Source organism: Impatiens glandulifera, chromosome 4 (assembly GCF_907164915.1).
Source record: "Impatiens glandulifera chromosome 4, dImpGla2.1, whole genome shotgun sequence".
Lineage (NCBI taxonomy): Eukaryota > Viridiplantae > Streptophyta > Magnoliopsida > Ericales > Balsaminaceae > Impatiens > Impatiens glandulifera.
In genome coordinates, this window is record NC_061865.1 from 18,715,122 (window position 1) to 18,859,300 (window position 144,179).

General features: G+C 33.8%; 7 protein-coding genes and 1 pseudogene across 8 annotated transcripts; 4 read left to right on the forward strand and 4 right to left on the reverse strand.

Annotated features, from left to right (window-relative positions):
- Window positions 1-3,981: 3,981 nt before the first annotated feature.
- Window positions 3,982-4,828, forward strand: LOC124934872 (CASP-like protein 1C2). The gene is made up of 3 exons (XM_047475367.1): window positions 3,982-4,136; window positions 4,213-4,315; window positions 4,607-4,828. The coding sequence occupies exons 1-3, from the start codon at window positions 3,982-3,984 to the stop codon at window positions 4,826-4,828; spliced, it is 480 nt and encodes a 159-aa protein (XP_047331323.1).
- A 12,589-nt stretch (window positions 4,829-17,417) lies between these two features.
- On the forward strand, window positions 17,418-22,145 carry LOC124933554 (probable serine/threonine-protein kinase At1g54610). Its single transcript, XM_047473970.1, has 8 exons — window positions 17,418-18,446; window positions 18,531-18,815; window positions 18,916-19,233; window positions 19,309-19,536; window positions 19,645-19,745; window positions 20,431-20,551; window positions 21,227-21,646; window positions 21,736-22,145. The coding sequence occupies exons 1-8, from the start codon at window positions 18,027-18,029 to the stop codon at window positions 21,889-21,891; spliced, it is 2,049 nt and encodes a 682-aa protein (XP_047329926.1). The 5' UTR covers window positions 17,418-18,026; the 3' UTR covers window positions 21,892-22,145.
- Window positions 22,146-22,688: 543 nt separating this feature from the next.
- On the reverse strand, window positions 22,689-27,108 carry LOC124934873 (protein TPX2). The gene is made up of 19 exons (XM_047475368.1): window positions 26,858-27,108; window positions 26,425-26,602; window positions 26,301-26,346; window positions 26,166-26,212; window positions 25,849-26,085; window positions 25,679-25,775; window positions 25,482-25,598; window positions 25,298-25,393; window positions 25,045-25,221; window positions 24,894-24,956; window positions 24,568-24,816; window positions 24,338-24,469; window positions 24,170-24,253; window positions 23,966-24,085; window positions 23,702-23,868; window positions 23,515-23,623; window positions 23,385-23,444; window positions 23,198-23,292; window positions 22,689-23,086 (listed from the first exon to the last, which is right to left on the reverse strand). Exons 1-19 carry the CDS (start codon window positions 27,009-27,011, stop codon window positions 22,969-22,971), a joined length of 2,346 nt encoding a protein of 781 aa, XP_047331324.1. The 5' UTR covers window positions 27,012-27,108; the 3' UTR covers window positions 22,689-22,968.
- A 1,758-nt stretch (window positions 27,109-28,866) lies between these two features.
- Window positions 28,867-31,634, reverse strand: LOC124935689. The gene is made up of 3 exons (XM_047476107.1): window positions 30,925-31,634; window positions 30,642-30,737; window positions 28,867-30,549 (listed from the first exon to the last, which is right to left on the reverse strand). Exons 1-3 carry the CDS (start codon window positions 31,375-31,377, stop codon window positions 29,212-29,214), a joined length of 1,887 nt encoding a protein of 628 aa, XP_047332063.1. The 5' UTR covers window positions 31,378-31,634; the 3' UTR covers window positions 28,867-29,211.
- A 9,604-nt stretch (window positions 31,635-41,238) lies between these two features.
- LOC124933872 (polyadenylate-binding protein RBP45-like) lies at window positions 41,239-46,521 on the reverse strand. Of its 2 annotated transcripts, none has more exons than XM_047474313.1 (7): window positions 45,962-46,521; window positions 44,717-45,188; window positions 42,495-42,550; window positions 42,294-42,424; window positions 42,116-42,212; window positions 41,835-42,029; window positions 41,239-41,495 (listed from the first exon to the last, which is right to left on the reverse strand). In XM_047474313.1, the coding sequence occupies exons 1-7, from the start codon at window positions 46,343-46,345 to the stop codon at window positions 41,493-41,495; spliced, it is 1,338 nt and encodes a 445-aa protein (XP_047330269.1). In that variant the 5' UTR covers window positions 46,346-46,521; the 3' UTR covers window positions 41,239-41,492. The 2 variants fall into 2 exon arrangements, with proteins under 2 accessions (XP_047330269.1, XP_047330268.1); XM_047474312.1 differs by having other exon boundaries at window positions 41,835-42,032.
- Window positions 46,522-57,648: 11,127 nt separating this feature from the next.
- On the forward strand, window positions 57,649-61,867 carry LOC124934874 (annotated as a pseudogene).
- Window positions 61,868-62,081: 214 nt separating this feature from the next.
- LOC124934187 (uncharacterized protein HI_0077) lies at window positions 62,082-64,190 on the reverse strand. The gene is made up of 6 exons (XM_047474679.1): window positions 63,716-64,190; window positions 63,383-63,624; window positions 63,213-63,309; window positions 62,750-62,933; window positions 62,587-62,668; window positions 62,082-62,511 (listed from the first exon to the last, which is right to left on the reverse strand). Exons 1-6 carry the CDS (start codon window positions 64,163-64,165, stop codon window positions 62,382-62,384), a joined length of 1,185 nt encoding a protein of 394 aa, XP_047330635.1. The 5' UTR covers window positions 64,166-64,190; the 3' UTR covers window positions 62,082-62,381.
- A 23,933-nt stretch (window positions 64,191-88,123) lies between these two features.
- LOC124934875 (homeobox-leucine zipper protein ROC5-like) lies at window positions 88,124-91,302 on the forward strand. Its single transcript, XM_047475369.1, has 6 exons — window positions 88,124-88,546; window positions 88,645-88,734; window positions 89,948-90,160; window positions 90,270-90,432; window positions 90,511-90,869; window positions 90,955-91,302. The coding sequence occupies exons 1-6, from the start codon at window positions 88,124-88,126 to the stop codon at window positions 91,300-91,302; spliced, it is 1,596 nt and encodes a 531-aa protein (XP_047331325.1).
- The last annotated feature ends 52,877 nt before the right edge of the window (window positions 91,303-144,179 follow it).

Here is a 144,179-nt window from a genome sequence, read left to right on the forward strand (position 1 = left end):
ACCTTAGATGAATCAAACAAAACATGGCAAAAAGTTCCTCTGAAATTCCTGATTGCAGGGTTTCTGAAATTGGGTGATAAGAGCCTCAAGATCAATTCAAATGAAAAAGTGTAAAACATGAAAGTTAATCAAAAGAGTTTTTTCTCCAACTTTGGTTTAGATCTAAATTCCAGTTTTCAATTGTTTGGAAGCTAGAATCAATTTGCAAAAGTGGACAGATTCTGAATTTCAACATTTGTCACACTTTGCAATTTCATCAAATCAAGATTCAATTCATCTAGATCTTTGTAAACCAAATCAAACCCAGTATTCATATGTCAAGTATTCAATGAAAATCAATAAATCTCAATCAAATATTCAAATCACTTCATCAACTTGCAAATTATTTTATCATTTCTTAGTCTCACATCCTAAACATTCATCTCAACTTCAACATACACATTGCATCAAAATCTCATTTCATTGCATTGGATTGAAGATCTAAGACAAGCTAAATAGGAACAATTAATGAATAGCCTTTGATTGAATATAAAGAGTTAATGGAGAAGAGAACTCAGCTGGAGACGAAGTGCAGACAACCCAGTTACACCTTGTTCTTCCCTTGCTCCTTTTCCTTCCGTCTTCTAAATGACATCTCTCATCTGATTTTTCTCTTGGATGTGTAATAGAAGACTGGAAATCTGGAATCCGCAGCCGCTAGGGAAAAGACAGCTACCTCTAAAAATTGGACCCTCCAACTCTTCAGGGCTTGATTTAAACCCTGAAATCTTTAAAACCATGTTTGGTTGTGAGATGCACAATAGAAAGGATTATGATTGATTTATTTCATTGCATAATCAGGTGTTTGGTCTCAATTGTGAATATAAATTGCATGGTTAAACTATCAGGTAACCACAGTGGTTTTTATGAGTTTAAATGTCGCGAATTCGATTTACACTTAGAACTTAGAACGTTTTAAGCTAAGTTCTTATATTTAAAAAAAAAATAAGGTTGTGTTGTTAAGCTACTTAAATACTCATATAATGAAATTAGTGTTCCCATGTTATGTATAAAGTTCGATTCTAATAAAACATTAAGTTAAAACGGGTATTAGGTATCTTAAGAACGTGTTAACTTTTAAATTAAAAAAAAATAATAGTATTAGAAGTGATAATAGATTATATTGAGTCATTGTCTTAAATAAATTTAAATTTAGTCGTACTAAGTTGGTTATACTCCATCAAGACTCTAAATCCGACTCTTTATTGATATCTTATAAATCAAATAATTCATATTAGATATATCATATATTTATAAATTAATTTTAAATATTAATTAGACAAAATCAACTAAAAAACCATGTAACAATAATTTCAAACAATTTTCTTTTATTAAACAAATACGAAAAAATTAAGCGATATATTTTGTAAATTTTCTTCGTAAATTATAACTTTAATTAATATATTTTGAATTGGTTCTATTGTTATAAGGCTTTATATTATGTGAATACAATATTTAGGGGAAAATCATGTTTGGAACATGCTTTATTGAGATGGTTAAAATCATGTCAATAAGTGACATTTTATACATGACTTATCAAATATCATAAGAACACAAACTTATAAAAATCATAAAATATCAAAATTCCAAAAAATATAAAGAAGTATTCTAAAGTTAAACAACATCCCCATCCTTTTGAAGGACCTCCTAATGCTAAGTTGGATATATTGAGATCGTGTTAAATTTTAAATTAAAAAATAATAATATTAGAAGTGATCATAGATTGTATTAAGTCATTTTCTTAAATAAATTTAAATTTAGTCTTACTAAGTTGGGTGTACTCCATCGAGACTCTACTAAGTTGCTTTTTATTCAACTCTTTATTAGTATCTTATAAATTAAATAATTCATATTCGATATATCTATAAATTAATTTTAAAAATTAATTAAATAAAATCAACTAAGAACCCATAACAATAATTTCAAACAATTTTCTTTTAATTAAACAAATATGAAAAAATCAAATGATATATTTTATCAAATTTCTTCGTAAATTATAACTTTAATTAATATATTTCAAATTAGAATCCAACTCATTCGATTATTTGTACAATCGAAATCGGGCTTTATATTCTGTGAATATAATATTTAGGGGAAAATCATGTTTGAAACATGCTCTTTTGAGATGCTTAAAATCATGTCAGGAAATGACTTTTTTATACATGACTTATTAATTTCATAAGAACACAAACTTATAGAAATCATAAAATATCAAAATTCCAAAAGATGTAAAGAAGTATTCTAAAGTTAAACCACATTCTCATCCTTTTGAAGGACCTCCTAATGCTAAGTTTGATATTTACACCATATGTTACAACCGGAGGTTCCCTTAAGTTCTTGTAAATCTTTGTATCTAGCCTCTTTCATTTTTTTTCTTCTCAAAATCGAGCCTGTATGGGTCCAGCCCAATTAGGCAATATAAAAACCAAATAAACCCTAATTTTGTTTCTCTCTCTATCACCCAATTTTCAGAGAGAGTTCTGTGAAGAGATCAAGAGAAACAAAGTGAAGAAAATACAGAGGAAAAAGAAGAGAAGAAGATATAGAGGAAGAAGAAGAGAAGGAGAACAGAGTATCACCTTCTTTGTCTTGATTACCCTCAGGTTTATTTCTCTCTTACTTGTAAAGGGAATTTCATGTTTTCTCAAACCTAGATTTGTTTGGGTTTGAATGAAATTAGTTTCTCTGTATGTATACCTCAACTTTAGGTTTAAAGTTGAGAAGAACAATTGTATTGGTTTCTTACTGATCAGTGAAATCTGTTGGTTTTGCCCCGTGGTTTTTTACCCTCCGTGTTGAGAGGGTTTTCCACGTAAATCTGGTGTTCTTTATTACTTTGCTGATCTGCTAGTATGATTTGGTTGACTTGTGAAATTAATCAGATCAATTGATTTCAATAGGAAAATATTATTCAACTTGAAATTCCTAACAGAGCCTATCTCCAACTTTTTTTTGTTGTGACATGAATTGTGTTAGAGCAAATTTCTTCTTGTACAAAATGAGTTTTCTAGTGTCTTTCTTTGAGTTCAACTCCAAGCCACGCTAGGATAAAATAGAAAGTATGAACAAAACTTAAACGTTTTAATTGTCGCGAAGACACTAACCATCTCAACCAAATTATGTGAAACTTTAATTTTCGGAGACCAAAGTTCATGAACATGTGTTTTGAGGTAACCGATATAGACTTTTCTTTATGTGGGCATATTTAATTAAGAAAGAGTAAGATAGCGAAAGCAAATTATTAACCAATAAACTTAAGAAGTAACGTGAAAAAACAAATTTGACTAGTTCTACATTTCTTATTGCAAAGAGAAAAATAAAAGAAAGACCATAACTCTAACCAATTAACAAGAAGAAGACCATAAAAGAAAGGTGACAATGTAATCAACCAAACAAGCTAAACAAAAATGATTACAGATAAAGACAACCCATTATTTCAACCAGTCAACCCATCAACATATTTTCAAAAAAAATAGCTAAATAGTCAAAGACTTAAAGTTAAATTTACTGGCCATGATAAAAAGAAACCCCGAAAATAGATTAAGGCAATGTTAATCAACAATAATTAAAATCAATTTAAATATCTAGGAGTTCAAACTTGACTAACTGCAAAACATTAATAAAACATTTGGTACAACTAATCTTGAAATGCTGTTAACATCATAAATTTATCTATTCAATGATGGCCCATAATTTATTACTAAAATAAGTCTTCAAAGCTCAAAGAAATAAACATACTCCTAATTGTGATATCATAGACACTCAAAGTGGTTGAAATTCTCAACTAATAGAACAAACTAATTAACCAAAAACTGTCCACTAGAGAAGTAATTCACACCATCCCATATCTACATTTTTCTCTCAACCTTATATATACTTAGCATCAACTTCAAGCTTCTACAAGATCAATCAAACCACTTCCTTAATTTTCGCGTTTTCAACATGGGAAAGGATAGCAGACTCTATACCATCTTGCCTAGGCTTTTGGCACTAGGTGCAACCGTCGTTGCAGCCATCGTCATGGCCACTAGTCGACAAAAGACCACTTTCTTCGTTATCAGCCTTGATCCCAAGTTCTCTTACACTCTTGCCTTTAGGTAAGATTAACTAATTCTTGTGACTACGCTAATTATGTCATAATTTGTACTGAATTGAACCGTTTCTTCCGAATAGGTATTTTGTGGCTGGAAATGTGATTGGAGCTGTCTATGGTGGTCTCACGCTTCTTGCTTCTCCAAAAGTTTTACTCTCCACTGCCATTATTGTCTCTGATGTGGTAAATATATATAAATAAACTAAAACTGTCGCTATTGATGTATCAACGACGGTATTAATTAATTAGTTAGTTAGTTAGTTACTGTTTAAAGATCCAATTTTTTCTAGTAAATTTGGTTTGGGTTATATAATGAGGATGAAAAAAAAAGATTTGACCCGGGTTTATTTTCAGAGTAACTATCATGACCCATAGTCAAGCCTCCTTTAGTAAAAAAAAAATGTTTTTAGTGAAAATCGAACAAGTGTTTAGTTTATGCTTCATGGCAATGAATTGGATGTTTATGACATGCAGGCGGTGACGATGCTTCTGACTTCATGCTCTTCGGCGGCTTTATTTATTGCTCTACTGGGGAAGCGTGGGGACCTGAGAGCAGGCTGGCTACCAATTTGCGAGGTGGTTGAAGGTTATTGTGGCCGTGTGACGGCGGCGATTATTGCCGGGTTTATTGCGGTTGGTTTCCATTTTATTAGTCTTCTCCATACAATCCCAAATGCAAAAGCTCTGGATTGTTAGTGGGATCGGCTTGATTTAAACATGACTCAAATGATCACGGCGACAAGATAACTAACTTATTGATTTTATAAGAATATTGTTGTCGATTCATTTTGGGGAAGGACTTCATGTGTTGTGGACTATAGTAGGAACACGGTGGTTTGTTGTTTTAAATTGTGTTTGTTTAGTATAATGAAAACTATTATTGAATTAAACTTTTACAAGGAGAGACTGGATTAATGAAGTTGCGGGGAGTGATTAGATGCGTTGTTAGCTCGATCCTATCTTTAACTAAAAGCACTATGTCTCAATCTAATGAGGTAACGCCACATTTTTAAAGAAGGAAGCAAAAATAGGAAAATGACGGTGTCATCTTCCTTTTATTTATATGTAGCGCTGACTCATTGGATATCATTGGATTAAATGAGTGCCCAAAAATGTATGATCGAATTAACTCTATAGAGTTATGATAGTGAATGAAAAGTGGACAATATTTGATGTTGGAATTCATTATTTTAATATATAATAAATAATTGTGCAACTGTAAGTTAAAATATGGTCTAATATGAAATTAAATTTATGGGTTTATTTGTAATGTATATAAAGTAAAGATATCTAAATTGATATTTATAATTTTATGAATGACTAAATTAAAAATAACCAACATGACACCTTATCGTCATGGACCCTGCTTAAACTCAAAGCGCTTTCAAATTTAATCGAACTTTAACATTTTGATCCCTTAAGCCGACTTTTAACTAAGATATTAATTGATATAGAATAACTATTAATTCATTTTCAAAAAATACCACAACTAGTTAACCGAATTTGGACAGTAGAGGAGTTGAAAACTTATCAGATCCAGAAAATCAAATTTATGCTCAACAACCATGAAGAAAAAAAGCTAATAAAATAAAATAAAATAATAGCCATATTTAAGTAGTGAAAATCCAGACCTATTAGAGGATCAAATTGTCTAAACAAAGTTAAATCCGCACTTTACAAAGAGGATGGGGTGATTGAAATTAATCTAGACCAATACAAAAATCTAAATTTGGAAAACTAGTGATATAATTGATTTGGTATATTTTATTTTTCCTTAATTGTCTTTTGGCGTGATTTGTCTATTGATTGGTTCATGAGTTGACTTTGACTGCTTTTGTATTCGTAGTCTTACTTTTGGTCGGTAATAAATGACTGAAATTCATATATATACGATGGTTGTGATGATATAGAGACTGATGAATGATTTCAGGATTATAAATGATTATTTGTATTTGTTGCTATTTTTTTTTTTCTTTTAATTGTGGTTTTGATGATACATAAATTGATGTGTGATTTTAGGGTTATAATAATGATGTTATGAATTACTATTAGTGTCGTATAAAATTTTGGAGTGTTACTATTTTATCAAATTTCATAATTTAAATTAGAGAAATGTTCGGGAAATGGAATGATGTGTCATAATCTAATTCGTTGAAAAAATAATAAATTTTCTCTGTCTTTACACTTTATCATTTTTCCAGTTAATAATATAAGTTAGTGATATAATGATGAGTAATGATAGGGGGAGCGAAAGTTTTGCAGCGAATGTGTAGCGAACTGATGTGGAATGGTTGATGTGGAATGGTGACTAAGCGGATGACTAATTATAACTTTAAATGTTTATTTATCTCTCTCATGTTTATTAATAATTTTTCTCTCTCTTACTTAATAATTTATATTCTATATCTTTAATAATAATTTATTTTAAATATATAATAATAAATCAAATAAAAAAATAATAAAAATATATATTTTCAAATATATATTATATTTAATAAATATATATTTAAGAGAATAAAAAATTAAATATAAATTTTTTATTTTTTTAATTAATTATTTTTCACACTCTCTTCATTTTTTTATTTTTTATAATTTGAGTTATATTTATTTTAAATATTAATGGGTAGGATTTTAATTAGATGTAACAAATTCTTATTTATTTTATTATAATTTATTTTAAAAATAATAAATTTTTATTTTTTTTTATAACTTATTTTAAAAACAATAAATTCTTATTTTTATTATAATTTATTTTAAAAACAAATAAATAAATGAATTATTAACGCGTATATATATATATATATATATATATATATATATATATTAACAGAGAAGAGAAATAATTAATTAAAAAAAATTAAGAATTTTTATATTTATTTTATTATTCTCTTAAACATATATTTATTAAATATAATATATATTTGAAAAAATATTTTTTTTTTGTTATTTATTTATTTGATTGATTTATTAATGTTCCTGTTTTTATTCTAATTTTTTATAAATAAAAAAGGTAAATAATAAAATATATAAACATATAAGATTGAAGAGATAAAAAATAAATTATTAATAAAAGGAAGAGAGAGAAGTTATTAATAAATAAGAGAGAGAAATAAACATTTAAAATTATGCTTAGTCACCCTTCCACGTAAGTTCGCTACACATAAGCTGCAAAACTTTCGCTTCCCCTATTATTACTCTTATGTAAATAAATAAAAATATGAAACTCTCAATAAAAATTTGTGATATATATATATAGTTTTCTTTTTAAAATTGACCCTGGCTACATTGATCGCACCCTAACCCGTTATTTTGTTCTGCCATTGATGACGGGGTCTTTCATTTTATACCTTCAGTCATTTTGAATCTATTTTTTTATTTGTGCCTTGACCTATTTAAAAATTATGGTCCACATATTTTTTAATTATTTTAAACAGTTGCAAGATCAGAAGTCATGTAAGTTAGAAACAATTTTTTTTTTATCAATTTCTAATACTACATCTAGGACAACAACCAAATAAAATGAACTTTTATTTTTATCATGGGTTAGAGTAGCCAAAATTTTAGGACTGGCTCTGTACATTGATGTAAGTTATTACTCGATGAACCTATACCCTTTATTAAATTAAGAGAAAAGTTTACTTGCTCAATAGTTGCTACTAAGGCTCGTGAGTCTATTCAGTAAATCATATGTCGGTAAAATTAAAGATGAAAAGAACCTCAATCGACCAAAATAAAGATGAAAAAAAATGAAAGAGTTAACTTTGAATTAAGATTTAGCTAACGCTTGTTAATAATATTTCTTCCTAACATTAAAATATTACATATACAAAATTAAAAAAAAAAAATACAATTAGATTTAATACACATTATAAAGAAGTACTTTATAATTATAGAAAATAAAATACATTAATAACATGTTTTATTAATATATTTTGTGTTTTTCTAAATATCTTTTATAGAGACTGATAAATTTTCTGAACTATCTCAAATAATAATTTGTTTTGTTTATAACATTTTTTTCAGAATTAAATTGGTTTAATATGTCAAATGTGATGTTTTAGTGTTATTGTTTATTATTTTTAATTTTAAAAAATAAGTTAATTAAATATGTTAAGTATGAAACTTTATTTTATTTTTAATTTTATATGTTATGATTGAATGACACAAATATACACTATCTATTTAGCTGATATGTTGTAAGAGACGTTTTTATTTATTATTAACTTTTATCAATTAAATAATTTTTACTTTATAAAATTTGTTATTAAATTTTTTTAAAAATTTAATTATGTTAATTTAGGATAAATATTTTAAACTTATAATATAATTTTATATATATATATATATATATATATATATATATATATATATATAAAATAATGAGATGTTAGATAATTAAGAAATAATGAAATTTTAAGAATTTAGTTAATTATAAAAAGTTTATTGAGTTGAGATTTATTAATTGGATTTTAAAACTTTAATAGACTTATTTAAAATGATATTTGTTAGAGATAAAAAAAGCATTTAAATATAGTATTATTTTTTAAATCATTAATATATATATATATATATATATATATATATATATATATATATATATATATATATATATATATATATATATATATACTTTTAAAATAATTAAATTTATATAATTTATTTGTGTACTTTTGTTTTTAATATTCATCAATTTAATACTTTTTTAAAATTAATTATCTATCAATTTAGTTTACTCTCTATTAAAATAAATTTAATATTATTTATAATTAAAAATATATATTATTCTAATTTTATAAAATTCAAATTATTTTCATATATTTATTAATTAATGAATTAATAATAATTATATTTAAATATTACAAAAATAATATTAAAAATACAACTATCATTCATTAATTTATAGAGACACTAGTTAATTAGATATAAAAAAAATGAGGAGAGATTGTATCATGTCATTTTGAATCGGTCATGCCATTTTTGTTTGGATATTGTCAGGTTAGCTGTACTCATGTTAATTCGTATACAAACTTGTTAGGATCTAGGTCACGGCTGGAGGACCGGGGTTGGGCCGGTTTGCGCGTCTCACTCAAAGGGTGGTGATTAATCCGGTTAGAGATTAACACCGGGGTTTCAATACTACACAAACTGTCACAAACCCTTGAACCAGGTTCAAGCGCGGAAGATGTTTGTTTCAGATTGAAGCAGCACACTTACAGGATAGGCAGAACCGGTTTTGAATAAGACAGGTTTGGAAATTGATGGGTCGGTTTTTGTAACTTGGTGATTCGGTTTAGATAGTGTAGAGTCGGTCAAAGCGGTGTAAGTAAGTTAATACAAATCGGTAAGAATATATAGAACCAGCAGAAAGTAATAACAAGAAAGGTTTTTATGGATGTTCAGAGATAAAGCTCCTACGTCACCCCTTCCTCTCGAAACCGCGAGAAGGATATTCACTAAGGAATAAAAACACAATCCGATCGAGACTTATTTCCGGCTCGATAACACCCGTACAATTTACACCGAAATTGTAAATATTACACTTCAACTTAGCGCTTATGCTTTCTAGAGAGAGAACACAATCTTATCACTTATAAATTAATTGTTCACTATGTCTCCCTTAAAATCTCTTGTGTCCCACATTTACTCTTCTTCAGCTGCTCCTTTTATAGGTGAAATATGCCAACGGTCATATTTCACTTCCTTGAATTTGATTGGCTGAGCAGAGGTTCAGTGTTTCAGACCTGGCGGTCAACTTTTTAGACCTGGCGGTCTGTTCTTCCAGTGTGTAAGACAAACCTGCTAGGTTTGTCTTTTACTCAATGTGGTGACTGTTGGTTAGACAGTTGTCTGTACTTGGAAGATTGCCTTTCTGATTTATCCTGAAGTGGAAAGATCTTGTAGGACGGTTTTCTGTAGCCTGCAGACTGTCCTCAGACTTGTATGAATATGGCAATGTTCAATCTGTTCCTTTGGTATCATTCTCAACAGATACCCGAAGTATCTTCTTATGCTGGTCGGTTATTTGTCTTAACCGGATGGCTTCCGATTATTGCTTTCGCTTCTGGTCGGTTAATGACCGACTATCTGGTGTTTCCAGCCTTCGGTTTTGACCGATTTTGCCTTCTTTGTGCGGTCATGTTTCTGGTCGGTTTGATAACTTGACCGGTGGAGTTTCTTAACCGGTTGAGTTCTTTGACCGGTTGAATTCTTTACCTGTTCCGGATGACTTCAGGTTTTCATAGCTTCAGGTTAACCGGATGACTTCAGGATTTTCATAGCTTCAGGTTAACCGGATGACTTCAGGTTTTTCATAGCTTCAGGTTAACCGGATGACTTCAGGTTTTTCATAACTTAACCGGATGACTTCAGGTTTTTTTCATAGTTCTTCTGGTCGGTTTGATATTCAACCGGTTAGGTTTTTTGACCGTTCTTTCGGTTTACAACTCAACCGGTCCTGAACTTGAACCTGTCCGGATTTCTGCACATAGGTTGAACATGTCATTATTTGCTGTCGGTGAGATTTGATCCCTGGTCACCTGTGTGACAGGCATGCGTGTTTACCACTACGCTACAACACCTTCTTGTTATATTTAAACCAATTAATATACTTGATATGACTTAACTGTTTATTTTCTAACAATTTCTCCCTTTTAGATTATTTAGAAAAAATATTCAAAACTTGTAATCGTTGGCCGGTTTAAAATTAACTTACTTAATTTTTCTAACAAAACTTCTTGCTCATGGCGTATTTTTATTTATATTGTGTCGACTCGTGATCGTGTATTGATTGTGTCGATTCATGTCCGTTTTTTATTATTTGCCATAAATTGTGTCGTGACTAATTCACGACCATATGCAAATAAGATTGTATGATGTCAATATTGTGTTGTATCTTGTCACGATGACCAGACCATTATTCAAAACAAGGAAAGTTGCTTACTAATCTTTTGTTTTTCTAATATAAATTCCATTATCTTTTTTTTGTTTACTCTATCTACGTCTCTCTACTTCTTCCTTGGCTCTATATATACTTCTTACTTTGTTCTTTCTAAACAACTTTATACATCTTCTTCCACAACTCTCTCCTCCACAAATTCTTTTTCATATTATTTTTTTTAATATATAAAATTAATGTCCATGTTATGTAATATCATATACAAAGAGAAAGTCAAGATTCAATGAATGGTTGGGCAACAAAAAGACTATCATATGCGAGTCGGATTGAACTGGTTACGAAAGTCATCATGGGAATCATAAGGTATTGGGCACAACAATCATTCTCCTGAAGAAGGTAATGAAGGATCTTGATTGTCTTATGAGAAACTTTATTTGGAGGAATCATGGAAGAGGCGGAAAGAAAGTGAAGTGGGTTGATGTGTGTAAGCTAAAGAAGGAGGGATAGGGCTGAAAAATTGCATTGAATGGAACAAGGCTCTTACGATAAGGCATTTTTGGGTGTTAGAAAAGAAACTAGTCTCGTTGTGGGTTAGGTGGGTGCATTCAAAGTTTATGAAGAATGAAAAGAGTATATGGACTTCAAATATTAAACCGAAAATGACTTGGTCACTAAAGAAGATTCTCAAGCTTAAGGACAGTGATATATCTTTGTTTGATATCCGGTTAGAAAATGGTTGGGGAACCTTGTTTTGGTATGACCCATGGTTTGAAAATCTGTCTATCATTCTTAAGGCAGAATTTGGTGAGGTGCGTATTCGAAGGGACTGTCTTAATTCATCGGTTCGTGACATTCGTGATGGAGATTATAATACTCTTTTGAGGTGTATTCCAGAAGGTGTTAGGATTCTTAGCTTCATATAAACAATACACTTTAATGATAATATCGACTCGCGGGTTTGGAAGGTGGAAAGAGACAGAAAATTCAATTCTAATCTAGTTTGGGAGTCTATTCATGAGAGGGGGAACGATGTGGGTTGGACTCATGTTGTATGGTCCTCCAAAATCATTCCGAGACAACAATTTATGTTATAGTTGTTGTTTAGGAAGAGACTTTCAATTAGGGATCGACTTAAGCGGTTTATGGATATCCCGGATTCTAAATGTTTATTTTGTGATGACAATGAAGAGACGATGAATCATTTATTTGGTGGATGCCCATTTACACTCGAGTTATGGAGACGATTTATAAAAGCTATGGAGTTAGATTTTTCCCTAGGATTAGATTGATATCAAGGAGATGACCATCTTGAAAGCTAAAGGTAATCTTTTTGATTCAAATATGTTTAAATGTGGTTTTGCTTCAAGAAATTCAAGAATATTCACGACGGTGAGAGGTGGTATTGATGATGTTTGGGATAGCAAAAAGTTTGATTGTAATTCCCTTGTTCGGACTTGGAGGCGAATTCTAAAAAATGAGCAAAATTGGTGTTTATGTCAAAATTAGGGTATTAACTACTATGAAGTCACTCAATCTAGCAAATTCAAGGCGAGATCATAAAACTATTTGTTTGTTTGTTTGAAAAGTTGTAATTCATTTTGTGTTTACTCATTTGGTTTGTAATTCTAATTTTAAAATTAAAGCAAATGTTTGTTTTGTTTTAATTTATGAATTCATGTAGTTTTTACCCTTTTAGGGTTTTTTTAATAAAATGACTGTCGTTTTTAAAAAAAAAAAAAAATCATATACAAAGAGACTGGAAAAATAGTAGAGAAATGGTTCTACAATGGCCCCCACAAATACCGCTAGCTAGCCCAGGATCAGGAAATGCAACCTGTTCAAGATCATTAATTAAGTGCAGCCACATGAGTCTCAAGACTCAACAGCATAGGTTGGACAATATGTAGAATAAACTATTTAACTTTGCACAATTGAGTAAATTGGACATTATTAAGTATGATGCCATAACGTGAACAATTGATGGATTATCTTATAAAAATGGATTGTTAGACAATAAGCTTTGTCGAGGATAACTAATCTCTTTCGATTTGTGTGCAGACTTGTATTGTGTCATGTTCGTGCTCGTGTTGTGTTATTATTGTGTCGTGCCGATTCGTGTTCGTGTTGACTCATGTTTGTGTTGTGTCTAGTTCACGACCCAAGTGGTCGGGATAGTATTGTGTTGTGTCAAATATAATGTCAAATATTGCCCACGTCAATCATTACTGTTTAGTCGGGTTGGTTTATTAAATTAAATCTATATATCTATATGAAAAATGATATTTTTAACGAAGGGCAGCGAAAGAAAGATCACGAATCATACACGTTACCCCACGTCAGAATAATATATATATATATATATATATATTTCGGGTTTGAAATGTTTCAAGATATTTTGAGACTTGAAATATGACATATTTAATTTTTTTCTCTCCTACTAACATGACATGCCACTTCGAATTTCTAGACTTACTTTCTCCATACCTTCGCTGAGTTTATCCTATCTCATATATATATATATATATTTATTTATTTATTTATTTGGATTAAGTTGACTTGATGAAGGACTATTCTTTATATAATTGGACATCTTAATGAACCCCAACTACACAAGTTGGTGGTTAATTTGTATTTCCATTAATATATTTATGGTTGTCTAGCAATTAATGTTTGACCACACCTATAATGTGCCCCCATTTCAAAACCAATAAGATTATCTCCCATTAATTGTGGAATTTCAATATTCCAAAAATATGTGGTTCATTTGTGATTTGTCTTAATATCTTACTTGAGTTCTAGAAGAGAATAAAATAAGTTAAAGATAAACTTTTGTGCCCAAATGGGAAGAAATTAGCAACTTAGTCAAACTATTTTTGTTATATTTTTTTTACAATAACTAAAATGTATCACCTTATTTTAGGTCAATTAGATATAAAATGAATTTAGAAGTGAAAGTGGTATAACAATGTGTTGTCTTGAATTGAGTAATTGAGAAGCTGAGTACTTTTTTAATTGAGTAATTGAGAAGCTATGGAGAATAATAACCTATTAAATTTATATGCAAACTTTATTAATCATTTATCTAATTTTGGAATATAAGTATCTAATAAATAAATAACTTGGAATTTTGTTTATTTTTTTGGTATCTTGGCATGAACACTTCTAGTTACATTAATAATAATAAGTTTATTGAATGCTTACATATATAAAAAATTATTGTTGAGTGTTGCTAAATTGGACCAATTTAATAAAAAAAAAAATGAGTTTGAACAAGAAAAGTTAATAAATATATAATTAAATTATATTGTTATCTAAATCAATATTCAAATAATATATTTGATAAAAAGTTATTTCTAAATTTTTTTTATAAATATATAGTTTTTCAAAACTCATTTACATCTTCTTAAAGTAATATATATATAATGGATTGGGAATAGTATTCTTAAATGGTGTAGACTTTGGAGTTTGGAATATGAGTTCACTAGTCTAGATGCTTGTCAACTTCTATTACATCTATTGGTCTTATTTAGGATAAAGTTAAACTAAATTATCAACATAAAATCTAATCAATACAACTATTACTCATTAGATCATTAAAATGATTGATTAAAAAAAGATTATTTAAAATATAAAAAATTACACTCTTCTCTTAATATTAATCAAGATGTTTTGGTTGAAAGTTTTTATCTGATTTTTATGAAGTCTCAATCTTGTAAATCATATCCCATAATTAACTTCTCATATAAACTAAAATTCCATTACATTTTATTATCAAAAATATAAAAAAAAAATTATTCCTCTTCAAAATTAAGGTTCATACAATAAATTATTTGTCAATGAAATGTGAGCTCCCATCAAATTCTTCTTTTATCAAAATAAATTAATAATATCTCTTACAACAATATATTTAACTCATAGCTAGTTGCATGAATAAAAAATTGTCAATTTAATAATGACAAAAATAAGATCAAAAAATTCAAGGCAAAAGAAAGAAAATCAAGAACCAAAATATAAAATAAAGATGACATGAAGATACATTAACATTAGCTAGTCATAAACTCCTTTAAAAAATTCAAAATATACCCAATCAGATGGAATCAAATATCTAGAGCACATAAGTCAATGCCTATAATTAAATGGAGTTCATGAACATCCATTCATTAATATTTTTATTTGTCTCAAAGATTAAATGGTCCACAAAGATAATTGTGATCGAAAATCATTTTTTATGAATAGAAAAATAATATACATAAAAAAATCTAGAATAAATATAATTTTTTTTTATTGATTTAAAGTATCTATCTATGACAAAATATTTAACTAATTTTTTTTATTTAAAATTTTATTCTTATTAAAATTATACAAATAAAGTGTGAGACTTCAATGAAAGTATGAAGAAAATATTGTAAAAATAGATAAATCTAACTTTTTATATATATAATTTTTATATTAACATAATTTTTGTTTTGAACGAGGGAGAACTAGCATACATCCACAACATGACCCTCTATTTAAACTTAAAATACTTTCCACCCACAACTAGGGATGACAATGGGGCGGTTCGAGACGGGGATTTCCCGCCCCATTTTAATTTCGAGGATTTTTTTAATATCATCCACGCTCCGTTCGGTTTTTTTCGGTTTCGGGGAATCCCGCGGGGCACCGTTAATAATATTTATTTTAAAAAAATAAATAAAAATTATACAATAAAATTATATAAACCGTTTTTTTTAATATAATATAAATTATAATATATTAAAATTTTATATTACTATAAAGAAATAATTTTAATACTCTTATAAAATATAGTAAATAAATAAATATAATGGTGATTTAATATAGTTAATTATGTTTATAGTATTCGGGCAGAATTGGGGTGAAAATGGGGTGAAATCGGGGCGGGTCGGAGCGAGGGACACAAATACCATCCCCGCCCCATCCTCGTTCGGTTTCGGGGAAAAACCGTCCCAAACGGGGCAATTCGGTTCGGTTTTCGCGGGGCGGTTTTAAATTGCCACCCTTACCCACAACCATGACCCTCTACTTAAACTTAAAATATTTTCAGATGGAATCGAATTCGTGACTTTTTGTCTCTTAAGATGACTCTTACCACTAGGCTACCTTAGTGAGTTAAAAAAAATCTTTAAATTATAAATAATATAATTAATTATTTAAATTATTTAAAAATAAACATGAAACAAATAATCCTGATTATTTAAACTAGCATTTAGCCCGTGCATTTTCACGAGTAATAATATAAAAAATTGTGAAAAAAAATTACGGATAACATTTTTAATTTTATTTTTAACCGTTTTAAGTTTATGGGTGGGTCAACCCACAATCCGACCCAAATATCCATTTACTCAACATCATTATATATTAGTTAGTTAAAAAGTTAAACTTATATTAATATTAAAACGTCCCACGTTTATCAAATTTGGTGTTGAATTTAAAATATAAAGTCTTAATGGCTTAGTTGGTTAAAGAGTTGTACTTGTTTTGTTAGGTTGCAAGTTCGAAACATACCTTTAGCATTTTTAATTTTATTTTTAACCGTTTTAAATTTAAAAACGAGTCAACCCACAATCCGACCCAAGTATCCAAATTAACCACAGGTCTCGACCCGGCATTCCGGACACTTTAAAAATTAAGCATCATTATATATATATATAGATTATCAACTAAAATATATTTTATTTTTTCAAACAAATATGTTTTAGTTAGATATCTACAACCTTGTTTGATCTTAGGTTATTTAGTATTTTGATTAGTTTTAGCAAAAAAAAAAAATTAATTTAAAAAATATATTATTTAAATTTTATTTGATTGAATTAGTCTACTAAATATATATTATCCATTATTATTACTATAATATCTTTATATTTAAAATTAAAATTATATAATATTTTAATATTTTAATTAATTAAAAATATAAAATATAATATTTCATTTTTATTTTTATTTTTTCTTAAAAGATGGTCTATTATTTCAAATTTATTAATCAAAATATTAAAATAAATTTTATTTTAATTTATTAATTTTATTTAATTATTATATATTAATACTTTTAATTTTTTTTTATAAAAAAAATAAAAAATTCTCACTCCACAAAAATCATCCTGAATAATGACTGTTTTTTTCTAAAGAATGTCTAAATAACTTATATTTAAAAATTATAAATCTAATAAAATTTTATAAAAACAATATATTGCTTTTTCAAATAATCCAAATTATGTAAAGACTAAAGACTATCAATGGAGCAAATATTAAGTGAGGAAATCCAGAGACCGTTGGATGAAATCGTACGAACGGAAATAGATAGTTGATTATGGTCTTCCTTTCATCTTCTTCTTTCTTATGACTTTATTTATATATGTATGATTATGTAGAGAGAGAAAGAAGAGAGAGAAAGAATGGAGGATTGTTTAGCTGGCTTGATTTGCTCCTCTTGACTGAGCCATTGCCGGCTAAGCCGACTAAAATTGTACTTCTGAGTCTTTATCTGATTTTTTCTTCCAGCATAAGCGCGTTTTGAATGGTCAAATTAAGAAAAAATAAACCCATTTTCGATATAGCAATCCCACCTACAACAACAGACCAATCCCAATTTCAATTTCAATTTCATCCCCATCCTTTATTATCTTTTTCTCATCATATTTCCACAATCTGCCGCCCGTAAAACCCCCTTCCCCAAATCGATAAAGATTTGGAATTTCAGGTTGATTGATCTATTTCATATTGAGCAGGTCAGAGGTAACTTTACCGTGATGATCTCCTCTATCTATTCAGAGATTTGGACTTCTTCGTTATAGAAATGATTTGTTTTGCATTCGCGGCATTGGGTTATTTCAGAATCCTCGATTAGGAGAGGAAAAGATATTGAATTCTTTGATTCTGCATATATGGTTTATCATCCTTGTTTCTCATGGATTTAGGCAGTCTGATAGATCTTGTTATCAGTAGTTTCTTGTAATATCAAGGTCCGATCTTTAATTCATCATGGGTTGTGTATGTGGTAAACCCTCTTCTATTGAAGATAGCAAGGAAAGTCCAAGAAGACAAAGACCGTTAAGTAAAGCATCATCACAGTCGCAAAAACCTGGAAGAATCTCTTCAAAAAGAAGTCAAAGTTTTCAGGTAAATGAGAGACCGGATGTTAGCGGTATAAGAATTGGGTCAATTGATAGGAAAGTTAGCCATTCAAGGCGAGTACAACAAGATGAAAGATCTGAGAAGAAGAAGACTGATAATCCCGAGGTTGTTCTTATTCATGCTCATCCTGCCATGGGACTTGTTCCTAAGGCTGTTGAAGGTGAACAAGTTGCAGCTGGTTGGCCATCTTGGCTTGCTGCTGAAGCTGGTGAAGCTCTTAAAGGATGGATACCAAGGAGAGCAGATACCTTTGAGAAATTAGATAAAGTATGTTTTTTTCCTCTTCTTATTTCTTAATTTCCTTTTCATCTGTTAATCCTCAAATTTCATTTTCGAATTGTGTTCTTGTAGATTGGTCAAGGAACTTACAGTAGTGTATACAAAGCTCGTGATCTGATAAACAAGAACATTGTTGCTTTAAAAAGAGTGCGATTCGACAATACTGATCCTGAGAGCATCAAGTTTATGGCGAGGGAAATTCTGATTCTGCGTAGGCTTAACCATCCCAATATAATTAAACTGGAAGGTTTGATAACCTCGAGAACATCTTGCAGCCTGTATCTCGTTTTCGAATACATGGAACACGACCTTACTGGACTTGCATCGCTCCCTGGTTCAAAATTCTCAGAACCACAGGTATATAAAAATAGCTCTTCAATAGAATATTGATTCAAAATCATTTCAGTTTCCTTTTCCTTATATTTTCTAACATTTTCTCTCATTTTTCTGTTTTCAGATTAAATGTTATATGCAGCAGCTGTTAAGTGGACTTGAACACTGTCATAGTAACGGTGTTCTACACCGTGATATAAAGGGTTCTAACCTTCTTATTGATAACCATGGTATATTGAAGATAGCGGATTTTGGGTTAGCGAGTTTCTTTGACCATAGACAGAATGAACCTTTAACCAGCCGTGTGGTGACTCTATGGTATCGCCCCCCTGAACTCTTACTTGGTGCAACCCATTATGGTGTTTGTATCGATTTATGGAGTGCTGGTTGCATTCTTGGAGAACTTTATGCTGGAAAGCCAATCATGCCTGGAAGAACAGAGGTAAATTTTGAAGACTTAATTCCTTTTAAATGACACTAGATGTTATTTAATAAATATGTTTATATTTTGAAACAGGTTGAGCAGCTGCATAAGATATTTAAGCTTTGTGGTTCGCCGTCTGAAGAATACTGGAGAAAGTCAAAGTTACCTCATTCTACCGTATTCAAACCATTGCACCCTTATAAATGCCGTTTATCAGAGGTATTTGACGATTTTCCTCCAACTGCTATGAGGCTTCTTGAGAAATTACTTTCCATTGATCCTGCTGATCGTGGAACTGCAACTGCTGCTTTGAGAAGCGAGGTAACTCATACTATCATACTGTTTGGAATCCATAAAGCCATTGTTGTACATATTTGAGTTTGCCTTTACTGGTTTTCTAAACGTGCATGGATATTATTAATGTTGCAGTACTTTACCACAAAACCTCTTCCTTGTGATCCTTCGTGTCTCCCAAAATATCCTCCTAGTAAAGAGATGGATGCCAAAATGCGAGAAGATGAAGCCAGAAGGTTTGTGCTAACACCAGTCTTTTTTTATTGAGTTCTTTCTTCCTTCATGATGTGATTGATTAGTACATCTCAGGTATTGTTTGATCTGGGTTATTTCCAAATAATCTGTTTCTTTTATATTGTTTGAAAAAAAAGGTGGTTGGATACAATGACCCATATATCTTTTGTATTTATTGTCTTAAAATGTTATAAACAATAGTATTTTGTTGATGATTTGATGGAAGAATTGATTGGTGATGAGATCCTTTTATTATTTGATTGTTCATTTGAACATCAAGATGGACCCTTGATGCGGGACACACAAAATTCAAGCATGTCCTAGAGGGGATTCACAAACCCACCCAAAGTTAAGTGATGATGAGAGTCTTGATCTTATGAGGTTGATGCCTCGTAGTGAGGGGGGTCATAGTGGGGTGGGATGTTGTGCTAGAAGGGGATTCACAAGTTTCACTTGGACCTAAGAATGTCTTTGTATGGTTATGTTTACTTTCTACAATTAGTGCAATTTTTGTGTTGGTTTCAAAAAGAATCTACTAGTCATATTGTTCAAAATTGAATAGCTTGAAAGAACCTTATAAGATCCCACTGCAATTCTTTTTTTGACATGGCCAAATACTTGTGCTATCATCTGGTAATTGAAGCGATATTCATCATGTTATTTCTTCACATTTAATCCCAACACCAGGAAAGGAGGAGTTGAAGGAAAGAGCAAGAGGGGTGGTGGTGGAGAGAGCGGTGGGCCAAGACAACATCGGTCTACTGCAGTACCCGATGCTAATGCAGAGCTCGTCTCATCAATGCAGCAGGTTCGTTCAATATATATTTTAACTCAAAAATCGTTTTCTTAGCAGCCTTGGTTGATCTGGGTTATTTATGATTAACTCCAAATAACCAACTATCCAATCAACAGTCTGCACATCAATCAAATCATTCAAACTATCGACCAAAATACCTCACATTTTTAAACATAGTTGATTCATTAGGTATTTATACCCCTAATATATTTATACCCAAAATAATCTACCTTTGAGGTTGTTTGATCTTGGGTTATTTAAGATTAGCTCAAAATAACCCACTATCCAATCAACAATCTACTCATCAATCACATCATTCAAATTATAGATCAAAATACCTTCTTATTTTTAAACATAGTTTATTCACTATGTATTTATACCCAAAAAATCTACCTTTGAGCTTGCTTGATCTTGGTTTATTTTAAAAACTTTATCACATCATCTATCCTTTCAATCATCAAATTACTTAATTCATCAATCAAAATACTAACATGCCCTTATTTTATTCTTTTGTAAATTTAAATTTAAATACAAAAGGACATTTTAATAATTTAAAATTTTCAAAATACCCAATTTTTCATCAAACAAGATTTTGATTTCATAACCTTTCTAATAACCCAAGATCAAACAAGGCCTAAGTGAATTGGACAAAAATATTCATTGAAAATATTGGGTCGTCCAATACAGAGAAGGAATGATCAAACGTCTAATAATCCAAAGAGCCGGAGCGAGGTATTCAACCCACACAAGGATGAAGAATCCATGGGATTCCCTCTTGATATATCTACTAGACAAACAAGAGAAGGAAAAGATATTACAGGCAACAATAATAATAATTGGAAAGCTTCATATTCGGGGCCATTAGGATTGACTAAATCCGGAACAAGAAACGATAACTTCTCCATTGTTTCAGCCAGAGGCGACTTATCAGCATCATCTGGTTTAGTAGCATCTAGGAATTTTTTGCCTGAAGATTGTGGAGGAGACAAAATGGCTCAAAGGATTTCAGTTACTGGACGTTCTGAATCATCGAGAAAGAATGACAGGAAGAGAAATAACCATAAACTCAAAGGAAATGGAAGATCAAGTACGAAAGAATCAAATACGGTGAGTTTGTGCATTTTGAATGATCGATCTCAAACTGTTTTATGGGGATAAATCACATATTTGACAATTTGATCCTTTTGTTGATGCAGAATGGTAGAGAATACATGAAACCAGACATTCATTTCTCTGGTCCACTTTTAGTTCCATCGAATAATGTGGACGAGATGCTGAAAGAGCACGATCGTCGGATTCAGGAAGTGGCTCGAAGAGCAAGATTGGCTGGCATGGTTAAAGGCAAGGCTTAAAACAAAATGAGAATGAAAGAGAGGGAGGCTCTATGAAACCTCTTATATTTATTTATTTATTTTTATATGAAGTGGAGAATGAATGGTAAGAAAGAAATCTATACACGATAATTCATTGTCTTCCTAACAAATGGGTGAGATCTTGTAAAATCCTTCTTTTGATTTACTATTGTTGTAACACTCATATATATTTTATCTTTTGTTACAAGGAATTCAACAATGTTGCTTGTTTATTATTAGTAGTTGTTAGCCAACTTCACTCTTGTAAACTAATATTTTCAGACTAATAGAAGTAGCTTCTTTAAATGAGATTTGTTAGGCATCTCTCTCTGTGTGTTTACACTGAAAGGTGATGTCATGATTTTGATGAAAAATTGTGCTCTTTCATTCATGTTTTGTATTTCAGTAGAATGAAAAATATGTACATGCCCAATCTTCTTATACTGATAAGAGTAGCAATATCAACCCTAATCAATAGGTAGTCTGTTCCTCGTGCTTCTTTATCAATAATACCATTTGTAAAGATGTTTGGTAAGATATCTGTTCCACTTCTGATCCAGTGTTTTCGGCCATTTCTGATAAGAGGAGTGATTGAAGGAGGGAATGACGTAATATCATTATTGACTGAAATTTTATCTATCATTTCTTTTAGTAATTCGGATTGTGATTTATTTCGGTTGTGCTGGAGTCCGTCCATAGAGGTCCATAGAGGTTGTTGGGAAGCTGACTCGGGTCGTGAATGAGTTTGGGTTGTGCTGGTGACAATTTGCTTGTTGGACATTTTCATAATGCATTACTTTAAAAATAACAAAAAAAATATCTGAATCTTCAATTGTTGTTACTGATGTGTTGAGTGAGCTTCACTCTGAGTTGACTTGTAACAATAAAATTATCTTAGAAGAAGAATTTTAGAGGATTTTAATATACAAACAAATTTGAGAAACACAAATATTGAGGAAATTGTTAGCAACCTTCCTCTCTACTACTTGGGGTGGTTTTTTTCAAGAATTCTTGAATTATTACACCCCCACAATTTGACAACAATAACACACACACACATTACAAATAAAAAATCCATCATCTTATGTTAGAGGCTGCTGCTGCTCCACTTGAAGTTATTCTTCTTGTCTTCTCCTGCCTCCTCCGATCAATCTGCAGTTTTGGTGACTTTGGTGTTGTTCTTTCTTTGCAGGACCTGTTCAATCAATACGAGCACACGATTATGATTATGTGTGAAACAGTTTACCAATTTTTCGTGTTTATAAAAAAGAAGAAAACAGTTTGAATATATGATTCCTTTGCTTACTTTTGTGGCATGAAGGGATGGCTGAAGTTGGGCACTGGCCTTGCATGAGGCACCATTGTCCTCCTCAATTGCTTCAATGCCTTCTCTTCCTCCATCTGTACCACCATATATATCAACATCAAATTTAAATATATATTTTTCAATTTTTTTATTATTAATTTAGTGTTTATGATAATATTTGTCTTACCAATTTTGCAGACTCTGCCTCATCTCTGTATCGCTTATAAATCTGCTCTTTCTCCTTTATCTGAAATACACTGACATATTAATTACCCGTTTGTTCATTCATTAGAGTAAACAAAATATTCGGAGTTTACCTTGTTGTCGAATTCTGCTCTTTCGACTGCCCTATGTTGAACTTGTAGATTGAATCCTTGAACCTCTGTTAAGGGTACTCGAACTTTTTCAGGAACTGGTATTGGATCCCTGTCATATACATTGATGAGTTTTCAGATGAAGAACAATAAAAGTAAATATAATAATAATTTGTTCTTCTTTTCTTACTCTGTCATTATTGGTAGTGCCTTGAAGATCTTCATTTCAGCTTCTTCCTTCTCCATTCTCTTCCTTTCTTCCATTTCCCTCTGCATTTCTTCCTCATGCCTTACAACACTCTCTAGTTGAAAGGGTTCCGGTTTTGTGCATTGCTTAGCCTCCGGCTTAGGTGGAATCTAGCATAGCACAATCAATATATATTATTGGTTTTGATGGCTCTTTCTTTGTTATTTATTACTATTAAAGAAGAAAAAAAATGAGATTTCTCGTTACCAAAGGATAGTCGGTTGTGTATGGATATGGTAACGCCTTGTGAACTCTTGCCTTCTCCTCCAATATCTCTTTAACCGTCAATTCTGTCACAAACCTCTTTTCTTTCTCCGCTCCTCTTTCCTAATAATATCGAAAACAGAACCAACACATCAACAACTGTAAAAAACATATAAAAGAACTCTTGAATGAAAGTTTTTTTCATACTTCTGTGAGGAGATGAAACGGATTTGGTCTGGTGTTTCTTGGAATCTGTCTGCTGCAGGCGGATGATTCTGAACACAATGACATCTGAGATGAAAAACAACAAAGATGCAGATGAGTTAAAAGATAATATTCGGTTAAAACTGAAAATTATAAGATTCTTTGAACCACCTTTTCAAACATGTCAGCAAAGGTTGTTGGCGGGGGAATCCTTTCGTCGATCTTGAAGTGGAATTCTTGTGGTATAGTTACCTGTTTCTTTGTATTACAGAATATCCCAAGATCACCTTTGCTTTCAAAGATCTGTGGAAAGAAAATTTCAGAAACTTTTATTAGTTCTTTCCAAGTTTATATATAATAATTATTCGAAGAAAAAAAGAGGATTTTCACTCCTTCCTCACCTTCCTATTTAACGGTCTAGCTTTGAACTTGGGCGCATTTTCAAGTTCTTCCTTTTCTAGTTCATCCGAACTCTTAATGGAAGGTGGGCGTGATCTCAATGAAGTCTGAAGAACGGGCGACTTGGGTGCTGTGAAACGTGGTTTCCATTGATCAATCTGTTGTGATGGTGCTGATGATTTGGTGTTTGTGGCTTTATTCGACGGTTCTTCATGCTGAACAGCCCTTGCCATTGTTTCCAAATGAAACTCCTGAAAATGGATTCAATTGGATTGGATTTTGATGCATTTCTCTTTAGACAGATTATTGATTTAAATAAACAACTTACATTGAATTCAGTCAGATTGGGCGTACTTCTTGGAAGTGGTGGCAATGTTGGAGCTTCAAGAATCTGTCATAATGAAACAAACAGAACTACTTAAGAATTGTAAAAGCAGATATGATAATCATCATTCTAGCTGATTTAAATAAAAATAAACCTTTTTTCTCAAGGGCCGAGCCTTAAACTTTGGAATTTTAGCCATCATTTCTTCCTCAATTTCAGCAGAGCTCTTAATAGCAGGACGAACTCTCTGCGACGAAACTAGCTCGGGTTCCTTAGGCCTTGTTAGTCTAAGATGATTAGCCTTCCTTTGAACACTTGAAGCAGCATTTCCCTGAAATGATTAGGTGTGATGAGGATAAATGAAAGAATATCAATTGATTGAACAAGTTTTAAGACAAGTAAACTACATTATTGTCTCTTGTCCCCGATTGAAACTTCATCATCATTTCAGCAGTTGAAACAAACGGGGCTGATGACGGTGGTGGTGGGTCTCGAACATAAATCTTCAATATCAAGATTAGAGAGTTCAACAAACTAGAATTCAGAACATAAACTTTTAAACATTACAGAAAAGAAAAACAATCCTAACACCTTTCTATCTTCTTTACTAGGTTTATCAGTGGTTGAAGAGCACAAGCTGGAGAGGTTGTCGACGGTTCCATGTTTGCTTTTGTGAAGTAAATTTGTTGGATTGATTATGTTCAAGATCTACAAATATTACATGAGAAGTAGTTGAGTAAACCACACAAAATGATAAAACAAATTATAAGAATTTGTTGTTTTCTTACCTGTCTCGACTTCCCTCCTTCCAATTTCTGTCTCTTACCGGCTTGATTCTCTTGAGCAAAGCTAGGAGTGGCAACTGTGTTCTTCAAACTCGGCTCTCTATACATATCAACATACAATTCGAATTAAAAAAATGTTACTACAAAACATGAATAAACAATCATCTACTTACCGTTTTGCAGTGGCTGGCTTCGGGCATTTGTTATGGGATAATAATTGGGAACGGGTTTGTGATCTAAGGACAGATGGGTTTCTGATTATGCTAGCTATCTTCTGGGCAGTTTGTTGTTTCTTCTTCTTCAAATCGGTCCTTTCAGTTGCAGAGTTAAGAATGGATAACTTTGGAGTGCAATTAGCTTGATCTTGAACAACAGATAGTACTGCTTTGATTGGAGACGAAGAATTGCTGCTGAATCGAAAGAAAGAACAATCAACAATCAATCCTAATAAAATAGACAACTAATTAACTAAACTACTTGAATAGCTAACCTCTTCCTTTTGTTCTCCAGTTGAATACATCCAACATCCTTATCCTCCTGGAGAAATTCATTCAAATACCCATGATCAAATTATAAACCAATAGCTTCTTTTCTGAAATTATTTCAATCAAGATTAAACTATTACCTCATTAACTTGAAGTTTGTTGTTTTCAGAAGGGACTGATTCAGACCTAATAGAAGATTAAAAGCAATTGAGACAATCTGAACATGATAGGAATAGGGAGGAAACTATTCTATACTAAACTAACCTCGTTGGATCATTAATAACAATAACAACTGGGTCAGCCAGTTTATCCTCTGTTGTTACTGTTGCAGTCTTCGGTTCAGTTGATGTTATTTCTGATGGTGGTTGTTCAATAGCATCAGTGAAGTCGCAAATGCTCTCAACCTGAACTGATCTTCCAGTTTTGATTCTCGACGTGAAGGCTACATTTATTTGAATAAATTAGGGTCAAACTGCTGTAGAAATATAAGACTAATTCGATTCGAATCGATTCAAGATTCTAGCCAGTCAAATGCATAAATGACAGATTTGCACTAAAGGAATTAGGAAATTGTTCTTGTTCACTACGACCTAGATGAGGATTCTTAACAAGAAATGGAAAATCGAATCTCACAGTGAAATTAGGTTTAGATACAATACTTCAAGAAAGGATTGAAGGAAGAGAGAAGTGAACTTACGCGACGGGGCGTGACTGAGAGCGGAATCAAACCAAAGCTCTGCATTGATCCTATCCTCCTCGGTCTCGTCATTGATGAAATCAAAGAAACGCGGAGCCGAGAATTCGTACGCCTCGTCTATCACAACTACGCCGGAGTCGGCCGTCGCTTCCATCCTCGCCGCCGGAGATTCAATTCCTCTTCGTTATTCGTTAAGACAGCGAAAATGAAACCTAATCTCTCTCTCTCTCTCTCTCTCTCTCTCTCTACAATTTCTCTATTCTGCTGTTAAGAAAAACAAAAAAGTATAAACTAGATGAAATGGGAGGCTCCAACGGTCGGATTTCCAACGTTCGAATTTTTCAAAACGAGTGAGATTCTTCTCGCGTCTTGAAAGGAAAAGTGTCATAACTGCATTAAAAACCATTACACCAATTACTATATGCATATTAATATTTCAATAAATTACTATTATTAAAATAGATATTTAATATGTCTTATTTTAAATAAGTATGTGTATTTCATTTTAATTTTATATTTATATACATTATTATTTTTCATTAAAATAAATTAATGCAAATATATCTTCAGAATCCAGTCAACTTAAATATTATATTCAATTTATTTTTGTAATATCTTTTTCTTTTATTTTTTAGACAAAAGTGCCATATTTAAATTGGATTATATTTATGATATTAATATCCATTATTTTATTTAAAAAAAGAAGTTTTATAATTTTATAAATATATGGAAGAGAGAAAAAAAAAATGATATATATAAAATAAATGTTTGCTTATATTAAAATAAAACTAAGAAAGACAATATAATATTTTCATTATAATATAGAAAGTGAATAATATACTCTAAAAGAATGTATTTCATCAAAAAAAATTTTTTTTATTTAGTAACATTAATATTTCAATCTTGACTGTTGAAAGTATTATGAATTTTTATCTAATTATGAATGAGTGTAATTTTGGTTGTTCCAGATAAGTTTCAAAGGAATTGGTGGTACTATTTAGTTTTTGCTATATGAATATCTATTTTTCTTATTTACCAAAACAAAATAGGAAAAGACAGCTATTTTTTTAATTACTTTTATTACAAATATCTTTATTTCTTCTAATAATGTCTTAAATTCCTTAAATTGAATAATTTATCTTCTCATTCATGAATTTGTTACACTACAATAACAATGTCCATTTTTCTTATTTATCAAATTAAAATAGTAAAAAACAACCATTTTTTCTTTTAGTTACTTTTCTTTCAAATATTTTCGTTTCTCAAGTGATTCGGCATATCTGAGTAAGAATGTCAATTTAAAACCGGTCCTCCGTTACCAAAATCGAATTGTCTCATTTAGAACGATTTTTTTCTTTCGATTTGACCGGTAATTGACTGAGAATGATATTTGTGTTCCCCGACCCGCCCTGATCTCACTCCGATTCTGCTCGAACACTATAAACATAAAAATAATGGAACAACAGATTAAACATGTAACTCGCAAACACATTTAACCAATTAGCTAATCGCATAATTTACCGTTTGACGGGCTCGAATTCAGGACCGTAGGGAGACCGAGAATTTCCAACTCTTTTTAATGTTAGACTAAAGAGATTATAAACGTAATTAAATATATAAAATCATAAATATATTTATTTATTCATTATATTTTATAAGATTATATTTATTCATTATATTTTATAAAATTTTAAGTTTGTTTCTTTATAATAATATAAAATTTTAATATATTACAATATATATTACATTACAAAATTTGTTTTTATAATTTTATTATATAATTTTTTTTTTAGAAAATATGATATAAACGGTACCATGTCGGATTCACCGAAACGGAAATGGTAATAAAAAATAAGGCGGAAATGATAAAAACATTCCCGTCATATTGTCATCTATATGAGGGTCATGTTAACATTCTCTAAGAATAAACTTTGATTTTAAAATAAATAGAAATATCTTCCATCCCTTAAAACATAACAAATTGATACAAGAAAATCACATCATAACACTTGATATAAAAATAAATATATTATTTCTAAATAAGCTTAACAATGAGAACAAGATTGAGAGTTTTCAGCTGCTAATGCTATTATTATCCATAGGGTTTTATACATAAATGTTTCACTCATCAATTAACCAACCAAATGCTTCTTTTGTATGAGCCACAATTCAACAAATTACACATAAATTCAGTCTTTTTGCCCCTCAATTACCAGAAAGAATGAAGCATACCCTTTTTATATGGATAAGAGTTCGACCAACCAACCACCTCAGGAATCTTGTACTCTATCGTTATGCCCGAGTTTTATTATGAACGTGTAAAAACAAGACGAGATACGCCAAACCAAACATGTCTAGATCCTCTGCTTTAGAGCTTGACGCAATTGAATCTTTTGACTTTCCATTCTCGCCTCCAAAAGCTTCGACTTCAAACTACCCTTCTGCAAACCGCCTCCAATCGGCCATTCAATACAACCCTTTATTCCTCTATTTATATGTGGATTACTCACATCGGGTGAGCTCCACTCACCATCCATAGAAACAGCAGTCCCGTTTGAAAGCCTCCCACCATTATTATTATTATTAGCATCGACCGAAATTATCTTCACCTTTTCTCCGCTGCTATTATTTTGATACAATCTCCAAAGGCGAGATATCGATGAAGAAGAAGACCCTTTCTTCACTTTCCTTCCAGACACGACCGTTTCGGTTATCGGAGTACCCACCGAACCATTTTCCTCTGAAAAATTACTATCGCGATTAGTACCCTTGTTGTTAACTGATGGATCGCTCCCATCGTGCGAATAATTTGATTGTTCTTCTTCCTCCAAATGGCTTACGGTTTCCCATCCGCTCTCGTCTTCTTCTATATCTCCCATGTTCATGTCCTCGAAAACAGCGAAAATATCATCGGATTTCGGTGGCTCATATTTGAATTCCACGATGTCTTGTACGCTAACCAATCGGGCAGCCTGGCAAAGAGACTCTGCTTTCTTAATCTCGTCAATGTTTTTAAGGGTTTCTCCCGAATTCAGAAATTCTTCGAGGGAAGAAACCAGCTGGTTCATGTACGAATACCTCTCTTCGATAGCGACTTTTATGTCGACTAATTTCATTTGAACGCGTTCTTCGCGCCAGACTTCAGCCATCTGTAACATCTTCCTCTCATCATCGACTTCTTCTCTGAGTTTTAAATATTCCTTCTTCATCGCTTCTGTTTCTTCTTTATCTTCTCCAATTTCCTTAGCCAGCTCGTCGCATACCTGCTCAATTATAACTCTCGCCTTTCTCTCTTTGTCGTAATCCATCATGTAACGTTTGGCTAGTAATTTGGCGTCTGCAATTTCACTCACCAGCTTTGAATTAACGATTTCCAATCTCTGTCGGGTTTTCTTTTCCTTGTTTAAATCACCTTTCATATCATCAATGACCAAACGGATCTTCTCGTGCTCCTTGTTTCTCCAAACAGTCCTTTCCTCGCTGAGTTTCTTTAAGAAGTGTTCGAGTTTCTTTTTCGATGATTTTTTCTCTGATTCCAGTTCATGAATACGGGCTCGAGCTTGTTCAAGCTCTATGTTACAGTCTGTGTCGCCATAAATCTGTCGGATGTCTTCTGAGATGTTTGAGGAGATAGGGTTCCATTTTGTTGCCCCTTCCAAAGCCGAATTCGATGGTTTAAAGGAACTCGCATACTGCATCAAACAGAACCAAGAACAGATTCATCATTCAGATCAAACTAGTTAGAGGATTTCACATTCTGCTAAAGTGGGAGAGATATATATACCTTGCATAAATGTCCATTCTTTGGACTTGGGATTGACCAACGATTCTGAATCAGATCTTGTGATTCAAAAGGGATCTGTGATTGGCCAGAGGTTCTCTGTTGAGAGATATATAAAATAAGATCATACTATATTTCCCATATTAAGATTTCTAGGCAATTTGAGAACAGATCATGAATTTGATCACGAATTAACAATGGTGAAATGTATATAGTTTGACCAATTGCATGAAGGAATTAGCTTTAAATGTTTATTGATAGATCTCAAGAAGAAATATATTCTTACCTGAAACCCTAAATGACTGTTCTTAGGCAGACAAGGGGTATCGTTTTCTTGACCAGGGATGGCGGCGGGTGTTTCAGGAAGATTCATCCTCCATAGAACACCAGCAAGCTTCCTAGCAGAAACAGCCGTCACTTTCTCTTTACCACTTGTCTTTCTACCGCTCCTCCGGCCACACTCCGGCGGAAACAACCTCTCCCCAGTCAAACGAACATCATTTTCCCCCTCGTTGTACTTCCACCGGAGCAAAGGAGTCTCAGGTCGACTCCTCCTCCCAACCGGAGCTGACCCATCTCGTCTCACCCTTAGACCTGCGACCGAACGAGCTGGATTCTTCGATTTCCATCTGGAAGGACTCTGATTCCTTGACTTGTGTGTAGGAATGGAATCAGGAAAAGGATCTGGAGCCCTTGATGAGAGAATCGCAAATGAATCAGCTTTTCTAGTGATCTTCATATTCTTTCGATTACTTTAATTACCCATTTGGAAAAAAGGATCAAATGATGAGTAGACACAACGGTTAGAAGAAGAAAGATCTCATATTGTGTGAAATGAGCTGTAAAGAAACAACACCCTTAAGCTTAGATTCAGAGCTGGTGAAGATGTGGGCCGAAGGAGAAGAGGGTGTTATCAAAAGAAGGTGTTCATGGGATGGAAGAGACGATTCAAGATTGATTCATAAAACCCTTTTCCCCTGTTATTACTCCCAATGATTTTGCAGTCTCAACGGGTCCCTTTTGTTTCTTCACTATAACCATTCATTTATGCCCTTGTTTGGTTTTACAAGATGGAACTTTCTCCCTTTCAATCAAGTTAAATAATTATATCATTAAATAGAAGTTTTTTTTTATCTCTTACAAAAAAAACAATTATTTCATTTTTTTGACAAAATAACATTTTTAATAAAAATTAAACATAAAACCCATGTTTCTTTCTTGTGCTCTTAATAAAATCAAATTAAAATTTGTCACAAATTAAGAGTTTTGAGTTGGATGAATTCAACTTAATAAGCATATTTGATAGAGACAATTGCCAAACTAATAAACATAATTAATTGCAAAAACATTAATGCTTAAATGAATAGTAAAATTTCTTTATTAATTGAATTATTTGGTAAGCTAATTGTCTATTTGGTTGATTATTAGTATTATTGAAACTTTATTATTCTATATATGCTTAACTTCATGTTTAATAAGTTTGACTTCTGAAAATGGTTTATCATATTTTTAAAGAAAAATAAATAAATTTGACTTCCTATTCTTTTAATTTAGTAATAGTAATCTCTTTATAAATATATTTTTTTAAATCTAACTATTTTTTTCAAAGACCCAATTGTCAATAAGATTATAAATTAATCTTTTATATTATATATTAAGATAAAATAAGTAATTTCAATAATAAATATATCAATTGAGAATTCAATCAAATAACCCTCATAAATCTTTTATTTTATATAACATGAAAATGCTCTAATAATAATACAAAATACATTCTCTTAATTAAGTTTTTTAATTATGATAATCATAATATTCAATAATAAACACAACTCATCAAAATAATTCAAGTGACACAAATTTAATTTAAGTTTGAACTTCAATTCTCATTAAGAATAAATTTGATTTAAAATAAAGGGTCATTATAGTTACCTCAAAATAAACTTTGTCACACAAAAATATAATTAAATAATAATTCAATTCTTAAATCAAACAGGTACCAAACTATATTAGGTCATTGTCGTAATAATTTGCTTGAAACATAAAAAATTAAGAATAAGAAAAAAAGAAAGTCACGTGGGAAAGAGAAACCCTTGAATTTTGAAATTGTTTGTTAATGTAATTTTAAATTTTGGATGTTTTGTTAATGAAAAACTATTCCCTCCTGCAGTGGCATGCATGCATACACTGCGGATCCAAAATTGGCACCATGTTCAGAAAGAAATGGCATCCTATGAGACTAATAAAATGGAACTCTATGCATTCCATTCCACGTGTAACCACAAATCAATACTTGTTTTTATCTATGAAACTCTAAAAGATTCCAAATTTGTTTATTTACCCCCATATTCAATTGCATATAATAATTAATGTATATAGTAAAACCAACAAATTTGTTTATTTACCCCATATTCAATTGTATATAATAATTAATGTATATAGTAAAACCAGATTGAGAATAAAAATTACCCGATGGTGTAGGTATATATAAAAAATAAGTACCACAGTATATTAAAAATAAATTTATTTTTTTATATACCAAAAAAAAGTAAGATATGGTATCGATACCGAAATTATTGTTACGGTAATTTATTAGATTTTTAAAATTTTAGTATATCGGGATATACTGAAATAATATTTATAAATTAAAATATATGTATTTATATTATATAATACTTATAAGGAAATAAACAATTTTAATATTAATTTAATTAAAAAAATACATTTTTTAAAAATAAAAATATAATTATATGTAATCTCTCTACTTCCTATTTTACCAGATATAAAACTAATTTTATTTAACTATAAAATGTTCGTTTTTTTTCCAAAATAGACATAATAAAGTCTAATATGTTGTCAAGTTAATCTCAAATAGGGGTGTTCAACCGGTTAGTTAACCAGTTAAATCGGTTTTGGTTAAGTCTAGTTTTACCTCTTATTTTACAAACCGGTTAACCGACCGATATTGATATTGATTTTACCGATTATGGTTCTACTGGTTCCAGTCGGTTAACCGGGTTTAATAGGGACCGATAATTCAATTTTTAAAATTAAGTATTAAATTTATTAAATATTTTTTTTTTCAAAATCCTTGTTTGTCCGGTCCTATTATACTGTTCTCCACCTTTTTGTCTATGTTATAATATATTATATTATAGGAACAATATAATATATTTTAAGAGTCTTCATTTTTAAACTAATTGTTATATAAATTAGAATTTTTTAAAAAATAAATTATATACAAATTATAATTAAAAATTAAAAAATAACTAATATATATACATATATTAATAAAGTATAAAAAAATGTTATCTTCTATTAATTAGGCTCAATATATTACTTAATTCATAAGTTTTCTCAAAGATACACTATTGTAAATATTAAAAATTAATTAATAATATTTTTCCAATCTTTCTCTTCAATAACTCAATCAAATAGTTCTTGTTTATAATATCAATTCTAAAATCAAACTTGGCATGAGAGCTTATAAAAAGAGAAAACTCCCAAAAACAATTTCAATAGAAGAATAATATCACTTTTTAGTTCTATCAATAATAACTGGAAACGTAAAGTTTGATAAACACAACTATATCTATTGGAAATCACAAATTACTTCAATCATAATATATTATGATTTTGTGGATATAATAGAAGAGAATCTTAAAACTTCTCACAATTTTCTTCGAGAAACATATGATCAAAAGAATATTCAAATCAATAATCCAAAATTTAAACAATGACGTATCCAAGATCAAAGGGTACTTGCATGTCTTTTTTCAATATTGATCGACGAAATTCGTCAACAAGTCTTAAAATCATCTTCGGCGCAAGAACTTTGGGAAACCCTAGAGAAAATCCATGCTTCTCAATCAAAGAGTGAACTATTTCAGTTACGGAGTCAACTCCTAAACGACATAAGGGTAGTGACTCTCTTCTTAACTTCATTCAATATATCATAAATATATTAGATGCACTTATCGCTGTCGGACAATATGTTTCTGATCAAGATCTGCATCTAACTCTACTCAACGGTCTCAAAGACAAATTTGAGGAGATGATATGTGCTCTAACTTTTGGACAAGATCTATCGTTTAATGAGATGACAAACATCCTTCTAAATCATGAACAACGATTCATATTCAAGAAAATAAAATTCCATTATGAAAATATTTCGCCCTTAGACGTTTTGACGAATGTTGCTTATATTTATAGGTATGGAGACAAAGAACCAAAGACAGAACCGAGACAATAATCGTTCTCAATGTAATTTTTGTCATAAAATTGGTCATCGCTCCAAAAGTTGTTTTATAATTCACCTTGTCAAATATGTATTGTACAAGGACATAGTGTGATAGGATCGACGACACCAATAGAGACGGGGTCTGGCTATTGATGACGGCTTCGGATAAACGATTTGATAGAAATCATGTTAGAGATTAATATCACTTTCTATTCTTCACAAACTCTTGCAAACTCCTGAACGATTCAAGTGCGGAAACGTTTGCTTAGGTTTGAAGCTAAGAACCAAAGAAGGAGAAGATGACAGAATGTAAATAACGCAACAGTTTGTTTATGGATGTTCGGAACAAACTCTCAAACGTCACTCCTTCTTCCAACCACCGGAAGGATTCACTATACTTTTCAATCAAATACAGTTTGCTGACTAGTTAACACTCTGTTGAACAGAACAACCTCTGTTCAACTTACAACACACTATTAATGACTATCAAATAGTCCAATAACTTATCTCTCAACTTCACATAGTGATTTACAAAATACACTTGAGAATAAAATATTTAGAGAGAGAGTAAGTTGATTCAAGAAATCAAGCTTCTGGAAATCTGTTGATTCAATGAGAGAGAAAGCTTCAGCTTCTGTCTTATATTTTCTGCTTCTTTTCATCTTCATCCTTAAGCAGCAATATATTCTTGAAAAGCTTCAACGGTCGAATCCTCCTTTTAAATACGTGGCAAACATCCATTGGAAGGCCGCCCATAGTACACAAGTACAACAGGCATTGTGCATATGGAACGTGGCCGTACCAATCTGGTAGTGGCCAAATATTCTTCTAAAATTGTCCTGCACAGAACAAGTAGTGGGAAGAATATTTACTTACGTGGCATTCATCAATTGGTTACAGCTGGCTGTCGTACTGATCTTCACAGGAGAGTGGAGCAGGAGTAGCGTACATGTAGAGCACGTGGGTAGGCGGGTGCTAGCTTCAAGCATACTTCCAGCTCTCGTCCGTCGACGCCACAATAGCAGTCATGTCTCCTTGGACCGCGCCCACAAGAATACATGGCTTAGTCTCCACCAACTTTGACGAATATTGAAGTAACCATGTATACCCTTGGTATTACATCTCCTGATTCGACATGGTACATGAACACGGGTGCGACGTCCCACATGACATCTCAACAAGATACTCTCTCATCTTATTTCAATTTAAGCATTAAACATGATATTCTTGTAGGTAATGGTAATACGATTTTGGTTTAGGGTATTGGGCATAGCACCATTTCTTCTTCAAATCCTAATTTTACCTTGAATAATGTTCTCCATGCTCATACTCTTATTAAAAATCTTGTTTTTGTTCGTAAATTCACTACGGATAATTCTGTGTCTGTTGAGTTTGATCCTTTTGAGTTTCTATTAAGGATTTTCAGACACATCTAATGAGATATGATAGTTGGGGATCTATATCCGGTCACAACTAGGAGTCATGTGTCGTCTTTTGTTTTTGTTGCTTTGTCGCCATCCTTGTGGCATAATCGCTTGGGTCATCCTAACAACTCTAGTTTTGAATCTCTAAGATTAAATAAATTAATTCAATGTAATAAACAACATGTTTCTTAAATTTGTCTTTCGCATTCATTGAGAAAATATGTGTGTTTTCCATTTAAGACTTTTACTTCGATTTCTTTGTTACCATTTGACATTATTCATAGTGTTGTATGAACGGCTCATTTGTTAAGTTCTATAGGTCATAGATATTATGTTTTGTTTATCGACGACTTTTCGTCTTTTTGTGAACTTTTTTTATATCATAAATCCCAAGTGTTTAGTGCTTTCTTGCAATTTCGGACAATCGTCAAAACCCAATTTGAGAGGGATATATAATCTTTTCAATTAAATAATGGGAGGGAATTTGATAATAATTCATTTAGGGAATTTGCGTCCATGCATGGGATGACCTTTCGCTTTTCATGCCTTCACACTTCGTCTCAGAACAACAAGGCCGAAAGACAGTTTCGTATTATTAATAATATGATTCGTATATTACCCACTAATGCCAAGATACCCACCTCATTTTGGTATCATGCTCTCTAAATGGCAACATACCTTCTAAATATTCTTCTGTATAAACACATGACATACATTACTTCATTATAGTGTTTATATCGCAAAGATATAACGTATGACCATTTACGAGTGTTTGGTTATTTGTGTTGCCCTTTATTACTATCCATGACGATTCATAAAATTTCTACGTTCTACCCCATGTGTCTTTCTTTGATACCCATCAAATCACCGAGGCTATAAGTGTTTTGACATATTAAATAATAAAATCATTATTTGTCATCACGTCATCTTTGATGAGTCTCATTTTCCTTTTGTTGAAATTCAGTCCCCTCCACTCTCGTATAATTTTCTCGATGATCCTCCATCATCATATGTGATTTATCATCAGTCTATACTTTCATCCATCCTACCTCTTCTCTTCAACTGGTCACTCGAAGTTAGCGGGGGTGTTTCGGCCCAAACATATTTTTATCCTTCTTTCTTTAGGTCTAAATCTCATTTACCTCGTAACCTTGTAGCTTCCCTACAAGATCCGAACTAGAAGTTAGCCATGTAGGAAGAGTTTAATGCTTTAATTGCTAATATTATTCATGTTTTATGGGTCTTTACTCATAAAGACCGTGTTGATGGTTCTTTTGAGAGGCATAAAGCCCGTCTTGCAGGTGATAGAAAAACTCAAAAGGTTAGCATTGATTGTGGGAGATTTTTAGTCCTGTTGTCAAACAGACCATTATTCGGTCCTCAGTCTTGCCCTATCGAAAAAATGGTCAATTCACCAACTTGATGTAAAGAATGCCTTTCTCCATGGCACTCTTGATGATGATGTATACATGCATCAACCTCTTGGGTTCAACGATTCCTCATTTCCTCATCATGTACCATTTGAAAAAATCATTATATGGGTTGAAGCAAAGTCCTCGAGTTTGGAACAAATGCTTTACGGATTTTGTGTCCACACTTAGTTATTTTCGGATTGTTTCAGATCACTCATTGTTTGTGTTTCGTTAGAGTGAGGACATGGAATACTTGTTATTGTATGTTGATGATATAATATTGAAGACATCATCTAACTCCCTTTGTCGATTCTTCATCTCTAACTTGAGTACAAAATTTGATATGAAAGATTTGGGTAATTTGCTTTATTTTTGGGGCATTTCGGTGAGAACTCATGCGAATGGTATGTTCTTCTCTCAAAGAAAGTATGCATCTAAGATTATAGACCATACATGTATGCCATCTTGTAAGCATTCGATTACGCCAATTGACACCACACTAAAATTTGGGGCTTTAGTCTATTCTTTTGTGTCAAATTCTTCTTTATACCGCAACCTAACTGATGCTCTACAATATTTGACGTTTTCTCGTCCTGATATCACGTATGAGGTTTAGTAGGTTTGTCTCTTCATGCATGATTCCCGTGAGGTACACATGGTGTCTCTAAAGAGAATTATCCGATATATTCAAGGAACTCTTGATTTTGGCCTTCATTTTTCTCTATCCTCTGTTACATCCCTCTTGGCTTACATTGATGCTGACTAGGGTGGGTGTCCGGACACACGTCGTTCGACGTCTAGCTATTATGACTTCTTGGGAGATAATCTAATCTATTGGTCGGCTAAAAACCAAACCACTATCTCATTCTAGGGTCGAGGCTGAGCCATGCGGTTGAGAATGTATTTTCGAAAACTTGTTGGCTATGGAATTTACTCCTAGAACTTCATTGCATAGTTCCCACAACTACTCTTGTTTACTATGATAATATGAGTACGATTACCTCTCTAGTAATCCCATTCAAAACAAATGGACCAAGCACATTGAGATAGATATTCACTTTGTTCGTGAGAAGGTCTCACGTGGTCAAGTTCGTGTTCTTCATGTCCCATCTCGCTTTCAACTTGTGGATATCTTCACGAAGGGGCTTCTAAGAGTTCTTTTTGAAGAATTTTGATCCAATCTCAGCATACATTGCCCACCTACTTCGATTGAGGGGATGTAATAAATGTAATCAATTAATAATTATCTTGGGTTTTTCTATATATGGTTGGCCGAAATAATATATTGGATATCTCTAGATTAGTGGCTAGAGTAGTGGATCTCAATGTTATAATCTTGTATATATAGTTTATATTTTGGAATGGATAAAACAACATATTGTATTCCTTTAGTTTCTTTATCATTGTATACTATGCAAGACCACTTAATTTAGATGTAATTTTTTTCATTATATGCCAAAGACATAAATGATGACGAGAATTTGAAAACGCCTCTACAATTACAATTGCCATTGAACGACATTGGTTTATGACTATTACTTTTGGAGCACGTCCAAACATACATATCAACAAAGTTTTGAACTGAATGATTTTGTATCTTCAATAGATAGTAGTCCACATCCAAGTAAAATAGATTGGCAATGATGATTCACTCCAACAAATTAAGCGAAAGACATGTCATAATTATTAGTCAAATATGTTGTATCAAAAGTAATGGCATCGGAAAAATAATCCTATGCAGCTCTTGATTTGCCTAAAAAGTATTTATAATCTGAGATTCATCATCTAAATCAAGCGTGTAGAAAAAATTTGAGTTCATACATTGCATGTGACAAAAATAAGCACTTAAGGCTTTAGTATCTCCATTCCCTAATCTCAACCTTCTTTCTAACTAGGGACGGATCTATTTAGGGGCTCAGTTCAACCCGAAAATTTATATATATATATATATATATATATATATATATATATATATATATATATATATATTTTTACAATTCAAATTTGACAATACCCGCTAATTTCTTTAAAAAATTCAATATAATTTACTGTTTGTTTATCTAATTATTAAAAAAATGATAAAATTTACCTTTATCCATTCGTTTTATTCAAAATTTGCTTATTATCTTTTTGAGCCCACCCTAACCCTAAATCCTGGGTCCGTCCTTGCTTCTTACATATAAAATATAATTTCTACAACTTTTTTCCATCAAATGACAAATTATCATAGCCTCCAGCCTCAACTACAAATGATTAAAAACATTTACTTGGAAATACTGAAACCATTAATCTTCGAATAAATTTTATAAAAATCACGTACTACATCTTCGGATGAAAATGTCATTCCAATTTCAGGAGGATTTACCTCTTTTAAACTTGTCGACGTTTTTAAACTTGACAATGAGTCTTGATGTGCATCGTTGTTATTCTGAATCACCTCATTTGTATCATTTGTTTTCCCATAATAACTTCTTTATTTAAATTTATTAAAAAAATACATGCAATTATTAAAAAATACATACAATTATTAAAAAATTAACCATATTATTGATCAAAATAAGAAAAAGATTACCTCATTAATATGTTGATAATATGTATTTGTTAATAGGTTAGAAGATTATGAGAAATAGAAAATAAAAAAAATTATTAATAAGTCAAAATAAAAAAAAATAAAGAGAAAAAAGAAGGAAAAAATGAATGAGAAATATTTGATAAATAAAATAATTAAAAACTAATAAAAATAGATAAATTCATAATTCAAATAGAGGAGTGATATTAATTGGTTGGAGAGAAAAAAAGAAATTAATTATTAAAAGAGAGCAAGGCTGTTAAAATCTCGAGTTGAGTCTTAAAATCTTACGATTTTATGATTTCACATTAGGTTAACGAGTCTGATTTTAAGTAAACTCTTGAATATGTAAACTCTTACGATTTTAAATTTATGATAATAAGATTTTACAAGTTTACAAGTTTATAAATAATTTCGATTTTACGATTTTACTTAAAAAAACAAATTTATATTTAAAAATTAAAAATTAAAGTTATTATTTATTTAAATTAATTAATTAATATAATTAATTTTATAAATATAAATTTTTATAATGTTATTTTTTATTATTTTTTAATTAATTTTATATTAAAATATATAATTTTTTAGAATTAATTAAATATAAAATACTTAATTATATATATAAATAATAAAAATATATAACTATTATTTTTTCAAATTAAACTCTTACGATTTCATGTAAACTCTAAATTTTACAATTTTAAAACTGACTAACGATTCTAGTAAACTCTCTATTTGAATCGAATCACATTCTCCCGCCTCCATTTAATATAACACCAATACAAGAACTCAAAATGGTCCATACTTGTTTTTAATGAAACCCAAAATGATTCCAAATCTGTTTATATTTTGACACTATGAAATTCTAATAAGTGACCTCTGATCATGGAAGTAGATGTGAGGATATAATAGCTTCCAACAATTCAAAATAAAATAACATTAAAATTCAAGAATAATATAACACAATCTAAGTTTATTTAAATATATAATAATAGAGAACACCTCCAGAATACATATATCATCATTATTCTCAGATTGCTTGTAAATACCATACCAAATGACAAAGTAGAGAGAGAAAGAAAAAGCCACGCATTATCCAAAATCTCAATAGATAGCAAACCAAACAAGAATTAAAGAACAACACAACTATAATTACTAAGTTCCATCGATGAGAATCCAACTAGCATTATAGATTTCCATCCACATTGATGATCACTGCAAGAACAAAAGGTCAAGTCAATAATTGTCACACATTGAAAATCTAAAAATATGATTACCAAATATTTGAACACTTTTTAGTAAAATAAGTTGGAAAAGCCCACAATTAGTGCACCACTCTTTAACATGGACCAAAAGTGCTTTTAAGTAGAAATCCCTGGCTGGTTATTTGTAAAATATAAGCACTTTTGTTAAAAATCCAAAAAATGCATTTGGCTAAGAGGTGTGATAGAAAAATTTGTGTAGCACATTCTAAAGTTTTAACATATTTACACTGAAAAAGTTCAATAATCACACTTTTGATACGCGAACAAAATCACTAACTAAATTGAGTACCTGTTGTGGTTGTTGGTAGTTTCCATAACCAGGATAACCACCACCGTAGTACATATTAGGATCTTGTTGAGGCTGTTGACCATACGATCCATATCCTTCATATCCACCACCACCACCTTGACCATATCCATAATACGCACCACCACCTCCACCACCACCGCCGCCACTCCACTGACTTTGATCTGATGACGGTGCCTGCTGCATAAGCATAAAATAGAAGTCAAATACAGTGAGAGGATAAAAAATAACAACAAAATACAAATATAAAAACCATCAAATACCTGCTTATTTGAAGGACTACGTCCCCATGAAAGTCTCACATTTTGACTTCCTATCTGAGTACCATTCAACAATGACAAGGCTTGTTCTGCACAAGCTCTGAACCAGAGAGAAAGAAATCCCATGTCAAGCTCTGAATATAAAAATGATATGTTTTTTTTAAGAGAAGTGTTATTGGACCTTTCAGCAAATTGCACAAAGCCACAACGTTTGCCTGCTGGAATTTTAACATGAACCAACTCCCCAAATTGTCCAAACACTTGTCTAAGATGGTCATCTGATACATTTTCATCTAGTCCACCAACAAATATCTGCAGTCAAAATATTCAGACTCAACATAACATAACAAAGAAGTAGATAGAATGATAAGACTACACGCACGGTTGTATTGTTCAGATCAGTCTCCCCATCGCTTCCTTGAGAGGTCTGGTAAGAAGCTGCAAATGATGAATAGAAAAGTGATAATTACAGTGAAACAAACAAAAGCATGATGTTGTCAACTCTGTCTTTCCAATATGCATTATATTATAGCACAATATCTAAGGATACATAATTTATATTTATCAAGTGCACGCCCTTGAAACAGATTTTTTTTTTTAATTGGTCATTCAAGCAGATTCCATATTTATGTGACTTGGACAATGTAATGGAGAATCACCAAACAACTATACATTTCAAATAACCAACTATCCAATCAAAAATCTAACCATAAATTACATCATTCAAACCATCAAACCCTCTATTGATTATATAATTATACCCAAATAACTTATTTTTTATAACCTACACCAAACAAGGTTATTTGAAAATAACTCTAGATCAAACAAAGCCCAAGAAAGACTTTTCTAATCATCAATCACATCATTCAAACCCTCTATTCATTATAGTTATGTTTATACCCAAATAACCTATTTTTTATATAACCTGCACCAAACAAGGTTATATGAAAATAACTTTAGATCAAACAAGGCCCAAGAAAGACGTTTCTAATAGTCACATCAACAAAATTGGCCAGCATGGAGGTTCTCACCGTATTTACCTTGCTCACAATTACTGTCAACAATGGAAGAAACTGCAAGTCTGTCTTCAATAAACTTTCAGCTAATAAAACAACTTGCGTGATTCCAAGAGGCAAGCATCACTTCTTTAAAGAACATAGGTTTTTTTTCTTATGGAACTTTACATAATGAAGGCAGCAAAGGATCAAGAGAAAAAAGATACAGTATGGAGAAAACTGAATAACTGGAGGAAAATGACATAGATGTGCAGATGGAATAGAAGTAATACACAAATAAATATGTAAGAAAGGAAAACACTATAAATTTGTTCACTCGCATAAATAGGACAAAAAATGCCCATTCCCGGAATGAGAACTTGGACATTTTAGATGAAAGAAAGGAACTACTGAAGAAAGTAAAGGAAGGACAGACAATAACAAGAGAATGTAGCACAATAAAAGCCACAGGAAATTGAGAGAGTAACTGTAAAAATATTCTGCTACAGTAATTGAATTGTTTGAACACTATGAAATTCAAAGATCCTGATACAAAAAATTCATCTCTGACGTTCTTTCAAAAATACATACAGACTACATGAAATATGATCATGCACATCTGGAATGGTTAATTATAACTAAACAGTCTTCTTTTCGAAGACCGAGGACAAATATACATAAAGCCTATAACTGGCCTTTAATAAAGAAAACATCTTTATATTGCATGCTAAAATGCAGGATATACATGTTAGTTACCAAAGGCATTCGGGTGCAATAGAACTTCAAAAACAATATTACTGCTTACACAGTTCAAAAGTTCTCAACTTCAAAATTCAAAGAAACCTACATCAATGAACCCACTGTTATTTGGGCATATGCTTCAGTAACCAAGTCTTAAATTACAAACATAATTACAGATACTCTTAAACAGAATTGAGCTGAATAACTGAAGCATACTAGAAATGGACTTAAAAGTATGATAAATTAAGGAAACCTAAAATATGTAAAGGGAACGACTACTACAAGAAGGTTAAAGAACGGAAGCTTGAGGAATTGCAAAACAATCAAAATCCCAAAAGAAAGGAGAAATTCAAGTTTTGGAAAGATAGAGAAAGTAACTTGATTGGAAAGGAAAAGGAAGTGGACAACAAGAGAAGTAGCATGGAATTTGCCACCTGAAAGTAAAGGAAGAAAACTTCTGACAAAAGCATAAATTAACTGACCTAAGACGAGGCCAACGACTAAAGTGGAATCATTTCAGCTGAAATCAGTTCCAGGCCCCCCATTACGTGAGAGCCTCTGTTTCCTGCTTTGATACAATGAGTTTTATAAGTTTTAATTTCTGACATGATTAAAATGTGCCCAACTTACAAAGGTAAAAACTGGGAGGAATGAAATTTCCCCTCTATCTTCATAAGATAATTGTTGAAACCAATAAGACAAATAGACCAACAAGTATTCAACATCTTGTTTCACGGATAAAATATATACAGGCTCTGACAGTCACATATAATGATAAAATTAACCATCAGCATACACCATCGAAGTTGTTTCAATTTAGAAATGACATGAAAGCTTCATAGAAATTATGGCCAAAAGAAAGACATACCTCTCTGGTATTGCTGGCCACCTGCTGGTTTCTTAGTGGCAGCAGCACCAACTCGCATGGGTCTGGTAGAACACAGAACTCCATTCATCTCAGTCATGGCTCGCCTTTGTTCGTTCTCATCTGCAAACTTGACAAATCCATAGCCCTTTGAACGTCCAGTCATTCTATCTGTGACAACTTTTGCGCCTCTAACTGATGAATAGTTAGTCTTGAATGTTTCTTGTAACAGAAAATCATTAACATCTGCAGCTAAATCCCCGACGAATAATGTGAAATCAGGAGTGTCATCACGCCTTTCACCTGCACCAAGGGAGGCCCAATTCAGTCTGAACAATTGCTCAGAATTTGGCATTTGAGTTCCATTGTATGTCTGCAATATTTTCTCAGCTGCAGCACGATTGGCAAATTCAATGAAACCATATCCTTCAGGCTGAGTAGTTTGCCTGTTGCGAATCACCTTCACATTGGTTATCTGAAAACAAAATGAATCAAATTAATAAAAATGAAGAAAGGTGGAATATAAGCATCAAGAACAAGTCTATTGATGGGATCAAGAGCAAACTGGATAGCATGTAGATGAAGAACACTTGCAAATAATTTAATTGAAAAACATAGGAAATTTTAATCCTATTGGGAAAACTTAATATAAACCTGTGAAAGTTCAGTAGACATCAACTTAAGTACATTTTAAGTCAAATTGATCACATTGTTTGTAATTTAAACTGAATTAAGGAGCAATCAATGAACAGAAGAAGATTGCAAAGAGAGTATCAGCAATTATAGAAGCATAATCGCCCATGTCATCATGCGCCCATGTCATCATGGGCATCATTAATTTGACAGTTTCAAAGGCTTACTTAGAAAACTAGGTAACCGTTTGTTAATAGTGAAGATTCCTAGTGTGCTTAAGCTCCCGAAAGAAGAAGCAACATCCAGAAATATGGTATAAAATTTCAGGACATCATATAGAGCTAGACGATACCATATTTTATGCATCTGCCCATGTAATACTTGGACTGAACTACCAAGTTATTAGGCGGAAACATATAAAGATACAATCTTTGGTATGCATAGTCACAAACAAATAGCTTCTCCAGAATAATCAGAAAGACCCAGAAATTATCAATCATCTAAACAATTTATTCTTTTTTGTCAATCTAATCTACATAGTTAAACGTTAGTAAAGAAAAATTATAACCAGGTCTATATTGAACATCTATGAAACAATAAAAATAGGGAAAATACCTCTCCAGTGTGCATGAAACATCCCCAAATGTAGCTCTCATCCATCCAATACTGCAAATCCCCAATCCATAGAGACTTGACTTCGTCAGTAGCGGACTGTTGGGAAACAGCAGCCCCATATTGCTGTTGTTGCGCCATCTGAGACTGCATCTGCTGAACCTGTTGGGGAGGAGGAATCGAACCCTGCTGCGGTTGCTGACCCCACATGGGTGGATGCTGAGGTTGAAACGACTGATGCGGCGGCGGTTGCTGGTGTGCAGCCTGCATCGTCATCCATTGTTGGGGAGGCTGTGACTGTTGATATTGATGCTGATACTGTTGTTGTGGATCCATCGGAATCTGACCCATAGGAGGGGGATTAGCACTGTTGGTTGGTTGCATCATTATCAGATGTAAAAGAACAATTAAGAGATAAAAAGGTTACTGAGTAGGAGAAAACCTAGATTCAGAACCAGAGAAGAGGTGTTGATTCCGTTTGAAAAGGGATAGTCGAAGCAAAACCCTAAAACGAGAAGAAAGAGATCAAAGGAAACACGGACCCTGATCTCGAAATTGAGAAGGGAATTGAATATCAAGGGAATGAGAGAGTTTATAGCGCATGGAAGAAAGGGCAAAGATCCGTTAAAAGTGAAAGTTGGGCTTCATTAGTATATTGGAATGGGCTATTATGAGGATATAAGTGGGCTCGATGCTTTGAATATAGAAGATAAATTATAAATCAAAATGCTTTTTTATTAACTGAAATTTCAAATTGGGCTACTTATTGAAAGTCAATTAAGATTTTTTAACTTCTTCCATCCAACCTCATAATTAAGGTTTTTAATGGAGGAAATGACCACAATAATGGTCTTAATTGCACAAATGACCCGTGCCTAATAAAATTGTACAAATGACCAGTTCCTATTTTTAGAACAAAAATATACACGTTGTCAGTGATGGACCCAGGAATTTTTGTTAGTGTGGTCATGAAAATAAAATAAATTTAATTTTTTTTGTTGGGGGTTAAATAAAAAAATAAGAAAAATTATAGAGGTAAGTAAGGATGAACATGAATTTAATTTTTTTTATATTTATAAAAGAAAAATAATGAATAAAAAAAATTAAGGACCCGTGTCTCTTTTCTACTATAAAAAAAAATATTTATTTTGTTTTATTATACCCTATTCAACCCTAACCTAAATCCACTCTAAAAAAGAGTCATTCATATAAAAAGAATATTAAAATTTATATGTTATGAAACCCGAAATAAATTTAATAAAGTAAAATTTTAATTAAGTTTCTATATAATTAAATATAATAAAAATATTTTAAACTGTCTACCCTCTCACTATGTACCAACCTTTTAAATATAATTATAACAAGATATTTGTTATTAAATATAAATGAATAAAATAATAATTGATTATCACAAAAATAATTTTTTATTTATTGAAAGAACACTGTTACATATAAACGTTGAGTTCACAGTACAAACTTATTAAAAAATAAAATTAATATTTGGGATTAACTCAAAAATATTAAAAAGATAAATAATATGTAACTAAAAAAATCTTAAGATATAATTTAAGAAAAAAAAAATCAAAATAATTATAAATAATAATATTAGTATAATGCTATAGGCTCTAATTGATTATTGTTATTGTCTGTAATTCAATTATTGTTTCATTGTCAAATCTAGAAATTGTCTAGATCTGATCTTAAACTTTTGTATTTTTTTCCCTCTTTTGGGTTTTTTTTAATGAAATGACCCTAAGCTGTTTTCCAAAAAAAAAATTAGTATAATTTTTGAAAGATTGAAAAATAATACTTTAATATTAATTATTTAAATAAAATAATTATTCATTATAAAATATGATTCGAATGTAAAAAAAAATCCAATAATTATAAAAATACTAAAACTCATCTAAACAAATTTTAAAACATAATTAAAAACCAAACAATCATTCAAATGTATAAAATAATTAAAATCCACAATCATTCAAAAAAAAAATTTATATATATATATATATAACTTTTTTTCCGTCTCTCCAACCATGATGAAAAACTTCTATATGCTCAACAGTCTTCCGCCTTCCTTTAAATTGTATGTATATAAATTTTTTTACAAATGAGCTAGGGGTGGGCTTTAAGCCCACCTCAGCCCTTAACTCTATTCGTCCCTGCTCGTCGCGTAACGCGACGTTGCGTCGCGTTACGCGACGGAACACTAATTCGTTGAGTGTGCCGTCGCGAGATGGGTTATTTTTGTCCGAAAAATAAGAAATGGTCATTTACACAATTTTTATTAGACGTTGGTCATCTGCGCAATTAAGGCAAATTATTAGGGTCTTTTCATCCAATTTTTCTCTAATTGTTTATAAAAATAAAATTGTCTTAATGGTTTCAAAAGTCGTTAACTTATTATATACGTGACATTTATAAATAAATAAAATAAAGATTAATGTCACTAATTTAACTACCGAATTCAACGAACGAGTTTTGATTACCTATTCTCTAAAATTCGGTAGTCAAAACTCTCAATTTCAATGAAATTCGGTAGTTAAATTAGTAAAATTGATTTTATTTATTTATAAATTTTACGTATATAATAAGTTAATAGAGTTTTGAAATCGTTAAAACAAAACGATATATTATAGTAACACATAGTTGAATTTCATACACTCCATCTGCATAGAAAATAAAATGTTCTTGATTTCATTCATGATAATGTTTGTTCTATGGAATAAAATCTTTTGGTAGAACATATTATTTTGTAACCTTTATTGGATCAATCTAGAAAGGTTATGTTTTATGCTGTGAAAACTAAAGGTCAGATGCTAAATGTCTTTAAATATTTAATGCTAAAGTTGAGAGAGAAGCATACAAGAAATTGAGATGCATGAAGTCAAATAATGACGGTGAATATAGAAGGTCATTTGAACAATATTGTAGAGATCACAATATCAAATTTGAGAAACACCTTCAAAGACACCTCAACATAATAGTGTGGCTAAAAGATCACATTATCACAATATCAGATTTGAGAAACACCTTCAAAGACACCTCAACTGAATGATTGAAGAGAGAGTGCGTTGTATGTTGTCTAATTTAAAGTTGTCCAAATCATTTTGGCGGGAGGCAACGAGAACCACAGTTGACTTGATAAAATTTTCTCCTACAACAATATTGAACAATGACATTCTAAATAAAATTTGTACAGAAAAATGTCTTTTACAAAGATTTGAAAGTCTTTGGTTGTAGGGCATTAGTTCATATCTCAAAGGATGAAAGATCAAAGCTTGACGATAAAGCAAAATGTGTATCTTCATGGCGTACAATTACGAAGAGTTTGAATACAGGTTATTGGATTTGACGATGAAGAGGATCGTAAGAAATAGAAATTTTGTGTGTTTGAAGACCATGCTACATGTAATAGTTATTCAGATCACGTCACTACATAAAAATTTCGAGAAGACAAGTTTAACCCCTTATTTCCAATAATTAACAATAAACTATCATGATACATGTTTTCCTCTCTATTCATTCTTCTTTTTTGTATCTTATACGGTTATCAAAACTACTAAATCAAATTTCAAACATTGTTTTTATGAATGCATCTCTAAAAATTAAAATAGAAACCAACTTAAGGGAAATATTCGTTAAAAATTTAACACCACACCACGTGTCATCCCAAAAATTAACTAAATGTTCATCATCCATCATAAAAATCGAATGCTCTCGATAAACCTTCCACATAATATATATCACTCCAAATGTTGCATTCCACGAGACTATAAGACTTCTTGGTGAACCAATCTGACTTATCTTGACTATACTCACATTTAATCAATTTAGATCAAATACTCTTTTGCTCTCACACAAATTTACTACACCATTTGAAAACTAAGGTTTTGTTGAAAAACACAAGATCACAGATGTCCAACCTCCCTTGTTATTTTACCAATGTAACTTTTCCAACTCACTAAGTGAGAACATGAGAAATCAGATGATCCCAATAAAAAAAATATACATAATTCTCTCAATCTTCACGACCATACACTTTGGGAGAACAAACATAGACAACATGTAGGACATGGAAGCAAGAGCGCTCTTGATACGAACCAAACAACCATCCTTAGAAATAATTTTAATTTTACAAATGGAAAACTTAATCTTCATCTTAATGATGATCGGATTCCAAGAAGCTTTGAATATAGTCTTATTACCTTAGGGGAGCTCGAGATACGTAGACATCAAAACCCTAATTTTAAATTCTAAAATATATGTCAATCTAATCTTTTTCCTAAATGAAACTTAATAAGAGAAAAAAAATATAAGACTTACCCAAGTTAACACGCAAACCTAAGCCTGTGTCAAATAACCAAATGATATTATGAAGTGTTTGATATTTCTCTTATAGTTTTTTTTTATGTTCTTATTTAAAGTTTACAAAGACAATATTACAGATAAAATTTTCAGAATATTAAGTATTTAGAGTAACCTTCGGGATCAGGTACCAAGGTTATTTAGAAACTATGGGTTATTTAGAGAGAGTCTGGGTAATTATATTAAAATTGGGTATGAGGTTAGGTACAATACTACCCGGTGAGTAGTTTACCTATTGTCATCCCTACTAGTGGTTTCCATAGTCGTTGTGTATATGTCTACATAAGAGATTCGAATTGGAAGCCTTGGCCACTACAATTTCATTTGGGACGTGAGATGTACTAGAGTTGGATGTTGCTATCATGGTGGCCTCACCGTCCAAAGTCTCTAGACCAATGGTCATCAATGTTAGATTTATTGAACTAATATATATAAATAATGTGTTTGAGATATTGTTTATTCAGAACCCAATTAATAAAGTGATCTCTAAAGTATTTTATTTATTTGGTTAAGTCATACGTGGTTATTAGTATGGCATAGTTTATTATGTATGGAAACCATATATTTATTTATTATTTATGATGAATTAAATAATAAATAAAAGACAATATAAATAGGGTTGTGGTCCCCCGATTCATAGGCGTCAGTTTCATTTCTCATAACCTCCATCGTTAGAGAGAAACAAGAATTTATGGTAACTCAAAAGTTTTAGGCAATGACATTAGGTACGTTTCTACTTAGTTTATCATCTCAACTTATTGACATAGAGAATCATGATCTTATTTTTTTGTCTAGATAAACAATAATATAATGTTTATGATTATAGATCATGACTAAAGAAAACTATCAAATAATCCAGACTAAAACAAGATAAAAAATATATCTAACAAGTGATATCAGAGTCAATCTCTATATTGATCGGTTGATATTAAGATTATGATATGAATAAATGTTGATCGGTTAATGTTAAGATTATGATATGAAGAAATATTGATCTGTTAATATTAAGATTATGATATAAAGAATTTGTTAACGTTAAGATTATGATTATATCATTGTTGATGTTAAGATTATGATAAGAGAAATTATGATTTTTTAAACTAAAAAAATGACTATTGAGTTCCTAACGTGCTTTCATTTTGTGACTACGTAAAATAAAATGAATAAATAAAGACCGAGTACTGTTATGTTATTATATATTTATCTTGTTTGAAAAGGCCAATCAAAATTTATTTATTATTTGTTTTATTATATAAGCTTTTATTTATTATATATATATATATATATATATATATATAATATAAACACTTCTATCTTTTACTGTTACTTTTTTTTTACTCATATATTTTATATTAATTATTAAGAATATAAAATATCATTAAAGAAACTTTTAATTATTTTGATGAACTAGAGTTAAACTATATTAAAATTATTAGAAACTAGAATAGAAAGAGGGGATAACTTAGAATATACTTATTTGAAGTATATTTTCATTCTTTTTAAATATCCCATTGATGTTGCTTAAGAAGGAAGATGATGCATCCGGACATTTCGAACCTGAATTTTTCTTGTAAAATTTTAAGGTAAATTGTCTGGTCGTACCGAATTTTGATCGGTTCAAAAGAATGTATTAAAGACAGAATTTGGAATCCTTCATTCTCTGACCACGTATTTGAATTTATTAGAAAGTAAGCCTATTTGGAAACTCCTAGAGTTGGAGTAAAATTGAATAAACAAATATTATTAAATTTGTTAATATATACATAATTAAAATGTCCATAACATTATTTAATCTAAATCAATATCACAATAAGATATTTAATATAAAAATAATTTTAAGTAAATTAAAAAAATAGTATTACTTATAATTATATAATTACTTATTTTAGAAGAATTTAAACCATACTCTTTAATATAAAATGTTAACACTTTAACCATTAAACAATTTAATAATTTTATAATTTTGTTTTTATATATATATTAATAGTTAAATTTTGAATAATTATGTAAATTTTTCATACACATAATTGTTTTTAAAATAAAAATAATTATATCTTTTATGTTAATATTAAATACAATTTTTTTTATTAATAATGATATAACATTATATATAATAAAAATTATTTATTATTCTAATTTTTATAAATATTTTATATAAATATATTAAAAAAAATAATTTTATTTTTATTTTTTTCCTCTTATATATATAATATATATCTTATTTTAATTAAAAATATTTTTCACCTCATTTATTTTTCAGTATATAATAATTATATCATGTTTATTTATTCATATCATTTTTTTCTAACTAAATGTCTTTCCAAAAAATATTAAATATTTTTTATTTTATTTTATATATATATTTTTATTTTATATTTATATATATACTATGTAAGTAAATATATATAAATAAATAAATAAATAAATAAATATTTATATATATATATATATATATTTATATATATATATATATATATATATTTATATATATATATATATTTATATATTTTTATATATATATTATATATATATATATATTTTAATATATATATTTTAATATATATATTTTTATATATATATATATTTATTTATATATATATATATTTATATATTTATATATATAAATAAATATATATATATATTTATTTTTATATATATATATATATTTATTTATATATATATATATTTATATATATATATATATATATATATATATATATATATATATATAAACTTAATTAAGAAAGAGAGAAAGAGGGAAGACAAGAGAATTAAATATTTTAAAAATATAAAATTATTTATATATTTTATATTTATATATATATTGTATTAGGTAAGAAAATATATATATATATGGTAAGAGAAAAAAAAATAAGAAAGAGGAGAGAGAATTCATTACATAGATTATTGTGGTGCATTGACTTTAAATATTATTATTATTATATATATATATAATTAATTTAAACATGTTACCAATATTATCAAAGTATCCTCATCTTGTGAATATTAATTTGTTAAGAATTTTAAATGATAATATATTCGTAATTCATGCAGATATTGTATCGGCCTAAAGGAAGATCAATATTGTTAGGCTAGATAAAATATATACATGTAATGATAAATATGTGATAATTACTCAATTTTTTTCTTTTATATGAACAATATTTCGGTCTAAAGATAGAATTATTGTTTGACATTATTTATTGTCAATATTTGATCATAACCCTAAATTATCACTTACAAGTTAAGATATATGTCAAAAGAATAAATTTTAAAGTTGTGTCAAATAATTTATTTTTTAATGGACAAATCTTAATATAAAATACTAATTATATTTGTATAAAATATGTGTTTATGATTTCAATTAATGATTCCGCTTCTTCAATATCAACAAATGTTAATTCGATTTATGTATTGAATGGAAACAACTTTAAGGACTGGAAATAAAATGTTTTGATTATTCTCGGTTATATGGATCTAGACTTTGCGCTTTGGATTGATCGACCCATTATTATGGCTAAGGGTACTCTTGATGAAAAACGGGACCTTAAAAAGTGGGAAAGATCAAATAGAATATATATATATATATATTTTCTTACCTAATAGAATATATATATAAATATAAAATATATAAATAATTTTATATTTTTAAAATATTTAATTCTTTTGTCTTCCCTCTTTCTCTCTTTCTTAATTAAGTGAGTAATGATAGGGGGAACGAAACATTTGAAGCGAAGGACGTGGAGTGCTGAATAGACAAGCTGACTCAGTATATATTTATTTTTCTCTTTATTTTCATTATTAATTTTCTCTCACTTCTCACTATTAATTTTTATTATTAAAAAATATTTAATAATTAATCTCTTTAATTTTTATTATCATAAACATATTTTTTAAAAATTCAATTAATTAATTATATCATCTATTAATTTAATAATATATATTAATAATAATAATAAATTATTTTTTATTGAATGAGTCTTAATTAATATAGATAAAAAAGGTAAGTAGTGAGAAGAGAGAGAAAATTATTAATGAAAATAAAGAGAAAAATAAATATATATTGAGTCAGCTTATCTAGTCAGCACTCCACGTCCTTCGCAAATGTTTCCCTCTCCCTATCATTACTCATTTATTATTTATCCTAAATATTAATGAGCCCTCACAGACCATGTTTTATTTGCTGAACCATCCTTCAAAAACAAATAAACTATATATTATAAATAAATAAAAAAGTAAATTTTATTGTTGTTTTTGAAAAAACAAATAAACTATATATTATAAATATATAAAAAAGTAAATTTTATTGTTGTTTTTGAAGGGTGGTTCAGCAAATGAAACATGATATAACAGATTTGACCCCCATATTTTATACTCAATTCATTAACAATATTTTTGATAAAAAATAATTGTCCAAAAACACATTAATAATTAATGTAATAAAATAAAATTTAGTTTTGATTTATTTATCAACTTCTAATTATTCTCATTAAATATATTACTACAATTATAAATAATAATTTTAATATATATATATATATATATATATTAATATATAATCATTTTCTAAATGTATTAACTCATTCTAATACATTTAAAAATAATTTTCATATTATTAAAAAAAATTATTATTAATTTAAATAATATATTATAAATAAAATTTTAGTTTAAATTTTTTATACAATTAAGCATTTAATATATTTTTATTTATTACTAAATAAATACAAAATATTTATTTATATAAAATTTTATTTATAATACATGTTATTTTAAATAATTACTAAAATAATAATAATTTAATTTTATATTATTAAATAATAACTTTATTTTAATATTTGACAATAATATTAATAACTTTAATATATATATATATATATATATATATATATATATATATATATATATATAATTATTGAAATATATAATAATTCTTTTAATATTATAAACTTATTCTAATAAATTTAATACATTATTTAAAAAAAATAATTTCATTATATAAAAAAACAATAATAATATTATAAATAAAATTTATTTTAAAAGTTTTAATAGTATTAATCATTTAAATATATATATATATATATATATATATTTATTATTGTAACCTTTGAGGAATCCCTAGTATGAAGTTTAGCACTTGTCTTGGACACTTGACAATCCAGGGAAAACTGAGGTGGCTCGAGGTTCAATAGTTTCAACCTTTTTATGTCCCTAGTATCTTTTTAAAATAAAACATTATTTTAAAGATTTTGACCGTACCTGACTACTTTTGAAATTAACTCTATAAAAATAATTAATTTTATTCAAATTTTAATAATTTGGAGATTTGTTATAATCAAATGATGACTTGACTTAAAATCCGGTTTAAATTAATTAAATATGAATAATTTAAGAAAAGATTTACTATTTGAAAACAGAGTCGCCAAATAATTTTAGTGAAATCAGTAAAATGTATGTATATAAATATACTTTATACTAGAGTTTTCATAAGGGGTTCTTTATTTTGTTACGCTCGGAGAAGGACTTTCGCGCTTTGTCCTCCGCGCCCGTTGAAAACGTTTTTATTTTTAAAAGTCTAGCTATCAAAAGATTTATTTATAACATTTTTTTATTAGTAGTCTGGGGTTCTAAACAAGGATAAGTTTAAATTACGTAAATAATTACATAAATTTATTTAGAAGTGCGTATCTACGATTGCAGTTATATAAGATTGAGTACAAGACCTGAAAAATATCAAAAAAGTGTTAGAATTTAAAAATAAATTTCAAAAAGTGCCTTAGCCAAAATATTTGTATGGAAAATATCCCCAAAATATTTTGAAATTATTTTCTAACCTTTCTGGATGATTTGAAAATAGATTGGGGTTTCAAAATTACAAAAATAATTTTGGGTTTTGAAAAGTAGAACCAAATAGGCTTTAGGACCGGAATCCTAGAGTTTGGGTCCGTTTTTACTAGTTAGAGACCGAATGGGCTCGGTCCAGACCAAGGGTGCTCTGGATCGGGGCTCGGGATACTCAGTTAGAGGATTGGAGTGTTCGGTCCTGGGGTTCAGGAATCTCGATCCTAAACTCAAATTGTTCAGTTATAGGTTTGGGAGTCTCGGTACTATATCTAGATTTCTCGGTCGTGGGTCTTGGGAGTTTCGGTCCTAGGTCAGACATCTCGGTCCTAAGTGAAAATCTTCGGTCGGATTTCTCGGTCCTTCCTCAATAATATCGGTCATATGACTCGGTCTTAACTCAAGAACATCGGTCATTGGTCTCGGTCTTAGGTCAATTTTCTCGGTCTTTGGTTTCAGTTAGGACCGATGATTCTTAGTCCCCAGTTTGTATCTTTTGATATAGATCATGAAAACATGATCGGTAAGTTTCTATCAACTCCATTTGATGTAAGGATCATAACCCCTAATCATAAAAGCAATCAATCGAGGCCTAAGACGGTTAATTTTTCAAAATGATTTCTAGGGAAAAATTTGAGAACCTTTGAATTAGGCCATATCATGGCCTAATTCGTGTTCCCACAACTTTGAAATGATGTTTACAATTGAACACGACCAAAACAAGAACATCAATCAAGCTCTGTAATAAATTTTAAAATTAAAATTAAAATTTTTTATTTCATAATTTTAGTTTGATCAAACACAATCGAGATGTATGTAATATCATTTGAAAATCATCCTAACATGTTTACAAACATGTTAGGAAGCTATTTGAATCAATATTCAAGTTTAAAAGTTCAAGAACACGAATTTCAAAATTTTCATTTTTAAATCAAATTTTGGTTTTTTTATTAAGGTTGAAGTGATGATATCTCTTTCAACGGAAAGCTTGAAAATCATCTAAGGATTGATTTTGACTATAAAAAGAACAAAATTGAGCCCTAAATAAGATCAACCCTATCGAACTTTAAAAAAATCTAAATTTGAATACAACTTAAATTAAAGTATGTTTGGAAGCTTTCTAGTGATTGAAAAACACTCCAATGATGTTTATAAAGCTTTCCAGAGTTTTGAATCGAAACTTGGAACGCTTGAATGATTTCTTCAAAAACCAGTCACTGGAATTTCAATGAAAATTTTCGAGCAGGTTGTAATTGTTGGAGTTTGTTCGATGGATTAGAATAAGAACACCTATGGAGTATTTATACTCAATCTAAGTCGAATTCGAAGTCGAATTCATATCGAATTTGGCTTCTGAAACCTTATCTTTTTATTTATGTTTTGTCCTTGCCAACCTAGTTATAGGGTAGGGTTTGAATTCCTAGCCTAGGGGTAATGAAGGCAATTGAGAGACGTGCACATGGGTGAAATTTGGAAGGATAATGATGGAAGATGGTGGAGAAAATGCTTTTGGAAGGATCGTCGACGTCGAGCGCGATTCTCTAGTGTTCGCCCTGTATCATCGAAAAAGACGAACAAAACGACCTCATTTTGTTTAAATAAATGCGCAGTTGGCGTTCCGTCCATCGTTAGTCGTTTCGTCTAGCATTCGGGCAGTTGGGCTAACGGGGTTAGCGTCCCGTTAGCTGATTCGGTGTGGACCTGGGCGCGTGCTTCCTTGGTTACAACCGGATGCGTGGCTTCTTCTAGGGAACTGGATGAAAATCTAGCACTGATCCGATGGATACAAATCCTGCTGTAGCCGATCCTTTATTTTCGGCCACACTAAATTATCAGTTTTATTTTTAATAAAAGGGTTATTTGAAATCGAATTTTAATATTTTTCTTCACCAAATTAATACACAAAAAATATTTTTTGACAATATAATAAAACTTATCTTCATTTATTTTATTCTTGGGTATTTGAGGTATTTATTTAATTATTTTAGACTATAAATTACACATAACTTATGTCTAAAATTATAATTAAATTCTTTCAACCTTTTTTTAGCTTAATTTGGACAAAATAAATATAATATTTTAATCATAAATTATTTTTAGTGTTTAATTTAATTTTTTTAATTTAAGGTTTAATTATTATAATAATTAATTATAATTTAATTTTAAACTCTTATTTTCTTTTTTGATTATTTTAAATTAAAAACTTTAAAATATTATTTTAAAATGTTAAATATTGTTATAAATATGAGTATGTGAAATTTTCATTCTTATAATTATATATTTTTATTAAATATATAATGTTTTTAATTTATTATATATTTTAATAATGTATTATAAATATTATATATATATATATATTAAAATTATTAATCCCATAAAAATGTTTTAAAATAAAATTATTATCTCAAATATTTGATTTTAAATTATATTTATTTAGAAAATATTTATTTTATTACTTTTTATTTTATGACAAAATAATTAATATTAAATATAATTTGAATATGTTGTAGCCTATCGTTTTGTTTAAATATTTTATTACTTTTTTATTTTATGAAAAAATAATTGACATTAAATATATTGTAAATATGTTAGCATATGTTTTGTTTAAATATTTTATTACTTTTCATTTTATGATAAAATAATTAATAATTAATATTAAATATTTTATTTTATTTAAATGACTTGTCACTTAATATAATATATTAAAAAAATATTTAAAATATGTAAACTTATAACTTACATCTATAATCAATCCGTTATTTCGGTATACTTAAATGAAATAGGTTAAAAATAATAAACTAAAATATCACTTCTACTTTCAAAGTGAAAAAAAAAAAATTAAATTAAAAGACTACTTTAACTTTTTCCTCTCTGATCATGATTTATTCCATTATTTAAAAAAAATTATTTTTAAATATCATAAATAAAATATAATTATATATAAATTAATTATAAAATGGAAAATAAAGAATTATATTATATTATATTATATTATATTATATTATATTATATTATATTATATTATATTATATTAATTAATCAATTCTAATTTAATATACACTTAAAAATATTAATTTTACTAAATATAAATATCACTTATAAATTTAATAAAATTATGAAATACTATTTTTTCATTTTTTTCCTGTACAATTAAAACAAATTTTTTAGTTTGATATTATTTTTAAAAAATTATTTTCAAATATTATAAAATAAAAATATAATTATATATAAACTAATTATAAAAATAAAAAACAAATATATATATATATATATATTAATTAATTAATTAATTTATTTATTTATTTAAGAGAATAGGTAAAGAATCAAATATGAGAGAGAATAACATTTTATTTTATTTATCATGTTATTGATGTAAAAACAATAAGTGCGAAGAGGGAAAGAAAATAAATAAATTTATAGTTTTTTTAGGGAGAAAAAAGATTGATAGTAGATAATTTTAAGGAGTTAATGATTATTTTTGATAAAAAAAGTTTAAAAAATATTAATATATATAACTTAAATAAAAAATAATAATTTAAAATATAATGTATTTTAATATCAAAGGATTGACGATATTAAAGTAAAATAATATTTGATTTTATTTTAATTAAAAAAAAACAAATAGAACAAAGTCAAATGACCAATAACTTTAATTTAGAAAGCAGAAAAGCACGTCTGTAATTGTAGTGATTGCTGACTTGTAATTAAGAGCGTTTAATATTTGGTAGGAACCGAATTTGAATTTTACCGAATTCGAATAAATTGAATTCGAATTTTATTTTTGATTTTAATCGAATTTCAAACCAATTCGAATTCAAATACGGTTTTCGAATTGATTTTTGAGTTTGGGTTTCAACTCGAAAACTAAATCGTAAACCGAATTCATTTTTTATTATTTATTCTTTCAAACTTAAAAAGTTCAAAATAATCAAATTAGAATCTTTTGAATTCAATATTTAATAATAAAAAAATAAAAACACTAGTGGTCTAGTGGTAGGATAGTATTCTGCCACGGTACAGACACGGGTACAATTTATTTTGAGTTATGTTAGTTCTCATTTATTCCAAAAAAAAGTCGAATTCGGTTTGAATTTAAATTATTCGAAATTTGAACCGAATATAAAATTCGGTTCGAATTATTTAAAATTTATTCAGGTTCGGTTCGGTTTTCGAATTGGTTTAAAAAAAATAAAAATTCAAATAAACCGAACCGAGGAACTCGAAAAAATCCGAAAACCGAATCGATGAACCACCCTGCACTATACACATAAAGATCAAAAATCCTTATTAACACTTCTTATATCTATACTAATTAATCATTGTGTTTAATCGACACATTGATATGAAGAGATTTGAGATCCATCATATTTTTCTTCCATTATCATTTCTATAAACTGGAAAACTTATATGATTCTTAATAATATTTTGTCCAAATTCATCTAACCGAGTACACTCCACATACTCCACATATTTATTTATTATAAAAAAAATCTAAACTTAAATAAAAAATAATGAGTTTTTTTTTCCAATGCTGCACAATATAATTATATTTTAAAAAGTATTAAAATAAACAGTAAAATTAGTTTTCATATTTTACAAGTATTAAAACAAAAAGTAAAATTAGTTTTAATTATTTTATATAGAATTTGTGGTTGAAATTCATTTAGTGAAAAATATGAAAAAATTTGTCAATTTTTTTTTTAACAGTGTTGCTTACATTTGAATTAATATGCTCTTATTTTCTCGGCCCTGGTTGATATCCATATGCTCGATAGGCAAGAACAATGGATGGTGCAAAATAATTTTGTCTACAAAGAGTTGTCGAAAATTACACTCGGTTCAACGTATTCAAAGAGAACATAGAGCAGATTGAGTTGTTTAATAAGGTCGGAAACGCTCCATAAAAGCTTGGAGTGAACCGATTTGCCCATAAATTCAATGTTTGCTCCTCTTCAACCGATTCATTCCAATATGGGAACATTTCCTCCGTGCCCACCACCACCATTGAGGGAAAAAAGCGCAGTTACTCCAGTCAAGGACCAAGGCCAGTGCGCTGAGTTAGCTTTTAAGTTTGCTTTAGTAGGATTTAATTATATAAAAGAAAAAGTGCACACTCATTGATCAATAGATAGGGTGCTGCTGAGCATTTTTTCTGTGGCTGCATGGAAGGAATCACACAACTAACCAACCAGTAAGCTGATCTCCCTGTCTGAGCTTGTCTGAGCAAGAGCTAGTGGATTGCAACGTAAACAGGGTGGATCAAGGCTGCAATGGAGGTCATATGCACAACACTTTCAAGTTCAAGCAACTGAGGCCTCACAACCGAATCCATCTACCCATATGCTGGAACTGATGACAAATGACGCAAAAACAACCAACCAAGCAGCCAAGATAACTGGATTTGAAGACATACTCACCCCTGTTTCAGTAACCATTGATGCAGGAGAGTTCAGTTCTACTCGGGAGGGGTCTTCGAGTTCAGTTCTACTCGGGAGGGGTCTTCACGGTGTAACCTCTCTAGACCACGGTGTAATGGCTGTGGGCTATGGCACAACAGATGATGGGACCAAATATTGGCTTGTGAAGAACTCGAGGGGAGCCTCTTGGGGCGAGTTAGGATACATAAGAATGGAGTGTGGTATTAGTGCCAAGGAAGGACTGTGCGACATAGCTATGCAGGCTTCATACCCAACTGCTTCATAAGCTAGCTCAGATATACCATCAAATTGTGTAAATATGTATACCATCAAGAGCTATCTGTTTTCTCATGAGTCATGTTTATAATTGCAGTAAGCAATTGTCATTTGAACTATCATTAGTTGTTTATGTACCTGCAAATGGATTCCAAATGACACATATTTGCTCCACATGCTGAACTTTTCCATAACCCATATTTTTCAAGTATAAATATCATATGTACTTGAAAACTGAAAAAACTAGATATTATAGATAAATGTTTCACCAGTTGGGCATTTTACAAGGACACCAATCCTAGGAAGTTAAGATGTCAAACCTAATTTGGTGAAGAGACAAATATCATGACAACAAAATTCCATTCCATTTTCGAGAGGCGTACTTCAAACCATCGATTGTGTTTCAATTTGTAAACTCATTTGATATCAAATTGAGAATCAAGGATCTCACACCATGCAATCCACTCTTTCCCATAGCTCCAAACTAGCAGAATCTTCCGCTGGCATTTCAGGTGAGATTCCAATCACTTTGGAGTCCTCGAATTCAAACTCGAGTTCTCCTGCTCCATGGAAATTATGCATGCTAACCTTCCATATACCTCAGTAAGCTGCTGCGTTTTCTCATCTTCTTCCTTGGGAGGTAAACTTTCGTACCTACAAGAAAGCAATGGTTCCAGTCCCTTTAATCTCTACATCATAAACATGCTACTATTATAATTATTATCTCACCAATCTCTCGGGATTCCAGCTTCATCGCGAGCTGAGTAATTAAAAGGCCCTTTAATCTCTACATTGTACTCTATTAACAAATCTGGACACAATAGAAACATGCTTCACTAAGTAGTAGCAGTAGTGATAAGCAATAGTAATTAACACATTATTATCAACTCGCCTTTAAAAGTGGAGCAGGGCACAACACCCATCTTTTCGCAAACCGAAACAAACCAATACACTCCAACAGCCACATGGGCAACTTCTTCTTCCGCAATCCTCCCCACTATTTTTGACGTCCTATTATCTCCACACCCAACCAACCTCTGCACAAGTCGGGGCCCAGCATCGAGTCCTCGAGCCTCCTGTAACAGTTAATCTGTCTTGTAGAAGTAGTTTTGAAAGCAGAAACAACATCAATTTTTAACCGCATTCTAATCAGCCTAGTGAGAGTCACCAACTACTTCTCTATTTCTGCATATTTTTATGTAAAAAACAGCAAACAAGTATAAGGAAAGCAATAGATTTGACATATTAAAATCCACAAGACAATTTAAAGAAAAAAACACATGCTTAATGGACAATGTTCTTCTTGTTCTTAAGTAAGCAGCCATCCTTGAGTCAGAACTGCAAATAAGAGTTACCTGCACAAGAGGAATTGCAGCCAAACGTGCAGCGACATTATTTGCAGATTTCTCACATTCTCTCCAGAGTAGATTATGGGCTGGCATGTCTCCATAACTGCACACATAAGAAAACAAAAAATGATACAACATAACCATCCAAACTTGCAATTAAGTGATGCCCTCTTCACCTAAAGCCAAGCTCAGCCAATCTCTGTGAACACCAAGCAAAATGGCGACTTTCGTCGTCAGCAACATGAGCGAAATCATCAAAGAAACCATCTCCAAGAAGCTCGACATAAGGTGAAAACCGAACAACTGTGTCCCAAGCTAAGTCAATAGCATTCAGCTCGACATGAGCAAGATTATGGAGCATGTAAGCATTAAGGGGCAGTCCTGAGCTCTTTGGAGACGGAATTGCCTTTGGGGACACCTAAATGTTTTTCACAAATAAAAGAAATAGATCCTAAGAGACCTGAACTCTTTCGACCCTGATCCTAAGAAATAATAAACAATGAACTAACCAACTCAGGTTTAGTAGGGCGAGAAGGTCTATTGGGTGCTTCAGAAACTCCAACTGGAAGCTTTTCCCCTTTCCATCTCGAGAATGCCAAGTGAGAGAGCTTTGATTTGGTTAAAGGGTCTGAGGTGCAGAGAATAATAGAACCCAATTCCGCCAATGAAGAAGCGGACAAAATCGGACCACCGTCAACTTCAACGGAAGATGGCATCGACGGCTTAGACGGTTCCGGGCCTGAGGATCCCCATAAGCGGTTTCGATTGAGGGAACTATGTCTCCAATTGTGCAGACCAGACCATTGTGGATGATTGAAAGATGAAGTGGGTAGTGAAGAAGAAGAAGAAGAAGAAGTAAAGGATTTGAATCTGAAAATGAAAGTGGGTGAAGGCTTGCAGAAGGTGAATTTGGGCATGGCGCATTGCATAGTGCTGGCCCTTATGAACTGATGATACATTTCTTCCCCGGGATGACAAAAATTGAGAAAGAGAGTTTGTGGGGGCTTTAAGTGCTTATATATTAAAAATAAAATCAGATTATTTTAATATATGATTTCAATATTTTAACAAAATAAGTCTATTTTAATTGTTATGTAATTAAATTATAAATATGAAATAATTAAAAATTATGTTTTAATAAAGTATTATTAATATTAATATAATACTAAATAATTTCCTTTAAGCATTTATTTATCAAAACAAAATTATAAAATATAATTTAGTTATATATATTTATAAATTTAATAGGATAGCTTAACTTTTAAGAACTAACTTTTAAGAACTAATAATCTATTTAAGTTAATTTTGTTTAAACAATACTTATAACAACAATCAAAAATTATAAATTTGAAGAAAGGGTAAGTGCAACAATCTCCATAACTAATTAGTAAAAACTCAAGCAGACCATCCAAAATTAATTAGTAAAACACTAAATCTATTCGATTGTTAAAAGGAAATTTGATGAAATAAATAGAATCAAAATTAGTGATGGTAAAAGAATCCCAACAGTCCCATGATTTAACCGTCACATTTAACACACAGGGATCCACCATTTTAATGTTAGACACATTTTCCCAAAGGTAGTCATCATTAATTTTAAGGGTATATTAGTCATTTCCTTATCCTTGAGAGACACGCGTCTTTAGGTTTCTAGGAAGTGACTGTTCAATATTTTCAGCGGGAAAGTTTAGACGACGTCGCATAAAGGACAATTGTCCTCAATTAGTTCTAAAGATGAAGCGTCTAATGGCACACGTACTTAGACGTTTCACTTACTTCCACAATCTGTGTGGACCGAGCGTCTGTTAGACGCATGAGTCTATTAGACGCAGACGTCTAATCACGTGTCTTATAGATGTCTAACTGTCTATTAGACTTAGACGTCTAATTACGCATGAACAACACATATTAGACGTGTGTTTGGTTAGACGTGAGCGTCCAACTTCTCTTTTTTTATAAACGTTTGAACGTCTATTAGACTTCAACGTCTAACCGCGTAGGTTTTTCACTAAGACATTTCACATTAGATTGTGTAAGTATGTATACGTCTAAGTACTTGCTTTTCTTTTAAACGTCCTCGTCTAATAGACTAATTAAAGCTTTCGTCTGCGTGCATCTTTATTTACACAAGAAAATTTCCCTTTCAATTTATGCATAAAAAATAAACAAATGTTTTGAGGTCCTTAAGACCAAAAATGTTTTTAAGGAAGAAAACAATTAGTCCTTTGAAATGGCATGAACCACTATTGATCCTCTAGAACACATCTTTAGAAGATTATCCTCCAATCTTCCTTCCTGCAACTTTCCTGTATCACCTACACAAGAAAATATTTACAAATTTTGGTACCCATATTCATTTAGGTCCTCGATCAATCAGTCCCTTAGAAATCCATATTTGAGTTATTCTAATGGACTTCCCTTTTTGTGTAGTAATAAGTGCGTATGATTTAGACTTAGTAGACGCCTTTCTGCTAGCCACTGATCCCTTAACTTTAGAGAATGGTTTTGTTTTAAAACTCCTTGACTTATTGTCAGGTTTTGGTTTGTCAGACTTACTAGTTGCATCTAACTTAAGTTTTAACCAGCTAACTGTTGGTGGAACATAAGTTATCTCATCCTTTAAGGTTAACTCCTCACAACTTGAATTAGTTCCAATATCAGTTAAACTCCCTTTGACAAAGCTTATTGGCTTAAGCTTGTCAGTTGCTGAGTTTAACTTCTGTTGGGTCAAATTAGTTTGACTAACGTTATTTTAATGATGTATTAGTAAAACTTTGATTAAAATTGAATCTAAGTCGTCTATTTGTTTTTATGCAGGTGCATTAAAAATATTCTAAGTTAGACTTGGACTGAAACATTCTAATTAGACGTGTTACGTAGTTAGAAGTGCAATCTAACAAATGTGTAGTTAAACGTGTAGTTTAACTGATGCGTAGTTAGATGTGCAGTCTAACAGATGCGTAGTTAGACGTGCAGTCTAACAGATGCGTAGTTAGACGTGCAGTCTAACAGATGCGTAGTTAGACGTGCAGTCTAATAGATGCGTAGTTAGACGTGCAGTCTAACAGATGCGTAGTTAGACGTGCAGTCTAATAGATGCGTAGTTAGACGTGCAGTCTAACAGATGCGTAGTTAGACGTGCAGTCTAACAGATGCGTAGTTAGACGTGCAGTCTAACAGATGCGTTGTTAGACGTGCAGTCTAACAGATGCGTAGTTAGACGTGCAGTCTAACATATACGTAGTTAGACGTGTAGTCTAACAGATGCGTAGTTAGACGTGCAGTCTAACAGATACGTAGTTAGACGTGCAATCTAACAAATATATAGTTAGACGTGCAGTCTAACTCCATTAAACTTGGTGGTCTAATGGATCTCGCTATTAGACGTTGGCGTCTAACTCTCTTAGACTTGGCAGTATAATGGAAGAACGTCTAATGCCTCGCTTCAGTAGCTGTTTGAAGTTAGCATACGTCTACCCACGATTAACTAGTTATACGCTACTCCTGATCCACTCATCTAAGCAGTCCGGTATGCTAGCTACTTGTATCCAATAAATGAATGCAACGTACGCGAATATTCCTCCCACTACTTGTTCAGTAAAGAAAAGTTCCAGAAGAATATCTGGCGCACTACCAGTTCGGTACGGCCACGATTCTTGTGCATAGAGCCTGCTGTACTGTTGTACTATGGAGGTTTTCCAATGGGCGTTTCCAACATGTCCATATAGAAGATTCGACCATTGGTTTCCTGACTCTATATATAGATCCTCAAGGACAACGGTCGAAGTACAAGTTCTTATCGAGTTTTAAGTTTGTACACGCCTTACAACGAGCTTACTAGCCTTACCTGTTATCAATTTAATACTCTTGCACTTACTAATTTGTACATCTTTAAGTTCAAGAGAGAATCAAAATCTGTCTAGCTGAGAAATCCTCTTAATCATATTATAAGTTGAACAAAGCCTGTTCTGTTCAACAGTTAGCTAGCCAGTAAACTGTATTTGATTCAAATAAGTATAGTGAATCCTTTCGGTGGTTGGAAGAATGGGTGACGTAGGAGAGTTTTGCTTTAAACATCCATAAACAACTTGTTGTTTCATTTACATTCTCTTTTCTTCTCTCATTGGTTCATAGCTTCAAACCTGAGTAAACAGTTCCACACTTGAATCGCTTTAAGAGTTTGCAAGGGTTTGTGAAGAATAGAAAGTGATATTAATCCATAACACGATTTCTATCAAACCGTTTTCCACAAGTTGTCATCAATAGTTAGACCCCCGTCTCTATTGATTACACCGATCCTATCAATTGGTATTAGAACCCTGTTTCTATTCTCAAGTTATCACCAAGAATGTTGACTATATCCAAAGATGTCAGTGCTACCGCAATCCCTACGTTCTCGAAAGAAAACTATATTGTGTAGAAGAAGAGAGTCTATGCTCATCTTTCCTCTCTTCATGATGACATGTGGAGTGTCATAGATGGTCCCATCAAAATCGAAAAGGACAAATCCGAATGGACCAGCGAAGATAAGATGAGGAATAACCTCAACAACATGGCATTGGATGTTCTGTACAGATTTCTTGATGACAGTATGTTCAACTACATCATTAAGTGTTAAACTGCCAAGGAGATCTAAGACAAACTCACTCAACTGTGTGAGAGCAATGAGAAAACCAAAGAGAACAAAATCATGGTTGCCACTCAATAGTTCGACAACTTCAAAATGCGTCCTAGAGAAACAATGACTAAGTTTGACACAAGATTCAACAAGGTTATCTCCACTCTATCCATTCTTGTCAAGAGTTAAAGCAATAGGGAGATTTCTATCAAGGTCATGCAAGCTTTACCAAGGGAGTGGGACATAAAGATGACGGCAATGAGGGAATCCAAAGACCTCAACAAGATCGGGCTCTTCGATTTGCTTGCTGATCACAGGCCTATGAGTTCGAGTTGAACTGAAGGATTGAAGAAGATAAACCCTCATCCACCATCATTATTAAAGCCATGGTGATTGCAGAAGAGCCACCAGTTACCCCTGATGTGAAGACAGCTGCCCATTAGCTCAGCAGCGATGCGATGTCTCTCTTCATGAAGAAGTTTGGCAAATTCATGAATAAGAGCAATTCTAACTCAAGCTCCTCAAATACCAATGACAATAAGAAATTTAAAGCTAATGTCAAGTGTTTTAACTGTGGTATTTTAGGTCATTATCAGTCGGAATGTCGGAAGACAAAGCGTGATGAGAAAAAGAAGGACGACGAAAAGGAGCTGAAGGCTCTTTTGGCAAGCGACGGGAAGAACAAACAGAACTCATCATCCAGCGACAATGATGATGACGAGGTTGCTTGTTTCATGGCGAGAGAAGAAGAAGCTCAGGAATCTAAGGTATTTGATTTCTCTTATGAAAATTTTTCAAGGGAAGAATTGGTAGCTGCATTAAATGATATGGTCATATAGTACAGAAAGCTATCAGAGTCCTAGAATTAAATAAAATCTACCTCTGAAGTGTCTCAACCTATTTTATCTCAAACTCTGGAATCAAACATTCTTGAAAATGGCAAGGTCGAGATCTCATCTGAGAATGAGATGCTCAAAGAACAGATACAAACTCTCTCTTCTGAAAACAAACGATTAAACTATATTGTTAGTGCTTGGACAAGGTCTGGAGAAATTGTCAAATATCAGATCAGTCTATTGAAATCTGCTGGATCCAAATCCGGTTTAGGATTTGATAGCAATGACCCAAACCATTCCTGTAAAAAGTTAAACTTAGCAACTAACAAGCTTAAGCCAATAAGTTTTGTCAAAGGGAGTCTAACTGATACTGAAACTTATTCAATCCATGAGGAGTTAGCTTTGAAGGATAAAATAACTTATGTTCTGCCGACTGTTAACTGACTGAAAATTAAGTTAGATGTAGCTAGCAAGTCTGGCTATCTAAAACCTGACTCAAACTCAAAGAGTTTTAAAAGAAAATCATCCTCTAAAGCTAAAGGATCAGTGGCTAGTAGGAAGACATCTGCTAAGTCTAATTCATACGCATTAATTACAACATAAAATGCGAAATCCATAAAGATAACTCAAATATGGATACCCAAGGGACTGATTGATTGAGGAGTCAAGTGAATGTGGGTACCAAAATTTGTAAATATTTTCTTGTGTAGGTGATACAAGAAAGCTGCAGCAAGGAAGCTTGGAACATACTTTTCTGAGTACATGCTCTAGAAGATCAATAATGGAACTCGCCACTTCTAAGGACTAAGTGTTTTCTGCCTTAAAATATTTTTTGGTCTTAAGGACCTCAAAACATTCCTTTATTCTTTTTTGTACATGCATAGATAAATTTATTGTATAAATAAAGATGCATGCAGACTAAAGCTTTAATAGGTCTATTAGACGAGGTCGTCTAAAAGAAAAGGCAAGTACTTAGACGTACTCTTACTTACACACTATGCATCTAAGTTAATTTGTCTTGGTTAAAAACCTACGCGGTTAGACGTCAAAGTCTAATAGACGTTTATACGTCTATAAGACAAGAGAAATTGGACGCTCACGTCTAACCAAACACACGTCTAATACGTGTTGTTCATGCGTAATTAGACGTCGACGTCTAATAGACGTTTAGACATCTATAAGACACTTGATTAGACACCTGTGTCTAATAGACTCATGAGTCTAATAGACGCTTAATCCTCATAGATTATAGAAGTAAGGAAAACGTCTAACTACATGTGCTATTAGACGCTTCATTTTCAAAAACTGATCAAGGATAGCTGTCCTATATGCGGTGTCATCGAACTCTCTCGCTCAAACATTAAAACAGTCTCTATCAAATAACATGAAGACACGTGTCTTTCAAGTTAAAAGAGAATGACTGGTATACCCCTAAATTAATGATGACTCTTTAGGAAAAGACGTCTAACATTAGTTAGTGGTCCTACTTTTGTGCAAAGTGACGGTGAAGCCATGCGACTCTTCGAAGTCTATTTAAGGACATATTGCATGCGATTAAAACCTTTAAGCTCACAAATTTCTTAAAAACCCTAGTTTTCTCTAACTTCTCTCTTAAGAATTTTGTTCATCTTGAGTCTGTTCATCTTCTCTCTAATGGCTAACAAAAAGATTACCCTTGGTCACTACACTCTGTTGGTAGATTTCGTCTCGGTGAATGTTTTTGATCAACATGAAGTGGTTGATATGTTCCAATCCTTGGAGTATTCCGGGCTTAGAAAATATCTCGACGATCCTTTTATTTTCCATGAAAAGGAAGTTCGGGAGTTCTTCAAGTCGGCGACCATGGTTGGTGACTCTATTTCAGAGATTGTAAACAAGACGACTATCTCTTTTGATGAAAGAGCTTATGTAGAGTTCTTTGAACGTCCTTCGGAGGGCCACACTTTTAATCTTCATCCTCCAGCGGAAACCATCACAAAAATGAAGACTGCTTTTTCGGTCGACGGTTCAGAAATCAGGTTGAATGGGAGTAAGAAGGTTCTCAAGCCGCATTTTATTCTGTTGAACGACATCGTTGTGAAGGCTCTTCAAGGAAGAGCAGGTTCTTTTAATTTATATAGTCAAGATCGTTTCAATTATATGACAGCTATTTCAAAGGGTATTCAAGTCAACTGGGTTTCGACGCTATGGGTGAGGGTGAGGCTATTCACAGTAGTCGTGTTTTCAACATTTTTACCGTTTCCAACACTCTCACAAGAATGAAGAACTCAAATGAGTCGTTCTTTAGCGCGTCTAGCCAACAGAAAAGTGGCAAATCTGTCACTCGATCTAAGTAACCAACAACTTCTATTCTCTTTATGGGGATTAAAAGAGCCAGAACTATTAATGAATCGGAGGCTAGTTCCAACAGCCAAAAGAGCTCTTCGAAGAAAGATTCTAGAGTGGTTGACTCCAAAGAAAAACAAGATCCTCCTTCCTTTGCAACCATTCCTATGTCTTCGCTCTCTCTATCTGCCAGCTAGTTGAAGAAGCCAGCTAGGTCTTCTGTTTCAAAAGGTGATAAGTTAAGGGCTCCTAGGGCGTCTAAATCATCCAAAGCATCCTCGAAGGTAACTCCTCCTCCTTCTTTGGCCGAAGTGCCTACTTTTAGTGTTCTTATGTTGGAACAACTAGTATCTGTTTATGTTCCTGTGTTGGAACAAGCTGCCGGACCAACTGTTGAGCCAGTTGGTCCAAATTTTGAAAATATTTATATGATTCAATCTCTTATCCGCCCAAAAGAACCTATAGCTGCTGAAGCTATTGTTACTGTCGAAATAGAGTAGGGTGTTGTTCCAACCCCTATTGTTGTAGTATTGTCTGAACAGGCTCACATTCTTCCAAATGTCGAGCCGCCTGTTTCAAAGACGGCTCAAGAAAAGTCCGTTGTCACGGGAAAAGGAGTCTAGTCTAAGATCTTAGAAGGGCATTTCTCTAAGCCCTTAACACCCCATGAGATTATAAGAGCCACCAGGAGAGCTGCTGGCATATCTATCGGTGAACCAAGGCCAATTCCTAAACCAGTTGATGTTATTGGAAAAGGCAAGTCTATCATAACTGAATCTAATGAAAAAGTTTCTGAAGCAACATGTATTGTCAATCTAATGATGGATCAAGCCAATGCGAAAGCAGATGCGAAGATTAATATCTTCGACACCTGGGTGATGAACAGAGTGGCCAATGGGTATGATCAAGTTATTAAAGGAAAAAGTGTCAGCAAAAAATGGATGAAGTTGGTTAATGTGGAGAAACGAGTCCTGAAGTGGGCTAAAACCTTTGAGGTCTATGAAGCTCTCAAGAGGAAAGATTTGGTGGAAGCAAACATCAGAGGTCGTGCTCTCTTTTCTCTACTTGAAGCAAGAAAAGAAAATATCAATCCATAGAAAGAAATGCTGCTGCAAAAGAAAAAGCCTTAAACAGACTTGATCAAATCATGCAAAGCTATAGCTCAACTGTTCTTAGATTTGTTCATAACGCCGACGATTCAGGGTTGAATCCATTTTATAATCCATCAAATGAAGATGAGCCGATGCAAATCTCCGAGGATAATAATTTGATTTTACAATAAGAAGAGCAAGTTGTTGCTCACCTTATTGAACTAGGGAATGTTTCTGTTGAAGAGAAACGCCTTCTGGATCAAGCCCTTATCAATCAGACTCAGGATCCTGTTCAACCTGAAGAAGAGGAGAATATAAATGAAATTATTCAATCACCTGTTTGTCAACAGGAATCAGATAAGCTAGAATCCCCTGTTCTTGAAGCAGAGAAATCTCCAGTGAAAGAGATGGAGGCTGATCAACATATTGAAGCACAATCTAAGGGGGAACCCTCGAAAGAAGACGAATCTGATAAGACTCCTTCAACTGAGGGGGAACAAGACAACAATGATAATTCGTTAGAAGGACTACCGTTATCACAATGCTTCATTCCCTTCTCACCATCTCCTCGATCCTCTCCTGACATAACAACTGCGAACATTTTTGAAAGTGTTACTGATTTACCCCTTCATCACGGAGAAACATCTGAATAGATTCTTAAGGTTTGTGAAGACATTCTCAAAGATCAAGAGAAGTCTAAAGAGGCATCTGAGGAAGATGAACCAGAGCGTTATGTGCAGGTTCATACTAATGTTAGTCCGATTCGAACTAATCCTGCCAACTCTCCAGAAGTGTCTTCTGCTGAAGAAACCTCCCTTGGAGGTGCAAATCTTTAAAAATCTATAGCGGAGATGATGAACACTCTTCAGTAGATTATGCTGGATATACAGTTCAGAATGTCAACTCTCGAGAAGGGACAGAGTTCTAACAAGAAAGAATTTTCTTCTTTTCTTGCAACTCAAAAAGAATTGGAGAAGACGATGAAGAGAAATACTTATGAAGTCCACATGGTCAACTCTACCTATTCCAAATTTGAAAAGAACTTCTTCAGAAGACAGTCAAATAAGTTTGAGGAGGAAAGAGAATTTAACCTGAATCTTCATTAGGAAATTATAACTGGAATGAATCTTATTCAAGGTGAAATGGTTGATTTAACAAATCATATGAATAAAGTCGACGATGAACATATGGAACAAGCTGACTCCTTTACAAGGTCGGTTCAAGCCATGGAAGAAGTTGAAGCTGCCACTGAGAAAGAGAAAAACCTTATTGCCCTTGATGTTGATAATGTTAAAAAGGGGAAGGTAGTTCAAGAGGAGGTGGAAGTAGTTCAAGAGGTAGTAGCTTAAGGGGAGGTGCTTCAACAGGCACAAGATCAGAAAGAAAAGTCGTTGAAGAAGGAAGTTACAGACCAGCCTAGAGAGGTGGAGGTCGCGGTGGTTACCGATGTGGAGGAAGTGGTGGAATGGGTGGTTGTGCTCCCAATGGTGGCCGTGCTCTCTTCCCTCGCTTTAAAATCTCTTTATTGGTGAAGGGTTTGCTGATCCAAACGTGAAAAGGGAAGGGCGATAATCTCTTTTCTTTATTTATCTTTAGTTGATTTTTGGAACTTGGTTTTTTGAACATGGTTTTTGGAACTTACGATTCAAGTTTGTAAACTAGTATTGTTCTTATTTTAATTTGATGGGTGGTTATTTTATCTTATTAATTTTGCAAAGTTTTAACATCATCAAAAGGGGGGAAATTATTGGGTCAAATTAGTTTGACTAACGTTATTTTAATGATGTATTAGTAAAACTTTGATTAAGAATTAAGCTAAGTCGTCTAATTGTTTTTATGCAGGTGCATTAAAAATATGCTAAGTTAGACTTGGATTGAAACAGACTAATTAGATGTGTTACGTAGTTAGACGTGCAGTCTAACAGATGCGTAGTCAGACGTGCAATCTAACAGATGCGTAGTTAGACGTGCAGTCTAACAGTTGCGTAGTTAGACATGCAGTCTAATTAATGCGTTTTTAGACGTGCAGTTTAACAAATACGTAGTTAGACGTGCAGTCTAACATATGCGTAGTTAGACGTGCAATTTGATAGATGCGTAGTTAGACGTGCAGTCTAACATATGCATAGTTAAACGTGCAGTCTAACAGATGTGTAGTTAGACGTGTAGTCTAAAAGATGCGTAGTTAGACGTGCAGTCTAATATATGCGTAGTTAAACGTGCAGTCTAACAAACGCGTAGTTAGACGTGGAGTCTAATAGATGCGTAGTTAGACGTGTAGTCTAACATATACGTAGTTAGACGTATAGTCTAACAGATACGTAGTTAGACGTGCAGTCTAATAGATACGTAGTTAGACGTGCAGTCTAACATATATGTATTTAGACGTTCAGTCTAACAGATACGTAGTTAGACATGTAGTCTAACTCCATTAGACTTGGTGGTCTAATGGATCTCACTATTAGACGTTGGCATCTAACTCTCTTAGACTTGCCGGTCTAATGGAAGCACGTCTAATGCCTTGCTTCAGCATCTGTTTAAAGTTAGCATACGTCTACCATGATTAGTTAGTTGTATGTTACTCGTGCTCCACTCATCTGTGTAGACCGGTACGCCAACTACTTGTATCCAATGAATGAATGCCACGTACGCGAATATTCCTCCCACTACTTGTTTAGTTAGGACAGTTCTAGAAGAATATTCGACGCACTACTAGTTCGGTACAACCACGATCCTTGTGCACAGAGCATGTTGTACTCTTGTACTATGGAGGCTTTCTAGTGGGCGCTTTCCACGTGTCCATCTAGAAGATTCGATCGTTGGTTTCCTGACTCTATATATAGATCCTCAAGAACAACGGTCGAGGTACAAGTTCTTAACGAGTTTTAAGTTTGTACACGCCTTACAATGAGTTTACCAGTCTTACTTGCTATCAATTTCATACTCTTGCACTTACTAATTTGTACATCTTCAAGTTCAAGATTGAATCAAAATCTGTCTAGTTGATAAATACTCTTAATCATATTGTAAGTTGAACAGAGCCTGTTCTGTTGAACAGTTAGCTAACCAGTAAACTGTATTTGATTCAAAGGAGTATAGTGAATCCTTCTGGTGGTTGGAATAATGGGTGATGTGGGAGTGTTTTGCTCCGAACAACCATAAAAAACTTGATGTGTCATTTACATTCTGTCTTTTCTTCTCTCATTGGTTCATAACTTCAAACCTGAGCAAATAGTTCCGCACTTGAATCGTTTCAAGAGTTTGTGAATAATAGAAAGTGATATTAATCCCTAATAGGATTTTTATCAAACCGTTTTCCAGAAGTTGTCATCAATAGTTAGACCCCGTCTTTATTGATTATACCGATCCTATCAACTTCTTATAGGATTTGTCTGAGTCATTAATATCAAATCCTAGATCGGATTTACATCCAACAGGCCTCAACAGACTTATCTGATATTTGACAGCTTCTCCAGACCTTGTCCAAGAACTTACAATATAAGTTAAAAGTTGGTTTTCAGAAGAAAGGTTTGAATCTTTTCCTTGAGCATTTCATTCTCAGATGAAAGCTCATCCATGTTTTCAAAAACTTTTTGCTCCAAGGTTTGAGAAAAAGGTGGTTCATCATTTTTAGATTCTAAACTTGTTTTGTTTTGAGATTTTGACAACTTTTTATACTCCGAGACCATATCATTTAGTGCAGCGGTTAGTTCATCTCGTGAAAAGTCTTCTGGAGAGAGATCCAATACCTCAGATTCTTTAGAATCTTCCTCTTCTCTTGCCATGAAGCAAGCAACCTCTTCATCATCACTATTGTTGGATGATGAATAATCTGAGTTTCTTTGAATCCACTTGTTCTTGCAGTCATCCGCCAAGAGGGCCTTCAACTCGCCTTCATTGTCATTCTTCTTCTCATCACGTTTCGACTTTCTACACTCTGACTTGTAATGACCTAGAATACCACAGTTAAAACACTTAACATTAGATTTTGATTTAGCTTTATCATCATTGGTATTATTTGAAGAGCTTGAGTTAGAAATTCTCTTCTTCATGTATTTCCCGAATTTCTTCACGAGAAGAGCCAATGCGTCGCTGCTGAGCTACTGGGAAGACGCCTTTTTTTCGTTGGCAATTGGTGACTCCTTGGAAGACACCAAAGCCTTGGTAATGATGGCGGATATGGGGTGCTTCTCTTCATTCCTTGAGTTCAACTCGAACTCATAGGCCTTTAGATCGACAAGAAAGTCGAAGAGCTCCATCTTATTGAGGTCTTTGGACTCCCTCATCGCCATAGTCTTGATGTCCCACTCCTTGGGCAAAGCTCACATGACCTTTATATCAATCTATCTGTTGTTGTAGGTCTTGTCTAGAATGGATAGGGTGGTAACAATCTGACTGAATCTTGCATCAAACTCAGTTATCATCTCTTCTGAACGCATTTTGAAGTTGTCAAACTGCTGAGTGGAAACCGTAATCTTGTTCTCTTTGGTTTGCGCGTTGCCTTCGCAGAGCTGAGTGAGTTTGTCCCAAATTTATTTGTCAGACTCGCAAGATATGATGTAGTTGAACATTCTATCGTCAAGGGATCTGTACAGGACATCCATGGCCAAGTTGTTGAGGTTGTTCTTCCTCTTATCTTCATTTGTCCACTCAGATTTTTCTTTGTCGATTTTGATGGGTCCTTTCAGTGACAACACTCCACATGTCATCGTGCAATGAAACAAGATGGGCACGAACTCTATTCTTCCACACCATGTATATTTCTTTCGAAAACATAAGTATCTTGGAGGAGCTAGCATCTTTTGAAATGATTAAGGTTCTTGTTGCTTGAGAATAAAAAGCAGAGCTCCGATACCAATTGATAGGATCTGTGTAATCAATAGAGACAGGAGTCTGACTATTGATTATCACTTTGGATAAACGGATTGATAGAAATCCTGTTAGGGATTAATATCACTTTCTATTCTTCGCAAACATTCATAAACTCTTGAAAACGATTCAAGTGCAGAACTGTTTGTTTGAGTTTGAAGCTTTGAACTAATGAATAATGAAAGAGAGAAGGTAAAGAACACAACAAGTTGTTTATGGATGTTCGGAGCTAACTCTCCTACGTCACCCCTTCTTCCAACAATTGGAAGGATTTCACTAAACTTCTTTGAATCAAATATAGCTTACTGAATAGCTAACACTCTGTTGAACAGAATAGACTCTATTCAACTTATAATATGATCAATAATATCTCTCAGCTAGAGAGTGTTTTTTATTCTCTCTCTTGAACATGGAAAATAATGTACAATAAGTAAGTGCAAGAGCAAATGCGTAAGATTGTAGAAAAATTAGCAGAGTAACTGGTAATTCGGCCGTTGTCCTAGAGCATCTATTTGTAGTAGAGGGACACCAACGGTCGAATCTTCTTCATGGACACGTGGCACGCGCCCATAGGATGGTCGCCTAAAGGACAAAGTACAACAGACTTTGTGCTCCTGGAATGTGGCCGTACTGAACGGTAGTGCACCGGATATCCTTCTGCAACTGTCCTGTACTGAACAAGTAGTGGGAGGAATCTTCGCGTACGTGGCGTTCGTTCATTGGATGCAAATAGTTGGTGTACTGGTCTGCAAGAGAAAGTGGAGCAGGAGTAGCGTACAACTAGTTGATCGTGGGTAGACGTATGCTAACTTTAAACGGATGATGAAGAGAGGCATTAAACGTGCTCCATTAGACTACCTAGTCTAAGGAAGTTAGACACCAACATCTAACAGCGAGTTCCATTAGACTACCGCGTCTAATGGAGTTAGACTGCAACGTCTAACTTCGCATCCCATTAGATTACCATGTCTAATGGAGTTAGACTGCAATATCTAACTTCACATCACTTCAGACTAATCTGAAGGAGTTAGACACCAACGTCTAACTACGTGTCACTTCAGACTAATCTGAAGGAGTTAGACGCCTACGTCTAACTACGTATCTATTAGATAGGCATGTCTAACTATGTATCTATTAGACTAGCACGTCTAACTACGTATCTGTTAGACTGACACGTCTAACTACGTATCTGTTAGAATGGCACGTCTAACTACGTATCTGTTAGACTGACACGTCTAACTACGTATCTGTTAGACTGACACGTCTAACTATGTATCTGTTAGACTGGCACGTCTAACTACGTATTTGTTAGACTGACACGTCTAACTACGTATCTGTTAGACTGACACGTCTAACTACGTATCTGTAAGACTGGCACGTCTAACTACGTATCTATTAGAATGGCACGTCTAACTACGTATCTGTTAGACTAGCACGTCTAACTACGTATCTATTAGACTGGCACATCTAACTACGCATCTATTAGACTTGTTGGGTTTTGCAACAACAAAACTATGGATCTTCTTCGAAATCAAACCTATAACAAATCAGTTTCCAAATCGTCTATGATGACAAACAGATTACGAAGACTGAAATAGCACAAAGCAATAAACGACAACACAATATACGTGGTTCGGTCAAAATCGACCTACGTCCACGGGAGGGATAAGTTTCACTAAATCAAACAAATGTAAATAGTAGAAACTTACATGCCCTGCTCTCAAATGAAAGAAGTAATTACACTAGGAATGATTGGACTACTCCACAATCAAAAGCTCCCCCAATCTTTCTCTCTAGATCAGCCAAAGAACAAGAAGATGAAGGAAACCAGAAAACCCTAGATCTATAATTCACTCTCTTTCAACTTTGCTCTGTTATGAGAAAAATACCCAAAAAAAATATTTATACTCTAACCCATTTTCATAAAAGAAAACCCTGACCCGTTTACCCGGAATTTAAAACCCGCCCGCAATGCAAGGAACACCAACAATTCTCCCTCTTCCGAGCCATGGGAGAATGTTTCTATAAACATTCATCATCGTGACGCTTCTTCCAGAACCATTCCGGCTTTAGCACAACATATCTCATGCTTTCCTCTTGGCAAGCCTTTGTCATCATATCTGACCCGTTTTCATCTATATGCACTTTCTCCAAGTATAACTCCTTCTTCTCGAGCACTTCACGGATCCAATGGTACCTTCTTTGGATGTGTTTTGAACGTGAATGAAAACTTGGATTCTTGGTCACATGTATAGCACTTTGTGAGTCACTAAACACTACAAACCTGTCTTGTGCAATGCTTATTTTTTTCAACAATTCTTTCATCCATCTCATTTCCTTACAACATTCAGTAATGGCAATATATTCAGCTTTTGTAGTAGACAAAGCAACACATTTCTGTAGACGAGACTGCCATGATACAGCTCCTCCTCCAAAAGTAAACAAATACCCTGAAGTTGATCTCATTGTGTCAATATCACCACTCATATCTGAATTAGAAAACCCTTCAACATGTGGCTTTCCAGTACCATAACACAAAGCGTATTTGGAGGTCCCTCGAAGATATCTCATTAGCCACTTAACCGCTTCCCAGTGTGTCTTACCAGGATTTGAAAGAAAACGACTAAGTACTCCAACCGCATGAGCTATATCCGGTCTTGTACAGACCATTGCATACATTAGACTGCCTATTGCTGAAGCATATGGAACACTGCACATTTCTTGTCTTTCCTCTTCATCCTTGGGAGACATTGTCTTGTTTATTTTCAAGTGTGTAGCCAATGGACAAGCAACTGGCTTTGCCTTGTCCATACAGAATCGTTTTAAAATATTCTCAATATATCTCTCTTGAGACAACCATAACCTTTTCTTCACCCGATCACGAATGACCCGCATTCCAAGAATTTGTCTTGCTTGACCTAAGTCTTTCATCTCAAAAGACTTAGCCAAATCCTTTTTCAACTTGGCAATCTTGATATTGTCTCTCCCAACAATCAGCATGTCATCAACATATAGGAGAAGTATAATAAAATCATTAGAAGCAAACTTTTGCACAAAGACACAGTGATCTGTAGACGTCTTCAGGTACCCATGGATGGTCATGAACGACTCAAACTTAAGATACCACTGCCTTGGTGCTTGCTTCAAACCGTACAGACTTTTGACAAGTTTGCACACCTTGCTTTCCTCACCTTTCTTATTATAACTTTAGGTTGCTCCATATAAACATCTTCATACAAATCACCATGGAGAAATGCAGTCTTGATATCAAGCTGTTCAACCTCAAGATCCATACAAACAGTTAAACTTAACACCACCCGGATAGAAGTCATCTTCACTACCGGTGAGAAAATCTCATCATAATCGATTCCATGCCTCTGGCCAAAACCTTTGACAACCAGCCTAGCCTTGTATCTTGTATTGCTATCATCACCTTCTTGCTTGATCTTGTACACCCATTTATTTTGTAATACTTTTCTGTTCTCTGGTCTTTCAACTAGATCATATGTGTCATTTTTCAGCAATGACTTCATCTCTTCATCCATGGAAGCTAGCCATTCTTTCTTATGAGCATCCTCAAGAGCCTCCTTATAGCATATAAGCTCCCCACAATGAGTTAGAAGGACATACTTTGTAGCAGGGTACTTAGAACTTGATTTTTTCTCCCTAGTAGACCTCCTAAGTACCTCTGTTTGTTGATTCTTTTGATTTCCATCTTCTTGTTGAACTTCAAAATCAACCTCAACATTATCACCAAGATCAGTTTCAGTATTAGTATCATTTTCATGGCCTACATCTTGACCCTGAGGAACATCATCATCACTATCTGAGTCTGAAGCTACATGTGGCCTTGTCTCCTCAACATCATTAGACAACTCAAGACCAGAAAGGTCACGTATGTATGCATAAAATTTTCACCATCTTCAAAATTCTCAATAGTCTGATCTTCAAGAAATACCACATCTCGGATTCTCAAAACCTTTTTATCAACTGGGTCATAACACCTGTATCCCCACTTTTCAACACCATACCCCAAAAATATGCATTGTCTGGTTTTTGCATCTAGCTTAGACCTCTCATCTTTTGGAACATGCACAAAAGTTCTGCAACCAAAAACACGTAAATAGTCATAATTAACATCTTTACCTGACCAGACGCTTTCTGCACACTTATTATTCAATGGCTTGGAGGGAGAACGGTTGATCACATACACTGTAGTGCTCATGGCTTCAGCCTAGAAATGCTTAGCCAATCTGGCATGGGAGAGCATACTCCTCATCCATTCCAACATTGTTCTGTTCATCCTCTCTACCACACCATTTTGTTGTGGAGTCTTGGGCACAGTCTGTTCATGTCGAATACCCTGCTCTTTGCAATAATCATCAAATTAGCCTATGTACTCTCCCCTATTGTCTGACCGCACCCTCGTCAGTTTTCTTCCCGTCTCTATTTCAACCAGCTTGTGAAAGACCTCAAACCTTGCTGCAACCTCATCCTTAGACTTTATAACATAGGCCCAAACCTTCCTAGATGCATCGTCTATGAAGGTTACAAAATAGGAAGCACCACCTATGGATTTAATCTTCCTAGGACCACAAACATCTGTATGGACCAGTTCAAGGACATTCTTTTTCAGTTCAACTTTTGACTTACTGAAGGAGACTCTGTTCTGCTTACCCTTCAAGCAATGCTCACAATTTTCAAGAAGAGCATCCTTGAGATTCAGCAACTCATTTCTCTTGATCAAAACATTCAGCCCCTTTTCACTAATGTGACCTAGTCTCTTGTACCACAACTCAGAGGATGACTCTATCAAAACAGAATATGCTGCATCATAGACAATTTTCAAATTTGTCTTATATAAGGAACAACATTTATTACCTCGTGCAACAACCAATGAACCCTTACTTAATTTCCATGCTCCACCACTAAAAACATTATGGTAGCCTCCATCATCGAGCTTACCTGCTGAAATCAAATTCATTCTCAAATCAGGAACATGTCTTACATCTCTCAATGTTAGGAAATAGCCCAAGTTTGTCTCGATTCTAACATCACCTAGACCAACTATCTTGGACACACCACTATTACCCATGCGAACCTCACCATAATCACCAGCTTTGTAGGACTGAAAGTAACCTTTGTGTGGAGTAATATGGAATGAGGCACCTGTGTCAACAATCCATGCTGTTTCATTTGAAAATGTGCTAAGACATGAGTCTTGACAGTTAGAAGCATATATCAGTTCACCATCTGAAGCATAAGCAGATGTATCAACACTCTGTTCTTTCTTTTCTCTAGGCTTCACTGTACCCTTCGCTTTATCATTTTTAAATTTCCAGCACTCATTTTTCCAGTGACCCATTTTGCTACAGTAATGGCAAGCACCATCCTTCTTTGGAGCTCTAGACTTGCTTCTAGACTTGCCTCTGCTCGAACCACTTCTATTATCCTTTGATCTTCCTCTATCAGCCACCAACATATCAGACTTAGATGGTTTATCCCCCTTTCGATTCTCCTCATCAAGTAAGGAACTGGTGACAAATGCCATGTTGACTTTACCATTTAGTGCTGAGTTGCTGAGAGTGATAATAAGTGTTTCCCAACTTGCAGGCAAAGATCCAAGGACTAAAAGTGCTTGCACCTCATCATCAAAGTTTATCTTCATACTACTCAACTGATTCAAAATATTTTGAAATTCATTCAAGTGCTCAGCAATTGATTTATTATCAATGTACTTCAGATTCACCAGCCTTCGTACCAGTACTGCTTTATTCCCTGCTGACCTCCCAGCATAGAGAGCTTCAAGTTTGCTCCACACACCATACGCCGTAGTCTGATTCTCAACATGGTGCACAACATTTACACCAACCCAGGAACGAATAAAGCTGCAGGCCTTTCTATCTATCTTTTTCCAATCAGCCTCTTTTGTAGTCTCAGGTCTAACACCTTCATTTTCAATTGTTTCATTCAAATCATCTGAATCTAACAGATCACTAATCATCAGTTTCCATTGCCTGTAGTTTGTACCATTCAGACTCACCATATCAGGTCTAGATTTCCCCATTATTACTGCCTTAACAACTGATAAAAAACCCAGCAAAGAAACTAGTTGATCTCTTCTATGAATTTCGCCAAATAACCAGCAGAGCACTCTGCTCCAATGTTAAAACAGATAACCAATCAATACAGCTCTGATACCACTGTTGGGTTTTGCAACAACAAAACTATGGATCTTCTTCGAAATCAAACCTGTAACAAATCAGTTTCCAAATCGTCTATGACGACAAACAGATTACGAAGACTGAAATAGCACAAAGCAATAAACGACTACACGATATACGTGGTTCGGTCAAAATCGACCTACGTCCATGGGAGGGATAAGTTTCACTAAATCAAACAAATGTCAATAGTAGAAACTTACATGCCCTGCTCTCAAATGAAAGAAGTGATTACACTAGGAATGATTGGACTACTCCACAATCAAAAGCTCCCCCAATCTTTCTCTCCGGATCAGCCAAAGAACAAGAAGAAGAAGGAAACCAGAAAACCCTAGATCTGTAATTTGCTCTCTCTCAACTTTGCTCTGTTATGAGAAAAATACCCAAAAAAGTATTTATACTCTAACCCGTTTTCATAAAAGAAAACCCTGACCCGTTTACCCGGAATTTAAAACCCGCCCGCAATGGCAAGGAACACCAACAATTTGACTAGCACGTCTAACTACGTATCTGTTAGACTGACACGTCTAACTACGTATCTGTTAGACTGACACGTCTAACTACGTATCTATTAGACTGTCACGTCTAACTACGTATCTGTTAGACTGTCATGTCTAACTACGTATCTGTTAGACTGGCACATCTAACTACGCATTTGTTAGACTGTCACGTCTAATTAGCATACTTCGATCACGTCTAAGTTAGCCAAATCTTATGCACCTACATAGAAACAATTAGACGACTTAGCTCTGTTCATATCTAAACATCATCAAAACTCAATTGATTAATATTTAACAGTTTTCTGTTAATTAACTCTTTACGTAGTTTTCCAAACAATTTTTTCTAAGTTAATTAACTCTTAATTTTTCCCGACACACCTATTGGCATTAAAGAAATAAAAGACTCATTATGGGTCAGACGAGTTCATTCGAGGTTCATTAGATCATCTCCAACCCACCTGCAAACTCAACTTCATTGTAGGTTTTAACCCTCCAAGGCTCTAACTCACCTACAAACTCAACTGCATTTTTTGTTTTTCTGCAAAATCTCTCTCCTTTAAACCTAAATATTCAGGGACACTATTCACATACTCAAAAGGTTTTCAAGACTTTCATTTCAGTCCTTTTAGTTTGTTTTTAATTAATTTATATAACTTATTTATATTTTAATTAATTTATATTTTAATTTGTTTACATGTTTTATTTATTTATATTTTAATTTATTTATATGTTTAATTCATGATAATTTTAATTTATTTACATGATTAATTTATATTTAAATTTTATTATATTTATATATTATATTTTTTATGTATTTTAAATTTATAATAATAAACAATATTGATAAAAAATAATAAGTTGATTGAAAATAATATTTAAATTATTGATTTATAATGAATTTTATCAAAGTTTTCTTTATTTGAATGAGAATTTAAAAGTAATTAATAAGTTGTTGTAAAATTATGAGTTTAATTTGTAATTTTAGATAAATATATAAATAATATTGAAAAAATTAAAAACTATTATAAAAAAAAATATTCTGAAAATATTCTTTTGAGTTTGAGTTTTGGAGTTTGAGATAAATTACTGTTTGATGTGATGTTTACTACATTATGTGTTTAAGAATATGTATTTGGGTTGGAGATGACCTTAGAAAGGAATCCAACATTTGGACGTGCAAGATCAAGATGGAAATGAAATGGCTCCTTAAAAAATTTCTAAAGCTCAAAGATGGTATGGGTAAGATGATCAAGCTTCAGATTGAGAATGAGAACGAAACTCTATTTTGGTATGACTATAGTTTGAGGATCACCCTATTATTCATAATATTGTTTTCTCTCTTATTCGAATAAGATGAAAATGTCAATTGGCTACTATCCAACAAGTCAAAAACGAGATATGGCATAACCTTCTGAGGGGAATTCTAGAAGGTACGAGGATTATCAATACTTTGTCTTCTTTCACTATAACAATTATGAGGATTCTCGAGTTTGGAGTGTTGAAAATGAAGGTAGGTTTGACTCGGGATCAACATGGAATATTGTTTGCAATATAAAGGAGGTGGTTCCATGGTCCCATTTAGTGTGGTCCACGCATGTTATTCCTAGACACCGATTTACTTTGTAGTTGATGTTTCGTGAAAGACTTAACACACACGATCGAATTAAGAAGTATATAAATATCCCGAATCCCATTTTTCTTATTTGTATAGAAAATAAGGAGACCATTTACCATCTCTTTGGGGACTTCCTATTTGCTTCCTTGTTTTGGGATAAGTTCTCGACATCAATGAGTCTCCTTAACTTTACAAAAGAATGGACTGATATCAAGGAAATGACAATCATCAAGACAAAAAGTAATGACTTTAGTTCAAATGTCTTCAAGTATTTCTTTACCAATACTGTTTATCATATTTGGATGGAGAGGAACACAAGAGCATTTTAAGGGTTCGAAATGTTGTGAAGTTTGTTTGGAATGAAAGGTGGAAACTCACTCATCGAACGTCGAGGTGAATACCCACTTGTGAAAGAAATTTGTTAATTTATCAAAGATGAAGTATTACATATTAGAAAGTCACCCTTACATCTAATTTTAAGGCGTTCTTAGTTTTGTTGTTTGTGTTCTTCACATTTGTTCTCATTCTGATTATTTTTTCTATTTTTATCTTGTTGGTTCATTCATTTTTGGCAATTGTTCTGCCTGAATCTTAAACTTTTGTAATCCTTGACCTATTTCAAATTTTTTTTATTTAAAGATATTTTGTCATTTTTTTAAATAATATATATATATATATAAATCATTTAATACATTTTGACGTTTAACATGTGGTTAACCATATTAATATATTTTATTATTTAACATTTTTTTTAATGGATTAACATATTTGATAGATTAACATATTTTTATTACATGTAAAAAATAAATTAATAAATAAAAATAAAAAATCTGAAAAAAATATATTATTTTATTTAAAAAAAGTGGTTGTGTAAATATACTTGATATTGTTTGTCACACCAGTTACCCTAAGATGAAAGCATAACAATAGAATGTAAAATCTAGGATGTCCATGAAAAAGACTATAATCAGTACTTTATGTGCCAAAAAAAAGAAAAAAACGAAGAGAAAAAAAATACAACGGAAAAGGATTAAAAGCACCAAAAAATAGTGTTTATGTGCTTAAGAAAGAAGAAGAAAAATGATTGAATTTATTGTATACATAAAGGAGTATGATTTCCCTAAAATAAAATAATGATGTGCTTAATAGGCTTGGTAAATAAATTAATGATAATCAAATAATTTTGACAAAATTAAAAGGATTATTAAAATTTTAGTAGGAATAATAAGAAGATTAAAAATAATTCAAATTTGGTTAAAAAAAAAAAGTTAAATCAAAATGTGAACTAAAATAATTTAAAACTAAGATTAATATTAATTTTAGTACCGATATTTAAAATAAGAAATAATTGAAGGAGGGATCTGAAAAAGAAAATAATGTGACATAATTTATTTAGTTAAAAAAATAATAAAATTTTAATCTTTATTCTCTTTCTTCATATTTTTTAAAAAATGCCATCCCATTCATTATCCAATTTCCTCCCACAAAATCCGATGTTACAAATTTTTTTAATAAATATTTGACAAATCTTTGTCATATTTTTTATGATTATCCGTGCTAACTGACAAACAGTACTTGTCTGTACTTCTGAACTTGCTTATTATGCCTTAGTAAAAAAAATTTAAAAAAATATTATATCAGTCCATTCCAGGATTATCTTTGTAACTAATAATTACTTTATTAAGAGTAAATAAGTTTCTAACATTATTCGTGATGATTCGGTTCTACTTATTTTAATATTTAAAATTAAAAAATATTTATTTAATTTATTATTTATTATTTAAAATAAAAAATATTATATATTTTAAATTATTAATTTAATTTTATCATTATATATAATATTCTTTAAATATTTAAAATAAAATTAATATCTCAAAATCATAACTAACTATTTTTTTTTTATAAATAATCTAATTTTCTCACTAACTCAATAACACTAAGCCTAAAAATTAATAATTTATATATTATAACACAATTTCAAGCTGATCTCTATTTTAATAAAAACTACATAATAATATTAAAAAAAATATATAATAGAATTAGGTGTGAATTTATTAGAAGGTGTGAATAAAACACAACCAATTATGTTTTTTTTTAAAATTAACATTTTCTAACAATTATATCATAATCATAAATATTACTTTTCAATATATATATATATATATATATATATATATATATATATATATATATATATATTATATCTAAAACACAACCAATTATTATTTTTTTTTTAAATTGACATTTTCTAATAATTATATCATAATCATAAATATTACTTTTCAAAATTGTTTAAATTGTTTATTATTATTTTATAGTCCTTTTTATCTACTTTTCATCCAAAACAAAAATTTACATTAATTCATTTATATCTTTTATATAAAATATAAATAAAATTATTTTCACTTTTGACTTTAATCATTTTCAAATTTTAATATTTTACTTTATAATTTTTAAAAGTGATTTAAAAAAATACTAATAATAAAAAATATTTATCAAAATCACATTTTATTAATAAACAAATGTATGTGTTTTCTTCAGTTATACAAGTATTATTATATTTTTAATATCAAAAATGAAAACTCAAACATGTCCTACACTATTATATATAATTAACTTTGGACCCAAATGAAACAATAAACCATCAACTAAATTGGGAGAAGAAGATATTAAATCCAAAAGAAGAAGATAGGGCCTTCTTCCTTCTAGTAGGTTGTCATTTTTTTCTTCTTTGTTTATTTAATTTTTGTACTGATACTAATTTGATAAAGAATTTGTTTGAAAACATCATGATCCAGAATTTTATTTGAGTTTGAAGAAGGACAATTTGGGTGAGGGCAGTATGGAGGAATCCCGTTTGAGACTCCAGATCCAACATTTGAGAGAGGAATTAAACAAGATGACGACTTTAGCACAAAGATGCCTGGGGAGGCAAATAACGCCTCTTGACCTATCAAACTCGGCTCCGATTGGACAAGGTCATAGTAACTACCACAACTCGATTGGAAAGTTACCCTTTCTCGATCTAGCTGAGAAAGCAATGAATGAATTGACCATTTTAGCTAATGTAAACGATCCTCTATGGATACAAATCGTAGGCGAAGGAGGAGGAGTCATGGAATCTCTAAACCTCGGGGAGTACGTCAAATTGTTCCTTCCTTGTTTAGAAATTAAACCCGACAACAATTCTACCCATTATGCCACTAGGGCGTCTGGCATTATTGCCGCCAACAGCTCCACGATCATCAGGGCATTGATGGATGAAGTAAGTATATATATATATATATATGAACTAATCATTTCTTAATTAAAACCATTTATATGTGATCAAATAATTTAACCTTTTATTTGTTATGTATGTAGAATCAATGGCCATATTTATTTGAAACCATAATTGGTAAGAGTGCACTTATAGACATAATTCAAGAAGACAATGAAAAAAACTTGAAAATGGTAATCTTCTTATTCTAGCATATCAATTTTAGCTGTTACAAATGTTTTTATTATATTATTTTTCTATATATTTTTGTGAACTTATTGCTGTTTTTCCAATACAGTGTAGGTTCATTTTATTGAAGTTGTGACAATTCATGTGACAATTCATGTTACAATTTAATTTGTATAGGTGATATTTGTTTTCGATAACTGTAATATTTACCTGAATAGCACTGGTTTAAATCAAACTGAAACCTAACTATCTGCTCATAGTTTATAATGAATTCGCTAATAATAACAAAACAGTCTGGATGGTCTATTTAGTGGCAGTCAAATGGTTAAACTCACTTATTAGGATTAAAATTAAATATATAAATATATATATATATATAAGTTGGTTATACTTATAATTGATATCAACTATTTTTTTATAATTAAGTTTTACACCACAAAAATTAATTAAGTAAATTTTATATAATATATATATATATATATACATTAAAAAATGTTGTATTACGATAAATCGTTGTCGTGTCAAAAAGAGGTCCAATCAGCGACTTCATTACTTTTGTATTGTCGATGGAGATTAATATATGAAGTCTTTTGTAGAGAATGACTAGGATGCACTAAGTAATGCCTTCTTGAATAGTTACTAGGATGTTTGGATTGAGGCAACTATTATGATATGTTTACATATTTGATTAATAATTTCGATTATTTTTAGTGGATTATCTGGTTTGAAATAAACCGTTGAACCTTCAATTATCGTAGTTATCTAATATATATATATATATATATTATATATATATATCATCTATATAGTACTATTATTATAATATATTTTGAGATTCGTTCCAAAAAACCGATGAAGTCAGTTCCAAAAAACCGATGAAGTCAGTTCCAAAAAACCGATGAAGTCAGTCGGAGAGTTAATTGTCATTTTCTCAGCAAGGTGTATAATCTATTGGACACAGTGTTTATTTTCATATGTTGTGACATTTTATTTTATTTTTTATGTCAGACTTTGTTCTTGTGTTTAACAGATAATAAACCGACTTAACCGTTCTTCTAACGACCGAATTGACCAATAAATCAAAATAATCGTTTAGTTTGAAACTTTTTCAAAGCTCAACTGCTAACGGTTTAGTTGTGCATTTGAACGAACAAACTGACTGAATCGATAACATCACTACAATACATGCATTAATTGTTTTTTCTTATTATTTTGTAGATGTACGCTGAGCTGCAAGCGCTATCGTCTTTGATTCCTGTTCGGAAAGTAAAGTTTCTTCGATTTAGCAGACAGGTTGTAGAGGGAGTATGGGGAATGGTGGATGTATCAGTTGAAAATTCCCATGATATTTCGGAAACCAACCCAGTTATAAATTGTAGGAGGTTCCCTTCGGGATGTATTGTGCATGATATGCCCAATGGTGGCTCCAAGGTAACAAAATGTTTTAAATTTGTCTATGATTTATCTTTTAGAGTTGTTTAAAATATGACCATATATATGTTATAAATACTTTAACTTGAAATGAATTTAAGTTTTGAAGGTTACTTGGGTAGAACATTTGGACTTTGAAGAGAACGAGTTCAATCATCCATTAGGAGTCATGAGTTGCAGTTCGTCTTTTGGTGCTCAAAGGTGGCTTGGTTCACTCAAGAGACAATGCCTATGCTTGGCTATTATAACTTCTCCTCATGATCAAATTAGCGGTAAAATATGTTTTTAATCAATTTTAGCATGGAGGTTTTTTTTTTTCCCTTGGAAACTTTATCTCTTCCTTTTCTTAGGGATGGTTCATCAGTCCAGGAAGAGAAGCATGGCTAATATGGCTCATAGAATGGTGAGTAACTTTGGATTCGGTGTATGCACGACTGTGCACCAATGGAAGGTAGTCCAAGTAGGGGAAACAATGGTGACTATACGCAATAATAATCCGGGTGAGCCAACTGGGGTGGTGCTGAGTGCCTCACATTCGTTCCGCATGCCCATTTCCCACCAATGTCTGTTTAATTTCCTAAGCCACAAATATAGAAGTGATGTTGAGTTGATGGAGGTTCATTCCAACATGCCAATAATGCGAGAGTTGGTTAGAATCGACAAGAGCAATGGCGACCATCTCAACCGTGTCTCTTTTCTTGTCACCAAGGTACGTAATTAACTTGTGTTTCAAACAATAATCACATTATAATAACATATTCATTTCTTTAATTTGACCAATTCTTTAAAAATAGGTTTTACATGGAAACAATCAAAATTCTGTTCCTATACTGCAAGAGACTCAATCAGATGGGTCGGGGTCATTGTTAGTGTATGCGCAAGTGACCTTAGAGGGGATGCAGACCGTGATGGAGGGCCGGGATTCGAGTTTGGTGGAAATACTTCCATCAGGATTTTCCATCATCCCGAATACCAAAGTGTGTGAAAATGATGATGATTCGTGTATGATGACAGTTGCGTTCCAACTATTGACCGAGAATAGCCCAGGAAACATGAACATACCCAGGCAGACCATTGAATACATAAACAACGTGATGTCTAGCAGGATTCAGAGGATCAAATCTGCTATTTTCCGTGGCTAGTATACATATATTTGACTGTCTGTCTCTCTGTTTCATTACTTAATTTTTTTTTACTCAGAAATTTGGTCTTGAACTTTTTTCTTTTCTTTTCATGTATCCCGCTACTGTTGGCTGGCTGCTATAGACATCATGTTTTTTTGTTGAACATGCTTAAAGTTTGATGATATGGTTAAGATCTCTAGACAATACATCCATCTTTATATGGTCCCAAATGTCCATATGAATTAATTCAAAACACTTAGTGGTTTTAGATTGACTGTTATTGAAAGATAATATTTTTATTTTTGAAATTGGACAAACACTACAATGAAAATTCTCATTCTTATCTAAATTGAAAACATTTTTTAAAGCAATATAAGAAAGATGACCAAATCTTCTATGCAGTAAAGTAAAATCAGTACATGTATTGAAGATTTTATTCTCTAAATCAGTTTCTAATAGGTACAAGTTTTGAGAAAACTCTCCTCTGCCTATGATTGTATTAACATCCTGCAATAAACAACCAGTAGAAGAAAATTGGAAACTAATATTATTTATTTTAGTAAGTTTTGAAACTGAAATTAGGTTATAAGTAAAGTCTTTTACATACATTACATCATATAATATCAGGTTTCTAGTTAATTTAACATTTTCTATTTGTTTTACATGTTTTGTTGTTCCATCGAGTAGAAATAATGGCATATTATTTACTTTTCTAAGATCAGTCATCATACTCAAATTAGAACATATGTGACAACTAGCACCGCTGTCTATTACCCAAACATGTTTATCCTTAGAGTTATTATGTACATTCAAACTACAAGTATTAGTAAGATTTTTAAAAGAAAACATACCTTCGTAATATTTTTCTTTATCCTTGCCTTCTGTTTGTAGTCCTTTTCATAACTTCTTTCACCACTGTTGCAATGTCTATGTTACTAAACTTTGGGGCTTGATTTGAGGAGGACTCAGGTTGTTCGTCACAATATGAGAAGGGATTGTTAGTTGCTGCATTTGCCTTTTCTGGAAATTTTGTTTTCCACCATTCTAGATATCCAATAATCTTGAAACATCCTTCTTGGTTATGTCCTTCCATTCTACAATGAGTACAAAACAGATTTTGTGTCATCTTCCCATTTATTCCTTTGTTGTTTCCTCCCCTTCCTCTATTGTTTCATGAATTATTTTGACCCCTCTGTTGATATGAACTATCTTTCATTAGCATTGCAAAATTATCAGTCTGTTCAGACATTAATGTCTGAACTTCCCTTTGTCTTTCAATGCTCAACAACATTGCATAGGCTTTGTTAAGACTTGGTTTTGAATCCATAAGAATGATCTGTTGTTTTAAGTTATCAAAATATTCGTTCAGTCTCATTTGAAATTGTGTAAGTTTGTTAGAAGCATCTAACTCAATTACTAACTTTGTCATTCTGCAGCAACAAAGAGTTCTTGGATCGCATTCATAAGTAAGCATTGGTTCAAGACCAATCAGTTCATCCCATAGCTTCTTTAACTTGGAAAAATATTTTTCAAGTGTCAAATTCCCTTGTCGTAGATTACTAATGGCCTTCTGGATTTGATATGCTTGTGGGCCATTATTTTCTTGATATCTTTCTTTGATATCTGTCCACAAATTCAAGGCTGTGGTCGTGGAGGAGTAGTTAGCCTTGATTTCATCCGACACCGTATTTAGAATCCAAGATCGAACTAGACAGTCCATCCTTTTCCATCGATCGAAGTCATCTGCTTCTCTTGGAACTATCAATGACCCATCTATAAACCCTAATTTCGATCTTGCTTCTAGGGCTAAACGAACACCAATACTCCAACCTATATAATTTCCACCATTGAAAACAGTGGTACAAATTATCGCACATGTATTATCAGAGTTACGCATAATGAACAGATCATTGTCGTGTTTCTTCTTGTCGGCCATTCTTGTAGTTGTATCTCTCAAACAATCTGATGAGGATGATGAAGAATAATCGGTTGATGAAGATTCAGGAGATTCACCTTTTTCTTTTGGCTCTTCTTCTTCAACTTCCTGATCACTCTGATCGGTTGATGAAGACTCTGAAGATTCAGCTTCTTCTGACTCTTCTTCTACAATTTCTTGATTACTTTGTTTTCCTTTCTCTGATACCATGTAAATTTCTTGATTAAAGATCAAGACAAAAAATTTGGGCAGAATGAGATTGAAAACGATGAAAATCCAGATGAGCCTATTTGGCTTTTAATCTAGTATTTATATTATATTAAAATATTACAATAGTCCTTGTATTATATCAGCACATTCAAAATGAATATAAACTAATTATTTTACATCCATTCCTCATGATGGACATCTCTCAAGTTCATCTTGTCTCGGAGGCTGAAAAATAAACCACAATCTAAAGCTTTTGTGAATATGGCTGCTTCCTGCATCTTTGAATAGACATGTAGAGGTTGAATAAAACCTTGTTTAAAGTTATCTCTAACAAGGTGACAATCTATATCTAAATGTTTCGTTCTCTCGTGGAAGACCGGATTTTTAGCAATATGAATTGCAGCTTCATTATCACATCGAAGTGGAATCGACAAACTCACTTTTGTGCTAAAACCGTTCAACAAATAAGATATCCACTTTAGTTCACAAACTGTAGTGGCCATACTCCGGTATTCTGCTTCAGCGGTCGACCGTGATACCGTAGTTTGTTTTTTTGTCTTCCAGGACACCAAAGCTCCTCCAAGTTTTATGCAATAACACGTGAGAGATCTTCGACTATCTGTACATGTTGCCCAATCGGCATCTGAAAAACCCTCAATCATATAGTTAGAATTACAAGAGTAAAAAAGTCCTAGTGAAGGCGTGCCCTTTAAGTATTTAACTACATTTAAAGCTTCCTCCCAATGAACTTCTAATGGTTTATGCATATATTGACTCAGCTGTTGAACACTAAAACAAATATCTGGTCGAGAGAAGTTTAAGTAAATCAGTCGTCCAATTAGTCTTCTAAATTTTTCTGGTTCGACTAAATCTGGACTGTACAATTCATTAAACTTTATCTCCTTTTTTATGGGAATTTCAACTGGTTTGCACCCAGAAAATCCTGTGTCAGCTAGTATGTCAAGTATATACTTACGTTGATTTACAAACAAACCAGCACAAGTGCGTTGTAATTCTAGTCCAAGGAAATACTTAGCATTACCTAAATCTTTGATTGTGAATATTGAATCTAGATATTGTTTAACATTATTAATAGTCTGTAAACAATTTCCAGCAAGAAGTATGTCATCTACATATACTAATAAGGCAGTGAATGTTTTTTCAGTTTTCAAAATAAACAAACAGTTATCATTTATTGACTGAACAAAGCCAAATTCAATCATTTTTTTGAAAATTATTTGTTCCACTGCCTTGAGGATTGTTTTAAGCCATAAAGGCTTTTATTAAGATGACATACCTGATTTTCTTTTGCTCCAATTAGACCTTCTGGAAAGTGCATGTATACATCTTCATTCAGGTCACCGTAGAGAAAAGCATTGTTAACGTCAAACTGCTGCAAAAACCAATTGTTAGAGGCTGTCAAAGCGAGTAAAATTCTTACCGTGACTGCTTTTGCAACTGGAAAGAAGCTATCGTGGAAGTCAATCCCATATCTTTGGTTGTATCCCTTTGCTACTAGCCTCGCTTTGTACTTTGTCATTGTTCCATTTGGATTTAACTTCGTCTTGTAAATCCATCTGCATCCAATTGGTTTCTTTCCATTTGGAAGAGTAACTAGATTCCAGGTATTATTGTTTTTTAAGGAAGTTATTTCCTCATACATGGCAATCTGCCAATGTTTAATTTTTTCAGCTTCTTTGTAAGATTGTGGTTCTTTAACTGTGGAAATAGTTCCTAAAAAATCTAAGTGTTCAATATTAATACATTTAGTTGTATATGGAAAAGTGTTTGGAGTATAAAAAGTTCCACTTTTAAGATTTGTATTTGAATTAACAACATAACTATCATGCCAAACAGGGGTCTTCTTTTTCCTATTACTTTTTCTTTGTTGATTTTGTAAAACATTAGTTTCACTTGGTTGTATAAAATAGTTTTGTTTAGAGTTTTCACAGAAATTTGAATCATGATCAACATCATCATTTATAGAAGTAGAATCTTCTACAATTGAGTCTTCTGATTCTTCATCAGATTCATCAAAATGATCTATATTTATAGAATCATTTATCTTTTTTGAAATTTTTATTTTCCTTTGATATGGAAAGATATTTTCATAAAAAATAACATCTCTTGTGACAAAAATATTTTCAGTTGCAATGTCAAAAACTCTATATCCTTTTTTTCCTGGACAATATCCAATGAAAACACATTTTTTTCCTCTTGGTTCAAATTTAGTTTTGTGAGGAGTGTTATTTTTGGCATAGCACAAACATCCAAAAACTCTTAATTGTGAAAAATCTGGTTGTTTTTTATGCAGTTTAAAAAATGGAGTTTTCCAATTTAAAATTTGTGTGGGAGTCCTATTAACAATATTTGTTTCCATTAGGATTGAAAAAGACCAAAAATATGAAGGTAAACTTTCTTGAAATAGAATAGAACGGGCAATTTGAAGAAGGTGCTGGTGTTTTTGCTCTACCACCCCATTTTGTTGTGGGGTGTAAGGGCAAGATTTTTGATGCAATATTCCATTTCTTTTGAAAATATCCTTACATTCAAAACTTAAGAACTCACTTCCATTGCCAGTTCTTATAGTTTTAATGAACAATTCAAATTGTGTTTTGATCATAGCATAGAAATCAAAAAATATTTGACAAACAAGATTTTTAGTTTTGAGCATGTATGTCCAAGTAAACCTACTATAGTCATCTACAACTGTAATCATATAAGGGCAATCAATGAAAGATTTTTCTTTATATGGGCCCCAAATGTCCATATGAATTAATTCAAAACACTTAGTGGTTTTAGATTGACTGTTATTGAAAGATAATATTTTCATTTTTGAAATTGGACAAACACTACAATAAAAATTCTCATTCTTATCTAAATTGAAAACATTTTTTAAAGTAATATCAGAAAGATGACCAAATCTTCTATGCAGTAAAGTAAAATCAGTACATGTATTGAAGATTTTATTCTCTAAATCAGTTTCTAATAGGTACAAGTTTTGAGAAAAGTCTCCTCTGACTATGATTGTATTAACATCCTGCAATAAACAACCAGTAGAAGAAAATTGGAAACTAATATTGTTTATTGTAGTAAGTTTTGAAACTGAAATTAGGTTATAAGTAAAGTCTTTTACATACATTACATCATATAATATCAGGTTTCTAGTTAATCTAACATTTCCTATTTGTTTTACATGTTTTGTTGTTCCATCAGGGAGAAATAATGGCATATTATTTACTTTTCTAAGATCAGTCATCATACTCAAATTAGAACATATGTGAAAACTAGCACCGCTGTCTATTACCCAAACATGTTTATCCTTAGAGTTATTATCAAACTACAAGTATTAGTAAGGTTTTAAAAAAAAAACATATTTTCGTAATATTTTTCTTTATCCTTGCCTTCTATTTGTAGTCCTTTCATAACTTCTTTCACCACTGCTGCAATGTCTATGTTACTAAACTTTGGTGCTTTATTTGAGGAGGACTCAGGTTGTTTGTCACAATATGAGAAGGGATTTTTAGTTGCTGCATTTGCCTTTTCTGGAAATTTTGTTTTCCACCATTCTAGATATCCAATAATCTTGAAACATCCTTCTTGGTTATGCCCTTCCATTCTACAATGAGTACAAAACAGATTTTGTGTCACCTTCCCATTTCTTCCTTTGTTGTTTCCTCCCCTTCCTCTATTGTTTCATGAATTATTTTGACTCCTCTGTTGATATGAACTATCTTTCATTAGCATTGAAAAATTATCAGTCTGTTCAGACATTAATGTCTGAACTTTCCTTTGTCTTTCAATGCTCAACAACATTGCATAGGCTTTGTGCAGACTTGGTTTTGGATCCATAAGAATGATCTGTTGTCTTAAGTTATCAAAATATTCGTTCAGTCTCATTTGAAATTGTGTAAGTTTGTTAGAAGCATCTAACTCAATTACTAACTTTGTCATTCTGCAGCAACAATGAGTTCTTGGATCGCATTCACAAGTAGGCAATGGTTCAAGAACCATCAGTTCATCCCATAGCTTCTTTAACTTGGAAAAATATTTTTCAAGTGTCAAATTCCCTTGTCGTAGATTACTAATGGCCTTCTGGATTTGATATGCTTGTGGGCCATTATTTTCTTGATATCTTTCTTTGATATCTGTCCACAAATTCAAGGCCGTGGTCGTGGAGGAGTAGTTAGCCTTGATTTCATCCGACACCGTATTTAGAATCCAAGATCGAACTAGACAGTTCATCCTTTTCCATCGATCGAAGTCATCTACTTCTCTTGGAACTATCAATGACCCATCTATAAACCCTAATTTCGATTTTGCTTCTAGGGCTAAACGAACACCACTACTCCAACCTATATAATTTCCACCATTGAAAACAGTTGTACAAATTATCGCAACTGTATTATCAGAGTTACGCATAGTGTACAGATCATTGTCGTGTTTCTTCTTGCCGGCCATTCTTGCAGTTGTATCTCTCAAACAATCTGATGAGGATGATGAAGAATAATCGGTTGATGAAGATTCAGGAGATTCACCTTTTTCTTTTGGCTCTTCTTCTTCAACTTCCTGATCACTCTGATCGGTTGATGAAGCCTCTGAAGATTCAGCTTCTTCTTACTCTTCTTCTACAATTTCTTGATTACTTTGTTTTCCTTTCTCTGATACCATGTAAATTTCTTGATTAAAGATCAAGACAAAGAATTAGGGCAGAATGAGATTGAAAACGATGAAAATTCAGATGAGCCTATTTGACTTTTAATCTGGTATTTATATTATATTAAAATATTACAATAGTCCTTTTTTTATATCAGCACATTCAAAATGAATATAAACTAATTATTTTACCATCTGTGATGAAAAAATTGGGTACAGAAACACATTGCTTATAAAGTAAGCTTGTTAGTAAATCATAGAAAACTAGTTTTTTGGATAATGATAATTGAATGGACCAACTCCAATTACTCAAAGCTGGTTGTTCCATTGGACCTTGTTAAATTCATGAAAAATAAGAAGGAATAGCTAAAGAAAAAATAGAAGAAGATTTCCATATATATATATATATATATATATTGATTTAATTTGATACAAATTATTTAAATTTTAAATATTATTTCATTCAATATTATAAATTATTTTCAAAATAATTAATAACTATAACTTCACATTTCATTCCTATCAAATAAAAAATATACATTAATTGTTAAATTAAATTTATTTTATTAGTCAAAATTTCAATAAATTTTCTATTATTTAATTGTTCAGTTATATAAATTATTTAAATTTATAATTCTATACATATTTTAGTTATTAATATATAATTGTAATGTAGCTATCAAGTTAACCTTATTAATAATTTATAATATTGAACAAAAATAAATTTTAAATTTAAAAATTTGACTTTAATTAAATTTAAATAATTTATAAATAAAATATAATTTGTTTTTTTATTAATTAACTCTCTAAGGTGGTTTTATGTTAGTTTAATCCCTAAATTTAGGGGTGAGGCGGTACCATATACATTAACTTTTTATTCATTCTTTATACCTTATCAAAAGTTTTGATAAATAAAAATTCATACATTAACATACCTTGATTTCGGTATACATTTATTTTGGTAAGCACTTAAAATCTACCTAACTTATAAAATAAAAAATAATCTTTTTGGATATTTTTGAATGAATTTATTAGTTAACTCCAAAGTTAAATCCTAATTAAATAATTAATTGAATTAATTATTATAATAATTAAATCCTAAATTAATTAAAGGTAATGGCCAAATAAAATAATTTTGAATAAATATTGTACCAATTTTATCTCAATAATTTTAAAAAAATTAAAGTGATTAAAACAAATAATTTAGGATAAATGTTTTATCCATTTTATCTCAAGTAAGTTGATTATATAAACCCAAAATGATAAAAAAATAAATAAATTGACAAAATAAATGTCATATTTATTTTAAATATTTTTTATATTTTAAAGATTTAAAAATAAAGCCAAAAGGGTGAGAAATCAATTTCAAATGAATCCTTATGGTTTTAAATAAAAAACAAATCTGTAATCGGGTGTAACCAAAATCCAGAGAGATTGCTATAGTCGAAATCGCGACATTCGGATAGGCGCTGGATTTTCATTCCACGCTCAAAAACACGTCGTGTCGCCCGATGCAACGGACGCGCGAAGCAGCGAACAAATACTCTAATGTCGTCTCCTCTAACGCGGACAGAATGTCCGCACGCTGACGGAACGCTCTGCGTCCGCATTTTCTCCTAGAACGACGTCGTTTCGCCTGGGATCTTTGTCTTCATCGCGACGCCGGGAGGATAAGAACAACAACCATCTTTGATTTTTTAAAGATGGAACTATATCAACCAAAACATTGCTCATGACCAAGAGGATGAAAATGTTGAAGCTCAACAAAATCAGACCACAACTCAACGGACGGATAGTCTAGTTAACAATGAGATTATCGGTCGGTCAAATATTGATCAAGTAACCGATCAAACTAATCTTGACCAAATAATTGGTCGGTCAGAGAGTGTTTCGGAACTAAACTTCAAATGGAACGGAAATCTTCCTCTAGAGCTAATAATATGTGACCCATCTACGCCTATTAGGACTAGAAATCAACTGTTAGAAGAATATGCAAATTCTGCTTTCATCTCACAGATTAAAACTAAGAAGGTTAATGACACATTACTTGTTCTATATTAGATCCTAGCAATACAAGAGGAACTGAACTAGTTCGAAAGAAACAAAGTATGACATCTAGTTCTAAGATCAACTAATATATTTGTCATTGGAACTAGATGGGTCTATAAAAACAAACTCAATGAAGATGGTTTGGTCACAAGGAACAAGGCTAGACTAGTGGTCCAAGGCTATAAACAGGAGGAAGGAATTGACTTCGAGGATTCGTTCGCTCATGTTGCCAGACTCAAGGCTATTAGAATATTTCTAGCATTTGCTGCTTTCAAAAATTTCAAAGTTTTTCAAATGGATATTAAGAGTGCTTTTCTTAATGGCATAATCAATGAAGAAGTTTATGTTGAACAACTCCCCGGTTTTAAGAACCCTGCATTGATTAGTCACGTTTATAGATGAGATAAAACACTTTATGGTATTAAACAAGCTCCTAAATCATGGTATGATATTCTTACAAAATTCATATCTGATCATTATTTTACTATCGGATCTGAAGATAAGACACTATTTAAATTTGAGAAAGACGATCATATTTTACTTGTATAAATTTATGTGGATGATATTATATTTGGGTCAATTAACCCCAAACTTTGTGAGAAATTATCTAATTAATAACAGATAAGTTTGAGATGAGCATGATGGGGGAGTTGAATTTATTCTTGGGCCTTCAAGTTCGTCAACTTGAAGGAGGCACATTCATCAACCAAGCAAAGTACAAAAAAGAGATGCACAAAAAGTTCAGCATGAAAAACTGCTCTACTACCTCAACTCCAATGAGTACATAAGTCAAGCTTGACAAGGATGAAGATGGTCAAAGTGTTGATATAACTGCCTATCCTGGGATAATTGGATCTCTACTGTACCTAACAACAAGCAGACTAAACATCTTATTCGCTGTTGGAGTTTGTGGAAGATTCCAGACTAATTCTAAACAATCTCATTATATAGTTGCTAAAAGAATCTTAAAATATCATAAGGGAACTCAAAATGTGGGACTGTGGTATCCGAAGGATTCCAGTTTCAATTTGATCAATTATTCTGATGCAGATTACGTAGTTTGCAAAGTGGACAGAAGAAGTACAAGTGGAACTTGTGAATTCCTTGGGGATAGAATTGTTTAATGGCAAAAAAAAACCAAACCTTAATAGCTACCTCCACAACTGAAGAAGAATACCTCGCCGCAGGAAGCTGTTGTGCCCAACTTCTTTGGATTCGACAACAGTTGAGAGACTTCGGTATCGAGGTTGTGGAGTCCCCAATCTTTTGTGACAACACCAGCACAATTTATATAACTTATAATCCAATGTTTCATTCAATAACCAAGAACATCGACATCAGACATCATTTCATTCGAGATCATGTGATGCAAAAACACATTCGGTTGGAATTTGTCTCAACCGATCAACAAGTGGCTAATATCATTACCAAGCCACTCAAAGAGACTAAGTTTTATAACTTTAGAAATATTTTGGGTCTTGCAGCTATTAATTAAACGTTTCTAAAATGTGCGACATGCATTAAGGGCGAACCTCCCTCATTTTCAAAAGGGTTCTTTACATTTTATCTCATGAAAAACCAGGCATGCATTAAGGGAGAAGCCACTACTTCTCAAAAACATGTTAATTGCATTTGTTTTCTTGAAAAACTGGGCATATTTTCAGGGAGAAGCCTTCGCTTCTCAAAATGTCTCAATTGCATAAAAAAAATTTAATTTCAGTATTTGTTTAAAACTGATTGACTTTTCAGGATTTCAGTACCTTCTTAAATCGGTCGGTCTTTCAGATTGTAAATTTTAAAATGTCTCACTTGCATAAGTATAGAAGAAAAAAAATCTTAAGTAGATAAAATCAGGCGATTTTCCCCTTTTGAAATCAATAAAAATCATTCAACTAAGATACATGTAAAACAAATCGGACAGTTTAAGCAATTTAGAGCTTAAACTGATAAGTCTTTTAAGGTTGAACAAAAAAACCGATCGTCTCAGATTTTATTCAAAATAAATGTCCGGTCCCTTGAGTAAAGGAAATGCATAAAACTATTCTGTTATTTATGTGAACATTTGGATAATATCATCTTTAAAGACAATGTTGGGTCAAATTATTTTGACTAAGTGTTGAAATCATTTAACCACTGAGATTTTGATGATGAAATGACTTATAAGTTTTGATGCAGGTGTATTGAAACAATATTTCAGAAGACTTGGATCTAATGAGGGTCATTAGACCGATTTTGGCATTCAATGCATGGAATTAGATGTACAGTCTAACTCATCGGAGTTAGACGTGTGGTCTAATGAATGCATAGAATTAGACGTACGGTCTAACTCATCGGAGTTAGACGTGTAGTCTAATGAATGCATAGAATTAGACGTACAGTCTAACTCATCGGAGTTAGACGTGTAATCTAATGAATGCATAAAATTAGATGTACAGTCTAACTCATAGGAGTTAGACGTGTAGTCTAATGAATGCATAAAATTACACGTATAGTCTAATTCATCGGAGTTAGACATGTAGTCTAATTAATGTAAAAAATTAGACGTACAATCTAACTCATCGGAGTTAGACGTGTACTCTAATGAATACATAAAATTAGACGTACAGTCTAACTCATCGGAGTTAGACGTGTAGTCTAATGAATGTATAGAATTAGACGTACAGTCTAACTCATCGGAGTTAGACGTATAGTCTAATAGATGTGTAATTAGACGGATGGTCTAATAGATACATGGAATTAGACATAAGTCTAATGTGTTCGAAATTAGACGTACAGTCTAACTCATCGGAGTTAGACGTGTAGTCTAATAGACTTGTAATTATACGGATGGTCTAATAGGTAAGTGGAATTAGACGTGCAGTATAACTCAGTGGAGTTAGACGTGCAGTCTAATATATTTGTAATTAGATGGATAGTCTAATTTGTGCAGAATTAGACGTGCAGTCTAACTTAGTGGAGTTAGACGTGCAGTCTAATAGAAAGTGAAAGTTTAACGTGCGTCTAACTCCTTTAGACAAGTCTGAGATAGAACCGGAATTAGACGTGCAGTCTAACTCAGTGGAGTTAGACATGCATTCTAACTCAGTGGAGTTAGACGTGCAGTCTAATGGTTATTGAATAATTAGACGTGTGGTCTAATTAGTGAAAGTTAGACGTGCGTCTAACTCCTTCAGACAAGTGTGAGGTAGAACCGAAATTAGACGTGCAGTCTAACTCAGTGGAGTTAGACGTGCAGTCTAATGGTTATTGAATAATTAGACGTGTGGTCTAATTAGTGAAAGTTAGACGTGCGTCTAACTCCTTCAGACAAGTCTGAGGTAGAACCGGAATTAGACGTGCAGTCTAACTCAGTGGAGTTAGACGTGCAGTCTAATGGTTATTGGATAATTAGACGTGTAGTCTAATTAGTGAAAGTTAGACGTGCGTCTAACTCCTTCAGACAAGTCTGAGGTAGAACCGGAATTAGACGTGTAGTCTAACTCAGTGGAGTTAGACGTACCGTCTAATGATTATTGATTAATTAGACGTGAGTCTAATTCTATTAGACCAAGCGGTCTAATAAACGTTCTCTATTAGAAGGAGATTTTTTTATTTCATTAGACTGATTTTACAATCCGTCTAACTGAAATACGTCTAATGATCAGTTTAAGTAGTTTGCTTGAATATAGCATTTCACCTACCCACGTGCTATAACTGTACCTTACTCCTGATCCACTTTATAGTGAAGATTAGTACAACAGCTATATGCATCCAATCAAGGAATGTCACGTAAGAGAACTTTCCTCACATTACTTGTTTTGCAGGTACATCCCTGATGGAATATTCGGCGCACTACCAGTGATGTACGGCCACGATCCTTGTGCTCAGAATCTGCTGTGTACAATGGAGGCTTTCCAATGGAAGAGTGCCACGTATTATTCTAAAGATTCGACCGTTAGATCCTGCTCAGTATTTAACAAATCTCAAGGACAACGGACAATCTGTCTCATGAACAAGCGAATACAACGAACAAGCAATCTGATTTTGCAGAGAGAAACTACTCAATCATCTTTCTTACTGAATTCATATTGTGAAGATGCTTTCTGATTGTACTGTGTGTGAATCAAGAGAGAGCTAGAATCAAAACACGTTTAGCTGAGTGGTATTCTTCATATTGTAATTGAACAGAAAGTGTTTTGTTCAATAGTGAGCTAAGTGTGTGTGTAAACTGTATTTAATTCAAATCATATTATAGTGAATCCTTCCGGTGGTTGGAAGAAGGGGTGACGTAGGAGAGTTTCTCCGAATATCCATAAACAAACTGTTGTGTTCTTCATTTCTGTCATCTTTTCATATTTCATCTTGTGCTTCAAACCCAAGTAAATAATTCCGCCTTGAATCCGTTTCAAGTGTTTACACAAGTTTGCGTAGAATAGAATGCGAATTAAATCCCTAACAGGATTTCTTTCAAACCATTTTTCATAAGCCTTCATCCTTAGCCAGACCCCATTCTCTATTGTTAAAGCTGATCCTATCAATTAGTATCAGAGCTTTGTTTCTATTCTGAAGCATCAAGAACCGGAAGCATGTCTATCATCAATGAAATTCCTCTTCTGTCAAGGGACAACTACGAATATTGGGTGATAAGAATGCAAGCTCACTTGGCTGCTATTAACTATGATATGTGGAGCGTTATAACTGATGGCCCCATAAAGATTTCGAAGCCAAGAATTGAGTGGACTACTGAAGATAAGATGACCAACAACCTGGATAATGTTTCCAAAAATATTCTGTACCAGACACTCAACATGAATATGTTCTGTGAGATCAAGTCCTGTTCCACTGCAAAAGAGATATGGGATAAGCTTAATCAGATCTACGGTACAAACTTTCAAGCAAAGAAGAACCAGAAAGCGTTCATATGCAGTGAGAACAAATTCAGTTGGGCTGACAGTGATACAGAGGAGTCTCCTGCTGAAAAAGAGAACGAAGCTGTAACTTGTTTGATGGCAGAGGACCAATCTAAGGTAAATGATATATCTGCACTAGAATTTACAAACGAGGAGTTAACTGATGCACTCAATGAAATGACTGTTGAGTACAAGAAGTTAACTGACTCTTTTTATGAAATGAAAGTTAAATATGAATCAACTGTTCTTTCTTCAAACCAAGAATCTGAACCAAACGTTTTTGATGAAAACTTAATAGAGATCTCATCTGAGAATGAGATGCTCAAGGAACATATTCAAACCCTTTTATCTGAAAACAAGAGGCTAAACTATGTAGTCAGTCTATGGACAAGATCCGGAGATGCTGTCAAATATCAGATCAGTATTTTAAAACATGTTGAATTTAGATCCGGATTGGGATATGACAGCAATGACCCTAATCTGTCCTGCAAAAAGTCAAATTCTCCAACTGACAAGTTTAAGCCTATAAACTTTGTCAAAGGAAGTATGACTGACATTGAAATTGATCATATTCACGAAGAAGTTGCTTTCAAAAATGAAATAGTTTATGTCCCGCCGACTGTTAGCTGGCTTAATAATAAGCTAGAAAAGGCTAATAAGTTTGGCAATCTAAAACCTGACTCTAAGTCAAGTAGTTTTAAAAGAAAGTATTCTTCAAAACCTAAAGGATCAGTGGCTAGCAGAAAGTCGTCTGCTAAGTCAAAAACATACGCATTAATCACAACTCAAAATGGGAAATCCATCAGAATAACTCAAATTTGGATTCCTAAGGGACTGATTGACCGAGGACCCAATTGAAAGTGGGTACCAAAAGATTGTAAATATTTATTTATGAAGGTACAAATAAACGAAGGACTGGAGGAATTTGTATGGTATCTTGATAGCGGATGTTCCAGGCATATGACAGGAAACAGACGGCTTCTCATTAATATATCAGATTGCTCTGGACCTAAGATCACATTTGGTGACAACAAGAAGGGTAAGACAATGGGCAAGGGTAAGATTATCCATGGTAACCTAACTATTAATGACGTGCTGCTTGTTGACAATCTGTGCTATAACTTAATCAGCATTAGTCAATTATGTGATAATGGTTTGTCAGTAGATTTTCAAACTCATGCATGTCTAGTTAAAGACCAAGATAGAAACATTTTATTGACTGGAAGTAGAGTAGGAAACTCATACAAAATGAATTGGCAAAAAGAGTCTTCTGATCCTATGTGCATGATTACCAAGAATGACCAGAAATGGTTATGGCATACACGTTTGAACCATTTGAATTTTAAAACCATCAACAATATTTGTTCAAACAATTTATTATCGGTTTGCCCAAACTTTAGTTTTCAAAGGACAAGATATGCACTGCTTGCCAGTTAGGCAAACACGGCAGATCATCGTTCAAAAGCAAAGGAAAATCACAATCCAACCGTATCCTAAAACTTTTACATCTGGATCTTTTTGGTCCAATTCATGTAAAGAGTATAGGAGGAATGAGATTTTCCTTGATCGTTATTGATGATTTCTCTCTTTTTACATGGGTTGCATTTTTATCATCAAAAGATAAAACTGCTGAAAACTTGATTAGGATATTTAAAGGAATTCAGAATCAGAAATCTCTGAATATCATATGCATTAGAAGTGATCAAGGAACTGAATTCAGTAACAGATACCTATCATCTTATCTTGAGGAGACTGGAATTAGGCACGAGTTGTCTAGTGCCAGAACTCCACAGCAAAACGGCATTGCTGAGAGAAGAGTGAGAACTCTGAAGGAAGCAGCGAGATCTATGCTTGCTGAATCAGATGTTCCTCAGAGGTTCTGGGCGGAAACCATTAGTACTGCTTACTATACACAAAACCGGTCAATAATCAACAACCGTTTTGATAAAACTCCCTATGAACTGTACTATGGGAGAATTCCCACAGTTTCTTACTTTAAGATATTTGGGTGTAAATATTTTATCCATAACAATGGAAAGGTTTATTTGACCTCTTTTGATGCTAAAATAGATGAGGGATTCATGTTGGGATACTCATCAGTAAGCAAGACTTACAGAGTATACAACAAAAGAACATATACTGTTGAAGAATCCCTCCATGTAGTTTTTGATGAGCCTGTTGAGAGCAAATATAATGAACCCATTGATCTTGCTGACAGACTAAAAGCGGCTAGTCTTGAGTCTGTAAGTGAAGAAGAAGAAACTTTGGACAAGCGGATGACTCTATCTGATCCAGTGGCTGATCCGGTTGAAATTCAACTAGACGTCCAAACTCCTGTTCAACAAGAAGTTGAGAGTTTGGATGTCGTGGTGTCATAAGTTCAGATGACCAACCCTCTTGGATCCAACTTCAGATGGAACATAAATCATCCACCAGAACTGATAATCGGAAATCCTTTTTCTCCTCGAAGGACAAGACGTCAACTGATGGATTAAATGGCCAATTCTGCATTTATTACTCAAATTGAACCTAAGAAAATTGGTGAAAGCTATAGTTGATCCAGATTGGATCAATGCTATGCAAGAGGAGTTAAACCAATTTACTAGAAATAAAGTTTGGTATCTTACTCCTAGACTAACTGATAAGTCAGTTATAGGAACAAGATGGGTCTTTAGAAACAAGCTTAGTGAAGATGGCTTATTCATTAAAAACAAAGCTCGTTTAGTTGCTCAGGGATACAAACAAGAGGAAGGTATTGATTTTGATGAGTCTTTTGCACCGGTTGCAAGACTAAAGGCAATCCGAATCTTCCTAGCATATGCATCATCTATGAATTTTAAAGTCTTTCAAATGGATGTGAAAAGTGCATTCTTAAATGGAAAATTAAGTGAAGAAGTATATGTTGAGCAACTCCCTGGTTTTGTAGATCATATTTTTCCAAATCATGTTTATAGGCTTGACAAAGCATTGTATGGTCTGAAACAAGCTCCTAGAGCTTGGTAAGACACTTTAACCAATTTCTTGTTTGATCATGATTTTGTGGTTGGAATAGTGGATAAAACCCTATTTAGATTTACTAAAGATTCTCACATTCTACTTGTTCAGATATATATTGATGACATTATTTTTGGCTCAACTAACCCCAAATTGTGTGAGAAATTTGCCAAGCTGATGCAGGACAGGTTTGAAATGAGCATGATGGGAGAACTTACATTCTTCTTTGGGCTTCAAGTCCTTCAGCTAGAAAACGGAACTCTTATCAACCAGGCCAAATAAACCAAAGAACTGCTAAAGAAGTTTGGTTTAGAGAACTGTTCTGCAGCAGCTACTCCAATGAGTTTTTTAATTAAATTGGATAAAGATGAAGGTGGCCAAAGTGTCGATGTAACAACATATAGAGGACTCATCGGTTCGTTGCTGTATGTAACTGCTAGCAGGCGAGACATTCAATTTGTTTTTGGTGTTTGTGGCAGATTTTAGGTTGATCCTAAACTCTCTCATTTTACTGCTGCTAAACGTCTTCTTAAATACTGTGGTATCCGAAGGATTCCAGTTTCAATTTAATTAGTTTCTCAGATGCAGGATGCAAAATCGATAGAAAAAAAACAAGTAGAACTTGCCAGTTCCTTGGAGATCGTCTAATCACATGGTTCAGCAAGAAGCAGACGTCGGTTTCTACCTCTACAGCTGAAGTAGAGTATCTTGTAGCTGTAAGTTGTTGCTCTCAAGTTCTGTGGATTCAACAACAGCTCAGAGACTATGGGATTGAGGCTGATGAATCTCCAATTTTCTATGACAACACAAGTGCTATCGCAATCACCTATAATCCAGTTCTGCATTCTCGGACAAAGCATATTGAAATCAGGCATCACTTCATCCGAGAACACGTCAATCAGAAGCAGATTCGTCTTGAAAATGTTTCTACAGATCAATAAACTACAGACATCTTCACGAAACCCCTACCGGAAGCTAAGTGTTCTCAGTTTAGAAACATGTTAGGTCTTGTTGATCTTGATTGATGTGATTATGTGCATAAATTAAGGGGGAACATATTGTTCAAAACGCAACTGAACAGATATGAAAGACGGAGGTCTTAATTTGTCCTAGGATTCAGAGTTTTGAAAAACATAGCTACTTAGACACTCTTCTACTTTAGTAGTTTCATTTTCATCTGAAATTATCGTCTTGGTTATTCTAACCTGCATGGTTAGACGAATACGTCTAATAGACGATTAGACGTTTTTACATCATGAGCAAGAGGATGCTCACGTCTAACTAGACACGCGTGTCCCACGTGATGTTATTGCATAATTAGACGAATACGTCTAATAGACTGATTTTCAAAAAGGAGGTGAAAATGTAAAAAGAAGTATAAACGTCTAACTACTAGTGTAATTAGACTCTTCATCTTCTAGCTATTTGGACAGCTGTCCTTTAATTAATTCTGCTCAAGTTTATTTTTCCGCCGAAAACTAAATCAGTCATTCCTCAAAAGAATTGAAGACACGTGTCTCTCAATATGCAAGGAATGACTAATATTTCTGACAACTTTTGCTTGTACACTTAGTATTAAACGTTCGGTTTCATGCTAACATTAAATACTGTGTTTATTGGGAACTGACTTTTGAAGTTCTTGACGGTAGGAATAATAATTAGTTTTCTTCTATATGATTAAAAATCCTGATATTTATAGGATTATTTACTCTAAAAGATAGAAGATCTTTGAAATCAATCTCCTCTCTTTAGAATTCGAATCGTTCTTACCCTTGTTCATCAAATCGTAATGTCGACTTTCCGTCCAAAATCGATTCAAGTGGATTTTCAATTCGTATCCACTTTTCAATCTCTTGGAATGCATAGAATGTTTGAGTCTATGAAAGCCTCCGGGCTTAGGAAAGTTTCTTTCTCCTCATGAACTCTATCACGAACAGCTAGTCAACGAATTTTTCGAAACCGCCGGCTTCTATCATGATAAAGTTATTGCTGGGGCCTTGATGGGCCAGATGATCTGCATCACCGAAGAATCCTTCGGTACGTTTTTCCAACTTCCAAAAGTAGGTATCGATGAGTTCTCAACCACTCCTCTTGAGCTAATGTATACGATGATGAAAGTCTTTTCCGATTACCCTCAAGTAGACATTCATGGAAAAAAAAACCTCCTGAAGGTTGAATATGCTCTTTTAAGCGACATCGTATCGAAATCCCTTCTTTCTAAAGAATCTTCCTACAAGTATTGTACGAAGGTCTTTCAGATAATGGTGGCTATCACCAGGGGTGTTCCTGTCAATTGGACAAGCTTCCTCTTCGGAAATTTTATCAGAATGGTTGTTGTTCGGTAGAAAATCTTTGGCTTTAATGGTCCTCTCAACTCTCTTCTTTATTTCCTTCTGAATGAACCCGGTAAGAGCTTTCCCCTTCCTTCTAAGATCTTGAACTACCAAAAAGTTGTAGATTACATTCAAAGGGTGGAGACGCTCAAGTCTAAGAAAAGGAAAAGAGAAGACTCCAACTCCCCTCTAACCGCAGTCTTAAAGATCTCTTAGGTTGAAGTCTATCCTTTCCAGAAGTTATGACTAGGAAGAAGAAGAAGAAAATTATGATAGAGATTATCTTCATTTAAGATGAAAGCTTTTGAAACATGTGTTTTTAATGTTTTGATGTTAACTTATTCTGGTTGTTTTTGAGAACAAGTTTTTGTGTGTTTCTTCTGAAAACACTCACATTTGGTTGTTTATTAACATGATATTTGTATGATGAATCTGCATGTGTTTTGTTTATTTATGTGATGAATGCATATTTTGGTATATGTATGTAGGTTTCCAATTTCTTCATCAAAAGGGGGAAATTGTTGGGTCAAGTTATTTTGACTAAGTGTTGAAATAATTTAACCACTGAGATTTTGATGATGAAATAACTTATGAGTTTTGATGCAGGTGTATTGAAACAATATTTCATAAGACTTGGATCTAATGAGGGTCATTAGATTGATTTTGGCATTCAATGCATAGAATTAGACGTACAGTCTAACTCATCGGAGTTAGACGTGTAGTCTAATGAATGCATAGAATTAGACGTACAGTCTAACTCATCGGAGTTAGACGTGTAGTCTAATGAATGCATAGAATTAGACATACAATCTAACTCATTGGAGTTAGACATGTAGTCTAATGAATGCATAGAATTAGACGTACAGTCTAACTCATCGGAATTAGACGTGTAGTCTAATGAATGCATAGAATTAGACGTACAGTCTAACTCATCGGAGTTAGACGTGTAGTCTAATGAATGTAAAGAATTAGACGTACAGTCTAACTCATCGGAGTTAGACGTGTAGTCTAATGAATGCATAGAATTAGACGTACAGTCTAACTCATCGGAGTTAGATGTGTAGTCTAATGAATGCATAGAATTAGACGTACAGTCTAACTCAAATGAGTTAGAAGTGTAGTCTAATAGACTTGTAATTAAACGGATGGTCTAATAGATACACGAAATTAGACGTAAGTCTAATGTGTTCGAAATTAGACATACAGTCTAACTCATCGGAGTTAGACGTGTAGTCTAATTGACTTGTAATTAGACGGATGATCTAATAGGTATGCAGAATTAGACGTATAGTCTAACTCAGTGGAGTTAGACCTGCAGTCTAATATATTTGTAATTAGACGGATAATCTAATTTGTGCGGAATTAGACGTGCAGTCTAACTCAATGGAGTTAGACGTGCAGTCTAATAGAAAGTGAAAGTTAGACGTGCGTCTAACTCCTTCAGACAAGTCTGAGGTAGAACCGGAATTAGACGTGCAGTCTAACTCAGTGGAGTTAGACGTGCAGTCTAATGGTTATTGAATAATTAGACGTGTGCTTTAATTAATGAAAGTTAGACGTGCGTCTAACTCCTTCAGACAAGTCTAAGGTAGAATCGGAATTAGATGTGCAATCTAACTCAGTGGAGTTAGACGTGCAGTCTAATGGTTATTGAATAATTAGACTTGTGGTCTAATTAGTAAAAGTTAGACGTGCATCTAACTCCTTCAGACAAGTCTGAGGTAGAACCGGAATTAGACGTGCAGTCTAACTCAGTGGAGTTAGACATGCAGTCTAATGGTTATTGGATAATTAGACGTGTAGTCTAATTAGTGAAAGTTAGACGTGCGTCTAACTCCTTCAGACAAGTCTGAGGTAGAATCGGAATTAGACGTGTAGTCTAACTTAGTGGAGTTAGACGTACCGTCTAATGGTTATTGATTAATTAGATGTGAGTCTAATTCTATTAGACCAGGCGGTCTAATAAACGTTCTCTATTAGAAGGAGATGTTTTATTAAATTAGACTGATTTTACAATCCGTCTAACTGAAATACGTCTAATGCTCAGTTTAAGTAGTTTGCTTGAATCTAGCATTTCACCTACCCACGTGATATAGTTGTACTGTTAGATAAAATTAGACCGGTTAAATAGAACTTAACAAAAACAAACTTCTTGTGCAGGAACGGTTACAGAATCAGGATCGGTCAAATAATCCAACCGGTCAAGCAACACAACCGGCTAAGAACCTAACCGATCAGGAAAACAAGACCGGTTAGAAGACAATGCGAAAGATGTAACCAAAACTGGAAGTCAGCCGGTTAACCTGAAGCTATGAAAAACCTAAAGCCATACGGTTAACCCAAACAACCAGTAGACACTCTAAACCGAAATGCATCAATCCAGAAAACCGATGAAGAAGCTACCTAGAGAAAGAAGCCAAGAACATCAAACTAAGTACAATCTACAAATCGGTGTAAACAAACACTTTGAGTATTTGTGGAAGATGATAACAAAGAGACAGACTATAACATTTTCCTATCCATACAAGTCTGAGGATACTCTGTAGGCTGCAGAAAACCACCTGAAGTAGATTTTTTTCCATTCTGGGATAAGTCAGAGTCGCAACCATCCAGGTGCAGGCAACTGTCAAACCGACAGGTGCTACATTAAGTAAAAGACAAACCTAACCGGTTTGACGTACGCACTGGAAGCCTAAACCGACAGGTCTGAATCACTGAACCTCTGCTTAACCAATAAGATTCAAGGAAAAGAAATGTGACCGTTGTCACATTTCACCTATAAAAGAAGGAGCTGAAGAGGAGTAAATGTAGTTACCAGTTCTGAAGTTACAAATCACAAGTTGCAAGAGACAACATTTAAGAGTTTTAGTAGTTACAACAACCAAATTATAAGTTGCGTTTATCTCTCTAAGCTAAAAGAGCTCAAGTGTGTATTTGAAGTAAGATTACAATTCTGGTGAGAATTGTACGAGTGTTTATCGAGCAGCAAATAAGTCTCGATCAGATATTGTGTTTGTGTATTCCTTAGTGAATATCCTTCTCGCGGTTTCGAGAGGAAAGGGTGATGTAGGAGTTTTATCTCCGAACATCCATAAAAACCTGTCTTGTTATTTACTTTCTACCGGCTTTACATTCTAACCGATTTCACTTAAACCGACTTACTAAATCCCAAACCGACCCACCAAACTCCAAACCGACTTTATTCAAATCCGGTCTTATCCATCCTGTGTGAGTGCTGCTTCAACCTGAAACAAACCACTTTTGCACTTGAACTCGGTTCAAGGGTTTGTGACAGTTTGTATAGTATTGAAACCCCGGTGTTAATCTCTAACCGGATTAGCGCCAACCGTTGAGTGAAAGTTCTAACCGTCCAGACCCTAGTTCCCCAGCCGCGACCTAGATCCTAACAATTGGTATCAGAGCAGTTAGTTTCAATACTCAAGCAAGCATGGCTTTCGATAAACCTCCAATGCTAGAAGGTGATGATTTCGCTAACTGGAAGGTACACATGCACCTGCACTTAATCACTATGGACGATGAGATGCCTTTCATCTTGTCTGAAGGACCGATAAAGATTGATAAAAATAGGGAAGAATGGACAAAAGATGATAAGAGAAGAAACAATCTGGACAACCATGCTAGAAATCGCATCATCAACGGTTTGGACAGGAATACCCTTTGTAAGGTCAGAGATTGCAAAACCGCAAAGGAAATATGGGAAATGGTGATTCAAATCCATGAGGGAAATGAAAGAACCGAGGAAAAAAAGTTAATGGTGGCTACCCAAAAGTTCGAAAACATTAAGATGAAACCGAGAGAAACAATGAGGGAGTACAATGATCGGTTTACAGATGTGATAGTCGAGCTATCAACTCTCGGAAAGAAGTATGACAACAAGGAAACTATCATGAAAGCATTAAGATCTCTTCCAAGCGCATGGGATATAAAGACAATGGTGATGAGGGAATCAAACTGTCTAATCAAGATGAAGTTACACGATGTGTTCGAAGATCTTAAGGCATATGAGTTTGAGATGAAATCTAGGATCGATGATGAAGTATCAGCCTCAACCTCCACTAAAGCATTAGTCACATCCATGGAACCGATTGCTCCTGCACCGATCAGAACCACTGAACAATTCACCGAGGATGCCATGGCAATGCTTGCACAAAAGTTTGGCAGATTCATGAAGAGAAGCCAATCGACAAACAACAACAACTATAACTACGGTGATAAATCTAATATTAGATGTTATAATTGTAATTGCATGGGACATTTCAGGTGGGAATGCAGAAAACGGAGGCGGGATGACCGGAAACCGGATAATCAGAACCAAAGAAATAACTATCCACAAATCGGTGAAGGAAGTGAAGTTCAGAAATCACTGATAGCCGATGATGGAGGAAGCTTATGGGCTCACAGTGATAGTGATGATAAACTCACATGTCTCATGGCAAATGAGGAACAAGTATTTGACTCTCCCTGTGAAGAATTTACTAAAGATGAGTTATTTAATGCACTAAATGATATGGTAGTAGAGTATAAGAACCTATTGACATTAATACCAACCCAACTCAACTTTAGAACCGACCCCATAGAACCAGCCCTGTCCGAACCTAACACCAATAGTATTCAACCTGACGAAATCTTAGAAACCAAGGAAGCACCTGAACTATCCTCTGAGATCGAACAACTCAAGGAATTAGTTCAAGAGTTCACCGAAGAGGAAGATGCCCGAACCCAGTATCGAATAGCCGCATGGAAAAGATCCAGTGAAATGGTGAACCAGTTGTCTAGGTACAAGAGACATCCCAAATGCATGTTTGGTCTTGGATACAAAAACAACAGATCCAACAACCGGAATCATTCCGACAAGATGAAGCTCATAAAAGACAATCTTCCATTTGTAAGATTTGTCAAAATCTCTTCAACCGACGATGAGGAACAAAGTGCCTCAAATCCGGAAGACGAAATAACCTATGTAAGTCCAACAGATTCCGAAAAATGGCTTCATCCTGAGAGAAGGAAAGCCAACCGGCCCAAAGGTAAACGAATCGATCCACAACCGCATAGGATAAACCAAAGGCCTCCACCAAATAAGGCACTCTTAGGGAAACAGAAAGATGTTAAAACAATAATCGGGAAAGTTGTCCGATTTATTAAAGTCTGGATACCTAAGGGACTAATCACTTGTGGACCCAAGTAAATGTGGGTACCAAATAGTTGTAAATATATATATTTTGTAGGATATGAAGAAACGGCTAGGAAACTCTGAGTGGTATCTGGACAACGGTTGCTCCAGACACATGACTGGAAACAACAACCTTCTAACTGACATTAAAACAAAAACTGGTGCAATGATTGTTTTCGGTGACAACTCAAGAGGTAGAACTGTGGGCAAGGGTAAGATTGTCCATGGTAATTTAACAATTAATAATGTACTTCTAGTTGAAAACCTACACTTTAACCTACTAAGAATTAGTCAGATGTGTGATGCTGGATACACTGTAGAATTTCTTAAGCATGCATGCCTAGTGAAAAACTCTCAGGGTAACACACTACTAACCGGAAATAGGTTAGGAAACATATAAAAGGTAGACTGGAAAAGTGAAGTAGAACAACCTATTTGCATGGTAGCTAAAACCGATCAAACTTGGCTATGTCATAAAAGGTTAAATCATCTAAACCTCAAAACCTTAAACTATATCCGTGGTAAAAAGTTAGTCGAAGGAATTCCCGATATAGTATTTAACAAGGATAAGGCCTGTTCAGCATGTCAAATGGGTAAGCAAACTAAGTCAACCTTTAAGAGTAAATGACACATTCAGTCCAATCGATGCTTAGATCTTCTTCACATGGACTTATTTGGACCGATTAGGGTCACCAGCCTAGGTGGTATGATGTACACCATGGTTGTTATTGATGATTATTCTAGATATACATGGGTAATATTTTTGGCATCTAAACGTGAAACCGCATCAAACTTAATCACATTGCTTAAGCGTTTATAGAATGAAAAATCAACACGCATAAATAGCATTAGGAGTGATAGAGGAACCGAATTTACAAATAGCACCTTAAATGCATTTCTTGATGAATCCGGTATTAGACACGAGTTGTCTAGTGCTAGGACCCCTCAACAGAATGGCCTGGCTGAGAGAAGAAACCGAACTCTCAAGGAAGCCGCAAGGTCTATGATAGCCGATTCAGGTGTTGCTCAAAAAATCTGGGCTGAAGCTATCAATACTGCATGTTATACACAAAACCGGTCTTTGATCAACAAGCTTCACAACAAAACACCGTATGAAGTGTACGTTGATAGGATTCCTAACATTCGGTATCTTAAAATTTTCGGGTGTAAATGCTACATTCACATGAATGGCAAAAATTACCTGTCTGCTTTTAATGCAAAATCCGATATTAGGATAATGTTAGGTTACTCAGCGGTTAGTAAAGCATATAGAGTGTATAACACTAGAACCTCAACCGTGGAGGAATCTCTTCGTGTGGTATTCGATGAATCGGTTGAAAGTAACACTACATCATCCTTTCATCTACACAACAAATTGGAAAATAACAATATCAATTCTGATAGTGAAGATGAGGTTCCGGTTTTCAGACGGTTTGTCCATGACCAAATGAGTGATGATGAAACCCAGCAAGATCAAGCTGCCACACCGTAGGAAGCTGACACCTCGGTTCAAACAGAGGAAATCGGTCAGTCTGACATTATTGATCAGCCTACCGATATGTCTAGCCTTGATCAAACAAACGGTGATTTGGTAGACACTCCTGAACCGAATCTCAAAAGGAACACAAATCACCCTCCTGAGCTAATTATATGTGACCCTTCAAAACCCGTTCAAACTAGGCAACAAAATCCTGGAGAAATATCTTAATTCCGCTTTCATATCCCAGATTGAGCCGAAAAGGGTGGATGAAGCATTGTCAGATCTGGATTGGATCTTGGGAATGCAGGAAGAGTTAAATCAGTTTGAGAGTAATAAAGTCTGGTACCTATTCCCTAGACTAAAAGATCAACCGGTCATAGGAACAAGATGGGTATTCAGAAATAAACTCAATGAAGACGGTTTGGTCACGATGAACAAAGCCAAATTAGTGGCACAAGGATACAAACAGGAAGAAGGCATTGATTTTGAAGAATCATTTGCCCCTATAGCTAGGATTGAAGCCATTAGGATTTTTCTAGCCTTTGCTGCTTTCAAAAACTTTAAGGTTTTTCAAATGGATGTTAAAAGTGCATTTTTAAATGGTGACCTACGTGAAGAAGTGTATGTTGAACAACCACCCGGTGTTAAAAATGCTGACCTGCCTAATCATGTATACCGATTAAACAAAGCATTGTACGGTTTAAAACAAGCTCTTAGAGCTTGGTATGATACACTAACCGCATTTCTGTTACACCATGACTTCAGCATAGGTTCAGTAGATAAAACACTATTTAAATTTGAGAAAAAGGAGCATATCCTACTTGTACAAATATATGTGGATGATATCATTTTCGGTTCAACCGATCCTAAACTATGTGATAAATTATCAACCTTGATGACTAACAAATTTGAGATGAGTATGATGGGAGAATTAAGCTTCTTCCTAGGCCTTCAGGTTAAGCAACTCGAAGGAGGAACCTTCATCAGTCAACCCAAATACACAAAGAAACTTCGAAAGAAATTTGGGATGGACACATGTTTCTCTGCCGCTACTCTAATGAGCTCATCAATCAAATTGGACAAGGATGATGACGGTCAGGCAGTAGACCTAACAGCCTATCGTGGGATCATCGGTTCATTTTTATACCTGACAGCAAGTAGACCGGATATACTATTTGCAGTCGGAGTGTGTGGAAGATTCTAGGCTAATCCAAAACAATCTCACTATACAGCTGCGAAGCGAATCTTGAAATACCTAAAGGGAAACCCTGAAGTCGGTCTGTGGTATCCAAAGGACTCATCTTTCAACCTCACAAGTTACTCGGATGCAGACTATGCAGGTTGTAAAGTTGACAGAAAGAGTATCAGCGGAACATGCCAATTCCTAGGTGATCGGCTTGTGTCATGGCACAACAAGAAGCAAACATCGGTTGCCACATCAACCGCAGAGGATGAATATCTGGCAGCCGGAAGTTGCTGTTCACAACTCCTATGAATCCAACAACAACTGAAGGACTTCGGTATCACCGCCGAAGAGTCTCCAATTTTCTGTGACAACACAAGTGCCATAGCCATCACATACAATCCGGTTATGCACTCTAGAACCAAGCACATCGACATAAGGCATCACTTCATCCAAGAACATGTCATACTTAAGCATATCCGGCTAGAATACGTATCAACAGAACAACAAGTAGTCGATATCTTCACAAAGCCCCTACAGGAAGCTAAGTTTTCTTACTTCAGAAACATACTCGGTTTAACCGATATTAATCAGCTCATTTCTTAAACCCTCAATGTCTAAAGGGAAAATCGGTTCGGACAGACAAAACCGACAGTTCTTCCTAAATTGTCGGAAACCGAATTCACCAAGGTATTTATTGAAGAACCGCTTCGTCTATCAGTCACAGTAAACCGACCAGTTACTTAGTTCTTACGCTAACTGACCGCATCGGGACCAATGACTGAAAACTGACCGGTTTGGAAATAATATACTCTGGATTATTTGGCTTCCGAACAAAATTGGAACAATTATCTGTGTTTAGATGTATCTGTTCTGAAAAGATACCTTTTCAAAGTAAAATAGTCTTACCTTAAAAGACGTGAAGATATGATATCTCTCACCGTCCAGGTCTATGACTCACATCCAAGGCTGTAGACATACTTATTTCATGCAATATGTTTTATCCTATGGTTAATAGACCAAATCACCTGCTATACACTGGATAATACTATCATCCCTCCACTAATATATAAGTTAGGTAAACATCAGACAAAATATCCACAAGCATCAACTTATCATCTCACTAAGACAAAAATGTCTCAGTTTCAAAATATTCTCCAAGTTGATTTCAACTCCGCTCAAGGAACAGAGCACTACGAAATATTCAAAATGATCAAGTCTCTTGAAGACACCGGTCTAAAATCCTTTTTAGATGACAAACATGTCATCTTCCCTGAGACCGTCCTAGAGTTTTTCCATAACGCCAGGGTCTTCCGCGGTACCCCATACTTTGACACCCTTATTCAATATAGGGTTGGAGGAACGGTATTCGATTTCTCGGAGAGTGACTTTGCCAGATGCTTCGATCTTCCGAAGCAAGGTCTCACCGATCTGCATGTTCCGGCCAAACTAAAGGCCGAAATTTCGTTGAACTTCTCTCGGTCGAACCGTCTAGTCAGTGACCACGGAGCTAGGGAATCATTAAGGGCTGAATTCCATTTTCTCAATGACATCATAGGTCGGGCCATCCTTGGAAAGGATGTGACCAACACCTACTGTACCACAGTTTTCAACATGATGACCGCTATCACAACAGATACGCCGGTCAACTGGTCCAGGGTGCTGTTCGATGTCTTGATCTGGATGATCACCACTCGCCATACCGGCCTCATTCCCCAGATCACCTACCTACTCATGGAACTCGGGGTTCCGCTCTATCCGGCCGAAGGGCTGAACCAGGCCTAGGTTGTGACCAAGGAAGTTGCCAACTCGTTCTATGAGCGGTTCGAGAAGGCCTGGAAAAGGAAGAACCGGCACCTTAACTCCTCCGACAATTAGTCACTCCTTCTTACAACCGGTCATTTTGTTGTACGCACTAGTTGTATTGTCATCCTACTCGATTATGATCTTTTCGGTTAATCTATGTTTCTTTCGGTTTGTTGTAATTCCTTTTCATTAATGAAATCTACCTTTTGAACTCTAACTGCATGAGAAATTACACAAACTTAGTTACTTCCCAACTAGATTCTCTACCTCGAGCTCCGCAAACCGGTCAAAAGTAACTCCTTCCCAAGAAGTTTTGGAAACATAAATATTCCCAACATTAATAAAACAAAACGGAATATTAGAATTAAATGCTCTTATATTCCCTCCAATTTCAAATCTATATTAGAAACCCCTTTTATCAATCCAACATACCTCCAAACAACCTATGATTTTTGGAACCCTCTCTCTCTCTTAGCAAGATTTGAAAGAATGTCTAACCGTACTCTAAGAAATTATCTTTGCATTGATTTCGATTCCATCCTCAACATGGAGGATGCTGAAGTGAGGGAAATCCTCTTTGAATCCCTCAACGATACCGGCCTTCGTGATTTTCTCGAAGAATTCGGTCCCATGTTCATTCCAGAAGTGATGGAATTCTTCAACAATGCATCTATGATCGGCAATGTCATTATTTCCGTCGTGAAAAACCATATCATCTTTCTAAACGAAGGCAGATTCGCGGAGATGTTCAATCTGCCCACTGAAGGGTTTTCCGATTTCCCATCTCGGGTGGGGAGTGCAGCGGTTAGCTATGCGGCAATGTTCTCCGGAACTGAAGTACTGGTGGAGAACTATGGTCTCAAAACTCGCCTCGCCCCTCACATCCAACTCCTTCACGAGATCGTCAACCGATCTATTATCTGCCAATCTCCGAACTAGAACTATTCTAAGAAAGTTTTCGACATGATGACCTACATCGTCAGCGACACCCCCATCACTTGGTCATCAGTCATCTTCAATAACTTGAAGACCATGGTCGAGACAAAGAAAGGTTTCGGCTATGCCCCCCACATAAGCCGGATCATTCGTACCCACAATCCAAATCTTGGACCAGGTACCATGGTAAATCTCTCGAATGTTCTAAACGAGGAGGTGGTGGATGACAAACTCCCTAAAATGATTGTACATAATTTTCTCTTTCTTGTGTACTTCAAACCGATCTTTGTATCGGTATCTATTATGCTCTTTTTCATCAATCAAAATGATCATTTAAATTACTAAGTTCAAAATTCGGTTCAAAAGCGCAATGTTAAAATTATCGATTTAAATGCTCAACCAGTTAAATCGCATTACCGGTTAAAATCGCAAACCTCTCCCCTAAATCGCCAGTTAAATAACCGATTTCTTAATAATCGGTTACAGAAATAACCGCATCAAATAAAATCCCGCTCAAATTTACCGCTCAATGTTTGCCGCTCAAATTTCCCGCCCATCGCTTGCCGCCCAAATCCATTTTGGAGGAGAATTTCCCGCCCAATCTTGATGTGACGGTTCGCGGCAGTTGAAATTCGGCTTCAAGCTCTAGCCGGACTCTCTCACACAACACTGAGGCGGATCGGTCTGGTAAAGGGAAGGAGAAGGTGGTCAAAGATTAATCGGCCAGAAATGACGATATTGAAACCAGTTCGGGCAGGCAACCGGAAGAAGATGAAACCGCAAATGATAATGTTCGGCAACTTGGAGATGATCTCGTCTCCCAAATAATGGATCAACTCGGTGCTCAGGCTCACGCTGCGAGCGACGTCTACTTCCAATGGGCCCTAATTCGGCAGGAAACCCTCTTTGCCAACATGTTACTAGAGCAACCCGCTGACCGAAGGTATGAGAAGATGATATAAATGGAAACGGCGGTGCTCAAACTTACAAGGGCTAAGGACGTGGTGACCGCTCTTCGAAGAGGAAGGATGGTCGAACCGCATGCACGGTTAATGGAGCTTTCTGATCACATCCATCATCTTCGTGAAAAATATGTCCCTGGGACGGAGGATTCCCAGTTTGAGGCCTTAGTGTTGGAAATGTTAATCGCTAAGGAACAAGAACTAACCGATGAGCTGACACAGTTAGAATCGGATCCCGCTCACCAAGAGGCGTCACTCTTCTCCAGATCTCATCTTGATGATGATGGCGGTCCGAATCCAAACGAGGCCGAGCATATCTCCCCTCCACCGGAACCCATGTTCAACAACACCGAAATCGAAACGGGTACACCGCCCACTAATCGGCAAGGTCAGCTTGATAGATCTCCACTTAATAACAACAGATCAAAGGCTGAAAACTATTGAGGGGGGTCTGTCTCAATCCGGTGTCCAGGCCGGATCCATACTTGAGAAAATGGAAACGCTTGAAGAGAAGCATGCCAAGACCGAGGCCGACCTAAAGGCGGTCACCGAACAAATGGCGGAGTTGATAGCGTAAAAACTGGCAGCCAACGAAGCGCTTGAAAAAGCAAATGAAATAGCGGCTCAAAAGATTCAGGATGGCGAGGACGAGTAAGTCCGGCTTCAAAAGGAAAAGGTACAGGCGGATGCAGACCTGGCCCAACATATGCAAAAAGTAGAAAATGTTGCACCGGCCATAGCGGTTCAGCAAAATGAGGATGCGGCTCGACTAATCAGCCAAAAGCTAGCATTCGAAGATCTCGCCAACGCTCATAAGAAGTCAAAGGCGGCTACTTCCTCATCCGGACCGGCTACCAGAAAAAGAAAGACACCTTCCAAGAGGGCGGTAATTGCAAGACTATTGGACAACGTTGCTGAAACGGTTACTGATCCTCCAATCAACCCGGTTTCACAAGAAGATGAAGACTTTGAGGAAGAAGCCATACCACCGCTCAAAAGAACGCGAGGCTTCGTAGCGATTCCACTCAGATCGGTTGCTCCACCGGTTTCACCCTTCACCGGTACCTCGGGCGGTCAAGGTTCCTCCTCCAAACCTGGCGCCGATCCCGGTAATCCGGGAAGGGGAATATTGCCTGAACACCTAAGGGAAAAACTCATGCCGAGGAAGAGGGAATAGAAGTTTCTTACTTATAATGTTTTTGTTAATTTCTGTAAACTTTTATATATATTAAGTATTTTTGGAAACCGGCCTATAATTTAATTTTTACATGGTTTTGAATATTTTAAATAAAATAATCAAAAAGGGAGAAATTGAAAAGATAAAATTTTTCAATATTTTCTCAATTTTTTCCAAAACTTTTCGAAAAATTCATCTAAGTCACTTTCCAAAAATCCGGCCAAATAAACTTTTAAAAACAACCGGCCCACATTCTAATTCCTACATGATTTTGAATATTTTAAATAAAATAATCAAAAAGGGAGAAATTGTTAGATAAAATTAGACCGTTTAAATAGAACTTAACAAAAACAAACTTCCTGTGCAGGAACGGTTAAAGAATCAGGATCGGTCAAATAATCCAACCGGTCAAGCAACAAAACCGGCCAAGAACCTAACCGATCAGGAAAACAAGACCGGTTAGAAGACAATGCGAAAGATGTAACCAAAACCGGAAGTCAGTCGGTTAACCTGAAGCTATGAAAAACCTGAAGCCATCCGGTTAACCCAAACAACCGGTAGACACTCTAAACTGAAATGCATCAATCCAGAAAACCGATGAAGAAGCTACTTAGAGAAAGAAGCCAAGAACATCAAACTAAGTACAATCTACAAATCGGTGTAAACAAACACTTTGAGTATCTGTGGAAGATGATACCAAAGAGACAGACTGTAACATTGCCCTATCCGTACAAGTCTAAGGATACTCTGCAGGCTGCAGAAAACCGCCTGAAGAAGATCTTTCCATTCTGGGATAAGTTAGAGGCGCAACCATCCAAGTGCAGGCAATTGTCAAACCGACAGGTGCTACATTAAGTAAAAGACAAACCTAGCCAGTTTGACCTACGCACTGGAAGCCTAAACCGTCAGGTCTGAATCACTGAACCTCTGCTCAACCAATCAGATTCAAGGAAAAGAAATGTAACCGTTGGCACATTTCACCTATAAAAGAAGGAGATGAAGAGGAGTAAATGTAGTTACCAGTTCTGAATAGAAAGCGAATTAAATCCCTAACAAGATTTCTTTCAAACCGTTTTTTATAAGCCTTCATCCTTAGCTAGACCCCAGTCTCTATCGATAAAGCTGATCCTATCAGACAAAATGAGAAAGCAATCTTAATTAACTTCATCTGCTTTTACTTCTTCTATAATATTAAAAGGTCAAACCTCGAGTAACGTGAAGACTCATCTCTCTCAACATTCATATTTATGACCAATATATCATACTTGTAATGATTAGTTTTTCTTGACCAATAGACTCTAAGATGCCCCTTAAGTGATAACTTCCCTCTATTTAAAAACGAATTCTCTAAGACTATATCACACAAATAAATCTCTATAAGTGAATCTAAGGTCTAGATCTCTTTTCTATAGCCAAAAAACCTTCTCCTTCCTTCATAAATGGAGAAATGGATCCAGCTTTTATCCGCAACACCTTAATCATCGATTTTGATTCTGTTTTCTCTATTGAAGACGAGGAAGTTCTTGAGTTGTTCCTATCTCTAGAAAACTCTTAGTTAAGAAAGTTTCTCGAAGGGTCTCATGTGATTCATGAAGAGGAAATCTTTGAAATTTTTGAAAATGCAAGTATCGTTGATAACACCATCCTGTTAAAAGTGGTAGGAAAGGAATTTATTCTCAACGAAGAAGATTTCGCTCGGCTTTTCGACCTTCCTACGGAAGGATTCTATGAGTTCCACCCATATCCAAACAACATTATCCACGATATGTCTTTTATTTTCTCAAACTCCTCCACTCGCGTGGAAACTCATGGAGTTAAATCTCTACTAAAACCTGAGTTCCAGATTCTAAACGATATCGTTGCAAGGTCTATTTTGGAAAAAGAGTCCACACACTTCTACACAAAGAAAATTTTCGAAATGATGATCGCTATAATTAAATGCACTTCAATCAACTGGTCACAAGTAATTTTAGATAATCTGAAGAGAATGGTCTCTTTACCAAAAATGATGATCGGATATGTCTCCCAACTTGGTCGCATCCTCCTCGATATCAACGTCAACCATGGACCCGGAACCCATCTAAGATCATCCCACATCCTGACCAAAGACAAAGTCATGAGCTGGATCAATAGGGTAGAAACGACAAATGCTAGGAAAGAATCAAGTATAGGGTATTCAAGTCATTAGATCCCTATTAGATCCTATGTTAACCCTTCATATCACTATGTTCGAATTTTGAAAAAAATGTAAAACCAATTATTTTGTGTTTTAAAACCGATTAGTTAAAATTAAGTTTAAAGTTATCTGCCATTTGTATTTTATTATCTTTATTTAATGAAGTTATCGCTTATTTGAAATTAAGTGTATTAATTAAATCGCATAATTAAAGTCATTCCTTGTAAAACGGTCATAAAGAAATTTATGATTAAAAATAATGATTTTATCTTGGAAACATGCTATATTTTTTGGCGCCATCTTTCCTATTTTAATAGCATTTGGGAATACGCGCTATTAAAAGTGACAGTTTGATTTTTAGGTAGTTTGGAACACGTCTAAAATATTCCTTTTAAAATTAAGTGCATGCCGAAAATTTGGGATTACAATATCTTCTGCAAAACCCTAACTTACCTTTTTGCTCCGCCTTCTCTCTAAAATATTTCTTCTCATCTTCTTCCAAAATGGTTAAGGATAACTCGTTCTCTAACAATATCATGCAGGTTGATTTCAAATCAATCTTTAAATCTGGAACAAAGGAGATGAAGTCGTCGTTCGAATCTATTGAAGATTCCGGTCTTAGGAACTTCCTAGGAGGAGAGTTAATTAACTATAATGAAACGGTACGGTTATTCTTTGATTCGGCGAAGATAGATGGGAAATATATCTGGGCTAAAGTTATTGGTGTGGAGTTCTTCATTTCTGAAAAAAAAATCGCACAAATCATGAAGCTTCCAACTCATGGACGAGATTTCTCTGAACCTATGTCTCCCGACGTGATGGCTCATATTCAAACCCTCCTTTCGGATAGTGATGTTCTTGTGAGCTGTAGTAGAAAGAAAATAGATCTCAAATGAGAATATCGTCTTCTCTACGACATCATGGCCAAATCTCTTCAAGGAAGATGCGGAAATTTCGACACAATCACCCAATCAAAGTTCGAAATGATGAGCGCCATCGTTAGAGGTGATAATATCAACTGGGGGCGTGTGTTGTTCAACACCCTCAGCGAAATGGTGCTCGCCCATACCAAAAGAAGCCTCGGCTATTCAATACAGATCGGATGGATTATGAAGCACTTATATGTTCTTACTGGTCTAGGTACCACATTAAGCCCTAAGAAAATTCTAATTGTTGTCACTGTTGGTCATTATATGTCTATGACGAATAAAGCCATGGAGTCTAACTCCGAAGCTTCCGGAAAACAAGCTAGCGGAAGTAGATCGGTTGTTGTGAAATCGGCATCAAGTAAGAAAGTCGGTGAGTGTTCTAAAACGAGTACACGCAGCTACTCGTGCGACATCAAGTAAGAGACTCAAATCTAGGATTGAGTCCACTGCAAGCACCAACAACGTTACCAGAACCGGAGTTGAGGAGACCGACAAAATTACTTCATCTCGAAAGAAAGTACGGATTGAGGTAAATATTCCCACTCCCCCTCCGTTTAACGCTTCATCCGTCCTGGTGGAAAGTACAAATCGTCAAACTACTGCGATTGAGTCTACAGTTTTAGAGGCTCAATCGACAGTTAATATTGATATAGATCAGTCAAATGCTCTTGAAGCCGATCAATTGGAGGTTTCAAACATCGGTCGGGAAGACGACTTTCCACAAACCGACCAGCTAGCGGTATTGCAAACCGATCAACAAGATGCACAACAAACCGACCATCCTAAACTTGATGTTATCGGTCGGTCAGATAATCGTGATACCGATCGGTTAGTCGAACCTCAAATCGCCCGGTCAAATGAAATTGTTCAAACAAATCGGGTAGATATTGATGAAACCGATCGATCTGAAGTGGTTGTAGCTGGTCAGTACGACTTTAATCAAGCCATTCAGAAAATGATCCCAACTCTTGATTAGACACCTACATCAACCTTTAATGAAAGATTCATTCCCACTCCAACATTCCCTCGAGGAATCTTATTTAACAAGCCTCCTCCAAATGAACATGCTTTAAGAAGGGAACTGGTTGAATCTTTCTCCTCTTTTTCTGCAATGAGAACTTCAAGGCAACTTGAGATTAGAGAACCTATTCCAGAACCCGAACTAGAGGAAATCGCTGAGCCAGACATAGATCCAATCACAAGCAAGAAAACAAAGGCAATCCAAACAAATGCATCGCTCCTCCTTCTCTTGAATCGCCTCTTACTATCACACCTAAGGCACAGACGTTCATTCATATAATTCTTGAACAAGTTAAAGTTGAGGCCTTGGTAAAAATTGACATCTTCAACTCTTGGACGAACATCAGATTGAAAAATAATTTTGGTGAAGTATTCCCAGACTTAACAACTGATCAGAAATGAGAAAAACTATTGGCATTGGAGGAATTAGTCTTCTCCATTACTAAGACAATGTTTGTTATTGCGACTCTTAGAAGAGGTGAATTCGTGGAGGCTTATGCAATGGGCCGCGCGATTTTTCCTACTATAAAGGCATGCCATTCCAACTTTAATCATACCTCTGAAACAACGAAAACAGATGCGGAGGTGATCAACCACCTAACTTGGTTATTGGAGAGGTATGTCTCCACTACTCTTTAGTATATAGATGGGGTGAAACCTTAGAAGACACTGACATTCCTCCTCAGCGAATCGACTTAAATCATGATGACGAGAATGAACCTTTAGATTTCATTGAAGAAGTGCCCCGTTCTCAAGGCCAATTTCATCTTATCAGAACCGAACAGATGCCGGTTGAAGAGGTTCAACCATCTACAAAAGAACGAGCAGGTGTAGATGAACGTGAAAATTCCGAAGCTTACGAAGTACGAGGACCTTGTGTCAAAGAAAAGTATGTCGGTATGTCAAGACATGATTAGGAGCATTGTCATAAGCGAACAGAACCTACTTCTGCCGACGTGACAAATTCGGGTCTCTTCGGCTCTCTATCTAAAGGAAATGAGAACGAGGATGGGTAAGATGAAGCCCACTCGGTTCCATCATCTTAAGTGGACAAGGATCATACCTCCTCTCATCAGGTCGAGAATCCTGAACCAACTAGTGTTGAAGTTCCTCCTTTAGAACAATTGGTTATTGAAGAGGAAATTGAAACTCTACATTCAAAACAGCTGACTCCTGCTAAATCTACATCGAGTAAATCTTCTAAATATAAAGAGGTATTGAATCATAATCATCAGAACATGGATGAGAACCTTGAAGAACCGGTTGTTCTGGAAATGTCTCTTCAGGTTAGTGTTCGTCAAGCCATTCTATTACAATCTGTCCCTCTTAATTAACTCATGTGATTCAACTCGATACAACTCTAAGAAAACATCTAGGAAAAATATATGACATATGTTTTTGGAGGCACTGGCTCCTTGATAAGAATCAATTCAGAATCGCCTGGATCAAATGGAGAAATTGCACGCATCCTCTTCAACTGCTCAGAACCAAGAACTAGAAAAGATGCGAAAAAAGATGCGACAAGAGCTGGGTTAAATGCGACCCCTACACATCAAAACATTCACCATTCAGACCAAGACTAAATCTGCCGTTGAAGTTCTCACATCACAAATAATGGAGATGGCCAAGTCTCAAAGTGCTGCTAATGTTGAGAAACTAAGAGAACAAGAAGCCTTGGCTCAATGCCTTCAAGATGAGGAAAACGCAGCCGTTAAGGGTGCTAAACAAATCGAAGATGCTAACCAAATTGAGGCTGAAGAAGATCAATTGACCTTATCTCAAATGACAACTAAACGTACAAACGCTCGATCTCAACATGACACATCTCAATCGGAAGTTCCACGTAGTAGTCAATCCAATCGATGGCTGCGCCGGGATGATGACTCTGCAATTGAAGAAAATCCTGTTCCATCAAGGGGAAAAGGTCGTAGAGGTGTTGCTGGAGAGCCACCCAGTACTTTCATGCCCGTGTTAAGAAGAGACATGGCAAAGAGAGCTGCGGAAGTTGAAATGAAAAGAGGGAGACACTAAAAATTTTCTTTTATTATTTATGCTATTTATTTTTCTGCTTCTCAAATTTAAACTCAAAGTCTTTTTGGAACATCTGTTTTCTTTCACTAATAGCTCTTATTGTTCTGTTTATCAAACTAGGAAGTCACATGATGACTATTTTGTTATAAATTGCTGGTTTTGAAAAAAAAAATTAAAATAAAATTTATGAAAAAGGTAGAAATTTCTGAGGAATAGAACACTGGCTTTGAATATTTATTCTAAAATAATCAAAGAAAGAGAAATTATTATATCAAATTAGCTAATTAACCTAGAATAATCCGCCAATAAGTATAAATTGACCAGGTTTTGTATATTTATTCTAAATAATCAAAAAGAGAGAAATTGTTAAATAAAAATTGTTAATTAAATATTAGTATTAATTAACTATTAAATAACGAACATAACCATGTGAATCTTGTGCAGGATTAAATTAAAGATGCCCAAACTCGAAATTGGCTTTTGGCGCAAATCGGCTTTTGGTGTATATCGTTTTTGAAGCAAATTGGCATTTGAAGCATATCTATATTTGAACCAAATCGGCATTTAAAGTATATCGACATTTAAAGTACATCGGCATTTGAGCATATTGGCATATGGAACATATTGGCTTTTGAAGCATATTGGCATATGGAACATATCGGCTTTTGAAGCAATTGGCTTTTGGCACAAATCGGTTTTTGGCGCAAATCCACTTTTGGCGTATATCGGCTTTTGGATCAAATCGGCATTTGAACCAAATCCGCTTTTGAAGCATATCGACATTTGAAGTATATCGACATTTGAGCTATATCGGCATATGGTGCATATAGGCTTTTGGCGTAAATCGGTTTTTGAGTCATATTGGCATTTGACATAAATCGGCATTTGGTGCATATCGGCATATGGACCAAATTAGCATTCTAAATATATTGGCATTTGAACCATTCCGACATTTGGTGCATATCGACTTTTTGGATCAAATCGGCATATGGACCATTCCAGATTTTGGGCAAAATTGGAATTTGGACCAAATCGGTATTTTGTACAAATCAACAATCTAGACATTCCGGTTTTCTGTAGATCGGCATTCTGCATACACATCTGACATTCTACATTTCAGCACCCAATATTTCAAATCTCCATACTTAGTCAACTTGGGGAACATGTTGGGTCAAATTATTTTGACTAAGTGTCAAAGTATTTTGACTATTGAAATTTTGATGATGAGTGTGTATAAAACATAATTTAAGATGTCTAATCGTTTTTGGTGATGGTGTATGAAAAACAGGTTATATTAGACTAAGTCTTAATGAGGTTCATTAGACTAATTGACCATTAGATGTATTAAGTTAGAAGTGCAGTCTAACAGGCGTAGTTAGACGTACAGTCTAACAGATACGTAGTTAAACGTACAGTCTAACAGATACGTAGTTAGACGTACAGTCTAACAGATGTAATTAGATGTACAGTCTAACAGATACGTAGTTAGACGTGCAGTCTAACAGACGTAGTTAGACGTGTAGTCTAACGGATACGTAGTTAGAAGTGCAGTCTAACGGATACGTAGTTAGACGTGCAGTCTAACAGACGTAGTTAGACGTGTAGTCTAACGGATACGTAGTTAGACGTACAGTCTAACGGATACGTAGTTAGACATGCAGATACGTAGTTATACGTGCAATCTAATGTATACGTAGTTAGACGTGTAGTCTAACAGATATGTAGTTAGACGTGCAGTCTAATAGATACGTAGTTAGACGTGCATTCTAACGGATGCGTAGTTAGATGTACAATCTAACAGACGTAGTTAGACGTGAAGTCTAACGGATATGTAGTTAGACGTGCAGTCTAACGGATATGTAGTTAGACGTGCAGTCTAACGTATGAGAGTTAGACGTGTAGTCTAACTCCTTCAGATTAGTCTGAAGGGAAACGTAATTAGACATGTAGTCTAATCCCATTAGACCAGGTGGTCTAATAGATCCTGCTATTAGACGTGGGCGTCTAATTTCATTAGACGAGGTCATCTAATTGAATTACGTCTAATGCCATGCTTAAGCAGTTGCTTGAAGCTAGCACACGTCTACCCACGATCAACTAGCTGTACGCTACTCCTACTCCACTTTCTAGTGAAGATCAGTACGACAGCCAGTTGCAACCAATTGATTAATGCCACGTAAGAAAATATTCTTCCCACTACTTGTTTTTGCAGGAATATCCTAGAAGAATATTTGGCATACTACCAGATTGGTACGGCCGCGATCCTGGTGCTCAGGGTCTGCTATGTACTATGGAGGCGTTCCAATAGAAACTCTCCACATGTCATTATGGAAGATTCGACCGTTGGTACCTGCTCCTTATTTAAGGATCTTCAAGGACAACGGAAGAACTGCCACAACTATTGCCGAAATTACAGATTAAACAATCTACGCATACAAACTCATTTACGAAAAGAGCTACTTTCTTGCTTGACTGTGTGTTTATCAAGAGAGAGTTAGAATCAAAGCATTGTTTTAGCTGAGTGATATACTTCGTCATATTGAAAGTTGAACAGAGTATGTTCTGTTCAACAGTGAGCTAATCGTGCGACTATATTTGATTCTAAGAAATTTATAGTGAATCTTTCCGGTGGTTGAAAGAAGAGGTGACGTAGGAGAGTTTTCTCCGAACATCCATAAACAAACTGTTGTGTCTTCTTCATTTTATCATCTTCTCATTCTTAATTCTTAGCTTCAAACCTAAGCAAACGTTTCCGCACTTGAATCGTTCAAGTGTTTGCAAGGATTTGTGCAGAATAGAAAGTGATTTAAATCCTTAACAGGATTTCTATCAAACCGTTTTTCTTAAGTCGTCATCACTAGCTATACCCCTGTCTCTATCGATTATGCCGATCCAATCAGAACATATATATGGATATTTCCAGAAAAAGTCAGACGTCAACTTTACACTTCTTTAATGAGCATTTCCATTTAAGTGTAAAGACTGATGAAGATCTTCTCACACTAACAGAACCAGAATTAGAGACAGATCAAATAGACTGAATCATATATTCATTGGAGATTGAAATTGTATTAATGAGAATTTGTCTTACTATTATTCAAAGTACAGAGAAGATCAAAGAATATCCTATACGATGTATTATTCTAGACTTAAACCAATCAAAATCAAGATAGTGGTCTTATGAATCAGATATATCCGTTGAGCAACAAATGTATCCGTTGATATTTTTGCCTACTTAAGAAGACAGAAGTCAATCTGCTTCAACACCTACACCTTTTAATTCTTCGAACAACTAGCTCTTGATAACAATCCTTTGGTATCAAATCTTTCAAGCCTTCGAAATTCACATGTTCTAAAAGTGTGTTAAAGTTCTAAAAGTGTATTACAATATGTTACGGGCTGTTCATCAAAAACCTCGGTCCTAAAATATTTTATGCATCCGTCTCTCGGCCCAAGTGTGCATATGGGCCAGTTTATGTTTTATGGACTAATTCTGTTTTGTTTACTTTCTCTCTTATTTCTTTTGAAACCGAATTCTGTTATCGTGGAAGTTTGTTGTAACCGAATACTCTTGGGCAAACCAACCTCTTTAAATGGTGATGCCCACCCCACTTTTTGGGGCTATGAATTGAATATTTTGGAACTTGGTGTTTAAGTTATCTCTCGGCCCTCCTCCCCCTTCTTGGACCGCTAGGTGTGATCTAGTGGTATTTCTCTCCTCCCCTTCGGCTCTTCTCTCCCTAACCTTGAATTCTCCTCTAATTCTATGTCCGCTGCGCTAGAGTGTTGAATTTCATCATCGGTCCCGAACATCAAGAACCCGTTTCTTGAATTAAAGAACTTGAAAGGCTCAGCCATAATTAAAACTCCTAACATCTTGGTATCAGAGCTGGCCGATTCTCAACATGGTAGAAACTCGCCAGCAATCGGAAATGGATGCGCTCAAGGCCCTGATTGAAAACTTGTCTCAACAAACAGCAGCAATGCAAGCTGCCATAGACCGTAGATTTGATGTGGCTGAAGAAAGAATGGCGGCCCTTGAGAGTGGGGCATCTGGAAACGTGCAAGAACCCCGCCACAGACCCTATGATGATAATTCTTGCCACGGTCCTTCACCATTTAGGCCCCCGCACCCTGGCCAGAACCGCAATCAACACTATGCTCCTCCTACTCTGCTAACCAAGGTCGATTTTCCTCGGTTTGATGGGTCGGATGTCGAGGGCTGGCTAATTTCTGCCGAGCAATTTTTCAGAGTGGACAAAACTAAGGATGCCACTAAATTAGAAATCGCCCCCATTCATTTTTCTGGAGAAGCAAGAATGTGGTACGGGTCATATCTTCAAAACCGAAATCATATGGAGGCCCTATCTTGGGCCGTGTTCAAGAGAGACCTTATGACTCAATTCGGGCCATCTATACATGATACACCAATGAGACAGCTAATGAATTTAAAACAGGTTGGGTCGGTTCAAGAATATAATCTTCGGTATATGTCGATCTCTCAAAAGTTGTTACATATGCCAAGGGACTACGTCATTGATTGTTACTTGTCCGGTCTAAGGGAAGAAATTGCAAACTGCATCAGGCTGCGATTTCCAGATTCTTTAAACGAAGCAATGGCCATGGCTAAAGTCCAAGAAGCAACATATCGGTCCTTAATGAGCAGTGGTAACTTGTACAGCGCTGAAGCATCATTGCTGTCCACACCGTCCAATACCAACACAGCCGGGCCGAGCACCAATACTGACTTCAAGAATTCATCATATGGGTCCTCTTCAAATGCAAACCAGGGCCATGTTAAGCAATTAGACTCAGCCTCAATGGATGAAAAGCGAAAGAAGGGTCTTTGCTATTCTTGCAATGAAAAATGGCAACCAAACCATAGGTGTAAATCAAAGTTATTCATGGTTTCGGCCAATCAAGAATATCAAGAAACTAACCAAGAACCTGTTTTGGATGATCTACCTTCATTGCTCGGCTCAAGGGATGAACCAACCATATCCTTACATGCCTTGACCGGGTCTAAAGCCTTCCAAACGCTCCAGATTCTTGGCAAAGTTGGGAACCTGTCGGTGGTGATCTTGATCGATACAGGCAGCACCCACAATTTTATCAATAGCAGGATTTTGGAGAAAATAGACCACAAAAGCATAGCGACCCAGGTACAATCGGTTAGAGTGGTTGATGGATCTAATGTTTTATGTTCTAGTGTTTGCAAGGACTTGAAGTGGTCGATGGAAGGCAATGAATACCAAACAGAAATGAAGGTAATTTCCATGGACGGATATGATATTGTGTTGGGAATTGAATGGCTGATTACTCTAGGCCCGTCTTCTTGGGACTTTGAAAAGCTGACCCTATCCTATGATAAGCAAGACAGAACCACGGTCCTAAAAGGGATTCCTCGGTCGCAGGCCAGTTTAATGCATGGAAACCAGCTGGAAAAGACCTTAGATGAATATATTGTTGCTGCCAAAATGCAAGTAAAGAGTAAGCTCGAAGGCCAAACTGTTTCACTCGCGGCAATGACCTTAGAAGATATTCCTAACGATCTAATTAGAAACTATGGCTCATTCGATGCTGCTGTTATGCTGGTTCGGGAGAAAGACTTGGCCTGGATTTTTGAGCCAAGTATGGAGTTTAATCGAAGTTGGAAGAATCTATTTTTGCATCAGGCGCTGGGGACATTGCAGCAACCAAGGCCAGCTCTAAACACTGAAAAACTCGACCTTGGGTGCACAGAAATTCTAGACAGGGGTGGAGTGGCAAGCGACCTAGCAGTGCAAAGGACCGCAAGGACCCGGCTAGTTCCACTACTGAAGCGATTCTGCCGAAAGTTTTTTTGTGAAAATACGGTCTTATGCTGCGACCTTTGCTGAATGTGCCGAAGCCCGACCGAAGCAATACTTTTGAAGTTGAAGATGCATATTAGAGGCTGACCAGTCCGCGTTCTTTTCGTCGAGGGCGACGAACTTCGAAGGGGGGGATTATGTTACGGGCTGCTCATCAAAAACCTCGGTCCTAAAATATTTTATGCATCCGTCTCTCGGCCCAAGTGTGCATATGGGCCAGTTTATGTTTTATGGACTAATTCTGTTTTGTTTACTTTCTCTCTTATTTCTTTTGAAACCGAATTCTGTTATCGTGGAAGTTTGTTGTAACTGAATACTCTTGGGCAAACCAACCTCTTTAAATGGTGATGCCCACCCCACTTTTTGGGGCTATGAATTGAATATTTTAGAACTTGGTGTTTAAGTTATCTCTCGGCCCTCCTCCCCCTTCTTGGACTGCTAGGTGTGATCTAGTGGTATTTCTCTCCTCCCCTTCGGCTCTTCTCTCCCTAACCTCGAATTCTCCTCTAATTCTATGTCCGCTGCGCTAGAGTGTTGAATTCCATCATCGGTCCCGAACATCAAGAACCCGTTTCTTGAATTAAAGAACTTGAAAGGCTCGGCCATAATTAAAACTCCTAACACAATACTACCTATTCTGTGTGAGTAGTGAGCATTATAAGTTGACAGAATTCGTTTCTATTCAACAGAGTGAGTGTATTGGAAGGTCGAAAACATGTAGTAACTAAACCTTGGTTGTTCGACTAAGTTTGTATATGTGTTGTATACAGACCGAATATTGTAGTGAATATCTTTCTCAAATGTTTGAGAAAAAGGGGTGACGTAGGAGCTTTATCTCCGAACATCCATAAAATACGTGTCTTGTGTTGTGTGTTCTTCTTTATCTCATTATTTATATTGATCATCTGTTGCTTCAAACCCAAACAAACAGTTCCGCACTTGACTTTGTCAAGAATTTGTGACGGTTTGTGTAGAGTGAAGACGAGATAATCAACCTCTAACAAGGTTATTATCGAACGGTGTGTGTGTAAGCGTTCAACGTTGCGAAACCCCATCTCCTTCGGCAATCCCAATCCCATCATAAATTAAACATAATTCATGATTAAATCACAATTAAATATTTTTAACCTCTTCTTTGGTCTAATTTGAGTAAAATTAATATAATATTTTATCCTGAAATTATTTTTGGAATTTTAAATAAATCTCCTAATTAGGGTTCAATTATCACAATAATTAACCCTTAATTAAGATTTAATTCCTTTAAGTTATATAGAATATAAAAATTAAAAATATTATTTTAATATTATTAAAAATAATAATATTAGTTGAAAAATAGGGTAAGTCAAATTTTCTTGCTTACAGAATGCCCCTCTCGAACCGAGTTTGAATAAAATAAACTTAGTTTTGGGAAAACCTGGGTTTGAGGTTTAATCATACAAATTTGTACCCTAACCTACAGTGAGGTAGAAGGATAAAACTTGGATGACATAGGCTGCTGACGAGGAGTCATAAAAATGACTCATGGTTGGGGATATCGTGTGATATTCCCTGTCTTGTTGTCTTCTTGTCTTATACTAGGGATTGACTACCACAATAGTCTTATCATGCGCGGGAAAGACAATATGGTGTTGATGGGAATGAGTCATGACAATGGCTCAATCTTTTCATTGTTGAATATTTCTCAGTAAAGACTATTACAATAGTCTTACCACGTTGAGGAGTAAACATGACTCAGACTAAGGATGGATTATTACAATAATCATGTCATAAAAATGACCGATGATGCCTATCAACAGATAGGAATCACCTGTGAAGTGAAAAGAATTCTTCGTGGGGAAGAGTCTCATGCTAGTAAGGCTACCTATCAAGAGGTAGGACTCTTCTAGGGAATGCTTTCCTAGGAATAAAATCCCATGAGGATAGTGATAATAATCATACCATGTCCATCAACATATGAAATCTACTAATGGAGATTAGTCATTAAAATGACTCTCGAGGATGCTTGTAATGAGATAGGACTTACTATAGGAGAAAGTATCCACAACTAGGACTTTTATAGGAAATGAAGAGAATTTTCTACTTAGGATAAAGGAAGATCTTTGGGGTGACATGACAACAGTCACGCTGGGTGGGGATAACAATCAAGTTGTGTGGGGAATGTAGCAACAATTGCTCTATAGAGATATATGTTATAACAATGACCTATAGACAAGACATGTGATAACAATCATCCCGTAGGGACAAGTGATAATAATCACTTTAGTGAGGATTGGTCATAACAATGACCTACATGGATACCTATCAAGATAGGACTCACCCTTGCCGAGGATAGGTGAAAACACTCACTCCGAGGGGATGGGTTATAATAATAACCCTCGTAGCCGCTAATATGCTGGGGGATATGTTATTACAATAACCTATATAAAGTGTGGGGAATGTAGCACCAATTGCTATGTGGGGATGATAACAATCGTGCTGAGTATATATGTTATAACAATGACCTATAGACAAGACCAGTGATAATAATCATCCTGAAGGGGCATGTGATAATAATAACTCTAGTGGGGATTGGTCATAACAATGACCTGCATGGATACCTCTCTAGAGATAGGGCTCATCCTTGTAGGGGATAGGTGAAAACACTCACTCCGAGGGGATGAGTTATAATAATAACCCTCATAACCGCCAATCTGATTGGAAATGTTATAACAATAAATTATATAGATGCCTATCAGAATAAGGCTTTAAGAATCATAATTTTTTTCCTTCGGTTTTACAAAGTGTTTTTCACAACTTGGTCGACACATTGACCAATTGTTTTTATTACTTTGTAAGGTGGGGGAGCTTTAACAAAAGCTATTTGGGGAATGGACTATTCTCGATTCCGTCTCAGACAAGATTTGAATGTAGAAAAAAATCATGGTCCTATCCATATAGTAGGGTGACTTGGATTTGAAACGTGTCTGGGGATAGGATACGAGCATTCATGTGTTGATAGGGATTGTCTTGTTTTTTGAAAGATCTCGAGTACCTTTTTATCCTATGTTAAGATATATGAGATTAAAATATATTGGTATAAGACTAAAATGATGCTGGTGGTATATATGAGATTAAAATATGTTGGTATAAGACTAAAATGTTAATAGTTATTAGATATGAAGATTAAAAAACATTACTAGATTGCCAGTTTGATGTGTTTGATTACAATTTAATAAGTCACTTGATTTGACGTATTTAACGATATTAACATTATTTTTTTCATCTATAATATATGTCCATGTTTTCAATTTTTGTTACCTTAGTTAGTGAAGAATCATGCAAATATTTACACCTCATGTATTGCTATAATATTACTCACGATTCTCATATTTTTTTGAGTATTTTGGTTTTAAAATATTTAGAAAGACTTTTTTGAGGAGCTGAGTAAATTTGGCGAGATTAAAAAACATAAATATCCGTGATAATTTTACAAATCACATGTCAATACTTTTTAAGACGATTATTTTTCTTAATTACAGATTTGTTAAGATATCAATATAAAAAAATAGCATAATGCAAATTTGCAATATCTATGTCCAAGCGAGGAAAAACATGCAACAAATTTACTAAATAATTCAAGTGGATGGATGCTTCATAATTTTCATTGAATTTTTTAAAGGTACCCCGACCTTTCTCCCGTTCCATAGCTTAACACGTTCTTGTGAGACACGTGGCAATATGGAAGGATTACCATGAGAAAGCTCAAGGTTTGATGCGTTTCAACCTTGGTTTGCGTGCTAAGAATATTTAAAATAAAACATTTAATTCTTAAAAGATTTTGAAAATACCTAGAGCCGTAAGAAATTAATTATGTAAAAATAATTAATCATTTGTTCAAACATTTATAATTTATGAGCTAAATAACAATTTAACTAGAACCCGATTTAAATTAATTAAACATGTTAGATAAATTAGATAGTTAATTAGTAGGTAATTAACTATCTAAATAACTTAACCAAATTCACCATTTGTGCAAGAAACACAAGGAACAATCACATTCTTAAATCAACCTTATCACTCTGGACCGGTCGACCGATATCATAGAGGCGACACAAACCGGAATTTTCTAATCGAAATATCTTTTCGGCTATCTGTACAACAAAATAAAGTAAAAGATCGGTTCGAATGAATTTACCGATCATCTAAAGGATCGGTAAACCTACACTTCAAAGATCAGTTTTAACTCTTCGGTAGTAAGACCGATCAACTAATATTTAAACAACAAACCGGTAGGACGTAAGGTCGGCACAATACTTGGCATACTCATAGACTACCGTACAAAAATAATGGGCAGTTTAACAGATCAAATCAAAGATATGGAACTGCTGGAAGTTTCCATTTTAGTGAAATCAGATTACTTTGGAAATATGCAGAAGGAAGTCTTCAAATATGCAAACTATGTTATTTCCATTTTGATAAAATTCTGATGATAGACTTTGGGAAGCAGAAGACTGCAAAAAGTGATCAGGTACCTATGTTTGTATAAGTCCAACAGTAGTTCCCAAGGAGTAGGTATTTGTCAAACCGTTCCAGATGATAAAATCAAGAGAAGACAAAACTGACTGTCTATATTGCTTCTTGGGAAGTATCAACCGCATTTTATGCCATGCAGTTCTTTATTGACCGACCAATCAAAATCAAGGATTACTATAAAGGTATCCGTTGTATGAGAAATATGATTGTTGCCATATTCTCACTATTTAAGAGAAAGTTGAGATCAGTAGAAGGACAAGAACACAATACGAACAATGAACACAAGAAGCAACATATCAATATATAGTACCGAAAAGCTTCAAATTGTTCTTGTTTACATTCTGTCCAAAAAGTGTTAAGTGTATTGCAATTCCATTAATTCTGTGTAAGAAGTGAGAGTTGTAAGTCAATAACGAGCAGTAAATAAGCCTTAGTTATTTGATGTATTGTAAAATGTGTTGAATATTCTTAATGAATATCCTTCTCAAGGTTTTGAGAAGAAGGGGTGACGTAGGAGTTTTATCTCCCAAAATCCATAAATCTTGTGTTGTGTTTCCTATATTTTTCATACCTCCTTATCGCTGTCTAAACTGTGTGCGTGTTGCTTCAAGTTGAAACGAACTATTCCGCACTTGAACTCGGTTCAAGAGTTTGTGACAACTTGCGTAGTATAGAGATCGATATTAACTTCTAACCGAATTAGTATCACACGGCGTGTTGTGTAAGCGTTCGGCCTAAAGAGATTATCGGTCTCCTTCGGCGATCCCGATCCTAACAAGTGGTATCAGAGCATCTAGTCTCTATACTCAAGCAACCCGACGCAAGCATGCCTTACACCGAGAAACCTCCAATGTTAGAAGGTGAAGAATTTATCGATTGGAAGATTCGCATGTATCTGCATTTTACCACAATGGAGGATGAAATGATGTTCATCCTATCCGACGGTCCGATGAAGATCAACAATGAAAGAAGCGAATTGACAGGAGATGACCGAAGGAGGAACAAACTAGACAATCTCTGCTGGTGTGCTATCTACAAAACATTGGATAGAAATACTTTTGCAAAAATCAGAGAATGTTCCACAGCTAAAGAAGTGTGGGAGACAATCATTCAACTTCATGAAGGGAATGAGTGAACCAAAGAAAACAAGATACTGGTGGCCACTCAAAAGTTTGAAAACATTAAGATGCGTCCCGGTGAAACTATGAAGGAATTTGGTGATTGATTCACAAGTGTGGTAAATGAACTCTCACTCTTTGGAAAGAAATATGACAACAAAGAAACAATCATCAAGGCTTTAAGATCACTTCCAGGCACATGGAATATTAAGACCATGGTGATGAGAGAATCAAACAGTCTTGGTAAGATGAAGTTGCATGACATCTTTGAAGATTTAAGAGCATATGAGTTCAAAATGAAATCCAGAAATGAAGATGAAGGCTCAGCATCAACCGCTACTAGAGTGTTGGTAACATCAGTGGAACCGGCAACTCCTATACCTGTCAAATCGGGTGAACGGTTTAGTGAAGATGCTATGGCCATGCTAGCCAAGAAGTTCGGAAAGTTCATGAAGAAGAATCAACCGACCAATTCATACAACTATAACTACCTTAACGGTAATAAGTCTAACGTTCGTTGTTATAATTGTGATGCTTTATGTCATTACAGGTCGGAGTGCCGGAAGCCACTAAGAGACAACAAAAAACCGAATGATCAAAGGGAAGAACACTAGTCAAACAATCAAGGCAAGGATATCAAAAAGGCCTTGATAGCCGATGATGGTGGAAGTTAGTGGGCACATACCGATTCGGACATCGTTGATGAAGGAATCAACTGTCTTATGGAAAATGAAGAAGAGGTATTTAACTTTTCCTCTGAGGAATTTACCCGAGAAGACTTGGTCACTACACTAAATGACATAATCATTGAGTATAAGAACTTGTCAACTCTTGTACTAACCCAACTAAATTTCCAGATCGGTGAACCAAGTGAAATTCAGACCGGTGGACCGATTGAACTATCCTCTAAGAATGAGAAGCTCAAGGAGACAGTTCAATCGTTGACCGAAGACAATGAACGAATTAAATATGTGATGGCTGCGTGGAAGAGATCTTGAGATTCTGTGAGGCAGATGACGAGTCATCAAAGACCATATAAATATAAATTTGGTCTAGGCTATGACAATAACAATCCAGATAAATCTAAATCTTCCAACCGCCAAGGGTTGAACCTCAGTAAAGACAAGTTGCATTTTGTAAACTTTTTCAAGAGTTCATCAACCAACAGTGAAGCAAGTCACGATTCAAAAATGGCAAAGGAACTAATATATGTAGGACGAATCGACACATCAAGATGGCTTCATCTTGAGAGAAGGAGAGTCATCCGACCGGTTAAAAAAGAGTATGATAGATACTCGAATAGGACCGATCAAAGATTATCCCCACGACATAATGAGGTAATCAAAGACAGACAGAGAGATGTCAAGCCTGAAACAAGTAGATATATTAAAACTATCACTGGGAAACTCGTCCGATTAATTAAAGTATGGATTCCCAATGGATTAATTAATCGTGGATCCAATTGAATGTAAGGTACCAAAAGAGTGTAAATAGTTTTATTTTGTAGGTCAAACAGATTAAACGGCTGTAAAACTCGGAATGGTACTTGGACAGCGATTGATGTAGGAACATGACAGGAAACAGCAACATGTTGACCGAAATTGGACAAGAATCTGGCTCAATGATAATTTTCGGTAACAATTCCAAAGGTAAAGCCGTGGGCAAGGGTAAGATTTTCCATGGCAACCTAACTATAAACAATGTATTACTTGTTGAAAACCTTAATTATAATTTTCTAAGTATTAGTCAAATGTGTGATATAGGGTATACGGTTGAATTTCACAAACAAGCATGCTTAGTTAAGAATCAACAAGGCAGTATTTTACTAACCGGAAATATAATAGGAAACATTTACAAGGTAGATTGGAAAACTAAAAGTTATAACCCTGTTTGCATGATAACTAAAAATGATCAAAACTGGCTATGGCATAAAAGACTAAATCACTTAAACTTTAAGACCATTAATTATATTTGCACTAAGGAACTAGTTCAAGGAATTTGTTAGGATCTAGGTCGCGGCTAGGGAACCGGGGTCTGGCCGGTCAGCGCGTCTCACTCAAAGGTGGTGATCAATCCGGTTAGAAATTAATATCGGGGTTTCAATACTACACAAAGTGTCACAAACCCTTGAACCGAGTTCAAGCGCGGAAGTGGTTTGTTTCAGGTTGAAGCAGCACACACACAAGATAGATAGAACCGGATTTGGGTAGGATAGGTTTGGAGATTGTTGGGTCGGTTTTGTAACTCAGTAAGTCGGTTTAGGTAGTGTTGAATCGGTTATAGCGGTATAAGTAGGTTAGTACAGATCGGTTAGAATGTAGAACCGGCAGAAAGTAAATAACAAGACAGGTTTTTATGGATGTTCAGAGATGAAACTCCTACGTCACACCTTCCTCTCGAAACCGCGAGAAGGATATTCACTAAGGAATACACAAACACAATCCGATCGAGACTTATTTCCTACTCGATAACACCCGTACAATTTTAACCAAAATTCTAAATACACACTTGATCTCTTGATCTTAGAGAGATGAAACACAGTTTTTGACTTAGGTTGTAGAAGATTCTCAGAACTTGTAACCCTCTTAAAATCCCTTGTGTCCCACATTTACTCCTCTTCAGCTCCTTCTTTTATAGGTGAAATATGCCAACGGTCACATTTCATTTCCTTGAATCTGATTGGTTGAGTAGAGGTTCAGTAATTCAGACCTGGCGGTCTAGTCTTCCAGTGTGTAGGTCAAACCGACTAGGTTTGTCTTTTACTCAATGTGGTAACTGTCGGTTAGACAGTTGTCTGTACTTGGAAGATTGCCTTTCTGATTTATCCTGAAATAGAAAGATCTTGTAGGACTATCTTCTGCAGCCTGCAGACTGTCCTCATACTTGTATGAATATGACAATATTCAGTCTGTTCCTTTGGTATCATTCTCAACAGATACCGAAGTGTCTTTTTATGCTGGTCGGTTATTAAGATTAACCGAATGACTTCCGGTTTTTCCATGCCTTCTGATTGACCGACTGTTTAATTGATTCTGGCCTTCTAGTTTAACCGATCTTGACTTTCTTGTGCGGTATGTTTCTGGTCGGTTTAGATGCTTGACCGGTTGAGTTTCTTAACCGGTTTATTAATTTGACCGGTTCGGTCCTTTGCCTGTTCCTGCACAAGAGTTTTGTTTTTTTAAGTTTTATTTAACCGATCTAACAGAATTCCTAACATAAAGTTTTCAAAAGATAAAGTATGTTTTGTATGTCAAATAGGAAAAAAATTAAATCAACTTTTAAAAGTAAAGGGCATAATCAATCTAATCGATGCTTAGAACTACTTTACATGGATCTTTTTGGACCGATTAAAGTGACAAGTTTAGGAGGAATACATTATACTATGGTGATTATTGATGACTACTCTAGATATACTTGGGTTATATTTTTGGTATCTAAAAATCAAGCTACTCCAA

Bases quoted from the DNA above. Each gene is read 5' to 3' on its own strand.
- LOC124935689 (XM_047476107.1), bottom strand. From the start codon at position 31,377: ATGAAGATCACTAGAAAAGCTGATTCATTTGCGATTCTCTCATCAAGG. The intron at 30,738-30,924 runs GTAAGAATATAT...ATCTCTCAACAG, and splicing joins ACAGTCATTTAGGGTTTCAG to AGAACCTCTGGCCAATCACA. The intron at 30,550-30,641 runs GTATATATATCT...TGTTTGATGCAG, and splicing joins AGAATGGACATTTATGCAAG to TATGCGAGTTCCTTTAAACC.
- LOC124933554 (XM_047473970.1), top strand. From the start codon at position 18,027: ATGGGTTGTGTATGTGGTAAACCCTCTTCTATTGAAGATAGCAAGGAA. The intron at 19,537-19,644 runs GTAACTCATACT...TTAATGTTGCAG, and splicing joins CTGCTGCTTTGAGAAGCGAG to TACTTTACCACAAAACCTCT. The intron at 19,746-20,430 runs GTTTGTGCTAAC...TCCCAACACCAG, and splicing joins CGAGAAGATGAAGCCAGAAG to GAAAGGAGGAGTTGAAGGAA.
- LOC124934872 (XM_047475367.1), top strand. From the start codon at position 3,982: ATGGGAAAGGATAGCAGACTCTATACCATCTTGCCTAGGCTTTTGGCA. The intron at 4,137-4,212 runs GTAAGATTAACT...TCTTCCGAATAG, and splicing joins TCTTACACTCTTGCCTTTAG to GTATTTTGTGGCTGGAAATG. The intron at 4,316-4,606 runs GTAAATATATAT...TATGACATGCAG, and splicing joins CCATTATTGTCTCTGATGTG to GCGGTGACGATGCTTCTGAC.
- LOC124933872 (XM_047474312.1), bottom strand. From the start codon at position 46,345: ATGATGCAACCAACCAACAGTGCTAATCCCCCTCCTATGGGTCAGATT. The intron at 42,425-42,494 runs GTGCGTGTAGTC...TTTTGACTGCAG, and splicing joins CTGATCTGAACAATACAACC to ATATTTGTTGGTGGACTAGA. The intron at 42,033-42,115 runs GTATTTGATGGT...ATGCTTATGCAG, and splicing joins GTAGTCCTTCAAATAAGCAG to CAGGCACCGTCATCAGATCA.
- LOC124934187 (XM_047474679.1), bottom strand. From the start codon at position 64,165: ATGTATCATCAGTTCATAAGGGCCAGCACTATGCAATGCGCCATGCCC. The intron at 63,625-63,715 runs GTTAGTTCATTG...AAAAACATTTAG, and splicing joins GCCCTACTAAACCTGAGTTG to GTGTCCCCAAAGGCAATTCC. The intron at 62,669-62,749 runs GCGAGTTGATAA...TATTGTGTCCAG, and splicing joins GCCCTGCTCCACTTTTAAAG to ATTTGTTAATAGAGTACAAT.
- LOC124934875 (XM_047475369.1), top strand. From the start codon at position 88,124: ATGGAGGAATCCCGTTTGAGACTCCAGATCCAACATTTGAGAGAGGAA. The intron at 88,735-89,947 runs GTAATCTTCTTA...ATTATTTTGTAG, and splicing joins ATGAAAAAAACTTGAAAATG to ATGTACGCTGAGCTGCAAGC. The intron at 90,433-90,510 runs GTAAAATATGTT...TCCTTTTCTTAG, and splicing joins TCCTCATGATCAAATTAGCG to GGATGGTTCATCAGTCCAGG.
- LOC124934873 (XM_047475368.1), bottom strand. From the start codon at position 27,011: ATGGAAGCGACGGCCGACTCCGGCGTAGTTGTGATAGACGAGGCGTAC. The intron at 26,086-26,165 runs GTTAGCTATTCA...CTTTCGATTCAG, and splicing joins CTGGAGAACAAAAGGAAGAG to CAGCAATTCTTCGTCTCCAA. The intron at 23,293-23,384 runs GTAAGACAAATA...ATGGTGGTACAG, and splicing joins AGGCAGAGTCTGCAAAATTG to ATGGAGGAAGAGAAGGCATT.